This window comes from Carya illinoinensis, chromosome 14 (assembly GCF_018687715.1).
Source record: "Carya illinoinensis cultivar Pawnee chromosome 14, C.illinoinensisPawnee_v1, whole genome shotgun sequence".
NCBI classification, from domain to species: Eukaryota; Viridiplantae; Streptophyta; class Magnoliopsida; order Fagales; family Juglandaceae; genus Carya; species Carya illinoinensis.
Window position 1 is genome coordinate 32,875,049 of NC_056765.1, and position 144,179 is coordinate 33,019,227.

At 35.1% G+C, this 144,179-nt stretch overlaps 7 protein-coding genes, 2 long non-coding RNA genes and 2 pseudogenes across 23 annotated transcripts in view; 5 read left to right on the plus strand and 6 right to left on the minus strand.

The window, feature by feature from the left end:
* LOC122294047 (cytochrome P450 714A2-like) overlaps positions 1–9,295 on the plus strand; it is a 14,364-nt gene extending 5,069 nt beyond the window's left edge. Inside the window, exons 4-5 of the mRNA XM_043102511.1 lie at positions 7,455–7,809; positions 8,965–9,295. Of these exons, the coding sequence (XP_042958445.1) occupies positions 7,511–7,809; positions 8,965–9,127 (462 nt within the window). The 5' untranslated portion in view covers positions 7,455–7,510 and the 3' untranslated portion in view covers positions 9,128–9,295. The remainder of the gene's footprint in view (positions 1–7,454; positions 7,810–8,964) is intronic.
* A 162-nt stretch (positions 9,296–9,457) lies between these two features.
* Positions 9,458–13,734, minus strand: LOC122294046 (disease resistance protein RPV1-like). Of its 2 annotated transcripts, XM_043102510.1 has the most exons (6): positions 12,979–13,734; positions 11,635–12,739; positions 11,241–11,552; positions 10,368–11,132; positions 10,061–10,223; positions 9,458–9,957 (listed from the first exon to the last, which is right to left on the minus strand). In XM_043102510.1, the coding sequence occupies exons 1-6, from the start codon at positions 13,575–13,577 to the stop codon at positions 9,776–9,778; spliced, it is 3,126 nt and encodes a 1,041-aa protein (XP_042958444.1). In that variant the 5' UTR covers positions 13,578–13,734; the 3' UTR covers positions 9,458–9,775. The 2 variants fall into 2 exon arrangements, with proteins under 2 accessions (XP_042958444.1, XP_042958443.1); XM_043102509.1 differs by having other exon boundaries at positions 9,458–10,223; positions 12,979–13,729.
* A 30,241-nt stretch (positions 13,735–43,975) lies between these two features.
* LOC122293869 lies at positions 43,976–107,344 on the plus strand (annotated as a pseudogene).
* On the minus strand, positions 65,066–70,632 carry LOC122293938 (disease resistance protein RPV1-like). Of its 3 annotated transcripts, none has more exons than XM_043102404.1 (7): positions 69,824–70,632; positions 68,451–69,555; positions 68,039–68,365; positions 67,266–67,434; positions 66,520–67,134; positions 65,557–66,377; positions 65,066–65,420 (listed from the first exon to the last, which is right to left on the minus strand). In XM_043102404.1, exons 1-4 carry the CDS (start codon positions 70,405–70,407, stop codon positions 67,426–67,428), a joined length of 2,025 nt encoding a protein of 674 aa, XP_042958338.1. In that variant the 5' UTR covers positions 70,408–70,632; the 3' UTR covers positions 65,066–65,420; positions 65,557–66,377; positions 66,520–67,134; positions 67,266–67,425. The 3 variants fall into 3 exon arrangements, with proteins under 3 accessions (XP_042958338.1, XP_042958337.1, XP_042958336.1); XM_043102403.1 differs by having other exon boundaries at positions 65,066–65,430; XM_043102402.1 differs by having other exon boundaries at positions 65,066–66,377.
* LOC122293947 lies at positions 93,391–96,697 on the plus strand. Its single transcript, XR_006237407.1, has 2 exons — positions 93,391–93,487; positions 93,627–96,697. It is a non-coding gene; the product is annotated as an uncharacterized LOC122293947 (long non-coding RNA).
* Positions 99,531–104,576, plus strand: LOC122293943 (casein kinase 1-like protein HD16). Of its 3 annotated transcripts, XM_043102413.1 has the most exons (7): positions 99,531–99,669; positions 99,809–99,878; positions 99,959–100,014; positions 101,452–101,579; positions 101,721–101,903; positions 102,014–102,129; positions 103,642–104,576. In XM_043102413.1, exons 3-7 carry the CDS (start codon positions 99,990–99,992, stop codon positions 103,670–103,672), a joined length of 483 nt encoding a protein of 160 aa, XP_042958347.1. In that variant the 5' UTR covers positions 99,531–99,669; positions 99,809–99,878; positions 99,959–99,989; the 3' UTR covers positions 103,673–104,576. The 3 variants fall into 3 exon arrangements, with proteins under 3 accessions (XP_042958347.1, XP_042958345.1, XP_042958346.1); XM_043102411.1 differs by lacking the exons at positions 99,531–99,669; positions 99,809–99,878 and having other exon boundaries at positions 99,975–100,014; positions 101,999–102,129; XM_043102412.1 differs by lacking the exons at positions 99,531–99,669; positions 99,809–99,878 and having other exon boundaries at positions 99,975–100,008; positions 101,999–102,129.
* Positions 107,345–107,865: 521 nt separating the features above from the next.
* On the minus strand, positions 107,866–112,601 carry LOC122293935 (disease resistance protein RPV1-like). 4 transcript variants are annotated; one of them, XM_043102399.1, is made up of 7 exons: positions 111,947–112,601; positions 110,609–111,686; positions 110,224–110,526; positions 109,506–109,718; positions 108,757–109,374; positions 108,474–108,603; positions 107,866–108,425 (listed from the first exon to the last, which is right to left on the minus strand). In XM_043102399.1, exons 1-7 carry the CDS (start codon positions 112,528–112,530, stop codon positions 107,980–107,982), a joined length of 3,372 nt encoding a protein of 1,123 aa, XP_042958333.1. In that variant the 5' UTR covers positions 112,531–112,601; the 3' UTR covers positions 107,866–107,979. The 4 variants fall into 4 exon arrangements, with proteins under 4 accessions (XP_042958333.1, XP_042958332.1, XP_042958334.1 ...); XM_043102398.1 differs by having other exon boundaries at positions 107,866–108,443; XM_043102400.1 differs by having other exon boundaries at positions 107,867–108,430; positions 108,491–108,603.
* A 6,848-nt stretch (positions 112,602–119,449) lies between these two features.
* On the minus strand, positions 119,450–120,345 carry LOC122293942 (annotated as a pseudogene).
* Positions 120,346–123,914: 3,569 nt separating this feature from the next.
* Positions 123,915–125,890, minus strand: LOC122293946. 2 transcript variants are annotated; one of them, XR_006237406.1, is made up of 3 exons: positions 125,731–125,875; positions 124,545–124,670; positions 123,915–124,385 (listed from the first exon to the last, which is right to left on the minus strand). It is a non-coding gene; the product is annotated as an uncharacterized LOC122293946 (long non-coding RNA). The 2 variants fall into 2 exon arrangements; XR_006237405.1 differs by having other exon boundaries at positions 124,545–125,890.
* A 203-nt stretch (positions 125,891–126,093) lies between these two features.
* On the plus strand, positions 126,094–129,555 carry LOC122293940 (protein pleiotropic regulatory locus 1-like). Of its 5 annotated transcripts, XM_043102407.1 has the most exons (8): positions 126,094–126,111; positions 126,804–126,887; positions 127,786–127,845; positions 127,937–128,043; positions 128,166–128,243; positions 128,551–128,636; positions 128,879–128,956; positions 129,063–129,555. In XM_043102407.1, the coding sequence occupies exons 3-8, from the start codon at positions 127,810–127,812 to the stop codon at positions 129,233–129,235; spliced, it is 558 nt and encodes a 185-aa protein (XP_042958341.1). In that variant the 5' UTR covers positions 126,094–126,111; positions 126,804–126,887; positions 127,786–127,809; the 3' UTR covers positions 129,236–129,555. The 5 variants fall into 5 exon arrangements, with proteins under 5 accessions (XP_042958341.1, XP_042958344.1, XP_042958340.1 ...); XM_043102410.1 differs by lacking the exon at positions 126,094–126,111 and having other exon boundaries at positions 126,125–126,887; positions 127,977–128,043; positions 129,063–129,249; XM_043102406.1 differs by lacking the exon at positions 126,094–126,111 and having other exon boundaries at positions 126,126–126,887.
* Positions 129,556–130,716: 1,161 nt separating this feature from the next.
* Positions 130,717–138,163, minus strand: LOC122293937 (disease resistance protein RPV1-like). Of its 2 annotated transcripts, XR_006237402.1 has the most exons (6): positions 137,389–138,163; positions 136,039–137,140; positions 135,657–135,953; positions 134,910–135,524; positions 133,834–134,777; positions 130,717–131,111 (listed from the first exon to the last, which is right to left on the minus strand). XR_006237402.1 is itself a non-coding variant. In XM_043102401.1 (5 exons), the coding sequence occupies exons 1-5, from the start codon at positions 137,985–137,987 to the stop codon at positions 134,706–134,708; spliced, it is 2,685 nt and encodes an 894-aa protein (XP_042958335.1). In that variant the 5' UTR covers positions 137,988–138,163; the 3' UTR covers positions 133,664–134,705. The 2 variants fall into 2 exon arrangements, 1 of the variants encoding a protein (XP_042958335.1); XM_043102401.1 differs by lacking the exon at positions 130,717–131,111 and having other exon boundaries at positions 133,664–134,777.
* Between the last annotated feature and the right edge of the window lie 6,016 nt (positions 138,164–144,179).

The following is a 144,179-nucleotide window of genomic DNA, read 5'->3' on the forward strand; positions in this document are numbered from 1 at the left end:
CCATCAAAACCATATCATATTATCATACCCAATTATAATATTTACATTACACATACATTTATATGACCATATTATTTACCTCTTAGCGCTGCTTCCGAAATCTCACGTCGTAGCTCGTGACCTATACGAGACACTAGACATTACTAATCTTTCTAGAAAACGTGTCGTAGCAATCTAATTATTTAAAATCTTACCATAGAGATAATATAATGAATATTCAAATATAAAAAAAAGTTACCTAAAATAATATTATTCCAAAGCTCATATGATAATCTTAATAATTTTATAAAACTTAGTTAAAGGTCAATTGAAATATTAGCTAAGATAACAAGCTGAAACAATATAAAAGAATTCTTTAATACTAAATGGAAGGAGTTTTAGCGACTTGTATGCTACTATCCGTAGCACGTAGTTTGTAATTAGGCTTTTTCTTGTATACTTCCTGTGTACTCGGGCTTTGCCTTTTTACGTGGATTAATAAAATATCTTTTATCTATCAAAAAAAAAGAATTCTTTAAAATATGCTTAAAAGCCCTTCAATATATTGTATAAAAGAATGAGTCTAAGACTAATATATTTATTTTAAGTGAAACTTTGGTCTGATTTAAGTTTCAGCCCAGCCCCAATTACAGAAAACATTTAAGGTTATTAGAACAGTTCTGTAAATACAACCAGCCCAATAAAATAATCAAGCCCACAAGAAATCAACTCACTTATCAATTAAAACAAGTTTCTGAAATATACTAGAATCAAGCCCAATTTAAACAAAAGTCCATATTAATGAAACATGTCTAATAAACCTCAAGCCCAGCCCACAAGGAAAAATAGCCCACGTATATGATCAGGTTTAAAATATAAAGTCTGCCTAGTTACTAGAGGGTAAAGAGGTAACTTCATCAAAAGTTCCTTTATGAGGCAGTTTACGGAAAGGTTAGGTGCAGTGGGTTGAAGGGCATTTGTGTAATAACCAAAACTTGCATGTGCTTTTCGGTAAAGTAAAAGAAATAAGAGGATATGTACAAAGCAAATAATCATTTGCTGGAGAAAGCAGGCCAGCGATGGGATCTAAGGCTTGCTAAGGAAAGGTAACGTGTGATAAGGAGAGAGAAAAAAAAGGTGGCAGACTGCAGTGGCTTACCAGATAGTGGGGTGTTCAACGAAGTGGTTGACTGGCAGTGTCTGTGCAGATCTGAAGGTGCTCAGATGAGGTGGCTGGGTAAAAGAAAAGAAGGGGCTGCACGAGTGCTATCCTTTTCTTTTCCCTCTTTGTCAACTAAAATTTCTGAAACATTATTCTGAGGGTCTGGTGAGATTTTATAAAGGTGAGGGAAAGGGTTTTACGTGAGTTTTCAGGAGATTAGCTAGAGTTTTCAGGGGATTAGCTAGATCTGATTTGGTTTTGATCTTAGAATCTTTTCAAAAATTTTTAAACCTATCCGATAACAATAGAGATTACAAGATAAAAGGAAACCACCTTAAAAAACTAATTAATCTGGTTCATTATCTTATTTAACAAATAGATGATTATAAGCATCTGAAGATAAATAAATAAGTAATAAAAAGAATAAATATAATCAGAACATAACTAAATAATTTCTAACTGAATTAACCTAAATTCTAGGTTCGTATGTTACAAAGCCACTGCAATTAATATAGAAATGCAAAAAATAAATTTATGGATTTTCCATACACTCCGTATAAATTAAGGCCTAAATTAGCAAATGTTTTTTATTGCCCCTCTATTCCCTTTTCCTAAATCTCTAGTATGGTAAAAAGCTAGAAGTCTCACTAGTTATCAGAATTCCCTAGCTCACTAAATTTCCAGTATTAATCATAATCCAGGTGCATGGAAGTTCTTTCCATTTTGATGAGGGCCACCCACATATGATACCTTGGGAGAAAAAAGTTTTTGAAATTCTAACAATAATTTATATGATTTGGTAAATTATAAAAGGGCAATTATAATTTTTGATAAATCTCATATGATTTGGGTTTTTCTTGATCTATGTATTACAAATAATAAATATCATCAATCTCACTTTAGCCATGATAGGTAAGATTGTGCAATTTGTAATGATCTTAAGTGCTGGTTCTTTTAAAATGAATCGGACTTATTTCTTTATATTTTTATAAATATATTTTACAATATGATAAATGAGATTTCACATTATTTGTGAGATGGAAATTCTTATAGTTTATAAACGTAAATGGATTCCATTAATTATAACATTCACATATTCTTTTACTAACATATTTTACAGAGCCTTTCTTTTCTTTCTTTTTTTTTTTTTTAAATTTATGCCCTTTTTTTCTTTTTTTTACCTTCTAATATATATGTAAGTGATTTCTTTATGCTTCAATAAAATCGTCTAGTTATAAGCACATGCCAATCATCATATTCAACTCTGATGTCATGCTAGCAGTTATAGCATTACCTTCTACATTATTGTTATTCTTGTGGTTGTAATAGTGTTAAAATTGGATTCCCCTGCTGTTAACACTTGATTTTAAGGATATGCAAATCTGTATCTACAAAGGTTATAACACTGCACTGGTTTGTTTGCATAACCCTCCAGACACAGGGCATTAATTTATGCATGGTTTAACTTTAGATTATAAGATATGAAACATAGTGACCTTTGGGAAATTTTTTGATTAGATGTTGTGATAGACAATCAGTACACTTACCTCATCTATGGTTAGTCCATTTAAGTACTTTTCTATGTGCTCCTTGGTCAGTGTACTAGTTTGATCACCATATATTTTACTATCCAACTTGCTTGATGGAGGGAATTCCTGCAGTTAATTAGAATGGGTATGTTTTGGCATATGAAACATGACCTATTTGGTTTAGCAGTTGAGAAGACAGGAAAAGAAACTGAACTTAAACATATATATCATATATAAATTTCATAAAGGCACAAAAAGGGGTCGTGAATATTAGCTATGGTACTCTGAGGAACTGTTTGGAGAACAGAGATCAAGTTGTAAGGTCTCGTTTGGTTATAAGAGCGTTTAATGCTTTATACAGAATGCTTGGTGTTTGGTTATAAGCAGTTAATCATTACATAAGTCTTCAAAATGTGTAAACCAATTATAAACCTATTTACTGACATATCTTGGCTAGTAATGGATACTGCTGTGGAATTTGGATCCATAAAAGCTGTATCATTCTGTAAAGTAGATGAGACTAGGCAATGTCATTGTTGTTGAAAATTATGAGTCACATCTAGGTAGCAGCATTACTTATACTGGAGTTTTTCTGTGTGTGTATACATTATTAATTAATTAAATCCAATGATTTGCTTTTGTATTAAAATCCCTGTAGATCCTTAATGCAATCCCAAAAAAAAAGTAGAGATAATTGTTGAAAATCTGATTTTGAAATGTTCTTGTTCAATGCTAGCTTCAATTCAGTGCACCACTAAGCTTGCAAGATATTTTAAATTTCCAGTCATCACTTTGTCTTTTATTCAAACAAAAAAAAAAAGATTCTTCAGTCTTTGTCGTGTAATTCATCTGCTTTAGTAATGGTTAGCCATTTCACTTTATATCAGGCATCTCAGGCATGGATGCTCTGACCTCATGCAAAAGAGAAGAGTTTTTTTTTTTTTATCAACGGGGTGATGTGGCCATTCAAGCTTAGGTTGAGCAGCAGTAGTACAAAGAATCTTCGCGTTCAACGCCTTTCTCGATCAAAGGTGATACACTGAACTGTGGGTGCCAATGAAAAGGAGAGAAGTCCCACTTAAATAGAGGTGCAGAACTTGGTAGCAGTTATTTTAGTGATAGTAGAGTCCTCAAATCTGTTATAACAGTGATGTTTATCTATTATATAATTAGTAGTTCAGTTTGTACTTGATACTTGTATAATGCACCATTGCAGTGTATAAATACATGAATTTGGATGAATCGATGCTTGTAGAAATTATTGAATTAGATGCAAATGGTCTCAGCTATATTTGATGTGGATTAGTTGATCATGTGAATCAAGAACATTTGAATTAAGGAATGTCATTTGTTAATTTGCAGTAACGTGGGAATACTAGAACCTTAAAAAATGAGACCCAGTACGTATATAGGATTCTTAATCTGGAATTTTAATATTTGTGGCGTTTTTTTATTCATAGCATCGAAAAAAGAGCAATGGAAAATCTTTCTAAATCCTGAATTAGTATTTGCAGTGATTAAAACCTCGTTGGAAATATTAATTATTGGTGAAAACTTGTGGCACAATTGGATTTTGAAATAGCTATGTACAAAAACGCTGGAAATAGCTTTTTGTGGCAAAGACTCGTTGCCGTAATTGAGTTTTCGATACCGAAAACTCAATTGCAGCGATGTCACAAAATGCTGGAAAGGCACATTGGCGGCGAACACTTGTCGTGGCTATACGGTTATGATAACAAAATTCATAGTGCCCGCAATGTCTATAGTTGTTGCGAAAGGATGTGGCAATTTTACAACTATTAGCTATCGAAAAAAATTGCTTGAATAAGTCTTTCCCAACAATTTTTAATTGAATCATAGTTCATAATTACAGAGATATTTGAGACTAATTGCAACAAACAAAATCACAGGAAAATCTAAGCTTTTTGCAGCGATTTAGACTTCCATTGCAGTAGATTAGAAGTGAAGGTATAGTACCGGCGAGTATGTAGCAAGGTAGCAAACACTAGTAAGTGTCAGTCGCGGCGATTTTTATCAATTTTCTCGGCAAAAATATCCGTTGGTAAAAGTCACTCATGTTGTAGTGGAAAATCCATGGAATAATCACAATAGATCTCAGATTTGCCGACGAGGTAATAATGCTTAAGCTATTTACTCTTATCTAATTTTTCTAACATTATGGATGGATGCATGGTGGACTGGGTTGACTTTATGAAGTTTATGATCAGATTATGCTAAACATGCCAATGGAGCCTAACTTAACAATAATAGGAGCTTCTTGGGTGCATCAGCCCATGTAGAACCCATGGCTGAAGCTTTTGTTGGGATATAACTTGAGGAAACTCTTGCTTAGATTAGAGATAAACAGCAATATTGTACGTCCTTTGCATGTCAATAAATAATCTGATCGGTAATTGAATGAACTTTGAATAGAATTGCTCTGTAAGAGTACTAAATTCCACGATCACATGATTCCAGATGAATGTGTTGAATCTAAGCTAGCTAGGCTGCTCGTTAAATTAGAGTGCAAAAGTTTCAAACTATAGATTCAATAATTCATATATCCTACTGAACGTATGTAGTGTGCAAAACTCAACAGAATATATACAAAAGCACATCTACCACCTGTATTATTATTCATACTTTTTATCTTTTGACACCATATATCTTTATCTTCATATATAAAAATAGGCTATCTAACGTAATTTTATTGATTTAACGGTTTTTATTATTTTTCTCTTAATTTTAACGTTCTTCTAAATCTCTCCGTCTACTGTGGACGTATTGTTTTCTTTATGAATTTACTTTTTTATCTTTATATTTTATTCTCTTGTGTCAATTTATACGAGGGTTTATTTGTCTTTTAGTCATGTAAATGGTCAGATGTGAAGTCGGCTGAAGTATAAGATGTCATTTCTTCTATTTAATTTTTTCCACCTTTCCGTCTTCTCCATTTTTCTGCATATTCTCATTCATTTCTCTCTCTAAAACCAAACTCCTTCTTTCTCTGTCTGTTCGTCTTCTCTATCACTATGGGTCATCTACTCTTTGATTGACGCCTTGCATTTTGTCAAGCATTAGAAGTAGAAGAAAAGAAATGATGATGATGGGAGAAGAGCAAATCCTTGCAGCAAAGATCATCGTGTTGCTGTTATTGGGTGGGTTACTTGTATAATGTATTCAGTTTGCATCTCTATGACTCCTTGATATTGAAGCCGAAAAGGCTGAGATCAAAGCTCCAAAAGCAAGGGATTAGAGGGCCTTCCCCTTCGTTTCTTTTGGGGAATATCCCATAAATGAAGAACATCCATCTTAAGGTCTAAGCTGCTGCAGAAACTAATTCAAATCCCCAACGTTAACCATATTTCTCATGCTTGGCCTTCGACGATCTTCCTTTACTTGGAGCAGTGGCGACATGAATATGGTACGATCTGTTTTATTTTTCTGATGCCCATTTAAGAGGATGGAGATTTTAATTTTTTATAGCCATAGCCATAGAGAAAGAAAGAAAAAATCGGAAAGGATTTTCAAAATATCAATGTCTATGAGTAACAATTAATTCTAATAGTTTTCTAATACACCTCTCCTCATCCTTTCTGTTTGATCATTACAAGTCATGGACAAAAATGAAAGACTGTATTTTTCAGTAGAAATAAAAAATATATATATATATATATATATGTATATTTTTGGGTTGAAGAGTTGGAGCATGCACTAAATTGTTAAGCAAATGTTGCAAAACCCATATTATGAATATTCATTCTCCATCCCACATTGTTTTTTTGTTTGTTTGGAGTTATCAACCAAAGTCAGAGTGATATCATCTGATGCATTGGCGGGCAGAACCGATGTTCATGTTTTCAATTGGAAGCATACAAATATTGTCGGCAGGTGATATAGAGATGGTGAAGGATATTGGCCTTTGTACTTCTCTGAATCTAGGAAAACCTTCTTACATAACCAAGGAGAGGGGAGCCTTGGTGGCCAGGGAATTGCAACCTGAAGTGGCCCACTTTGGGCCCACCAAAGGAAGATAATAGCTCCTAAATTCTACATGGACAAGGTCAAGGTAAGATTCCCCAGTGGATATAGCTGACAAATAACTTTTTAATTGATAAAAGACTACTTCATTTCCAAAGCAATAATCAGAGCAAACTTTCTTTCCCACTATTTTTTGTTTCCCCCTCCATTTCAAACAGTGAAGCCAGTACAAGTCAAGATTTGCCATTAAAATGGATCAATGTCGATCAAAGGATTATTCAATTTGCATGATATAAATTGTAAGATTTGATGCAAACTTCTTCTTGCAACTTTGTTTTGAAGAGCATGCCGAGTCTAATGGTTGACTGTACAACCTCAATGCTAAGAGCATGGGAAATCAGGATTGAAAATGAGGGAGGAATTGCAGACATTAAAATCGACAAGGATTTAAGGACCTTGTCTGGGGATGTGATTTCCAGAGCTTGTTTTGAAAGCAATTATCTTGAAGGGGAAGAAATATTCTTGAAGTTCAGAACTCTCCAAAAAATCATGTCGAAGAAAACTCTCGAAATCCCCAAGTTGAGTTACCATTGCATTGAAGTTTTCCTACAAATATCATCAAGAAATTGTGAAGATGTTTGGTTGTTGTGAAAATTTTTCATTGTTTATACTTGGCCTTAATCTATTGTCATCAGAGTACGCGCTGCATTTTACTATCAAATTTAGTTCATAAATGTTTTTATAATTTGTGAACATCCCTAACTTGGTTTCAACCAATTTAAACTTGATCTTACAACAATCAGGTTTTTTCAGAGCAAGATCAATAGACAGATGCAAATTAGAGAAAGAGATAAAATCCATGATAATAAAGGTAGTTAAACAAAGGATGGAGACAACTCACGAGAAGGATCTTCTGCAAATGATACTTGAAGGAGCCAAAAATACTGGTGATTTGTCAGATATCTCTCCTGACAAGTTCATCGTGGATAATTGCAAGCTTATATATATTGGCAGCTACGGGACTGTTGCCATCACAGCATCATGGAGCTTGATGTTATTAGCTGCATATCCCGAATGGCAAGCCCGTGCTCGTGCTGAGGTGCTTGAAATGTGTAAACGCGGCCTTCCAGATGCTGATACGATCCTTAACATGAAACAGTATGTACCATTATAAACTCTTTATGTCCATAAAATTAACTACCTTATTATGCTTATTATGTTAGATTCGTATGAGATAGTTCAAACTATGTTCATGGGCCTTTTTTTTATATATATTCTGTATAACTTTTGCTGGTTTTGACGCTATGTTTATATTTTAATTATAATAATATTTGAGTAATATGGGAGTGAATTGATAAATTCTTCTATATGGATTTAAACCTCTTTCTTCAATTATATCTGCCTAGAATGAGGCCGTTTGTCAACAGTTGTATTCGTGGATTGGATGTAGTTGTATTTAGTAAGATCAAGGAATAGTAGAAATTGGTGATTAACAATTTTTGTTTTTAGGCATATGATATCAGTGTCTCACTCAGTAATTTGTATCAATAATTTCTACCATCGTGATATTATCCACAATCATATAACTTAAAAGATAATCTAACTCTTATGATCTTATGCTAAGGAATTAATTGCTGAAGGATGTGTTGAATGAACTCCCAGAGCTAAGACAATGAGGACATGCTCTTTTTTCAATATAATATTTTCCTTCAACAAATTTGCATTGTATTGTTACTAATTTACTTATTGCATATTACTCAAAAACACTATATTCGACACACATATAAAGGGTAAAACTATGAATTTGATAAGGCCAACAAGTCTTTTTGATTTCTAATCTATCAAACATGTAATTATTATACTTTACTAAGTTATCATTATCCAAAAATATTTGCTAAAATTTGCTCTTTCCTTCTATGGATTAAATTAATCAATTTTTTTTTAACAAAAATATATTAATTTTATAAAATAATTGTGATTCAAAGCACGTTGCTTTAACCTAGTATATATATACGTACGTTGTATATGTATTCCGATTGTTCTTGACCCTTTTGCTCACTATTCACACACTAAACACTAGTCCTAATGGCTTCATTCCCGAGATCAAGAATATTTTCAGCCCCTCAGAGCAATGGCTCCTAATGATAGCTACAATATGCATTTGTGCCTTTCTGGTTTATGTAATTTATGACGCAATAATGGCTACAGCATCCGATCCCTTGCAACGTTTGATGGTTATTTCTCCTTTGTTTCTGGTCATTGCTATTCATTGGCTTTCAACAAGCAGGCATCTTATAAGCCTCCTGATTCCAGGGTCGGAGTCAGGTGCCATCCATCGAACCTGGGGCTCTCCTTGGGGTATAACCTTTGTACTTCTACTACTTTCTTTCTCATATCCTACCTGCAAATTACTTCCTCGCATGGTCTTTATTATATTTTTATATTTCTCTTTTATTTTGTTCCATGCATGGTATGATCTTCTTATATATATGTGTGTGTATATGCTTAGCTTGTATAATGTTGGCTTCTCCAACTTTCATTTCATGTCCATGGAACAGAAAGTGAGGGCAAGGATTGGCTGCTGCTATATGAAAGTAAACTGTAATCTTGTGTACGTCCAACTTATTTCTCCCAGATTTTGGCTGCTGAAGGCTCCCGGATGATCACTTCCATGCACATAACATTTAATCATATTTTTCATATTAAAAACAGATAGAAGCAGGAATGACTAAAATACTTCATGTTTTATAGAGATCCGAGTTTGAGATAAAGCACAAAGGTAGCATAATGTACCAGAAACATGACAAAGAAGAAAAGCTGCTTGGGTGGTTGTCTGCATTCCCTTAATCAATCTGAGATTTTATGATCACTTTGACATTGTCAATGCAATCTAGAGGTTTCAGGTACAAAATGGTGATCATTTTCTATTCCCAAAATAAACAATGCCAAGCCATTACTCAAAAGGACTAAGCTTTAAACGGGTACTCCTGATGAATCTATTCTTCATTTCTCGTCATGCCTCCTTTCCATGTTGAATAAAATTGACGATAGGAATCTAAATCTGATCCCAAACCAAGACCAGCATCATCCGGACATACAAAATGCATCCCCCATTCTTGCACTTCTAATTCCACTGGAGTTTGATTGGAGACATAATCCAGTATTTCTGCTGTGATTGAAATCTTAATGAAGCTCCGTTTATCAAAATTATTCGATTTCCAACGTTTGAAAAACTGTGGCGTCCGTGTATACGTCCAGAATGCAATTGGCTTAATGAAACAGTCGACGTCCGGGGAATATGGAAACCTAAGTTCGTAAAAACAATCTTCTAGAGAACTGTCATCCGTCTCAAAGTAAAATTTAAACTTCACATATGAAGGTTCCTTGAAAAACGAAGAAATTGAAGTACCTTCAGGGGAATCGAATTGATGATAATCACAAACAATAAAGATAGCACACTCCATCCCCTTCATAGTACCATCCAACTCTATCTTTAGAGATGAGGAGCCATTACTTCTATTGTGGACCCACTCCGGAATTCCATATCCCAACGACCACCCATATATCATCACCTGTAAAACAATCCCCAAAAAGAGAGGTTAATTGCTGTGAAAATTAAGCTATTTTTGTCTTGGTGGATGTCGACTTGTGTTGTTTATTTCGCACCCTACGTATAGTTACGTTGTTCTTTTCTAAAAGAAGAGAGAGAGACTCACCTTATCGGCAAAGATAATGTTTGACGAATATTTGCCTGCGCTGCCAAAATTAATTAGCAGTGCTTCTACCTCAAGCATTCCTTCCATCTCATATTCTTCCGGTGATCCGATATGATAGGTGGGATATGAGCTTTGTTTCGGCAAAGATTTACGTGGCATCCTCTTTCGTCCTTCGAGAGAAAAGGAACGGATGCTCTTGGGGATTAGATTGACGGATGGAATTTGTGTTATAGCAGTTCCCCTTGCCTGAAGTTCCGTCAGGCATTCCAACATACTCAGGTCTGGAAATTTCTCTAGTCTTGACCAACCATACAAATGGAGAATTTCAAGAGATGACAAACTACAAATAACACTCGGAAAAATTGAAATGTTTTCGCAATCACTTAACTTTAAATCGCGAAGGCCAGAAAAACTCATAAACGATGATGGTAGGTCTTTTTTGGTAGGCTCGCTAAAATACAAGCTCTTCAGAGATGTCATATCACCCTGAATATCCGGGATATTCACAAGTCTTGTACATCCAATAAGATCCAAAAATTCAAGAGATTCCAAGCAGAACTTATCTGGAAGTCTTGTAAGACATTCGCAACGATTTAAACTCAAATGTTTTAGTCGTTTGAGAACTCCAATAGATGGGTGGACCTCACACAAGCTTATACAACCTGTAAGGTATATTGTCTCAAGATTTGAAACTCCTGAAAAATCTATTATTTCAATCAAGTTCTCAGAATTACTCAGATCTAATTCCTTCAAATTGTGTAAAACCTGTTATAAAAAAAATTAGATCAAAATATAAATATATTAACTTATTTAGAAAAGATATGAAGGGGGATTATTAAAAAGTATACGTATTTATAAGAGTAAGAAACTTACCATCAATCCCTTCCACAGTCGTTTGAAGTGGCTGCCAGGCATGCTTAGTATAACAAGATTTATTGGTTGGAAACTGCTCGGCCAGGATTTCGAAGGACAATTAAACCAGTGTAGGTATCGCAACTTATTGCTTGGCATGTGTTCTAAAGGATTTCCATGCCATTCTATAGTTGGTGATGGATAAATTTGGCTAATTGGAGGAACAAATATTTTAAGAAATCTTAATTTTGTCATCTTTGAGAATGCATTGGCGTTGAGTCTCTCTTTTGTTGGACAAAAATCGAGGGCTATGCCTTCAATTGCATCAGTTCCCTAGTAACCAAGAACAACGTATTAGCAAGAATTATGATGAAAATATACCTTTTTATATTAATCTCTACACTAATTAACTTACAGTATCATTCTTTAGTACGTGAAATACATCCCCATGACGAAACAGTCTAGTACGTCGTCCAGGTTCATCAGGGAATTCGCGGCAAACTATTTCCTCGCCCATTTTTTTTAGCAAATCATGCATGAGCAACCTTTCATATTTTGATTTGCTTATGAGGGACTTTTCGACGAGAATTTCAATGTTGATGTCCGGATAATAACCAAAACCTTTTAATGTTTCCTTAAAATTGTTATTTAGCCACTCTTCTTGAAAAAAACAAGCCATATCCAAGAATAATTTTTTCTGTGGATCCTCCAGCCCCTCAAAACTTATTTGAAGTATATTCATAATATCTCTATTAGGAATTGCTTCTAGTTGATCCCTAGCACTTTCCCATGCATCTATTTTTCTCCCAACTAAGAAGCGACCCAAAACTTTAAGAGCTAAAGGAAGGCCTCCAGCATAACCCACAAAATTCATAGATAGATCCTTGTAATTCTCTGGAGGATTGGTTTTGTCGAAGGCTGACAAACTAAAGAGTTGCAAAGCATCGGCGGTTTGAAGCAGCTGAACCTCACAGATACCATTCACTCTATTCCTTTTCAACAGATGACTGTCTCTGCATGTTATAATCACCCTACTCCCTGGACCAAACCATTTCCGATCCCCTACTAATGTCGTCAATTGCTCGTCACGATCCACATCATCAAGGGCAATAAAAACCCTTTTATTCTGCAGCATCTTCATTATCATCCCATTTCCTTGGTGATGATTGTATACACATATTTTCTCTTGCATGATTGTAGAAAGGAGTTCTTCTTGTAAAGAGGCTTGATCACGAGCAGTAGTAGATCTTTCTCTAATACAAGAAATAAAACTGCTTCCTTCGAATCGACAAGAAACTCTATCATAAATTATTTTGGCCAGCGTTGTCTTACCAACGCCACCCATCCCATGAATTCCTACGAAGCGAACGTCATTCGATTCCAAATGCAATAAGTTCATCATTTCCTCTACACGGGACTTTATTCCAACAAATTTCTGGTTATCATGAATTAGAATATTTAGCATTGGATATTTGTAGAATACCATTTCACTGATTTTTTTTATAATTGTTGACTCGTACCTGTAATTTGATAAGACAATTAATATAGACGAAAGCTGAATAGGCACGAACCAAAAAAAAAAACTCTTTTAACTTATAATTAGAATATTTAGCATTGTTTTATAGAAGAATTGTAAATGTCATGAGTAGCTAAATAGATAGATAGATAGTTGTTAATAACAACACTAACAATAACAATAACCGCAACAGTACTAGCTAGTGTTGACTATCTTGCTATCTCAAAGAGGACTAAATGTTACCTGTCCCCCTTTATGTGTTCTCCCTTAAGACCCCCGACTGTTTTGCAAGCTTTTCTCCACGTATTAATCTCTTTGATGTCTACCTTGGGATCTTTTTCATGTGCGGCGAAAGCTTCTTCAAAAGTCCCTCTTTGATTTCTTACATCGGAAGGATCCACATGGTAGAAAATAGGAATAATTGTGATCAGCTTCGTCTTTTGCTTCCATTCAACGATCTCGGCAAGTTCCATGAGGCACCATTTGGAAGAAGCATATTTTGCCGAAAGAATGACAATGGCGTATTGTGATTGTTGAATTGCTTTCAGAAGCGCTTGAGAAATGCATTCTCCTTCCTGGAGTGTTTCGTCATCCCTAAAGACGACAATGCCTTTCCGTTTTAAATCAGCATGCAGATGATCTGTAAAACCCCTGCGAGTGTCTTCGCCACAGAAACTAAGGAAAACTTCATATTCCCATCGAGGCGTCGAGGAAGAAGGTAAGGAAGAGGTTATGATTATTTCATCTTCTTCCGAACAAGATGAATTGTCTTTTTTTAATTTCTTAGTATTCTCGGAATTAGTAGATGAAGAGGGTCTTTGAGTGGCGATGATTTGGCCCATGAATGCAATGCGAGAGATTTAGAAGCTTAATTGTGGAAGGTGGGAATATTGGTTATTTGCGGGCTTAAACAATGAGAAGAACAATGAAGATATCCTGAGTTGATCTGTATGTATATATAATAGAAGCTAGCCATGGAGTACTAGTACTACTGGTCGACCTGAGCAGGAAAGTTCCAGGAAGATGCAGCATCAACTTTCGGTTATGAAATGCATTATTGATTACAAGCGCGTATGTACGTAATTTCCAGGTGGGCTTCCACCTACTTTTGAACTTTTTGACTAAAACACGAATAATCATGGAGAGGAAGATTAAAATCAAGTGTAATTTCTTTTTTTTTTTTTTTTTGAAAATAAGTGTAATTTCTTTGAATGATACGAGAAGGTTCTATAACTCTTCCTGCATTTGATTAAAATGCGTACTTTGGGCCTATGAATACAATCGAAGGTTTTTCGCAACTTCCCGCAATTCATTAAAAGCCCATATTGACTGACTCGGCTACATTTTCCAAAGGAAGAAGAAATTTAGCTACTTAATTTTTTTGATTGACTAACCTTCTTACCAACTTGTCGACCTTCCTATGTGACCATTTCTCTTTACGGAGAGAAAACTTCCTGCCGACACTTTCTAAATCTACTTTATTTTCTTTCTAAAAAAAAAAAAAAACTTGCGTTTTAAATAATGAAGTTCTTTTTAAATCGGTTTGGATTAAGTTGAAATGAGTTGAGATGAAAGTTTAAAATATTATTTTTTAATATTATTATTATTATTATTTTAGGATTTGAAAAAGTTTTATTGAGATTTGAAAAAGTTGAATTATTTATTATATTTTGTGTTGGAAGTTAGAAAAGTTATAATGACTAGATGAAATGAATTAAGTTGAGTTGAGTTGGGTTGGCTAACCAAACACAGCCTAAAGTCTCTTGCCTATTTAAAATATGGACAATGCTAGGAAACTATTAAATGTACTCACAAATTTACATATTAGTACAAATGAGTTTTTTTTATTTACTTTTAATCATTTTTTAAACGTCCTTAACCATTAAAAAAAGTAAAAAAAAATAAAAAATCACTAATAGTCATTTGCTTAAATATTAAGAAAAATAAAAAATAAAATAAAATAAAAATAAATGAGTGTGCACATTTAGTATACATATTTAGTAATCATACTATTATTTTCTTAAAAATATTATCACATATCTTTGGAGTACATGAAAAACTCTACATAACAATTTTATAAATTAAATAAATATGAAATCTATATAAAAAAAATTAATTCTTTAAAAGTAGATTTTTTTTTTTTTAAATATTATTCGACGTTTACATACTCTACAATTTTATGCATGCTCTGAGATTATGTAACAATATTCTATTAATTAACTAGTACTACTTATTTCAAGAGTACCACAAAATATATATTTTGTTTCAATTTTTTATTTTGGTATATTTTTGTTTTATGAATATAAGATTTATAATCTTGTGGAAAAACAATACCAATAGGAAAGAATAGATAAAAGTTTAGTTAGATTTAGCGCTCAATTACAAGAGTTCATGTATTGAAATTGGGTTTAGGTCATAATTGCGTTAGGATTAGGGTCTAAAGGAAAAACTTGACCAAATAAAATCCAAGAATATTATCCAATGCAACCACAATTAGAAGAACACTGAAGATGTCCTGGGGTGATCTGTATGTATATATAGAAGCTAGCCAAGGAGTACTAGTACTACTGGTCGACCTGAGCAGGAAAGTTCCAGGAAGATGCAGCATCAACTTTCTGTTATGGAAGCATTGATTACATTAATTGCGTATGTACGTAATTTCCAGGTGGGCTTCCACCCACTTTGGAACTTTTTGACTAAAACACAAATAAACATGGACATTTTTATAAAACCCAACTTAAGTATGGATTATATATGTTAGTAGTACAAGGATAATTATTAAAGTAGATTTTCAACGTAAAAACTGTGTGATCAACGTCCATATTTATCAAGTCTAATCACAAGTCTCCGTTGATCGTTCTTCTTAATTTCTAATTAGTCATGATCCAGAGGAAGATTAAAATCAAAAGTGTAAAAGAAGTAATTTCTTTGAATGACACCGTAAGGTTCTATCAACTCTTCCTTCATTTCATTAAAACGCATTCTATGGGCTATGAATGCATACGAATGTTTTGTGCAACTTCCTGCAATTCATTAAAAGCTCCTGTTGACTGATTTGGCTGCATTTTCTAGAGGAAGAAGAAATTCATTGCATATGGTAGCTACTCACCGACCTTTTGGACCTGCCTATGTTTTTACGAAGAGAAAACTTCCTGCCGACACTTTCTAAATCTACTTTTTTCTTTTTAAAAAAATAAACCTGCATTTCCTTTTAAATTAAGTCGTCTCTTGCCTATTTCAAATATCGACAATACTAGAGTGATTACTAAATATGCATGCTTACTAAATATATAAATTAATATAAATAAGTTTTTTATTTTTTTAATTATTTTTTAAACATCTTTAACCATTAAGAAAAATAAAAAAATAAAAAAAATAAGTAGATATATTTAGTAGGTATATTTGTTAGTCATATTATAATTTTCTTAAAATATTATCACTTATCTTTTACGTATGTGAAAAATTATACATAATAATTTTTTAAATTAAGTAAATACAGGATTTATATAAAAAAAATTAATATTTTAAAAGTAAAAAAAAAAAATTCTCAACACTTATATACTCCACAACTGTATCTATCGTTACTCTTTATGATAAGATCACGTTATGCATACTATGCGATTATGTAACAATATTCTATTAAACTACTTATTTCAAGAGTACTACAAAATATATATTTTGTTTCAATTTTTTATTTTGGTATATTTTTGTTTTATGCTATATTATAAGAGTTATAATTTTGTGGAAAAACAATACCAATAAGAAAGAATAGATAAAGTTTAGTTATAGATTTAGCGCTGAATTACAACAGGTCATGCATTGAAATTAGGCTTAGGTCATAATTGCAACCACAAACAAGTCTGGATATATTCATTCTATTAACGTTATTAATAAGGAAGTCATTCGTACAATTTAGCAGGAGAGTCTTTTCTCTTGGTCAGCGTTGACAGCATATTTCCAGGGTGGCTTGGTTCCCACCACTTTAGAACTTTTTGACTAAAACAGGAATAATGAAGATATTCTTATCTGTAAAGAATATGCGACAGCATATTTGCCGGGTGGCTTCCACCCACTTTAGAACTTTTTGACTAAAAAAACTAATAATGAAGATATTCTTATCTGTAAAGAATATGAGAAAGATATTCCTACCGATCGAGGATGAGGATGGATTTCGATAATTTTTTTAAAAAAAGGTTATTTTTTAATTAATAATTAAGAAAATAATTTTTAATAATATTGTGAATTTTTAAAAAATATTTAAAGATATAAAAAATAATTAAAAAAATATAAAAAAAAAGACCAATTGATCTTGTCAGGATCGCCATTCCGTCTTCAAGGGAATCAGAAATAATCATGCCATACAACTAATACTGTTAAATTAGATTTTCAACGTAAAAATTGAGTGTGAGTACCTTCAACGTCTATATTTATCCAAGTCTAACCACAAGTCGCTCATTCATGGTCTCCTTAATTTCCTAGTCATGATCCAGAAAAAGATCAATGCGTAAAAGAAATAATTTCCTGAATGACACGATAAGGTAATATAAATTTTTCTGTAATTCATTAACACGTAGGTACATAGTGCCTATGAATGTATACGAAGTTTTTGTGCAACTTTGCTCGTTTTGTTCTTAATAGGATGATGTCAAAAACATAAATTAATTTGATAAAATTGTTGATTGACTTGGCTACATTTTCTAGAGGATGATCGAAGAAATTTATTTTGATAGTGATTGCAAATTAGTAGCTACTTTATTTTCCAATCATGATTAGAATCAACTTTTCTTACCGACATTGCGGACTTGCTTATGGAATAGTTTGGACAGTAAGTTAAGATGAGATAAATTAAAATGAAAGTTAAAATTTGAATAAAGTTAATAATTATAAACCAAATGCATAATGTACAATATGAACAAAATAAGAAGTAGTAGTAAATATAAAAGGTAAGGATAAAAGAGAAGTAAACTCAATATTTTAATGAGGTTCAGCCCCACTACCTACTTTCTCGCCTCAAGCTATCTCTTGAGAATTTCCAAATTACAATTCAACATTTTTCAAGTGGAGATAGAAACTTATTACACAATTGAGCAGTACCGCTACAAAAAAAACCGTGTAGAATACTCTCTTTATACGTGTTGATTCAACTATTATCTATGTAGAACGCCTTTTATATGCATAGGGTTTATGTTGAGGATACTTTGCCTTAATCTAAGGCTTGCCATATGTGACATAACTTACCCTTAATTCTAGGAGATTTTTTTGTATATACTTTCCATTTATTTGTCCTCTAATTGATATGTAATTATTTCTATTTCATACAATTTGTAATTAAATATAAATAGAAAATACTCTACATTTTTTAATAAGTGAAATAAGAACAATACATCATAAACTATATATATATATATCAAAATGAATAAATGTTAAGGCTTAATGTTTAGATATGAGAAATTAAAAGTTTTGAATGAATGTTGTAAAGCTTGCAATTGATGTGTGTATGATCTTATTGTGAATTTGAAGATTTCAATTGATCTATTTATAAGTATATGAGACTTCATTTTCAAATTTAAAAAGATTCACATCCACTCACTTTTCAAAATTTTCAAATAAAAGTTCATTTTTTTTGCAATTATCAAAGGCAATATCATTTACTTTTGAAAATTTTCAAACAAAATCATCTACCTTTTGCATATATCAAAATGAGTATCAATCATTTTTGAAAATTTTCAAACTTATCATGCACATATGGTGAGAGATTACAATTAATCATTTTTCAAATTTAAAAAATTTAAACTTTTAATTAGGTCATGTATATGTGAAAAATGCAATTTGGTGGTTTATAAGAAAAGATTAATTTTGAGCATTAATCCAATTTTGAATTTTTCAAGAGATGCACAAAATTACTCTAAGAGTTTTGTTTGTGAATTTGTTTTCTTTCTTGCTCACGCTTGGTTTGTTGATGTGTTTGACTCAATTGTGTAGATAATTTGAGATTTGTGCTTGACTCCATTGTATAAACAACTTGACATTGAGACTTATTTATATTACTTGAATTCATTTGTTATCTTTAAAATACATATGTAGATATATAATTATATAAAATTTAAAACATTGGATTCAACATTATTATTATTTTGAGATTTGAAAAAGTTAAATTGTTTTTTATATTTTGTGTGGAAATTTAAAAAATATTATAATGATTAGATGAAATGAGATGAAATACTTCTTATATCCAAATTGGTCCGTCTTTAGGTAGAGAAAACTTCCCTCATGCCACTTTTTAAACCTGTGTTTTAAATAATACAGTATTTTTTTAGAGTAATGTTACTCATCATTTATATTCTTATCATTCTATCATGTGGCATTAGATGATTAGAAACTATTTATTATATTTCACTTGTAAACCTATCATCTAATATCATGATTATGGGATGATGAGAGGATAATGAGATAATAAATGATGAATATATTGTTTTCATCTTTTTTATAAATTAAGTCTCTTGTCTACCCATGTCTTGATAATTGATAATAGAATCCATACGTTTTGCCTACATAAAATTAGTTGGCGTTAACGCCATGTTATTAAAAATTCGTTCTTACATAAAATAATTTTAGTAGTATTGTATTTTATGATAAGATGATAAGACAAAATATATATATATTTTCTTTCAATTTTTGGTTTTTGGTATATTTTTGTTTTATGTTATATTATAAGAGTTATAATTTTGTGGAAAAGCCATATCAATAGGAAAGAATAGACAAAGTTCAGTTTCATTTAGCGCTCAATTATAAGTGTTCATGTATTAAGATTAGGCTTAGGTCATAATTGCGTTAGGATTAGGATCTTAAGGAAAAACTTATTTTTCTTCTTTAGCCAACTGAAAGGCCCCCAACTCATTTCATTTAATTATTAAAATTTTTTAAAATTTTCACACAAAATATAATAAATAATTAAGCTTTTTCAAATTTTAAATAATAATAATATTTTATTCAATTTTTAACTTTCATCTCAACTCACTATCCAAACCTTACCTGTGTCATGATTGTGTTAGGATTAGGATCTTAAGGAAAAACTTCTTTTTCCTCTTTGACTAATTGAAATCCTAGAATATTGCCCAATGCGAGCACAAATTATGTCAGGATATATTCATTCGATTAACCATATTAATATTCTTTCTAGAGAGAACAAAGAATTTCTCTTTCTTAAAAGAGGATGGAGCCTTGGCTCCCATTTTCAGCTCCGTTCATTTTCCAATATCTGTTTGTGTATAAATTTTTTAGTTAGTACTTTTTTTCCCTCTTTCTACGAACTACATTTTGGTCAGATCTATTGCACTCCAACTATTGACGACATGCACGTGCCCACCACGCAACCCCACAGTTGCCAATCAATCGGGAAATCTTGGCATGTGAGAAGCACAAGGGTCTTGTTTCGTGCCACTACGACAAAGTGTGTTCGCTGGCTACATGTGCCATACAAGTATATTCACAACCTCCAGACCTGACCCACCCCACCTCACATTCACCGACGTGTGGTCCCCACCCGCTGCTACAGACAAGCATGAAGAAACTCGGTCCACTGCAATCTAGCCCATACGATGCCAGTCTCCTTACTATGTTTCTGCTTTCCATACTATTTTCCAACCGTTTAATAGTGTATTTTTAGCATTTTCCTTGTAAGAGTACTTTGGAATGGCAACCAACATGTCAAACATTTGTCGTTATATGTCTCAAAATTTAAATAGAATGGGCGATTTATAAAAGAGTAATGTTACATACAGTCATGAAGTGCGCAAGTGCATTTTTTTTGAAAAAGAGTAGAGTCCACAAAAAATTAATTTCTTTTCATATGAATCTTATATTTTTTTTAAGTGATTGAGCAGCGCGTCATACTCATGATTACAATTATCATTTCTTTTTATTATAATATATTAATGACTTTCGGTGAACATACGAGGACCAAAAGTTCATTGCACAAAAACAGAGAAAAAAAGCCTTTGTGGATTTTTACAGATCCATAACCAAATATAAAAAGGGTAGTGCTGCATCTATGGATATTGGGTCTCGATTTTGGATGCCAAGATGTGTAATTTTTTTTTCATGCATTTTTTTAAAAAAAAAAATTACAACATTATTAAAAACTATTTTGTAATCATTAAATAAAAAAAAAATACAATCGAGATCCATTGTCAAGTTCTATAGCATTTTCCATATAAAAATGAATCGGGGTTTAAATGAAATCAATAACTAGTTGGTTTTTACTTTTTCAAAGTTTGGGAACACAGTTTCAAAATTTCAGACCATAGTTTTTCAATTTTACAATATCAATATTTGATAATCATATCGCTAGCTATTAGGTATTTTTACAAATCTCTAGTTAGAAACCTAGCAAGAGGATCGACATGTAGCATACTAATTCCATGTTTGTTTTTAATTGCGTGAGGTGTAGCATTAATATGCCACATCAATACTTTAAGAAAGTTTAAAAATATTGGTGCCATGTTAGCTTCAATATTGAGCATACTGATTTGCTTTCTTGTCAACTAGGGGAAAAGTATTTTGATTAAATGGTAAGAATTTGTAAGTAAACAATAAGCATTAAGGGTGGCCAGTGGGGCTCTGCACCCCGCTACCCCAACCTTGCATTGTGGGAGTGGGCAATCTTGTCCGCACATTGGGGGCCAGGGCCCCGCTCCACAGGGAGAAAGCCCAGCAGGGGTGGGGGGCCGGTGTGCAACTGCAATACAATACAAGAGTCCCACGTTATATTGCCTTGACTTCCTATATAAATGTTTCATTAGGTTATATTAACTTACACATTATATATACTAACATCTCATCTCACCTCATTATTTAAACCGTGCCTAAAAGTGTAGGCTCATTTGTTTTTACAAATGAGATGAATTGATATTAAAATTAAAAATTGAATAAAATATTGTTAAATATATTTTTTTAATATTATTTTTGTTTTGAGATTAAAAAAAGTTGAATTGTTTATTTTATTTTGTGTGAAAATTTAAAAAAATTATAATAATTAGATAAACTGAAATGAATTAAAATGAAAAGTTTGTGAAAACATACTAGCTAAGATTGTTAACGGTAATATTGCTAATGTGCGACAATGAGAAGAACAGTGGAGATCATGAGTTCTATACAGAAGCTAGCCATCGAGTACTAGTGGTCGACATGAGGAAACTTCCAAGTCTTTGCGGTCAACTCAAAAGTCTTTTTATTATTTTAGTCGTCGTTATTTATACAAAGCCTAATAAACTAACACGCGTAGGCAAGTCCCACTTTATTTCCATGATATGATCACTAACTTTATGACTAAGTGTGTTAAAGTTGATTCTTGGATCTGCAATGGCTCAGTAATATGAATGTGATTGATATTTTAGTAATCTTCGAAGTTTGATATTGTCTATGTGTAAATTATTAGTATCAGAATTACCGTCATAGCCATGATATTGTAGTGATAGACATCTTAGCTAGCTAGCTGTCATTTTATTCAAAGAATTATCATGCACACAAGGGCCAAATAATGTGCTGTATTCATTTCTCATAACACCTTAATTAATGAGATTGGATCATGCAAATGTAGTATTAAATTTGAGGCATTGAGTTGGTATAATATGGATGATACTTGTTTTGTTGGTGCACGTAAAATGATTCAGAACACGTTTAAATGGATGTTCTGTTGGATTGAGTGCACTTATGATCACATTATTTTTAGTCAAAATCAATGAGTTGTAGCAACAAAATCTGTAGTTATAAAAAATATAAATAAATAAACACAAGTAAAAGAGGGTGTTTTCTATGCAATTCCAAATAATGATGGTATCAATATGTGGGAAAAGGATCAAAACTATTCTATTTTATACCCATTGTTTTGGACGTCATGTCCCACTACCATCAATGCAACCGTTCATCTGCATGATGTAAAGAGAACTCGGCGTAATTCCCTTGGAAATATTCTGATATTTAAATCAGTATCACACAAATAATTTAAAATTTAAAGATAGATCACTTTCAAGGAATATTTATATAGATTTTTAGTTTAAATCAGATTGAATCACCCCATGATGCTTATCTTGTACAGTGTTTACTGGGGGAAGGTTCAGCATGCGCAGCTCCGCTTTTAGTAACTTGTTGACTACTACATCTGAATTTAATGATCATTTTACTGCCCCACATCTTTAGTCCTACAAGAGCTGAGAAGAACAGAAATGAAGAGACCTGAGCTGGAAAGTTCCGAGTAGATCATGCAACAATATCATGATCTGTCCAGTCAAAATTGTCAGGCCATCAAAAGTCTGTATTATTGTAGTCACCAAAAGTCTGAATTCCAATTTCCACATGCAACGACTCTGAATTGACTCACTCTGTGATTAGCGCTTGGAAGCCACCTAGTAATTACGTACGTACGCGCTACGCGGTTTTGGTGGTGATGGGGACGTGGACAAATATATTTTTATGAGTTTTGCTATATATAAATATAGTCGTGTACTAATCTGTGTATCAATACTGATTTATTCATACTTAAAATTTAAATTAATATTGTTTTCAATAAAATCTACTTTTTAACCAATCACATCACATTAATATACAGATTAATGCACAATTATGCTTGCAACTATATTTTTCCTATTTTTATTGAAGCATACACCAAGGATGCGGACGAGGAAAAATATCTGTAATTAACAATCAATGACAAACGTACGCATGCTTTCCTAATTGACTCCCATATCCAATATAATGGGCTTGCTCACAACTAGGGCCAGTTGCCCTATTCATATTGGGCATTGGCCCACGGCCCAATCTGAAATTTAGATTGGCCCACTCCTGTTTAAAAATACTAATATAAAAAAATAATTCAAAAAATCTAAAATAATGTAAAGTTAAAAAAACTAAAATTTAAATACAATGACTACATCAAACTACAAATCGCAAATAATAAAATTAAATTTAAAACTACAAATCACAATAAATTTAAATTTACAGTATCAAAATATTACTATGAAATAGCCACAATGGCACAATCCCCCACATCAGTCTTAAGTCTTGACAGTCTATACTCCATGCATTTGAGTCGATAACTCGATAGTGATTTCTAATTTCCCTACATGAAGTTTTATTGATCAGATGCATTATCTTTTTCTTTTTCTTATAATAGGTAGTATAATAATGCACTATAGAATTAGGTACTATACTATCATGACAACAAAGTGAAAAAGAAAAAGAAATAAAATCTTAATATTACAAATAGTAATCATGACCTCACCTCCACATCTAACTGTGACGAGTTTTACATTATGATAATCATGGTATTGAGTTTCTCGCCAATAAAGGAGCCATCCCATGATTTGTCCGTCTAAGTAGTCAGTCACCCACAATTAGTCTAGGCAATTTTTTGTACTCAGATCTTATTACTATTCACAAAATTTACATCTCATCTCACTTCCCAAACATCTTCTAAACCGATATATGTGACTGCAGCTTCCTCTACCCAAGTTTTAGAATTTGGGTAGAGGATAATTAATGATAAAAAAAAAAAGAATAAATAAGTGAATCTAAACAGAAACCATTTAAAACCATATTTCACAAGTAATAGCACTCATTAATTCCTTGTCTTCCACAATGTAAATGGTAAATTACTCATTAAGTGGTGTCACTTGAGCACCATGGTTTGTTTTTACCGGAACATAGATTCTCAGTTAGCTGCAACTCTTCTTTCTTTGCAGCCCCTACTTTTTCCACTAATTTACCTTCATTGAGGATATAGAGGTTGGCAACTACTATGCATCCCATTCCTCTGCAATAACTTTTAGATTCATCGAATCTCAATTCAGCCACCTTAACCTACAGGTACATGTTGGAGGGCATTTTCTTAGTGAACTCTCTCAGATGTAAATAATAAAAAAGAACAGAGCATTGTACCTTGACTATAAGGTGTTGTTTGGTCTTCCTACCGTACTGATGTTGTGAATAAAAAATAACTCCCACAGCAGATATAATCGGCAAATGCAAATCACCATAGCCAACTTGCCTAGCTCACACGGCTATAAAGAGCTTCCAATACTTAGATTACAACCAATGCATAATCAGAGGGCAGCTCACAATATCTATGTATTAAATGTACCTAGCAATCACCAGCTTCTAGCATGCACAACAAACTTCAAAATGGCTTGAGAAAATAAAATGAATCGACATTTCATTGAACATGGAACTTGGCGTTTACCCTCTGCGAAGATTTTTTTGAAGGAATGCAACAAAAGGGCTGTCTTGAAAATCTATTTAGAAACTATTGGCTATAAGATCTGTCCCATTTTGCTTCCTTCTCAACCCATCTAAGTATTGATACCGTTACATTGATAAAGCATGAACATTTTTCACGAGACTTATTTTACTCAGCAGCCCTACGGGCCTACACATAGATGAATTTAACATCCATACATCCACCACACAAAATTTGGAATAATAGATATGATCTTACACAAACAGTTAGAACATTAATATATACTTACAAAAAAAGGATGATAACAATACAAATTTATATCTTCTCATCCTCACTTCAATGAATCCATTAAATTACTTTGGTAACGTTTATCAATCTCCATTGTTCAAAAGCAAGAAAAAAAGTAAAAAAAGAAAAACAGATATACAAAAACTAGGAGGCAGAAAAATTCATTGCTGATCTTTAAACCCAGACTTAAGTTGTTTAAAAAATCGAAACAGATCCAAGGAAATAGCATTTTTTACGAAACATGTAGAGTTGATGCTTGCATCATCACATATAACGGATCAAAAATAAATAAATCAATCAAGAAAATATCACTCAACAGGTTTTATCTGAAAGGAACAATATATACCTTCAAGATTGTGATAGTTTTTTAAAATTACAATTCAAGAAGATGGGAAATAAGGAAAAGGGCTCCTGATCAAGAAGTTAAAAAAAGAAATCAATGATAGACTTACAAAAGCCCTAACACGTAACTATTCATTCCCTTTATGTTCTGTTTTTTTCAGTTCTTATTCAAAAGAGAGACAAACGATGGTCATTCAAATAAGGCCAGTCAAACACACAAACGCATGGGAATTATGAATTACCAAAAAAAAGTTATTATCAATTTACTATTTTTCTTTCTCTCCCTTCTCTTTACATAAACCTCATCTCTTAGTTTGTCACAAAATCAAAAGCACTTTCATCAACCGTTACTCTTGCCTACCTTAAAGCATCATTAATTCAGTTTCTCTCCTATTGCTTTGTTCATAACTTTCATTTCCAATTCTAAAAATCCTTAACAACATCGTTTTCATACCAACGGCAACATTTATTTTTTATTCAAATTTCTTGCCAAACATCCTTATTAAGATCAGGTTTAGCTTTGCAAGGAGAACGTGTTTTTTGAGAAATGGATCCACAAGACAGGAAAATAGAGCTGAAATGGATCCACAACGTATCACTCAATCAGAATTACCATCATAGTCATGATATTGTAGTGATGTGCATCCATTCAAAGAATTATTATGCACACGGGCTAAATAATGTGCTGTATTCATTTCCCATATCGCTTTAATTAACGAGATTGGATTATGCAAACGTAGTATTAAATTTGAAGCATTCATTATAACGTGGATGATACTTGTTTTGTTGGTGCACGTAAAATGGTTCAGAACACTTTTAAATGGATGTACTGATGGATTGAGTGCACTTATGATCACATTATCTTTAGTCAAAATCAATGAGTTGTAGCAACAAAATCCGTGGGTATAAAAAATATAAATAAATAAACCAAAGTAAAAGAGGGTGTTTTCTATGCAATTCCAAATAATGATGGTACCAATATGTGGGAAAAGGATCAAAACTATTCTATTTTCTACCCATTAGTGCCGACGGCAATAAGGGGTACGTATATTTAAATGCCTCTATGGCTGAAAGACAAGGCAGTCATTAAATGCCTCGGATGAATTCTTTTGTACTCTTGTAGAAAGAAAATGTAGCCAAGTCAATTAACAGGCATCAAATAATTGCATTATTATTATTATTATAATTTCAGATCACTATCTTCGATCCATGCCAAAATTGTAAATTAGTTTGGTAAAGGCTATTTACAAATCAATATAAAAATCAAAGCTCCCCCATCACAGGTTTGAAACCTGTTGACTGACTTGTGGAAATTCTTGTGCATTTAATGATTAATGCCTAGTCTTAATTCTGCCGATCGAAGAGGTAAGCATGATGCCTAGACTAGTTGAAATTAAATCTCTCTGTGTCAGAACAATGCCCATAGGTGATAGATATGCAGGGTGCCCAAATTGAATTCCATCTGTCCTTCGGAGTACGTAATGCCATCAAATGTTATGCCTTTTGAGTCTTGGCTAGGAGAAAAGTGGGAGAGAGAAAAGCCACTTACACACTGAAGCATAAGCGAAATATAATACTAGATCCGCTTCCACGCTTCAGAAGAACTCTAAACATTTTTTTTCTTTTGTTATTTTTTATTTTTTTTAGTTTGATCTAAAGCTCGTTAATGCTGTTCCTGTTGAACATGTGACCCAAAACGAAACAAAATCAATCATTAATCAGTATTGTTGGAAAGGTTTTTCAAAAAAGAACAAAATGGGAGTAATTATAGATAAGTTTATCCTTCTTACTTCGTAATCATACTAACCTAGCTAGAACCTCTTTTTCCAATCATGATTACATCACCCACATCCCATTATCCACATTTATATTTTTCATCTTGCAAGTATTTTGCAAAAGCCTACAAACAATAATAAACAATAAACAAAAAGAATAAAAGACAAAAAAGAGAATCTAAACTAAGCCAATTAAAACCATAATTTACTAGTAATAGCACTCACTAATTCCATGCCTTCCACAATGTAAATAGTAAATTTCTCATTTTGTATGTGATGTAACTTGAGCACTGTAGTTTGCTTTCACTAAAACAGAGACTCTCAATCAGCTGCAGCTCCACTTTCTTTGCACCCCAAACTTTTGAGGATCACAGAGGTTGGCAACTACTTTGCATCCCATTCCGACACAACAACTTTTAGATTCATTGACTCTTAATTCAGTCACATCAACCTATGGGGACATGTTGGAGGGCATCTTCTTAAGATTTATTTGGAAACACAATTGTTATCGGATGTTCTCATACTACTTCACTACAATTAACAAATTATTTACTATTATTTCACTAATATTCACAAATTCTTTTACTATTCTTCACATATCATTTGAGATATTTTTAGTATCTAAACGGAGCCTTAGTGAACTCTATTACATGTGAATAATGAAACAGCCTGCCCACACCTAGAAGCCTTGAAATCCATCAAAATCTATCAAACTTGCTTTCTTCATTTGGTTCAGACCTGTGACAATTCAGTATTAATTAGAGCTGCTCCAAACCAATACATTATGCCTAGATTTGTTTGAAGCTCATTCAGGTCTAAGACTTTTTAGGACCATATGCAGAATTGGAGTGTGATTAATAGGAAAATGAAATAGTCAATGTACATAAATTGGGTTCTTATAATATTCATTGAGCTAACTACTAGGCTTTTCATAAATTAAAATATTGGAAAAAATTGAATTTTTTTTTTAAGAGCTGAGATCACATGTCCAAGAGTGATCATTTCCCAGTTTATTAAAAAAACCCTCACTTATGGCGGAGGAATACCGTGGAAACAAATCAAACACACTTGAGTATTTACAATAAAAACAAGAAACCCAAAAACTAACTCAAATGCCAAAAACCCCAAAACAACCAATAAAAAATTAAATCCATCAACGTCTAAGATAAGGAATACCGAGCTTGTCAATACGAATCAATCCCTGAATAGGTCTTTGTATGGGATTCACGCCACAAAATTCAAAATTCATCCCTTAAGTCCCCTGTTTTGCTAAAAAATTTGCAACCATATTAGTGGTTAGCCTCTCTATAAATATGACAAAAACAAATGTGGAGCTCATACACAAGATCTCTAACTTCCTCCCAAAAATCTCATAAAAACCAATATTTACAAACCCCGATGCCAACCATCCAACTATAACAGTTGAATCCGAATCCACCAAAATATCACGCAAACCCAATTGTTTGCATAACCGTAAACCATCAAGGAGAGCACGACATTCAACAATTGTATTAGTAGCCTACCCATATGAGTGTGCAAAGCTAGCCTCAACCAATCCTTTAGGGTTCCGAATAACACCAACCCCACCGGACTCCCCCGGGTTACCACACGAGCCTCCATCCACATTTAATTTAAATCTCCCTCTCTCCGGTGATTTCCAAGCAATTAATTTAATTGACTTTGAAACAACAGGAATAACCAGGCAAGATAAACACTCCATTACCGCCCTATCACTCTTGCCCAGAGCTCGAAATTTTTTTATCTTACCTGAGATATCTCTAATTAATATTTTAATAGTTTGGATAATATCATTAGGATTGAATTTAGTACCTTCCATTCTTGCCGCAAATTTGGCTCTCCATATCACCCAAGAAATAACAATAGGAAGAACTCCTCGAATCCACCCAACCTGAGAAGACATGGAAGCTCTTTGCCACTAGAAGTTCATCATCCCCTCCCAATTCCGAATCTGAAAAATCCTCATACGGCATGAGTCGGCAAAGAATTTTCAAACTTTTTGAGCTCCTACACCCTCATATAAAATATGCTTAAATGATTCCATATAGAATTGAATACAACATTCACATTTAGAGGCTAAAGGAATTCCTAAATTTTGAATAATACCATCCACCGAAATCGCCTTTCTTTTTGCTTTCCACACAAAGAAAGACATCTTCTTAGGGATCCAATTCTGCCAAAACCATTTCTTCCATATGCAAATGTCACCTTGTTGTCGAATCAATTGCCATGCGGATTTGGTTGTAAAATTACCATCAATAGATGGCTACCAGACACACAAATCCTCCCCCTGCCGTAGCCTGATTCCAGCAGCACAAATTTTGCAAAGTATTCCGCTTGGTACCAACTCCTGCAAAATAGAAATATTGGAACCCAAATTATTAAACACTTGAGCCACACACAAGTTCATATTACCTGCTACAGGTACCGAATCAATCAAATGTCCAATTATCCAGCCAAAAGTTTGATTGACCACCCCATATCAAACATTAGACCGTTCCAAAATCGTGTACCTGTCTTGAGCTGCATCACTGATTGTATGTGAGAATTACCAACATATTTCTGGTTAAAAAAATTTGACCACATCGATCCCGCTTTAATAAGCTTCCAAGCAAATTTCATAAGCAAGGACTCTTGAACCTCTTGAAGATCCCAAATTTTGAGTCCTCCCTCTTCCACCAGTAAGTAAATTTTTTTCTAAGAAATCCACTTTCTTTTTTTATTCTCCCTCAAAGAGCCCCATAAAAAATCCGAAATTTTTTTCTTGATATCTGAATGCACACCTTTTGGAAGATTTAAAACAGAGAGCATGTGAATAGGCATACTATTCAAGATATGCTTAATCAAAACAATTTTCCCCCTAAAGATAGTAGCTTACGCTTCCACCCAGCAGTCTTCTTCTAAACTTTTGCCAAAAAGAATCAAACATTTTTCAATCGGTCCACAAATAAAGGGACACCCAAATACGTACAATGTCATCGACCTTCCTCAAATCCCGAAATCATTCTCAGCCCATTTTTACGATTAATCAAAATAGATGAAGAGAAAAACATTGAAGACTGACTTGGATTAATCAACTGCCCAGACAATGGTTCATACCTTCGCACTACCTCCATAAGATTCCGAATAGATGACTTCCCCCCATTGGTGAAAACCAGGACATCATCCGCATAAAGCAAATGAGAGACAAGAGTTCCTCCACCCAAGTGATAAGGCTTAATTTGCCCCAAATTAAACTCACAATTGAGCATTCGAGAGAGAATCTCCTCCAACAAAATAAATAAATAAGGGAAAAGAGGGTCACATTGTCGTAAACCTCAAGACGCTTTGAAAAAACCTTTAGTACACCCATTCAACATCACCGAGAAGAAAGGGGAACAAATAGCATTAAAAACAATACTTCGCCAATTTTTTGAGAAGCCCAATCGCCGTAGAATTTCTAGCAAAAACTTTCAATTAACTCGATAATAAGCTTTGGCCATATCAAGTTTTAACATCACATTCCCACCTCTTATTTTCTTATTCATGCCTTGAACGAATTCCTGAGCTAGTGACATATTCTAAAAAATACTCATTCCCCGAATGAACATTGCCTGCTTAGGAGAGATGATTTTATCCAAAATTGGCGCCAAGCAGAAAACCATCATCTTCGACATAATTTTATACACAACCGAACAAATACTTATCGGTCGAAATTGACCAAAGCCCATAGGCTCCTCAACCTTTGGAATCAAAACCAAATTTTTAGCCCCAAAATAAGTAGAAAGCGGTTGCTCCACAAAAAAATCTTTAGCCATTTCCAAAAGATCATCTTTTACAATATCCCAGGCCAATATGAAAAACTTGCAAAAAAACCATCGGGACCTGAACTACTATCAACAGGAATCGACCATAAAGAATTTTTTACCTTAGACATGGTCGGAACGGCACACAATTTTTCATTGTTTTCCGTAGAGATCACCGGCCTCATCAAATCAAAGTCATCAGAAGACAACACCGACACCGTAGGTGATGCCGATAGAACATTGGAGCCCCACATCCGAAGGAATCTAAAAGGCCGACTAATACCCTCCCTGGTTCTTACCGACTGAACAAACATTGGAGCATGATCCGAGGTGGTCCGCGGCAAATAATTAACCATAATGTCCCCAAAGCCGTTTACAAAAGCCATATTGATGAGCACTCGATCCAGTCTTGCCCGAATTCTTCTACCACCTAGTCTTCCATTACACCATGACAATCGATTACCTTCATAAGGTAAATCCACCAACGCACAATCGTAAATTGTTAAATTCCCGTTTCGCCCAAGCAGGCTGCAATAACCCACCTATCTTTTCATCATTACTAAGAATAATATTAAAATCTCCCCCAACAAATCAAGGAAATCCACGAGAATGATTTCCTCTCAGGAAGTCCCATAACTCCACACGCTTGGCCCGAAAACAACTTGCATAAACAAAAGTTACCAGCACCCGGCAATTTCCATAAACAAACCACCCACTAATAGCTTGATCCGACATAGAAACCGTCTTGAACTTCAAATCATCAGCCCAAAACAGCCAAAATTTTCCACCCTCTACAACATTATTTGTAAAGTAAGGCATACCCATCCATCTTGCTATCTACTACACTTATTCAAAGTAAAAAAGGTTCCAAAATTGTAAGGTCGACACTTATTTAAAATTCGCAGAAGCTTACTTTTTGCTGAAAGAATGCCTCTAATATTTCAAGTAAGAATATGCATAAAAATTAAAGAAATTTTTTAGAGCGTGTACGCCACTCCAGCACAACAATAGATTTTTCTTTCTGTATTCCCTTTACCTCATTCAGCGGCACATGCATCTCGCTGCAAGTTCATTTAGATCCTCCTCATACTCACCGTCGGACCCCGCCCTGCCCACAACCTCCACATTATCTTCTTCAGCACACAAACACAAATCCCCCAAACCCCCTAACTCGAATTCCAAGGCTTCATCCACTAATTTCAAAGAGTTTCTTGGTTCAGAATTGGCAAGGAAATCCTGGGTCTCATCACCCAATTTCTCCTCAGTGCATTCAAACCAGTTCGCATGATTTATACAAGGCTCGCCTTCTCTTGCACCTGCGTTTCCATCACCACATTATTCGGAATAGAAGGAACGTCCTCGCCAGGTCGAACATCCTCACTTACCGCCCCAATACGTGATGCTTGCAGAAGACTGTCTCGCAACTCTCCCAGGCAAGAATAAAAAATCTCCCCCATCGGTGACACAAACCACACAGTCATAGGCTTCTCTATACGCATTTCTCTGCAAGCCTGAATAGACTCCAAAAGGAGTGTACGTCTAAACTTCGATGATTCCCCAGCCACCACTTCTGCAACTGGGATGGATACCTCACTCTCATGACGCCCCACTTCCTTCAACAAATTTTTCGTGGATATCTTTTTGCCATCCTCCTTCCCAGCCACCTTCTTCTCTTTTTGCCTCTCTTCATTATTTTTACGCCGTAAGCAATTATTCATCGAATGCCCCTGCTTCCTATAGTATACACAGAAGACAGGGATGGATTAAAAAACAACCTCCTGATAGTGACTCGTCACAATCCCTGGAGGCCCCAACCAAAAAGATTTTCGCAACAGCTGGGACACATCTATTTCAACACATATTCGCGTGGCCTTAGGATGAGTCACACATGCCGTGGCATTGTCTCGCTTCAGATACCGGCCAAAACCATTTCCAATACTTCGTAGCATCGATTCTTGAAAATAATTAGGAGGCAATCTCAGTAAAGTAAGCCAAACAGGAACCCAAGGAGAATCTTCATCTTCCACATAATCCGGAGTCCAAAGAAACACCCGAAACAGACTACCATGCATCTCCGAATTCCCTCGCACCAAAACACTGATGAAATCTTCCTCCTTAGCCATTCGAACCAACACATTACGCGGGTTTTGCAATTGCCCAATCACGGGTAACGATTTCGAACCCCAACGATTTTTTTGGGTATTCGATAGATCCTTGCTCTCCTGTAAAGATTTTAGAGGCTTACCGTGGCAAACGAAAGAGAGAGCGGATGCACCCACTGCGGCCTGCAGAGGTGGTTCTGGAGGCTAGGGCAAATCATGGGAGAATGCCCACGAAATGGCTGAGTCAGTGAGCATCAGGGTGGTTGGGGCTTCCATGTAAACTGTGAGCGGCGAAAATGGGGAGATACGATGTTCATGAAAGGATAGAGAATGGTGACATTTGCTTGTCGCGAGTTGGGGGGGGGCTGGGGAAGGAAGTAAACGGCTGGGGAAGAAAGGAAAGAAGAAAGGAAATAAAAATAGAGAGGATCAGTATCGCGTGTAAATCTGTTTTATTAATTACTTTTTACGGCAGTAGGTCGTTGTGGGAAAAGCTCAACACAACTCGTGGCAAATAGTATGTACTCACGGGTTCATGTGCCTATCATCACGTGCAATTCTGCAATGATGTATATCTGGTGGAAAAAATGCTAATTTCTGACGTTAAAAGTTTCAAGCCACGAAGACCAATAATTATGTGATTCTTTTTCCTGTTAACACAAATTGGTGGAATGAAATAAATAAATTCGTGGCAAAAAATGTTATTGCCAGTAAACTATTTGTCACCATTGTGATCTCATGGTAAAAGCCATGTTTTGCTCCCACGGATTGGTCTGGTGACAATACCAGACTAATTGCCCCAATATTTTATCGTGGAAAAAGAACTCGTGGCAAAAACCAGCTTTTATTGTAGTGAGGAACTTGCAGTCTCTCATATTAAACAATCTCTTATATATATAATAATATTTTCTGGCTCCCTTAACTTAAAACTGGTGGTGCTTAATTGAGCCAACAAACCAATTGAAAAGTTGACACTGCATGAGAGCTGATTCCCAACTTATAAAAAAAATGGCTAAGAGCATCCACATTAGTATGCATATGCATATACAAAATAACCTTTTTTAGAGATTCAACTTACCATATAACCAAAACTCTCACATTGACTTATGCAAATTTAAAACAAAATAATAATAAAACATTATCATTTTATTATTTTTGTTTTACCTTTTTTTTTTTTTATAGAGTTTGCAATTTCCATGTGTTAGGTTAATACATGTTATTAGCACCCAAAAAAATTTCATTAGCACCTACTAAATATACTCAAAACCTGTGAGAAAGATGTGCACGGGTTTGATCTTCAAATATGCAAAATATTTGAGTAAAATATTTTTGGGGACTGAGTAAAATATGTAGTAAAATATGTAAAGGTAAAATATGTAGAAAAAGAGTGGGAGGAGAGAGAAAGAATGAGTAAAATATGTTTTGGAGAGTAAATAGTAGATCTTCAAATATGTATAGGTACTGTTCATAACTATGCAAATATTTGAATATGCATAATCCAATATAGATGAATTTAGGTTCATATTATGCAAATATGACTTTACATATGCATATGCATAGAATAATGTGGATGCTCTAACATCTTCTATACCCAAACGAAATAATCCCAAGCCAATGCTCAAAAGGACTCAACTTTAAGGGAGTGCTCCTGCTGAATCTAGGAGTACATGCTCATGAGGTCAATCGCCGATCCAAATTACATTGTCGGCTTCTTGGATTGGATGGAGTCCAAGTGCCTCGAGCTCCAAGATGAGCAATGTTAGACTTTTCAGTTTCTTGGTACGTTCTTTAATCCTTTGGAAGAACCAGGTAATTTACATTTTTTGAACAATTTCTTGGTATGTCCTCTAATCCTTTGGAGTATTGGATCTTGGAGGACAGGCTTGGTGTCGTCTTGAACAAGTTTGAAAGGGGATTTTGGTTAGTGGACTTTTTATGAGCCACTTTGGACATCGTTATCGTTGTTGTTGTTAGTGTCGGTGGTTGTTGGTTTCATTGATAGTTCTGAAACTTTCATTAATACTTCTCTCTCTGTGATCTCACACTCACACACACTCTCTCTATCAAAGGAAATGTGCACGCGACCCTCACACCAACCCTCTATACTCCTCCCTCTATCATAGATTTTACAAGATGTATTTGACATTCAACTTATTGATTTCTGGTTGCTATAATGTTGGTACAAAAGGGCTACAAAACAATAAAATAATAAGAGAAAAGTTTGCTTTAAGATGCGTTACAATATCGCTTTTCTTAATACAACATTCGCTCTCACTAATATCAGTATGTATATGAGTTACAAATGAATTTGCATCCAAAATATAATAAAGTCCAAAATAAGTTTGGTTGTCTAACTGCATTATGCACACACGAAATTAGTCCCAAATACTTTCAGATTTTCCTATTCAACCAAAAAATTAGAAATCTGTTCTTTACAAAATGAATAGATCTTAATAACAAGTTTTGAAAAAATGAAAACTTTTGAGAGATAGAATTTTGAAATTGCCTAGTGAGATTATGTTAATTTGTAAGCTATGAGGTCTATTTATAGATGGCTAAAGTATGCGAGCCAAAAGTTGCAAAAAGTTACAACTTTTTGTTTTACTAAAATCGGTTATGAAGAGATACATATATTAGATCTGCTGCCAAACAATGATCCATAGTTTGGACTTAGTCCAACGGTCACCATGCTACTCCACCAACCAGTTGGTACTAGTTTGAGGACCAGACGTGTCCCTAGAAAATAATTTTTAGATTAATTTTTAGTTAATAACCAAAAGCTCATTAACTTTCCATAAATTCTCTCTTTCCAAAAGAATTTATAATTTCTAAATTAAATCCCAAAATAATATTAATAATAAATAAAATATATATTATTTTGAGATATTTACAACATACAATATATAATTAGCCTTAATTATACGGTTTTATGAGGTTAGATATCTTCCCAAAGCGAAACTTTCACCTTGAGATACATATTCTCCTCATGAACCCCTTTTCTTGGTTACGAACTCGTATTGAGACTACCAAGTATTTGAAATAGACAAGTTTTTGCCTTAATTATTAGCAGTTTAATAGTGTATTTTTTTAGTATTTTTCCTCGCCAGAGCACTTTGAAATGGCGACCTATTCATGTTAGGCGTCTCAAAGTTTAAATAAAAAGGGTGGATTTAGGGCACTAGCAATGGTTTATGCATCTTCATCTTCAAAATCACATCTTTTGAAGATTGATTTTGAAGATGAAGAAAAATTCCTATATTGGATTATGTATTTTTTGATCAAATAATAATAAGATATTATTATATTTTTTTTCCCTAAAATCTGGATAGTCTAATAAATTCAAGTTAAATTCAATATCCAAGTCCAATAAATTCAATCTACTATATATATATTCATCAACATAGAAAAATCCACACATACTCTATGTGTGGTCTAATTTCATACAAATTTATAACTTGGACAAGAAAAAATAATAAAAATAATGTTTGAAGAAGGAAAAAGACATCTTCAAAGATAAATAATGACTATTCATAGTTATTCAAAATTATAGATATAGATAAGCCAATATAGATGATTTTAAGGGAAGTTTATTCAAATTTGAGAATAAAGATAAAGATAAATAAGCCATTGATAGTGCTCTTATATAATATATAATATGACTTTTCAGTCTACATATAGACAGACAGTGGGCTTCACGCAGGTCCAAAGAGGTTGTTTCATGAGATGGAGGCTGGATGACAACAAAAAATCTACAGATCCACTGAATTGCAGCACCACACGACCAAAAGAAAAATCATAAAAGAGGGAGGAGTGTAAGGGATTTGTTGAGAGCAAAATGGTGAGAAAACCCAACTGCAAAGATGTGGGAAAGATGGAAATTGGAGAGAAAATGACGGGGATGAGGAAATGTGTGTAGTGGGAGAGGAGAAACTAATCGTTGGGAGGGAGGGAAAAAAATGTTGAGATGGCTTGCGAAAAATCTTGGTTATGACAGTATTCATCCAACGGTATAAATGAGGGCTAATTAATAAAATTAAGGTACTGTAGTCTTCAAAAAAAAAAAAAAAGATTACATATTTTATTAAGGGAAGGTTCTGTGCAGCACCACTTCCAGCCATTTTGGCCGAGTTTTTGGTCACCAAGAGAATACTAATTTCAAAGAACTTTTCGTAATAAAAAGCACTTTAGTACTTAGCCACCACCTTCAAATTTAATATAGAATTAATTGATTACAATCAAATTTAGAGACCTTGATCGAATTGATATGCATGGTGCTTAAATGATAATAAATTTTTTGTAATAATAATAATATTGATCTTCCTTGCATTGATAAGTCGAAGTGCTTAAATGAGGCAACAAACCAATTGAAAAGCCGACACTACATGAGACTCGACTCCTAACTCGTAAACAAAATGGTCAAGATCTTCTATTCCCCAAAGAAACAATGCCAAGCCAATGCTCAAAAGGACTCAACCTTAAAAGAGGACTCTTGTTGAATCTAATCTTGTTTTCTCGTCATGCAGACTTCCATGTCAAATATTCTCCCATGAATATGCATCCGAAGGTTCCCTTATCACTTCCATGCACATAACATTGATTATATATTATACAGATAGAATCAGAAATGACTATACTACATGCTTTGTGGAGATGTAGTAAGCTTGCGATGAAGGGCGAAGGTAGCATAACGTACCAAATACATGATGATAAAGAAGAAAAGCTTGGGTTGTCGATAGACTTCATTCCCTTAATCAATCTAGGATTTTATGAACATTTCGAGCTTGTCGCTAAAATTGGGAGGTTTCTGGTACAAAGACAAATAAAATCGTCGATAGAAATTTAAATTTGAAGACCCCAAACCCAGAGGAGCAATGCTATTATAGAATTTTGAATTAGCATCATCTGGACAAACTAAATGCACCCCGCATTCTTTCACTTCTATTGGAGTACGAGAGCGGAAGCTATCCATTTTTGCTGTAAATAAAATCTTAATGAAGCTCATTTGATCCAAATTATTTGATTTGGAGCATTCCAAAAACCTCAGAGCCGGTATATACACCCATAATCCAATTGGCTTAAAGAAAGAGACTTCCAAGGAAGGAAATGCAAGGGAGTAGTAAAAATGTTCTACATAACCTGCATCCATCTCGAAACAAAATGTAAACTTGATATGTGAAGAATAAAAAAACGATTCCTTAAATAATGAAGAAATTGAACTCCCTCCTGGGAAATGGAATTGCTGATAATCACAAACAATAAAGATAGCACACCCCATCCCTTTCATATAAGGGTGGGCAGTGGGGCCCTGTACCCCACTAACCCGTCTTCATCCATCAAGTGCGGGCGGGACTACCTGCACCACATCTAGCTCCCTAGTGAGGGCGGGGGTCGGGCAGGGCTTAATCCCTCCCCGCATTTTATAAATATATATTTATATTTATAGTTTAAAAATTGTAGATATAAATATCTATTACAATTTGTTAGACTTGTGAGCAAGAGTGTATAATGAATTAGCATAGGAGGCCAATCATATATAGGACTCAAAGGCCATCCAAGAGTCTTACTTGAGCAATGTGGAATTTAGTTTTAAGTATATTCATAATTTCTTTATTAGGAATTGCTTCTAGTTGATCCCTAGCACTTTTCCAGTTGACTGACTTGACTAAAAGAAGAAGAAATTCATTTGCTGCCTTGTCTTTGAGCTGAAGAGGCAATCATGTTGCCTAGCTAGACATGTTGAAAATAATTAAGTTCTAGTTAGGCTGGTGGAAACATACGCCCTCTAGTCCATTAGCTCTGCTTGTGGAAAATAATTGAGCACCTCAAACTTTGTATCCTTTGCATAAGAATTGGTACTCTAGCTCTCTTGTCAAAACGACCATACATCTAAAGAGTAAATCATGCAGCAGGTAGAACAAAAGATACACGTAGAGTTAGTTTGATCCGCAAAGCGAAAATTTCCACAAAGGCATTATTCTACTTGTTTATTTTATTTTATTTTTCTGACAACCAATTAGTATTAATTGCACATAATGAAGAAGATAAGTACTTAAATTGTTAGATATACAAGGCAAAAGTTTGTTAGAAATGATAGACATATGAAATCATGTCATATTAATCAGTGTAATTGTAATTTATATAATTAGTGTAGAGGCTAGAGGGAACTCAGAACTGCATCAATGTTTAAGACTTGATAGGGCATGAGAGGAAGATGCAGCCATGAAAAGCAAGAGATTTTACCCTTACATCATGAATTGCTTGTTTAAAATTATTAGTATTTACATTATTAACAATATCATCCCAATCAACCAAGATCAAGATGCAACGGCTATAGACTCATGTATGGAAAGAAATCATCCAACAACGTACGCCTACATGCACACCTATGGAAATAAACAATTCAACACATGTCCAACGGCTATATCCCGTAGGCCGTAAGAAAAAGTCTACTTACAACCGTCCTGGGTAACCCCCGCGTAGCCGGCTCCTATGTGGCACATTTTAAAACGGTGTCGTCACGGTTTAAATTCAATATTCAAAGTTGCCTCGTTTCCGTGTTACTGCTTTTCAAAAACTCTCTCTACTTTCTCTTCCCTCCATCTCTTACGAGACTCGACCAAGACTTTCTCTTCCCTCCATCCCCTGTGAGACCCTCCCCTCTTCCCCATTCCCATTGTCTTCCCCAGGAAGCCAGAAGCCAGAAACAGCCTTCCATCCCAGTCGAAAACCATTCCCAGTTGAAGAAAGAACCCACAAACCCACGTTTCAACCTCGTACCGAAGAACCACTGACGCACAAACCCACGAACAAGCCTCGAACCCAAGAGCCACAAACCCGATTTCAACCCACAAATCGACGAACTAGAGCCACGAAATCCCATTCTGAAATCCCGCTTTCCCACAGAGCACCGATTAAAAAAACCCTAACCCTAACCCTAACCTAAAAAAATCAGTTTAGTTTTCTCCTTTTTATGTCTTTTCGTTTTGGTTTCCAACATTTCCCACTCTCAGATCTGGAATCAACCTGAGCACGCCTGCATTTCGTCTGGTAAATAATCTGAAACCCCTTTGTTCAGTATGGTCGTTTAAGTTTACGAACGCGTTTCACTATCCACATATACTCATAGATTCGTAATGCAATTGAGTGGATTTTCTGCTCACATTTTGAATCTTGTTTTTCCCTGCCATATCTCATTGTTTCATTTTGTAAATCTATTTATTTGGCTAAATGAGATTGAAACGATAAGCTTCACCTGCTTTTTGTTTTCTTCCCTTCATATCTCTCTTTCTTTCTTTCGTTACCAACATCACTTTCCTCAAATCTCCAACAAATATATATATTGAGCCAAACGTTGAACCTTTTGTCTTTCCTCTCTGATCCCAACAATCTTTGCCGATTTCATCATTATTTCTTTGTCTTTAGTTTAAGAATTCAATTCCATTTCCTCGTCGGTTTTCTGGTCAATGTAGTTAGTAGATCCTTTTCTTCATTCTAGCTTTTCTGATTGGGATTACGGGGTTTTGGTTTCAGAATATGTAGTTGGAGAGTGTGGACTTTGTTTTAGAAATCAAAATCCTATCCTCATTGTTTGGGGATATATAGACTTCTTCCATTTTTTTTGGTCTTCTAGGTTCTTTTATTTTATTTTATTTATTTTTCAGTTTGGTGCTGATTTAATGCTTATTTTGTGATTTTTTTGGGTCTTCTTCCCCTCTGGATTACTAAAGAAAGCAAGAAATTTGTTTATTTATTTGAAATCTGGAGGCGCGTGAACTTGGAGGTCAATGCTTGGTGGGTATTGGGTTAATTGTACAAATAAATGCTGGGTTGGTCACAAATCTGAGCACTTTTGAGCTTCTGGGTGGGCGTGTGTCGAAGGGAATTTGATAATGGAGCATGTGATTGCTAGGAAGTTTAAGCTGGGGAGAAAGATTGGGAGTGGGTCCTTTGGGGAGCTCTATCTAGGTATTTCCATTCAATGCTTTTCCATCATTATTGTTTTTATTTTATTTTATTTTTTCATTGTTATTTGATGACTATTTTATTTTGCCGTTCTGTTTCAAAATTCTGACTTTCTTTTTTTTCCTTGTGATGGTAGCCATTAATGTACAAACTGGAGAGGAGGTGGCTGTTAAGCTGGTATGTGATATATGTTCTTGGTTGAGATTATTTGCTTGTTTAGTTTTAGCAATGATATTTAAGGTGACAGTGATTTTCAATAATTGATTATGTTCAACAATTTACTTTTTTATATGTTAAATTTTTCTTTTTGATTGTTTATCAGCGGGTTATGATTTTGTTTTCCTGCCTTGATTCCTTATATTGCTTTTTTTTTAAAAAAATTTTTTTATAGGTAGTAGACAATTAGAACATGTGTGACTTGCATTATATCTTGATTATTGTGTTTGGGATATTTAGCAAACTTGCCCCCACGATATATAATGCCAATGACAATATTGTGTTTCAAACCATTTACCTATCAACTCCATGAGTAGTTTAAATCAAGATCAATAATAAATTAATAGACCTAGGAGAAAAACTAGTAAGACAGAGACAGAGACGGAGACAGGACTAGAAAAAATCAACCAATGTCTGGGACTCAACAAACATTTTGGACCATGCAGTAATATTGACCATATATATGATAATCAACACTGCATGCAATTAACTAAAAGCAATTTCAATAACAAATAAATCAAGACTTTTTCGTAAAAAAAAAAAAAAGAGAAAGAAAATTAATCTGCGGGCCCTGCATGTGGATCGTATATATATATAGAAAGTTGGTCACTTTCAAGGTTCAGCAACTGGTTTTTTATTTTCATTTTTTTAAAATTATTTGGTGGGTATCGGCAAATCCTGGGATGGGTAAATTTAGAAGAAAGGCGATTTGGTGGAATGAGGCAAATCTTTTTTCTCCATCTTTGGGGGCTTAAAGCGTGTTGAGGATAAAGAAATTGCACTGTAACCGACTCCTATAGGACCTATACAAAAGGAAAGAGCACTGCATCAGTCTGCCACACAAGAGGAAAAAGCCAAAGGACTTGCACAGGCTGCTACACAAAAGGACAATGCCACCAGTGAAGCAAGATGCAGTAGCACCACTCCAAGGCAGAGCACTCCAGCACATTCGTATAACAAGAAAGGAATTCCATTAGGGTACGTGTCTTGTGATCTGAAATTCATGGTTTGATTGCTTTAAATATTGTCTATAAATACTGTCTGTAAAGCACTGTAAACGATAGAGAAAAACAATACAAGACAAACAGAGGTTTCCTTTCTGACCTTTTGTAAAACAAGTTTTGGGCATGAATACCTCAATAAAGATTGACCTAGATAGATATATGTGTCCTTTGAAAGGGAGCCAAAAAGGTCTCCCCGAATGGCCACCTGATCTCTCAACCTGTAAAAAACATGCACCGCTAAAATCTACTCATCATGATCACCATCATCATCTTCTAAGTCACTTTAATCTAAAATGAATGAATTCTATAATTTTTGAGAAGGTGTTCTCCAGCTGGGATGAAACTACTAGCATCTTTCTAATGGTTATGTGGAACCGAAACCCTAAAAGGTGATGGGAAACTGCTAGAAGATGACTAGATGTGGTCTAAAAAACAGGATGTAAAGGAAAAACTAATAGAGAACATGATTAGACAAAACTAATGCTTTCCAGCACTGATATTTGCCAAAAAGACGTCGCATTTCGCCTTTTCAATTCGTTTTGCAAGCAGAATAAGAATAAGAACAACTTCCAAAGGAGAATGTGTGAAGAACAACAGAAAATCAAGTCCAAAAGAAGAGAAAGAAATACGCAAGAACCGTGGCAGTGGAAGAAGTAGAGACGCGACTACTCAGATCTGGAAATCGAGTCCAACCCACGTAGACGGCGGCTCAAATTTGGAATGTGTGACGAACGGTGAGCGCAACAACCAGTTCAGTCCACGGCGGCGACCACAGACGGGATCGTTCAGAGAGTGAGACTCTTTGGGTTCAGCTCGAGCAACTCATCGAGGGGCTTGGTTTAAGTTTCCCTCCCATTTTTCTGCATATTTCAATTGATGTTTTTTTTTTTAAATTTGTTTTTTAATAAAATATCAACTGACGTGGCGTGGCAGCCGATTCCGCACAGGCTCCTCACCGGCGGTTGTATATAGAAGAATTGATCCCGTAAATCCTTCTCTTTGTAACGTTCACTGCTTTCTGTACAGACTACATATTTTATATATAATAGAAGACTCTCAATGCTCTCACGTTGTGTGACACATTTCCACGTACAGTTGGTTCACAATTGTCTTTATGGCATCTAGAGCCATTGTAAGAGCAAGAGAGTCTTACTCCCAGGCAGTCATTTCATTATCTGTCAATAACTTTTATGGTTGAACTAGGGAAATTATCCCCTATGTAGATAACAAGTCGTGGCCTTGGCTGAGAGCCAAGACCTCATGAACCACCTCATCAATTCTGTTCCTCCACCGATTACTAACAACAATAACCCACAAAGAAATCAACCCCACTTACCTACAATGGCGGAAGGAGGATCGATTGCTTCAGGGTTGGATCATCGGTACACTGTCCGAGGAATCATTTGGCTTAGTCATAGGGCTTGAAACTTCCTACCAAGTTTGGCATGCTCTTCAAGAGGCCAATGCTCAGGAGTCCCAAGAAAGAGAATTTCAACTTACTTAGCAACTCATCTACATGCGAAAGGAGGCGTCGGTTTCGTTACAGGACCATCTTAGAAACTTCAAAACTGTATGTGATAATCTAGCATCAACTGATCAACCGGTGAGTGACAAATTGAAGGTGTTTGCCCTTCTCAACAGCCTCGGACCGAAGTACGAATCCTTCACCACCACCATGCTTGAGTCGCCCAAGCCAATAACGTGTCAGGCCCAAATCCCTCTCCCAGTGGGACACAACACAACTCTGCCCCAAATAATGTACGTGATTCTTCTTGAGACATTACTCGCATGGAGACTTGTCAAATTTGCAGAAAAAGGGGCATATTGCGTTAAAATGCTGGCACTGGTTTGATCACGCTCTTCAGCCAGATGACATTCCTCAAGCATTGGCTGCCATGACACATGAAAATGGCACTTATGATGCTGAGTGATTGTACCACACTTGAATATGGGATAAGCAGGTAGCTCTGAAATTCGAGCATAGAAACAGTGAAGGCTGCAACTATGGTCCACCATATGAGTGGCAAGTGTACAAGTAGGTCCTTTTTCTGGGTTAATTTTTTATAAGGATTGTGGACGATTGTACCATATATATGTGTGTGTGTCTGTTTATATGCATTTATTTATGATTTTTTCTTTCATTTTGTTTGAACAACACTCTTGGTGGTAGTCATGGAGTGCCAAAAGTCACTATAAAGGGAGGCAAGGAGACTATTATGTTATGGCATGATCCACACAAACTGCATCTTTACCATCTCTCCATTATGGCTTGTTGGTTAAACTTTTATACTTGTTTATATGCAGGTTATGGACATGCTAGGTCCCAGCTTGTGGGATGTTTGGAATACTACAGGGTAGGCGTGAGTATCCCATGCTTGTATCTTTCTTTACCTCCTAGTGTGTCATAATTTTTATTGTTCTAATGTCGTCCTGTGCTGTCTTGAAATCTTAAACTTGAGTTTGTTATAGATGGCTGTTGTGGGCTTGATTGGAGGCAAAGCTTGATTGAGTTATTTAAAGGAAAGACTTTTAGACTTTAGTAGACTAAGTATCATGCCTTCCAAGTCACAGGTTTATAATATTTGAAAGTACACGTAGCTTTGGGTCTGACTTCAAAAGAAAATAAGGGGAAAAAAAGATGTAATTATGCAGAAAAAAGAGTCTTTAAAAGCAGGAATCGTTGGTATCCACAATTCTGATCTACCAAAACTCCTGATTTTATACCTTAAAACAATTAAAGAACTTCTGTGAAATCAGCATGATTCAAGTTATACTGCAAAACCCCGTGATTTAAATTCCACTGCTTATATGCTCTGTTGGCGAAGAATGCTGCAACCAGCCACAAGGTGTTTCACGAAAATATATGACTTTGAACTTTTTTTGTCAATAAACAAAGAGTTTTATTGATGATATATGTAGACATAGCCCTAGTAAACGGGACATATACAAGAGTGGCAACCAAGCATATGAGTGTTCGGCCAGTGATACAACTAGGAACTAAAGATCACTTCCATGACCATTATAGGCTAACACTGTAATGAAGCAGCAAAGAGCAATTTGTACTCTCCTTTTAACTGTATTTTCTTCCTGGTTTCTGAAAGAAACAAAAATGTGGTTAATAGTGGTGATATTTTCAGTTTAAGATGATAATTTGGAGTTTGTACAGGCTTGTTTTATGGATTCTCATTGAAAATCAAGAAATCTTGTATTCAGGTGGTTGTCATCTGAAATAATCGCAGCCCGACCATGAATATAAAAATGTCCTATGCCATTTTGGTTATGAAATATTGAGGTGGATGTAGCATCCTACTTTTGTTAATGTAATCTATTTTGAGAAGTAATATAAATTTGATAAACAAAATGCAAAAGACTCAATCCAAGTACATAGACGTATACAAGAAAGACACCAGTCTAGTTAGGTGATCTTCAACTGTTACTCTTGAAGTTAATCTAGAACTGTTATAAAATTGGAATTTTTTTGTATATATCTTAAAAAAGTGAAATGATGATCAACCCTTCATTCCTGTCCTACACCCACCCATATAAAAAGGAGGGGGTGGAGGTGATGGAAATCTTGTCCACACTTTTTTAGGGGGCACCTGTGATGGGCAAAGATCTCAACATATTTTAGTTTGCTACAAATGAAGATAATTTGGTCAATTCGTTTAGGGGAATATTTTATGCTTGGTTTTTCACCTTATTTGGTTTTTCACCTTATTTACATTTCACCTTATTTTTTCTATAGTAATTTGTGTTTGTGGGCAAAGACTTGTACTGAATGATGATAATTTTCTGATTTGTTTTAGCCTTCTTTTTTCTGCTTTCTAGAGTGTAGTAGGTATTTCCTTTTTATACATCCTGTGTACTTGGGCTTTGCCTATTCTTTGTAATAAAATTTCTTATTAATTAAAAAAAATTAATGTACATTTGTTTGTTTTCAACTGCAGACTAGCTTGTGTTTTCTGTGTGTCTTATTTTAGTGTCTTTTGTTTTTCTGGCCACAATTACTACAGCAAGCTACTTCAATTTTGATTGTTGTTAAATGCCTTTTTTTTAACATGAATTTTGTTTAGAGTCTAACATTGTTTTTCTTTATTTTAGAAGTATATGTGATTGGTCTAACAATGTTTCTTCTTACTCTCTTCATTCCTTGTCTCCTGAAATGTATGTCTTGTTTCTAAATCTTTCACACAATGATATATACACACAGGATGTCCTCAGAAATGGTTGCTTGTATAGCAGTTGAGTCCTTATCAATTCTAGAGAAGATGCATGCAAGAGGGTATGTGATTGTAGTAGTTTTTGTCGACTTTGTAAGGTTCGGTTGTCACTTTTGTATTTAAAAAAAAAAAAAATTATGTTGGCAATGCTGCATCAAATAGCTTTGTTTGATGGTCCTTTTTCTGTGAAATATTGAATCTCTATAATTAGTAATCATGTATCTGTTTGATACTAGTTATTTCCATGGTGATGTCAAGCCAGAGAACTTTTTACTTGAGTCCTGGGCAGCCATCTTTACCACAAGAGAAGAAGTTGTTTCTTGTTGACCTTGGATTAGGCGAGTAAATTTCATGTAATTCTTACACTCAAATTAATTTATTCTACACATTTTCTTACGTTGTCATTATCAATTCATGATTGCAGCAACAAAGTGGAGAGATTGCTCTAATGGACAACATGTTGAATATGAGTAACGCCCTGATATGTTTACTTTTTTGTCATTAGGCTACTGGTTTGCAATACAACTATTTTACAGATGACCTTGATACCTTTTCTTCTCTGTGCCAGAGGAACTGTTCGATATGCTAGTGTTCACGCTCACCTGGGAAGAACTGCTAGTAGAAGATATGATCTTGAGTCTCTTGCATACACACTCATCTTTCTCCATCAAGGCAGGTTGCCTTGGCAAGGCTATCAGGTACTAACACATATACGATGGGTTTAGAGTATTTTTTTATTGTCTTTGGAGTTGCTTTTGGGACTGTTTTGAATGCTTTATTTCTGTCCATTTTGACAGCATGATACGTCTCCACTTGCCTTATTTTCTGTTATGAGTTGTATATATCTACTTCCTTATTTAGATAGCAGACATTCCATACTTAGACAGATTTTGTACATAGTCATAGTTTCCTTTCTTGTAAATAGATTTAATTCCTGTAATTTAGCCTTGATTTCAGCCTTGTATCTTGCACACTTGTGCCTATATAATGAAAGGAAAACCTCACTCAGGAGGTATTGAATCATCTTGACATGGTATCAACAGCCAGACCTTAAAGAAATATTTCTGGTTCATCTGGTTCATTCTCGTGGGATTTTTTTTCTGGTTGGAGGCTAGTGTTGACTCTGTCGGCACTTTCTGTGAGTTGTTTGCTTGTGGCTGGGCTGCGATTATTTTTTTCTTGGTGGTGGGTGTCAGTTTTCATCCCGTCGGCACTGTCTGTGCTGGTTTCTTGCTGTCGTTGTCGCTGGGCTGTGCTATTTCTTGGAGTTTTGTAGCTGTCGGCAGTTTCTGTGACAGATTTGGGCTTCTCGGCAGTCTCTGTGTAGCTTTCGGCAGTTTATGTGCAGGAGCTTCTTGGCATTTCTGTGAGTTTAATTTTTTGGTTTCTCGACACCTTGGGTTTGCTTGATTCACGGCAGTTCCTTTTCTTTGGTTCTCGGCAATTTTCATTTTTTTCGGTGCTTAGTAGATACGTGCAGTATTATTCTTGGCTGGTTTCCATTTTATGAGCATCATGTCTTCAGATTCTTTTGCTGTGAAATTTACGGGAAAAAATTATTCTGCTTGGGAATTTCAATTTCGCTTATTTGTTTTGGGGAAAGATTTATGGGGTCATATTGATGGTAGTGATCCCTCTCCTACTGAGCCTCCTAAGTTGGCTCAATGGACAATTAAAGATGCTAGGGTGATGACATGGATTTTAGGCTCTGTTGATCCCCTTATTGTTCTCAATCTAAGGCCTTATAAGACTGCTCAATCTATGTGGGAATACTTACGGAAAGTATATAATCAGGACAATACTGCCCGGCGTTTCCAATTAGAATACGAGATTGCCAGTTACACTCAGGGCGATCTCTCTATTCAAGATTATTTTTCTGGTTTTAATACTCTGTGGGGAGAGTTTACTGACATGATTTATGCCAAGGTTCCGGAAGCTTCTCTCTCTGTTGTGCAGGCCGTTCATGAACAAAGTAAGCGTGATCAGTTTTTAATGAAGTTACGACCTGAATTTGAGGCCACTCACTCCAATTTGATGAACCGTGATCCTGTGCCCTCTTTGGATGTTTGTTTTGGGGAGTTACTTCGTGAGGAGCAGCGTCTTGCCACCCAGGCCACTTATCAGCATGACAAAATGATACCCAATGCTGTGGCTTACGCTGCTCACGGGAAAGGCAAGGGACGGGACATGCGGAACGTTCAATGCTTCAGCTGCAAGGAATACGGACATATTGCTGCCCACTGTGCCAGAAAATCTTGCAACTACTGTAAGAAGCCGGGCCATATTATTAAAGATTGTCCTACTCGTCCCCAGAATCGTCAGGCTAATGCTTATCAGGCTACTGTGGGTTCCTCTACTTCTGCTACTGCGGGCGATTCTTCTACTCTTACTACAGAGATGGTTCAGCAAATGATTATTTCAGCATTTTCAGCCTTAGGGCTGCAAGGTAACGGTTCCCTTACATGGCTTGTTGATTCGGGTGCGTCTAATCACATGACTAGCTCTTCTGATTCTCTTAGCAATGTTCGGCCTTATAATGGCTCATCACACATTCAGATTGCTAATGGTAGTCAGTTACCTATTCATGCTATTGGGGATGTTGATTCTACTGTTCAGGATGTTTTTGTATCACCTCAGCTCTCTACTAGTCTTATATCTGTTGGACAATTGGTTGATAACAACTGTGATGTTCGTTTTTCTCGTGATGGTTGTCTTGTGCAGGATCAGGTGTCTGGCCAGATACTCGCGAAGGGGCCTAAAGTTGGACGTTTATTTTCTCTACATTTTTCTCTTCCTACTGTTATTTCGTTTGCTTGTCACACTGTGAACAATAAGTATGAAGTATGGCACAAACGGTTGGGTCATCCTAATTCCGTTGTTTTATCTCATGTAATAAATTCTGGTTTGTTGGGCAATAAAGATAATTTTTCTTCTCATCTTTCTTTTGATTGCTCCACATGCAAATTAGGTAAAAGCAAGTCTCTTTCTTTTCCTTCTCATGGTAGTCATGCTGAACGTTGTTTCGATTTGATTCATAGTGATGTGTGGGGCATTTCTCCTGTTATCTCGCATGCCAATTATAAATACTTTGTTACTTTCATTGATGATTATACGAAGTATACCTGGATTTATTTTCTTCGTTCTAAATCTGAGGTCTTCTCTGTTTTCCAACAATTCACTGCTTATGTTGAGACTCAATTTTCTTCTCACATTAAAATTCTAAGGACTGATTTAGGTGGTGAATATATGTCTCGTGAGTTTCATGATTTTCTTCAACAACGTGGCATTGTTTCTCAACGTTCTTGTCCTTATACACCTCAACAGAATGGTGTCGCTGAACGTAAAAAACGACATTTGTTGGATGTTGTTCGTACTTTATTGCTTCAATCATCCGTTCCTTCTAAATTCTGGGTTGAAGCCTTGTCTACGGCTGTTTATTTAATTAATAGATTGCCGTCGAGTGTTCTGAATTTTGAAACTCCTTACTTTCGTCTTTATCATCGGCATCCTAGCTACCTTGATATGCATACTTTTGGCTGTGTTTGTTTTGTTCATTTACCTTCCCATGAGCGTCATAAACTATCTGCTCAATCGGTTAAATGCGCTTTTATGGGTTATAGTACTTCGCACAAAGGTTATGTTTGCTATGATCCATGCTCTAACCGATTTCGCATTTCTCGTCATGTTGTTTTCTTTGAAAATCAGTCATTCTTTTCTTCTCATGTTGAGTCTTTGCCTGAGATGCATGTCTTGCCTAATTTTGATGACTTGGCTTCTTCTTCTGTTCGCTTCAAACCTGGCCTTGTCTATGAAAGACGACATCCTACTTTGCCCCTTCCTGAGCCTGATCCGCCATCTGAGCCTGCTCCGACTGCATCTTCTACGGGTGATCTGGACACTATCACAGTTCCTCGTCGTTCGACCAGAGTGTCTCGTCCGCCTGATCGGTATGGTTTCTCCCATACCTCTCTTCATACTACTTTGTCTTCCATTCCTATTCCGTCCGGATATTCTGCGGCAGCTAAACATGATTGTTGGCGTGGGGCGATGGCTGATGAACTTCAAGCTCTTCAAGATAATCATACATGGGATGTTGTCCCTTGTCCTGCTCAGGTGAAACCTATTGGTTGCAAATGGGTTTATTCTATCAAGCTGCGTTCCGATGGGACTCTGGATCGATATAAGGCCCGTTTGGTTGCACTTGGCAATAGGCAAGAGTATGGAGTGGACTATGAGGAGACTTTTGCTTCGGTGGCTAAGATGACTACAGTGCGAACTGTCCTTTCTGTTGCTGCCTCTAAAGGTTGGTCTCTTCAACAAATGGATGTCAAAAATGCCTTTCTCCATGGCGACCTTAAAGAAGAGATCTACATGACCATTCCACCTGGTTTGTCCTCTTCTTCTCCCTCAGATGTCTGTAAGTTGAAACGCTCGTTATATGGGTTGAAACAAGCTCCTCGTGCATGGTTTGATAAATTCCGCTCCACTTTGCTTCAATTTTCCTTTAAGCAGAGTCAATATGACTCTTCTTTATTTTTCTGCAAAACATCGATTGGACTTGTTCTTCTTCTGGTTTATGTTGATATTGTTATTACTGGGACGGATTCTGTCTTGATCACCCAACTGCAGCAGCATCTTCAAGCCTCATTTCATATGAAGGACCTTGGTCCTCTTACATACTTCTTGGGGTTGGAAGTTCATACTGATCTATCTGGCATTTTTTTGAATCAGCATAAATATACTCAGGATCTGATTACTTTGGCTGGTCTCCAGGATACTTCTTCTGTGGATACTCCTTTGGAAGTAAACACGAAATATCGTCGGGACGAGGGTGATCTCCTCTCTGATCCTACTCTGTATCGACAATTAGTGGGGAGCCTGAACTATTTGACTATTACTCGGCCTGATATTTCATTTGCTGTCCAGCAGGTTAGTCAGTTCATGCAGGCTCCCCGTCATCTACATTTTGCTGCTGTTCGTCGTATTATTCGCTATCTTCGCGGCTCTCCTAGCCGTGGCCTGTTCTTTCCTACTGGGACTTCTCTTAATCTTGTGGCTTACAGTGATGCTGATTGGGTGGGATGTCCTGATACGCGACGCTCTGTTACAGGCTGGTGCATGTTTCTTGGTGACTCCTTGATCTCTTGGAAGAGTAAGAAACAGGATCGTGTTTCCAAATCTTCCACTGAATCTGAATACCGTGCGATGTCTGCTGCTTGCTCTGAGATTCTTTGGCTTCGTGGTCTCCTCGCTGAGCTTGGTTGCGCTCAGTCTGATCCTACTCCTCTCCACGCTGACAACACTAGTGCCATTCAAATTGCTGCCAATCCCGTTTTTCATGAATGCACGAAACACATTGAGGTGGATTGTCATTCCATTCGGGAAGTATTGGACACTCACATCATTTCTCTTCCTCATATTTCTACTGATCTCCAGATTGCTGATGTATTTACTAAGGCCATGACACAACACCGTCATCAGTTTCTTGTGGGCAAATTGATGCTTCTTGACCGACCAGCATCAATTTGAGGGGGGATGACAGCATGATACGTCTCCACTTGCCTTATTTTCTGTTATGAGTTGTATATATCTACTTCCTTATTTAGATAGCAGACATTCCACTTAGACAGATTTTGTACATAGTCATAGTTTCCTTTCTTGTAAATAGATTTAATTCCTGTAATTTAGCCTTGATTTCAGCCTTGTATCTTGCACACTTGTGCCTATATAATGAAAGGAAAACCTCACTCAGGAGGTATTGAATCATCTTGACACATTTTTCCCTGATAGGGCGGTAACAAATCATTTCTAGTTTGCAAAAAAAAAAAAACATGGCAACCTCTTCTGAAATGCTATGTTGCTTCTGCCCGCCACCTCTTAAGCAATTTCTTGAGATTGTGGTGAACATGAAATTTGATGAGGAGCCTAACTATGCCAAGCTAATATCTTTGTTCAAGGGCTCGATGGGCCCCAATCCAGCTTTAAGGCCAATAAGCAATGATGGTGCTCAAAAGGTAATTTTGGTAATATATGAACTTAGGGCTAAATTCCGATTCTATAGTTATTTTATTCAGAGGTGTTGATGCAACTGCTGTTGACATGTTTGTCAGGTTGGTCAAAAACTGGGTAGGTTGAATATTGAGGATGATGATGATGGGCAGCCCAAGAAGGTTCGTTTAGGAGTTCCTGCTACATAGTGGATTTCAGTTTACAATGCTAGGCTACCAATGAAACAGAGGTAGGTCTGCATTTTGCTTTTGGTCTCTCTCTCTCTCTCTCTCTCTCTCACACACACACACAGACACACAAACTCAATTAAACACCACCCCTCTGGCGGGCAGAGAAACTAATAGAGTTTCAGCAAGTCCAAATATGCGTTAGAAATTTAAGACTCCGAAGATTTATTAATTGAATAATTATAAAAAAATAGTATTAATTGAATAATCAATTGAAAAGAGAGCATGGTTTTGACTGGGTATTGGAATCATGTCACTAGCCTAAACTCGGTTGGTTCTCTTTTTGGAAGTTTTGCTACATTATCAATAAGTCATTTAATATCAGCTACTAAATGTGAGATCATATATTAGCATTAGTGAGCAAGAGTCAATCGGCTAGTGCTTCTGCCAATTGGCCAATTCATGTAGATGAAACAATTCTCTAGAATCCTTGAACGTGAATGGCATAATGATCACATAGTTCAGTATTTCTAGAATTACTTATTGAACAATTCTATGTTTTTAATTCTTTTGGGTCGATTTACCAATCAAAAAAATAATTTTTGGGTTGAGTTGGGTGATCCCTAGAAAGGTGGTAGATATTTTGGCATATTGGAATGGGTGGTTTGAGAACAAACACACTAAGATATTGTGGAAAGCAATGAACAAGTTTTGAGGATACCCAATGCAACATCGAAGACCTCCGGGCTGTCCTTTTTAATGCAATCTACTATTGGATGGCAGCCAAACTTTGTCTCTCTAGCTTTACTCTCTATGTTCTTCTCTCTCTCACTAGGTGTATTTGTTGGATACCTCCACGTACTTCGAGTATGCCGTCCTTTCTTTTCTTGATCATTAATAAAACAATCTTACAAAACATAGTATTAGTGTGGCTGAAAAAAGGATTTAAGTCTTAACAATTACAATAATTGAGGGCTTGGTTGCAACTTTTAGGGACACAAGTGTTGTTTGTGTGTTATTTTCTATTTATCAAGTTGACATCATTAATAAAACCTTGTTCAATAAAAAAAATACTAACCACAGGGGGTTGGCCGAAGTGGTGAAAGCCTTGGTCTTGGGGTATCACTTATTTTAAGGTCCAAGGTTCAACACCTCATGGGTGCAAACAATCTTTTGGGGCCACACATCTTGGTGAAAAGCCAGCAATTTAACCAGTTCCATGTAGAGAAACTTCCGAGGGTGCAGTGTATGGGACCAGGGTTTATTCTACAAGGGTGGGTCCGAAGGGCCCTGCCTTGGAGAGGTTCTCCGATATCAAAAAAATAAAATAAATAAAAAAATACTATTTATCAAGTACAATGGATTTTTTTAAATTTGTCTTTGTAAATCTTAGAACTTTACTTATTAGAGGATAAAATCTAAGAACGTCTTCTTTATGTTACCCAAAATCTGCATGAATATGTTATATCTTTAATGTGTTCCTTGTTACTTGTGGCTCCTAACTTGGTTATGAGAAGAACTATTGAGCAGCTAATGAAAGAAAGTGTTGGATGTTCGTCTTTCAAGGTTTGGCAGGTTTATTTGAAAGGAAAGAGAGAACCTTTGGATCTGACTTCAAAGTTTCTGGTGTTACGTTATCCTGCTATGTTAAAATTATCAAAAAAAAAAAAAAAAAGTTTATGGTGTTTAACCTTTCTGCTATTGGCTTATATGTCCTTTTATCAACATCACATTATTTGTTCATGAAAGATCATTGCTTGATGCCAGGTTTGATGTAAAATGGCAGTGGGCCTCCTCTCGTCTATAATTTCTAGTTACATCTCGCTATACTTTTTTTCTTGAGTTGTAACGTATACTTTCTTTGTGTGCATGTGTGTGTTTCTTTTTGTGCGGGGTCTATATTCTTCTGCAATTGATGCTCTAAAATGTTTCAAGTGGTGTATCAACTCAATCACATAGAATGGGCCCACAAAAGCTTGAATTAGACTAGCCTCGTCATATCCACCTATCGAAAAGATTAAGATGAAGAAGCTTCGATTTGGATTTTTTAGATACTAATCTTGAGAGCCAAAACATCCTATGTTATAGTATGAAGTTTGAGTGACAACACTACCGATCAAAAAACGTTTGAGCGGCAACACTACCGATCAAAATTCTTCTCATAAGATGGTTAGGTTCCTTATTACTTCTAGATTTTGCCTCCTGACTCTCTTTCATTCAATAAATTAAACAAAGCTTGGAGAAGGTTAGCTGGCGGCTGTCGAATTGCAGTAGTGTGGAAAATGGTTCCTACTTGCCCCATATCGTGTATTTGGAGGGAAAGAGAGCAAAAGAAGTTTTGATGGATTGTGGATGGATAATGGAGCTAAAGACTTTCTTTCTCAAAACTATACTCCTTTTGGACAATAGTTCTCTTATTACATGTCAAAAAAGAAAAAGTTAAGATAAGCCTGATTTTTAATGTGTAAGAGTAGTGTTATAAACAACCTAAAAAGGGGGACAATAGTGTACAAGAGGGTTCCCCATGCTAAGCTAGCACCATTCTCTTTCAAATCATGAGGTTATTGATAAATATATTCTATTACCCAACAAGGCCAAGGTTATTACTAAAATCACGAGGTACCATCCTCTTTAAAAAAAAAAAAAAAAAAAGCCATGGTTCAAAACTCATTGAAATTATGGTACTGAGAATGTAATTGGAACCATATTGAGGAGATGGACTTATAGGGTGCAAGACCTTTGCTGTTGGATTATCTTTGGGGCCACCTGGTCTTTTGGTTTCTGTGATCCCTGGTTTGGTTCAAAGGCTTAATCACCTCATTATTATTTCCTTGCTGGAAAAGGCTTTGGTGTTAGAAAAAATTAACATACCAGTTTTATGTATTTGCTGTTTTGTAAAGAACAGTCATAGAGGATCACCGATTTAGTTGCTTTACGACCTGCTCACTTATTACTTATCTAAAAAAAAATGAGCACCTCACTTATTTAATGTTTAGGTACCATTATAATGTAGCTGATGCAAGGCTGGTGCAATAGGTGGAGAGAGGGATTGCAGATGGCCTGCTTATAAGTTGTGTGGCATCCTGTTCCAATCTCTGAGCACTTATTATGGATGCTGGAACTGGTTTTACAAGCCAGGTTTATGAGCTGTCACCTTTTTTCTTGCACAAGGTGAATTTCTGTGCCGCATGCATACACACACATATTATAGTCAGTATTCATCTCAGGGGATATTATCATGAAGTAACAATTACATTTGATGTTTCAAATCCATAGGAATGGATCATGGAACAATGGGAAAAGAACTACTAGATCAGTTCTATTGCTGGTGCCAACAATGGGAGCTCCCTTGTGGTTATGTCTAAAGGTTTGTTTACATTATTAGATATGTGTGTGTGTGTGTGTGTGTGTGTATTTTGATAGGTGAGAATAATTTGTTAATACACATAATTAGGCATAGCCCATAACACAGGAAGTATACAAGAGGTGAACCTAATTACAAGCTAAGTGCTGTGAAAATCGGCATAAAAGTCATTAAAACTAGTCCTATTCAATACAATGGTCAAAGGCCAAAGTAACAACGTATGAAAGAAAAAGTCCCTAAACCCTCCCATCGAACATTCCCTAGGGTTCATATCACCATTCCTTTCGTTCCAATTACACCACATTAACCATGGAGTCACCATCCTTCAAAGAACCGCAATTTGACGATTGCGCTGAATTCCTCTCCAACATGACAGTAAGTCAACCACCCTCCTAGGCACAATCCAGGCAATACCAAACCTAGAAAAGATCACATCCCATAAAGCCGTAGATATATTTTTTTGATTGATAAATAAGATTTTATTGATAGTAGGAATTGGCAAAAGCCCAAGTACGCAGGTCATATACAAGAGTAACATCTAGGAGTGATGTTCTAGTGATACAAGAAATTCATGAATGGTCATGCCATTAAAATTTATTACAATCAACCATTGGAACTAGGTGTTAAAAAAATGTTTCGAAGTTCTTCCATCTTCGAAGCTACACTCGTTCCTCTCTCCAAAGACCCCACCATAGGCATATCGGTACCATCTTCCAAATTACGGCAATCTGAGAAGTGCCTTGGAGACCTCTCCATGAAGCTAAGAGGTTGATCACCCTTATTGGCATCATCCAAGCTACACCCACCCCAGTAAAAAAGTCATTCTACAAAGTCGTAGCAATCTCACAATGTATTAGTAGATGATTGACGGATTCTCTGCTCTTTTAACCCAAACAACACCAATCCAAGACTATAACTCACATTGTCTTGGAAAAAGAGGCACATCTTATGTCATTTCTAATAAGAACTTTGTGAGAGGCATACTGTTTGGTGGCTTGTTTGGTCAAAAGATTCTTTTCTTGTGCATTAAAAAGATTTGGGACATCTGCGGTATGCTGGTTTTACTTGATGGTATTTATCCTCAGCTGACTTAAGTTATGAAGTTATGACCTAAATTTTTGCAGGCACCCAATACACTCAGCAACCTTATAAAGTGAGCGATTCTTTCCCCTTCAAGTGAATAAACAAGTGGAGGGAAGGGTTCCATGTGACCTCAATGGCAACTGCTGGGAGCCACTGGGGTGTTGTCATGTCTCATAATGCTGGCTTCAGTGATCAGGTTGAATTTTGCTTGTTCTATGTACAAACATATTCTGTTCTCACTTCAATTTGTCTGTGTTCCTACAAAAATATGGTGAAAGTGAAAGACAAGCTGCCCTTTTGTTTTCATAGTGTTTCTTTAGTTTTTCTTTTTCCTTTTCTTTTTATTTTTATTTGTGGGGGCACTACAAGAAAAAAAGGTCTTTTGCAGCGATTTAAGTATTGTTGGGAATAAAATTGCTGCAATAAATCATTAATTCCAGCGATTTTGATGTCGCTGCGGACTTTTAATATCAAGTTTTGAAACTGATCTTTTGCAACGATTTTTTTACTTTTGGCGACGAAAAAATTTTCTGTAATATAAAAACAAATCATAAAGTTTTGAAATGGACGTTTGCAGCACTTTTTTTATTTTTTGACACGTAAAATTCGCTGCAAAATGTAAAAAAGATGGTTCCGGCGATAAGTGGCTCGATGGAATTGGTGTTTTTTAAGAGCAAATCACTCGGGCGCCAAAACGTACCAAAGTGCCCTTTCCCCCGGAACACCATTTTGCATTTGAGAAATCCCGCCCGCATTGCCCTCTCTAGTCTTTCATCGCCCAACACCGAGTCTTTGAAATCGCCGTCGTAGACTCGCTTCCACCCTCCCCCTCCGTTCGAAGCATTTCTTTCCTCCCCCTCATCAGATTCTTTGAAGCCTTAGCCCAATCCCTATCCCCATCCCTCAAAATTCATTGAAGCCCCATCATATGAAGCTTCATCAACCACGACTTTGGGTGTTTATTTAATCAGTGTGTTTAGTTTGTTTATTTTCTTGCTTGCATTTTTGTATTCTATTTTTGGGTGCCAAAAGTCCTTATCTTCTCGATGATTAGGAAACCCAATTCCTTAAGCTGTTGCTTTTTTCAGTTTGCTTGAATTCTTGTTTGCTTGAATTTGTGTATTTTGTGATATGTATCTAGTTCGTAGGAGCTGTATTTTACAATACCTTGATTTTTGGATTTCTATGTAAGTTTAAGACCTAGCCCCTGTCCATCACCTACCCGTGAAAATTATATGGTGTTCTCGGATTTATGTTTTTATGTATAAATTGTGTTGGATGTTGCATTTCTTCAAATCTGCTTGATATAGTTTGAGCATACAAATGGCAAGTTGCTCTATATCTTCTTTCAAGGAAAATTATTTTATTTTTATTTATTTTTTAATTTTTTATAAGTAAACAAGTTTTATTGATCAAAGAGTAGGCATAGCCCAGTAGAAATACAATAACAACTATCAATTATAGTTGAAAGAAGAACTTGCTACACAAGTAAAGTCTGCAAAATAATTGCAAGATATCAATTATTCAAGTTCAATATTACCTTCGAAAAAAGGAAAGTTGTTGGCTGATCTTAAGCAAGCATGAGCTTGTGGGCATATAATACTAGATATATGTAGACAAATGTAGGAGCAGAACACAATTATTATCCTATATAATATTTTCATATAGAGCCTCAAAACCCAATGACCAGACTGGTTATGGGTTATTCCAGAGAAATAGTTCACACCCGTTGTATTCATTTAGCTTAATCATTTGTTTAAATATTATGTTGAGTTATTTAACTTCTCAATTTATATTCATTTATATTCATTCATATATATCCATAGCTCAATCCAAAAACCAATATAAATGATGTTGAAAATTTCAGTTACTAATCCATTTTCCCAGTGACCATGTCTTGCAGAATGGATACTCTTCACTCCTATCATTCACAGTGACTGACATTAACAATACAATGACAAAATTGAGCAGGAAGGGAAATTACCATGAAGCAAGGAGTTCTTTGTTTGTTTCATTCTTGTTTTCTTCTTTAAAGTAAGTTTCTTCCCCAATAATACGTATTTTCTTCTCTTTTTTCCTATGTTGCCCTAGCTCTTTGTGTACATGGAGTTATTGTTACTACTTGTGTTTTCCTAATCAATTCATATTTATAATTTTTGTCTTGTGTATATCATTACATAAACAAATAATTGTTTATGTAAACATCTGACTATTAGATTTCTGAAGAAGAACTGAAAAGTGTTTTTGGTTCTGTTTTGAGATGCTGGGCATCATTTGAAGATAGCCCTCTGTTTTAGTGAAAGCATTTGCTCTGACTCCATGTTTTGGTTTGCTGAAAGAGATAGGTCCACATAGAATATAGATCAAAATGATATAGAAAGTATCTCTGCATTTCATTTGTCTAGCTCTACCCCTTAGGTTGCTGTGAGGCAAAATTGATGTTGAAAATTGATGGTCATGCCATCATTGATGAAGAACATATCTTACTTTCAAATGATCTTTGCCGGGTTGGAAAAATAAAACAAATGTTTAAATAAAGAACTCATCCTGCTTTTTTACCTTGCACATAGATCATCATGATCATCAAGATCAGACAAGAATAGAACATCTAAAACTTTTTAGGCCAAGAAATTCTTGAGCATGCTTGCAAGTAATAAGGATCATGCTCTTGTATTAATCCTAGTTGCTTCAGAATTGGGTCGAGTTATAAGGATCATGCTAGCTAGGGGGCATTACAAAACCCAATTTCAGATCTTTTATTTGATAAAATTATGCTAAGCTGTATCTACAAAGGTTATAACACTACACTGGTTTGTTAGCATAAGCCTCCAGACATAGGGCATTAATTTTTGCATGGTTTAACTGTAGATTATAAGTAAATGAAACATAGTAACATTTGGAAAATTTTTTGATAAGATGTTGTGATAGACATTCTTTAGCATATTTATTGGCTATGGAATAACTATAAGACTATTGTGAGTGAGCTAATAATCAGTACAATTACCTCATCTATGGTGAGCCCATTGAAGTACTTTTCTATGTGCTCCTTGGTTATTGTACTAGTTTGATCACCATATATTTTACCATCTAACTTGCTTGATGCAGGGAATTCCTGCAGATAAATTAGAATGGGTATGTTTTGGCATATGAAACATGACCTACTTGGTTTAGCAGTTGAGAAGACAGGAAAAGAAACTGAACTTAAACATATATATCATATATAGATTTCAAAACTTCTTCCAAGTTCGTTCAATTTTTTGTATGTTTCTTGTTCAAAGAGTATCTTAGACATAGATTAATGAAAGCTTATGTTTACTTCGAGACTTACTCCGGCCAGCAATTCCCTTGCAAATTCTTCATCAGTCCTCCAAGCAGACCCATCCCCTGCTCCATCCCCTGCTCCACCAGATCATTAAAATAACCAAATTAAAGTGAAATAAATAATCAGATAAAAATTTGAAATAAACAAATATCCCCTATGTTGTTTGCCCCTTTCCCCCTTTTATAATAATAAGGTAGGATCTTCAATAAATAGCAGACAAAAGAAAATAAAGGGGGAGCAGGGAGGAAGGAGCCTTTATAGTATCTTTTGAAAACATAATATTGATGCCTTACAAGTTATATATATACAAAGTACCTTTAATAACTTCAGGATCACCAGGAATTTGTTTATTCATGCCCATTGAAATGCTTAACCAGATGATGCAAACATTTCTTTCAGGATTGTAGTGTTGAAATCACAGAAATATCTGTTATTATATGGGGTTTTCTTGTTTCCTCTTAATACATGCCACGTTTTCAAAGATTAAAGTAATTAATTACATCTATTTCAGCTGCTGTGTGTGTAAGTGATGGTGGGTGACTTTATTTTCATGTCCTGAGGTAAAATGTGACTGAATTTCAAAAGTTTGAGATGGAGAGCAAGGTATTTTTTAGATGCTTGTGTTGGGTTAGCATGTTTAGTTTAAGTGGGGTCATTGTGTTAGCAAGTGGAGTATAAATCAATGTTTTGAATACCGTACAGGATGCCGTACCGGTCAAGGCACTGGAACGAAATATTTCGGTACCGGTACCGTTTCGTGTACCATTTCGGGATAGTCGATATATAAATAAATTATATATATAAATATATATTAATTATATTTCAAAATAAATTATGCATAAATACATAAATATATATATATATAAATTATAAATAGACTGGTCTGAATTGGAAGTCAAAAAATGATCTTGTAGTTTGAAAAAAAAAGTAAAGGCCAAAATACCGGTCGGTATAGGCCGTTACGTAGCCCAGTACAGGCCAAAATATCAGCCAGTACGATCGGCCGGCTGGTATTTGGACTGGTACGAAATAGGTACAATTTCTGTACCGGACTAGTGGCCAGTACGGCATATACCGGCCGGTACAGTACGAAATTAAAAACACTGGTATAAATAAGACTAAACCAACTTCTATAATATATTTGCTCAAATATGTTCATGTACTTCTTTATAATGATGTCAGATGGGGTTTTTTGGATGGTTTTTCAAAGTCTCTAGCCTCTTAAGGAATTCTGGGGATGAAAGACTAGAAGAAATATATTTTGAAAATTTCTGGATTACTTTAGAAAATCTCTGTCGACCAAGGAACTCTAGGACAGAGTCCAGAACAAACTTTTTTTTTTAAGCTGTGGTTGTGAGAAGGTTTCAGTAAACATAATTCCTAATAGCTTTTCCTGTTATGACTGGGAAGGATTTTTTGGATTTAAATCTTTCGGTGCAAATCATTTCTAGGATCGCTGAGTCTGTGTCAAACATTTCTGTTTTTCCTGGCTATTAAGTTTTAATTTTTTTCCAGGTGGGTTGGTCTTGCTGGTTGCTTGGATTGGGTCTCCCATGTTTTTGGCCTCTGATTTTCTTCCTGGTATGCTTTACATTTTTATTGTGAAGTGCATGGTTTGCATATTTTCCTCTATTTTTACTGCTGCTATTTCTTGGTTGTGGTGTTGGTTTTGGTTTTACGTATGTTCCTGGTATGCTATTTGTTGTTGCTGCTAGTTGGCCTCTATTTGTTGCTGCTATTTTTGGGAAAAAAGAAGGTGCTTGAGGTAGTGATATTGAAGATGTTCTAAGGAAAAAAACTTCTGAGATGAACCTCTTTCTTTTATTCCCTGAAACATTCAGCAGGCTGTGACAAGAACTGTATTATATCCATACGAAGCTACTGAACTAACAGCTCTAACTAAAATGTCTGTTCCATCTCTTTAAACTCATGGCACCTTTAACTACAAAATGCCCTTTCTGAAGACCAAGAAAAAAAAAATCTGACAAAATGTTCATGAGATGAAATATTGAGTTTACTGATTGGATGTTCATGTCCTGATTCATATGCCTGAAAATGATAATCTATTCTATGCAGTGCCAATGTATATACTTTCTTCTTCTTCTTTTTTTTCTTTTTTTGTTTTTTTTACATAAGAAGTAAATTATATTGATATGAATGAAATAGGCATAGCCCATGTACATGGCTTCTTCAATGAGGCAATCTGAGAAGGGTTATTTCATAGAGCCTACAATTTCTTACAAGTCAATGTATGTGTTTTTCTTTATAAAACACCTATATAAAAAAAAAAAATGTGTTTTTCTTTATAAAACATGCACCTGGAGGAACTTTCTTTATAGAGGAATTGCTTTTACTCCTTCCCCTTCATCTATCACTTTTATGGACAACTTGGTGGTGATTAAATAGGAAGAAATGTTTTGATAGAAAACTAGCTGTGTACAATTTGTATTAGAATGGTGGCCATGTCTTTCAGTGCCACAATCTATAATTGTTTTAGGAGATAATTGTTAGAGAAATTAGCTCAAAGATACCAGCAAGAAATTCCCAAGTTCTGAAATTTTAGTACTATAAATTCTGTCATGGTATCTTCCAACCCTATCTGTTCTGACATTTTTTCCTTCTAATACTTGTTTAGTTGTGTGTAACCAAGTGGAGGGAAGTTAGAAACAAGCATAAATCGTGCAACCTACAGCCTGAAGAGGTGAGATGATTCTCTGTCCTGTTTTGTTACAATTTGTACACTTTCTACAAAACATTATGCTTTACTTTTAACTCTATTCTTCCTATATTAATCCCGATAGCTTAATTAGTTCCCAGCTCATTGCTTCCTTCCCGTTACGTACTCTAGCTGGAGCTAGCTTGGAGACAAAAGCCTTATGATCGATGTTTGTTAATTTATTTTCATAATTAATCCTTGTTCAGTTGCAAGAATCCAACTGATCAAAAAGTGTGTGTGTGTATAAAACTGGGTTTTACAAAAGAGCAGATTATGTATGTACATGTATATAGCACTACCTTGCTGTTCTGTGTAGTTATATTGAACTGTATATTAAACTGTAATTTACATACTTGCATAATGGCTTTTAAATGTTAATTTGACTTGTTGGAAATCCATGAGGAGATAAAAGTTGGAATTTTGGGATGAGATTATTTCTATGAGGTGCAGATATAGGTTCATTGTACCTTTTCTTAGACTTGATACACTAAACTTTTCGTTTGTGCTTCTGGTTTATGTGCAGGAAAAGTGGCAAAAGAATCTCTATCTTGCTTGTTTGTGTTATGGGCGGACGGTATCTTGATTCCTTTGTAATTGCAAGGAATTTCTAGGTCAAAAGAAAGTGAGATTTTGGTATTCCCCTTTTCTATTATTTATGTAGGATTTTCATGTCAGTTGTAAAAAATAATTGAGGAGCTTGGCTGCGGTAGCAGCCGAGACGTGTGCTCCCATGTATGATAAATCGGTATTAAAGCTGTACGTTTGCCTTTCATTTTACCTCCTTTTACGAGTTTGTAAGAAAAAAATATATAGTGGCGCACCATTTTTGCTTTTCTTGTTTCTTTTAGAAAGTAAGAAGACTATTGACTTTAGAGCAGTGTCAAGTTACTCGTGGTGTTGACATTATATCATTATGTTTTTAATCAAATAATGAAACTAATATTATCCTAACACAATTCTATCTTGACAAAATGCTCATATTAAAGGTATATATGTCTATTCGTGTAGATACCTACGGTACTACTAATGATGTTCTCTAGGGATGGTAGTAGTTATAACCTTTCTTCCCCTATTACACACGAAGGTGATGATCATTTTCTCCATTTTACATGTCATAGATTGCATATTACATTAACTGACAAGGTTAGCAGTCAAGAACCTTCTTTTGATTGTTACTTGGATAGTAGTAGTAAAGGCTCAATTTGAAGTAAGGAGATAATAATGCTAAGCCCAAATCAATTCAAAGTTTGGTATGCAGCATGCATTTACTAGGGTGCAAGTGCATTGAGTCAAGTAAGTCCAACTGTGAAGCTTGAGTGAGTGGCAAAAGTGAAGTTCAGTGTTTTAAATACATCTTATAGTCGAGTGGGAGTGATTTCAAGTATCTATTGTTCTCTTGATGATCAATGATCGTGTATGTTAAGTTCGACAATTTTTAATCATAATTCCGGTTCAAACCTCTTGACAATTTGATATCAAGGGCTTCCTTAAATTGGCCTCGTTTAGATTTAGAGATGAGATGAGATGGTTTTAGAGGAAAGATAAAAGTTAAATAAAATATTATTATCATTATTTTTAAAAATTTGAAAAATATGAATTGTTTATTATATTTTATGTGGAAATTTAAGAAAGTTGTAATGATGAGATAAGATGAGTTGACCTCTCAATCCAAATGAGAAAATATGTCTTAAACTCATTTAGATATAAGATTTTTTTAGAACTATATGCAGAATTGGAATTGATTAATAAGAAAATTAAACAATTCATATACATGAGAAATTCTGAATCTCTCAAAAGAAAACAATCTCTTATATAATAATATATTTTGGCTCCCCTAATTAACTTATTACTCCTGGTGCTTAAATGAGGTAAGTTAAAACAATCCAAATGGAAATTTGACTCATAACTTGTAAACAAAATGGTTAACATCTTCAATTCCCAAGAAACAATACCAAAGCCAATACTCAAAACTCGAAAAGGTAACTTTTATAAAGGACTCCTGCTGAATCGAATCTTCATTTCGCATCATGCAGCAATTCCATGTCAAGTATTGTCCCACGTTTTGGCAGTTGAAGTTTCCCTGATGATCACTTCCATGTACATAACATTTAACCATATTTTTCATATTAAAAACAGACAAAAGCAAAAACGACTAAATACTGCATGTTTTATAGAGATCCAAGTTTGAGATGAAGCAAAGAGGTAGCATAACGTACCAGAAACATGACAAAGAAGAAAAGCTGGTTGGGTGATTGTCTGCATTCCCTTAATCAATCTGAGATTTTATGATCACTTCGACATCGTCAATGGAATTGAGAGATTTCAGGTACAAAATGGTGATCATCTTTTATTCCCAAAATAAACAATGCCAAGCCATTACTCAAAGGACTAAGCTTTATAGAGGTACTCTTGATGAATCTAATCTTCATTTCTCATCATGTCGCATTTCCGATGGTAAATTAAGAAAATTGACTAAGGAATCTAAATCTGATCCCAAACCAAGAGCACCATGATCATCCAGACATACTAAATGCAATCCCCATTCTTTCACTTCTACTTCCATAAATGAAGTTTGATCGGCGAACTGCTCAAATTTTGCTGTAGTGGAAATCTTCCGTTTATCCAGACTCTTCAATTTCCAACTTTCCAAATGTACCGGATCCCATAAATACTGCCATAATACAATTGGCTTATCCAAAATGACGTCCGTGGAAAGTGCAAACAAAAATTTGCAAAAATGATTTTCTGGAGTACAGTCATCCAACCAAATTGGAAACGCCACCATTTCATATCCGGAGAAATTAACCGGACGAATTGAATGGAATTGACAAACAATAAAGATAGCAATCCCCATCATCGACATCGTATCACCATCTGACTCTGTATCACCATCCGACTCTGTATCACCATCCGACTCTATCTTTAGAGAGGAGCCATTACACATGTCAAAAAAAAGAGAGGAGCCATTACTTTTATTGTGGACCCACTCCGGGATTGTAGATCCCAATGAACACCTTGTTATCGACACCCCAAAGCCCTGCACAAAAAGAGATGTTAATTGCCGCACAAACTAAGCTATTTTTGTTTTGGTGGATGTCGACTTAATGTTTTGTTTATGTCAACAGCACCCTACGTATATTTACGTGTGTTCTTTTCTAAATTGAAGAAGAGAGACTCACATCATCGGTACATCGAATATGCACCTGTTCCGTCTCATATTCTACAGGTGATCCGATATCACGATTGGTGGGATATAAGCTTTGTTTCGGCAAAGAGCAGTCATTAATGAACATAACCAAATCTCTTGATTCACGTGGCATCCTCTTTCCTCCTTCGAGTTCAAAATCACCAATGCTCTTGGGGAGTAGATTGACAGATGGTATTTGTGTTATAGCAGTTCCGTATGCCCGAAATTCCTTCAAGCTTTTCAACCTACTCAGGTCTGGAAATTTCTCAAGGCTTGGCCAACCATCCAACCAGAGAATTTCAAGAGATGACAAACTATAAATAACACTCGGAAAAATTGAGACTTCCGATGATGGTAACTTCAAGCTCTCTAGAGATATCTCTTGAGATATCATATCTCCCAGAATATTCAGGAAATTCCCAAGTCTTGAACATCCGTCTAAATTCAAATGTTTTAGTCGTTTGAGAAATCCGATGGATGGGTGAACCTTACACAAGCTTTCACATTCTTCAAAATCTATTATCTCAAGATTTAGAGCTCCACTGAAATCTGGTGTTTCAATCAAGTTTGAACCACCCAGATCTAATTCTTTCAAATTGTCTAAAACCTGTTATAAGCAAACAAGTAGTTATAATTAATTAGATCGAAATATGAATATATTAACTTATTTGGAAAATATATGAAGAGTGATTATTAAGAAGATCAATACATATTTATTTATAAGAGTGAAAAACTTACCACCAATGTCCCCTTCCATAGTTTTTTGATTCCAGTGCCAAACATTTCTATTACTTGTAGTCGTCTGAGAGTTCCGATGGATGGGTGGACCTCACACAAGCTTGAACAATTTGTCAGGTTTATTTCCTCAAGTTTTGGGGCTCCACTCAAATCTGGTGTTTCAATCAACCTATAAGAACCATTCAGATCTAAGATCTTCAAATTGTCTAAAACATGTTATAAACAAACAAGTAGTTAGTTGGACCAAATATGCAGTGGCAGAGCCACGTTGCGGCCCCCCAGAAATTTGAATATATATATGTTAATTTTTTTTATTTATTAAAATAATATTAATTTATTATGTATTGGCCCCTCGAAATAAATAAAACACATCTTATATAAAATAAAATACATATTTTTGTTATAAATAAAATTTTAAAAAAATTCTAACTATAACCAGTAGTATTTCTAACCTCTTTCCATTGTCTATATTGAAAGAGAAATAGTTAAGAATTTTGATTTAGATTCAATACTTAATGATTTTGTTTGTTTAAAAGAAGCGCAAGTTATAATTTTAGACACTCTGTATTTCTTTTGTTTAATATATTTATATGAATGTCTTTATATTATTTCAATGATATATTATTCTTGACATATCAAATACTTTTTTAATACATAAGTTGTTTTAAATGTATTTTATTTTTATTGTAAATCTTCCTATCAGATTATTATATATCATAAAAAAATTATATAAAAATAAAACAAAAAATATTTTATAAGAGTGAGAAACTTACCATCAATCCCTTCCACAGTCGTTTGAAGCGGCTGCGACGCATTCTTAGTTCAACAAGACCTTTTGGTTGGAAACTGCTCGGCCAGGATTTCGAAGGACAATTAGGCCAGTTTAGGAATTGCAACTTATCGCTTGGCATGTATTTTAAAGGATTTCCACGCCAGTTTATATATGATTGAAAATGCTCGAAACGAAGAAATCTCAATTTGAAATGAAGAAATCTCAATTTTCTCATCTTTGAGAATGCTTTGGCGTTAATATTGAATCTATGTTTCGCTTCATCAGGAAGATCAAAATAGAGGGATATGCACTCAATTGCATCAGTTCCCTGCAGGTAACCAAGAAGAGCGGATTAGCAAGAATTAGGATGAAAATATACCTTTTTATATTAATCTCTACACTACTCAACTTACGGTATCTTTCTCCAGCACGTGAAAGACATCCTCCCTACGACACAGCCTACTACGTCGTCCAGGTTCTTCAGGATCTTCGCGGCGAACTATTTCCTGTCCCATTTCTTTTAGCAAATCATGCATGAGAACTATTTCCTGCCCCATTCTTTTTAGCAAATCATGCATGAGATCTGATTTGCTTACAAGAGACTTGTCGACGAGAACCTCTAAGTCGATGGCTGGATATATTTCCCCAGAAAAACTTATGTAACAAAAACATGCCAGATCCAAAAACAATTTTTTCTGCGATTCCTCCAGCCCATCAAAACTTATTTTAAGAATATCAAAAATTTCAGTTTTAGGAATCGCTCCCAATTTATCCCTAGCACTTCTCCATAAATCTATTGTTCTCCCAAATAAGAAGCGACCCAAAACTTTAAGAGCTAAAGGAAGGCCTCCAGCATAACTCACAAAATCCATCGATAGATCCTTGTAATTCTCTGGAGGATTGGTTTTGTCGAAGGCTGACAAACTAAAGAGTTGCAAAGCATCGGCGGTTTGAAGCAGCTGAACCTCACAGATACCATTCACTCTATTTCTTATCAACAGATGACTATCTCTGCCTGTTATAATCACCCTACTCCCTGGACCAAACCATTTCCGATCCCCTGCTAATGTCGTCAATTGCTCGTCACGATCCACATCATCAAGGACAATAAAAACCCTTTTATTCTGCAGCATCTTCATTATCATCCCATTTCCCTGGTGATGATTGTATACACGTATTTTCTCTTGCATGATTGTAGAAAGGAGTTCTTTTTGTAAAGAAGCTAGATCACGAGCAGTAGTAGATCTTTCTCTAATACAAGAAATAAAGCTGCTTCCTTCGAATTGACAAGAAACTCTACCATAAATTAGTTGGGCCAGCGTTGTCTTACCAACGCCACCCATCCCATGAATTCCTACGAAGCGAACGTCATTCGATTCCATATGCAATAAGTTCATCATTTCCTCTACACGGGAGTTTATTCCAACAAATTTCTGGTTATCATGAATTAGAATATTTAGCATTGGATAATTGTAGAATATCATTCCACTGATTTGTTGTATAATTGTTGACTCGTGCCTGTAATTTGATAGAACAATTAACATAGACGAAAGCTAAATAGGCACGAACAAAAAAAATAAATAGGCACGAACAAAAACAAAAAAACAAACCTCTTTTAACTTATAATTAGAATATTTAGCATTGTTTTGTAGAAAAATTATAAGTGTCATGAGTAGCTAAATAGATAGATAGATAGTTGTTAATAACAACACTAACAATAACAATAACCGCAACAGTACTAGCTAGTGTTGACTAAACTGCTATCTCAAGGAGGACTAAATGTTACCTGTCACCCTTTATGTGTTCTCCGGCAAGATTACCGACTTTTGTGCAAGCATTTCTCCACGTATTAGTCTCTTTGATGTCTACCTTGGGATCTTTTTCATGTGCGGCGAAAGCTTCTGCAAAAGAACCTCTTTGATTTCTTACATCGGAAGGATCCACATGGTAGAAAATAGGAATAATTGTGAGGTTCTTCTTTTTCTCCCATTCAACGATCTCAGCAAGTTCCCTGAGGCACCATTTGGAAGAAGCATAATTTGCCGAAAAAATGACGATGGCGTATTGGGATTCTTGAATTGCTTGCGGAAGCTCTTGAGAAATGCATTTTCCTCGCTCTAGTGATTCGTCATCCCTAAAGACGAGAATACCTTTCCGTTTTAAATCAAAATAGAGATGATCCGTAAAACTTCTACGAGTGTCTTTGCCACAGAAACTAAGGAAAACATCATGTTTACATCGAGGTGTTGAGGAAGAAGGTGAGAAAGAGGTTATGATTTTTTCATCTTCTTCCGAACAAGATGAATTGTCTCTTTTTCTTTTCTTAGTATCTTCGGAATTAGTAGATGAAGAGGGTGTTTGAGTGGCCATGAATGCAAATGCGAGATATTTAGAAGCTTAATTGCGGAAGGAAATATTGGTAATTTGCGGGCTTAGCCAATGAGAAGAACAATGAAGATATCCTGAGTTAATCTGTATGTATATAATACTAGAAGCTAGCCATGGAGTACTGGTACTACTGGTCGACCTGAGGTGGAAAGTTCCAGGTAGACAGCATCAACTTTCGGTTTATTTGCACAACCACTCTCGAATTCATTTACTCTTAATTTTGTTGTGTTGTAATCTGGCGTGATTTGCACAACCACTCTCGAATTCATTTACTCTTAATTTTGTCGTTTTGTAATCTGGCGTGATTTGCACAACCACTCTCGAATTTATTTACTCTTAATTTTTTTGTTTTGTAGTCTGGCGTGATTTGCGCTTGGAAGCCACCTGGTAATTACATACGTACACGGTTTTGGTGGATTAATTATGGAGTCTTTCTAAATTAAAATAATTTTTTTATTCAACACCCATAAACCACAAGAAAAAATAAAATAAAAAATAAAAAAAATCATATACGCTGTTTAATATAGATTAGATTGTTTATCCGGATCGGATAAAATCCGGCCCGGCGATTCCAGTTCCGGTTTCCATTAACTCTCTCTCTCTAAGATTCTAATACTTAGCACTAGGAATTGAAACATCATGCATCGACATAGCTCGCAGTCTACTCAAAACTCGACGTTGGTCAGTTTTCTCCTAATTTCGTAGCCATCAACATTAATAATGCATGCAAAAAGAAAGAAATTTAAAACGCGTGGGGCCAATGAATTTGCAAGCCAAGGTTCTACGTAGCTTCGCTTCTCCTTCTCAAAGGAGGGTATATGACGATAGTTTTATTTCTCGATTATTACTATTTTACTATTTTATAGTGTATTCAAAATTTTTATTTTTTTATTAGTTTTTACTATGGCAGATTGGGATTCTTGAATTGCTTGCAAAAGCTCTTGAGAAATGCATTTTCCTCGCTTGAGTGCTTCATCATCCCTAAAGGCGAGAATGCCTTTCCGTTTTAAAACAACATATAGATGATCCGTAAAGCTCCTGCGAGTGTCTTCACCATGGAAACTAAGGAAAACTTCATATTTCCATTGAGGCGTCGAGGAAGAAGTTGGGAAAGAGGTTATGATTTTTTCATCTTCTTCCGAACAAGATGAATTGTCTCTTTTTCTTATCTTAGTATGTTCGGAAGTAGATGAAGAGGGTGTTTGAGTGGCCATGAATGCAAATGCGAGAGATTTAGAAGCTTAATTGTGGAAGGAAATATTGGTAATCTGCGGGCTTAGACAATGAGAAGAACAATGAGGATAGCCATGTATGGAGTACTAGTAGTAGTGGTCAACCTGAGATGGAAAGTTCAAGGTAGACAGCATCAACCTTCGGTTTGTGTAGTCAAAAGGTTATTGAAATGGGAAGAAGTGGAGGTGCACATGCAGAACCTTTTTTTTGCTTTTTAATCTGGCGTGATTCGCGGTTGGAGTAAAGATGCCAAAAGGAGTTGGAAGTGTTTGGTTGTTGCAGACATATTCATCTACCAGATCAAGCACGTGTACGTAATTTCCTGGTAGACAGCATCAACTCTCGGTTTATTTAAGCACTGTTTATGGTAACCCATCACCGGCCATTATAATTTGAAATCGAATTTGGACAATGCTAAAAGTTGTAACAGTGGGGTAAATGGAGAAAAACAAAAATCTATTTGGTTTGATTAAAAAAATCCTCATTTTTTCAAATCCAACTCAAGTAGATATGGATTATGTTACAAGGCCGATAACTATTACGGTAGATTTTCAACGTATGTAATTTCTAATTAGTCATGATCTAGAGGAAGTTCAAAATAAAAACACGTAAAAGAATTAATTTATTTGAATGACACAACCAGAAGAGTTTGTACTCTCCTTAGCCGTCCTTACAATTCATTAATTAAAATGCGTACGTACATAGAACAGGCCTAGGAAGGCATACGAAAGTTTTAGGCAACTTCTCTCATTTTATACTTAATAGAGTGATAGCAAATATATATATAAATTAATTTGATAAAATTATTGACTGACTTGGCAAAAATACAAGAGGGTGTTGATTTGCGCTTGGAATTTATTAAACAAACTGATATGCGCTTGGAATTTATTTACTCTTAATTTTGTTGTTTTGTAATCTGGCGTGATTTCCCCAACCACTCTCGAATTTATTTACTCTTATTTTTTTTGTTTTGTAATCTGGTGTGATTTCCCCAACCACTCTCGAATTCATTTACTCTTAATTTTGTTGTTTTGTAATCTGGCGTGATTTGCACAACCACTCTCGAATTCATTTACTCTTAATTTTGTTGTTTTGTAATCTGGCGTGATTTGCACAACCACTCTCGAATTCATTTACTCTTAATTTTGTTGTTTTGTAATCTGGCGTGATTTGCACAACCACTCTCGAATTCATTTACTCTTAATTTTGTTGTTTTGTAATCTGGCGTGATTTGCACAACCACTCTCGAATTCATTTACTCTTAATTTTGTTGTTTTGTAATCTGGCGTGATTTGCACAACCACTCTCGAATTCATTTACTCTTTTAATTTTGTTGTTTTGTAATCTGGCGTGATTTGCACAACCACTCTCGAATTCATTTACTCTTTTAATTTTGTTGTTTTGTAATCTGGCGTGATTTGCACAACCACTCTCGAATTCATTTACTTTTTTAATTTTGTTGTTTTGTAATCTGGCGTGATTTGCACAACCACTCTCGAATTCATTTACGCTTGGAAGCCACCTGGTAATTACATACGTACACGGTTTTGGTGGATTAATTATGGAGTCTTTCTAAATTAAAATAACTTTTTTTATTAAGCAGCATCCATACACCACAAGAAAAATAAAATTAAAAATTAAAAAAAAAATCATGTATATTAATGTGTAATTAACAAGCAATGGAAAACGTAGGCATGCTTGCCTAATTGACTTCCATATCCAAGATAATGTCATCCTGAAAAGAGCGATAATATATATAAGGGCAGGCCTACTATGTCACCCATCGTTTACCGCTTGGCGTGCCGTTTAGTTATTAAATTATCTTTTTTTATTCTTTTTTTATATATTTTAATATATTTAAATATTTTTAAAAAATAAAAAAAATATACAAATACAGTTAAAGTCACTTTGTTAATCACTAAATAAAAATAAAATAAAAAATAAAATTTTCTTCCTGAGCAGTACACTTGATCGGTATCGCCCTGGGATAAAATTAGCCTAGCAAATACTAGTAATAAAATAAGCTCATACAATTACATGTAAACACAATACATGTACAAGAAATTCATCACATTTAATTCAAATAATTATTATTCACAAAAAATAATAATCTAGACAATTCATAACATGAAATAAAAGCTAGCCAAGGAGTACTAGTACCACTGGTCGACCTGAGCAGGAAAGTTCCAGGAAGATGCAGCATCAACAATTTCTGTTATGGAATGCTTGCTTACAAGCGCGTATGTACGTAATTTCCAGTTGGGCTTCCACCCACTTTGGAACTTCTTGAGTAGAACACAAATAATCATGCAGAGGGAGATTAAAATCAAACGTAATTTCTTTGAATGATACGGGAAGGTTCTATAACTCTTCCCGCATTTCATTAAAATGCGTACTTTGGGCTATGAACGCATGCGAAAGTTTTGCGCAACTTCCCGCAATTCATTAAAAGTCCATATTGACTGACTTGGCTACATTTTTTAAAGGAAGAAAAAATTCATTTTATATAATAGCTATTTAATTTTTTTGATTGACTAACCAACTTTCTTACCGACTTGTCGACCTGCCTATGTCTTTTTACGGAGAGAAAATTTCCTGCCGACACTTTCTAAATCTACTTTTTTTTCTTTCTAAAAAAAAAAACTTGCGTTTTAAATAATGCAGTTCTTTTTAAATTAAGTCTCTTGCCTATTTAAAATATGGATAATGCTAGGAAACTATTAAATGTACTCACAAATTTACATATTAGTACACAAAACTTTTTTTATTTACTTAAACATCCTTAACCATTAAAAAAATAAAAAAAATATAAATTTACTAATAATCATTTCTTTAACCATTAAAAAAAATAAAAAGTAAAATAAAATAATAATAGATGAGTGTGCACATTTGATAGGCATATTTAATAGTCATACTATTATTTTCCTTAAAATATTATCACATATCTTTGGAATACGTGAAAAACTCTACATAAAATTTTTTTAAATTAAATAAATATGAAATCTATATATTAATTATTTAAAAGTAGATCTTATTTTTTTTTTAGTTTACATACTTTATAATTATATCTAACGTTACTCTTTATTATAAGATGATAAGACCAGGTTATGCATGCTCTGAAATTATGTAACAATATTCTATTAAACTAGTACTACTTATTTCAAGAGTACCACAAAATATATATTTTGTTTCAATTTTTGGTATAATTTTGTTTTATGCTATATTATAAGAGTTGTAATTTTGTGGAAAAACAATATCAATAGGAAAGAATAGACAAAGTTTAGTTAGATTTAAGGCTCAATTACAAGTCTTTTCTCTTGGTCAGCGTAGACAGCATATTCTTATCTGTAAAGAATATGAGAAAGCTAATCCCACCGATCGAGGATCTATATTCGACGATGGATTTCGATAATTTTTTTTAAAATTTTTTTAATTAATAATTAAGAAAATAGTTTTTAATAATATTGTGAATTCTTTTAAAATATTTAAAGATATAAAAAATAATTTAAAAAATAAAAAAAGATCAATTGGTCTTGTCAGGATCGCCATTCTGTTTTTAAGAGATCAGGGATAATCATGCCATATCATGTGCACAACTAATACTGTTAAATTAGATTTTCAAGGTAAAAACTGAGTGTGAGTACCTTCAACATCTTTATTTATCCAAGTCTAATCACAAGTCGCTCATTCATGTTCTCCTTAATTTCCCAGTCATGATCCAGAAAAAGATCAAAATGAGATGCGTAAAAGAAATAATTCTCTGAATGACACGAGAAGGTTATGTCAAATTTTTTGCAATTCCTTAACACGTACATACATTGTGCCTATGAATGGATACGAAGGTTATGCACAACTTCTCTCGTTTTGTACTTAATAGAATGATGTTAAAAATATAAATTAATTTGATAAAACTGTTGACTGACTTAGCTACATTTTCTAGAGGATGATCGAAGAAATTCATTTGATAGTGATTGCAAATTAGTAGCTACTTTATTTTCCGATCATGATTAGAACCAACTTTCTTATCGACATTGTGGACTTACCTATGGAATAGTTTGGACGGTAAGTTAAGATGAGATAAATTAAAATGAAAGTTAAAACTTGAATAAAGTTAATAATTATAAATCAAATATATAATGTAAAATATGAACAAAATACGAAATAGTAATAAATATAAAAAGTTAGGATAAGAGAGAAGTAAACTCAATATTTTAACGAGATTAGCCCCACTACCTACTTTATCGCCTCGAGCTACCTCTTGAGAATTTTCAAATTTACAATTCAACATTCTTCAAATAGAGATAGAAACCTATTACATATTTGAGCAATACTGTTACAAAGAATTTGTGTAGAACACTCTATACTTACAACCACCTTACACGTAGTGATTAAACTATTCTCTATGTAAAAAGTCTTTTATACGCACAAGGTTTATGTGAGGATACTTTGCCTTAATCTAAGGCTTGCCATATGTGACATAACTGACCCTTAATTCTAAGAGATTTTTTTTGTATATACTTTCCATTTATTTGTCCTCTAATTGATATGTAATTATTTATATTTCATACAATTTGTAATTAAATATAAATGGAAAATATTCTACACTTTACAAGTGTGGTGGTTTCATCAAACCTTTTCAGTTTATAGACTCTTTTACTGATACAAGAGTTAATAATGGTTAAATTATCATAGAACACTTTTCAATAAGTTAAATAAAAATAATACAGCATAAACTATATATATGTATATCTATTAAAATCAATAAATGTTAAGGTTCAATGTTTAGAGATGAGAAATTGAAAGTTTTGAATGAATGTTGTAAAACTTGCAATTAATGTGTCTATGCTCTTGTTGTGAATTTGGAGATTTTAATCGATCTATTTATAGGCATATGAGACTTCATTTTCAAACTTAAAAAGATTCACACGTAAAAAATGGGCATCACTCACTTTTCAAAATTTTTAAATAAAAGTTCATCTTTTTTGCAATTATCAAAGACAACATCATTTACTTTTTAAAAATTTCAAACAAAATAATCTACATTTTGCATATGTCAAAAAGAGTATCAATTACTTTTGAAAATTTTCAAACTTATCATGTATATGTAAGAGATGACAATCAATCATCTTTCAAATTTAAAAAAATTTAAACTTTTAATTAGGTCATGCATATGTAAAAAATGCAATTTGATGGTTTATGAGAAAAGATAAATATTGAGCCCTAATCCAATTTTTAATTTTTCAAGATATGTATAAAATTACTCTAAGAGTTTTGTTTGTGAGCTTGTTTTCTTTCTTGCTCAAGCTTGGTTTGTTGATGTGTTTGGCTCAATTGTGTAGACAATTTGAGATTTGTGCTTGGCTCCATTATTGTATAGATCGACAACTTGAGATTGAGACTCCTTTATACTACTTGAATTCATTTGTTATATTTAAAATCTATATATAGATATATAATTATATGAAACTTGAAATATTGGATTCAGCTTATTATTATTTTAGGATTTGAAAAAGTTGACTTGTTTATTATATTTTTTGTGAGAATTTGAAAAATATTATAATGATTAAATGAAATGAGATGAAATACTTCTTATATCCAAACTGGTCCGTCTTTAGGTAGAGAAAACTTCCCTTCCGCCACTTTTAAACCTATGTTTTAACTAATACAATATCTTTTTAGAGTAATGTTATTTATCATCTATATTCTCATTATTTTTTCATCATTTTATCATGTGGCATTAAATGATTAGAAACTATTTATTATATTTTATTTGTGAACTTATTATTTAATATTATATTATAAATTGATAAGAAGATAGTGAGATAATAAATGGTAGAATGCATTGATCAGAATTTGATCAGAAAGAGGAAGGAAGCAGAGCTGCGCACTTAATAATTCCCAGATTACATATTTTATTAGGGTGGAAGGTTAAGCATGCGCAGCTCCGCTTTACTAACTTTTTGACGACTACATCTTAATTTAATGATCATTATACAATCCTTACTGAAGAGACCTGAGCTGGAAAGTTCCCGGTAGATCATGCAATTACATCATGATCTATCCAGGCAGGGGATTACTAGGCCATCAAAAGTCTATCTATTTGCCTTTATATATCCAATACAATGTCATGCTTTTATATATGGACAATGCCTTTTGGAAAAGAGGGATTACAAATATATAAGTCTGCAAATAGACTTTTTTTTTTTTTTTTTTTAAACACAATTCTGCAAATACACTTGGAAGTCTTCTAACCGCTAATCACGCCATATTTAATATAAATAAATAAAAATAAAAATAAAAAAGGAATGAATATGGTAGGTCCAATCCACTGACTCTACTTCTGAATATGCTTTATGAACATTGTCATTTGGAAAAGAGTTATAATATTAGAGAAATGGACAAATGGTGGTAACAATTGAGGTAGATTAGATACCCATAGGAGTGGAGTCTGCTTGTGACGCGCGTTTGAATGAATTAATGGGCTACCATCATCATCACTGTGGACAGCATTTTATTTTATTATGTGTGTGTGAGTAAATGTGTGTGCCAATGGTGGCAGTGCAGAATTGATTAGGCTTATCTTATTTTTTTGAGGAATCATGGGTTTATAATCATTCAAGTACACATATAAACAGAATCTTCATGGCTTCTAACATGTACTCCATTATTGACATCTCCCCTCTTTTCTCACTCTTTGATTCATCTTTCTAGGGTGACCAAGATTTCCTATCATGAATCCTTTGTAACGTCTATGCGGTGACTGCTACATATTTCACAAATAAGAGAGAGAACCATCACTACCAACTTAGTACTTCAAAGCACTTCCCATTTGCAAGAAGAAACATATATTTTTAATCATCATGTACAACTTCCTTGAAATCTTTATCCCGTTACAGTGCTTATAGCTGGAAAGTTCAAAGTAGATGCAGCATCGGAACGCATTGATCAGAAAGTGGAAGGAAGGAGCTGCGCACAACAAACGCGTATGTACCTAATTTCCAGATTACATATTTTATTAGGGGGGAAGGTTAAGCATGCGCAGCTCCGCTTTAGTAACTTTTTGACGACTACATCTTAATTTAATGATCATTATACAATCCTACATCTTTAGTCCTACAAGAGCTGAGAAGAACAGTGCTGAAGAGATGATGAGTTCTATAAATAAAGAAGCTAGCCGCACTGAAGAGACCTGAGCTGGAAAGTTCCAGGTATATCATGCGACATCATGATCTATTTAGGCAGGGGATTGTTAGGCCATCAGAAGTCTATCTATTTGCCTTTATATATCCAATACAATGTCATGCTTTTATATATGGACAATGCCTTTTGGAAAAGAGGGATTACAAATATATAATTCTGCAAATAGACTTTTTTTTTTTTTGTTTTTTTTAAACACAATTCTGCAAATACACTTGGAAGTCTTCTAACCGCTAATCACGCCATATTTAATAAACATAAATAATAATAATAATAATAAATAAATAAATAAATAAATAAAGTTAAAGAATGAATATCGTAGGTCCAATCCACTGACTCTATTTGTATTTGCTGGTGACACCATTAATTAATTCTATCATATATGCTTTATGAACATTGCCATTTGGAAAAGAGTTATAATATTATATATATTTCTACAAATGGACTTGCATAGAAGTCTTTGTTAATTTGTTGCAGGTAATTTCCAGGTGGCTTCCAACCGCTTTAAAAAAAACGTTAATAATGGGCTTGCCCATAACTAGGCCCAGTTTCCCTATTCAGATTGGGCCTGGGCCCATGGACCAAGCTGAAATTTAGATTAGCCCACCCCTGTTTAAAAACAATAATGTAAAAAAATAATTCAAAGAATCTAAAATACTGTTAACAAAAAGTTAAAAAACTAATTTTTTTTTACTAAGGAGAATTTTTCATTTTATGAAGGAGCGGTGCTACTCAGGCAAGGAGCGGGCTACCATACCGCCTGAGTAGCACCGCTCCATTTGACCAATAGTTGTTTTTTATTTTTTTTTTCTTTTCACATTTTTTTAATATATTTAAATATTTTTTAAAAATAAAAAAATACATCAATACACTTCAAATCACTTCCTTTATTACTAAGTAAAAAAAAAAATTGACCAAGCGGTACACTTGAGCGGTATGACTCAAGCGGCATATAGGCTTTTCTCTTTTATGAATTGGGTTTATTTTACTTTTATAGGCTATTTTACAATAATACCCCTTATTTAAAATATATTTTTATAAAAATATTGTAAAAAGAGTCGTGTCTATCATTTTCCATTTGAAATAGATAAGTTTTTGCCTTATTTGAGCATTCTCATTGGCTAAGACAAAGACAAGGCTAAAATTACATGTTTTACCTTTTACTCATTCCATTCAAGAGAGATTCACATGTTCGATTATCCATCTATTAGTCAAAATAATAAAAAATATATATATTATTAATTTAATATTTTTTATAATTTTTTTTATCTAATTTATTTTTCTCATATTTTTTTAATTCAAATTCATTGTAAATTGTATGAATCTAAGTACCTATATATATATATGATAATTAGTGATGCAACTATTATGTATCAAAGAAATGAAAGAAATTAGTATAAATTATTCAATGGTACTGGGTGAATAGTAACCATAAAAATAATATATAGAGAGTTACTTTAGTTAGCAAGCAAAATATTTATATTTTACCCCTTTTAATATAGATCATTTTAAGAGATTGTTAGCCAAATTTTAATTTGTATTTACATTTGGCTAATCCATGAATGTTCCAACCGTTTAATGGTGTATTTTCAGGATTTTCCTTGTCAAAGCATTTTGAAATGGCGATCTACATGTCAAACATTCGCCATTATATGTCTCAAAATTTAAATAAAAAGGGGGATTTATATTTTTACAAATATCTAGTTAGAAACCTAACAAGAGGATTGACATGTAGCATACCAATTCCATATTTGTTTTTAATTGGGTGAGGCGTGGCATTAGTATGCCACATGAATACTTCAATTAAGAAAGTTTTAAAATACTGGTGCCACATCAGCTTCAATATGCCAATCGTGCATATTGATTTGTTTTCTTCTCGACGAGGGGAAACGTATTTTGATTAAATGGTAAGAATTTGTGAGTCAACAATGAGTATTAGGGGTGGGCAGCAGTGTAACACTTGGGCCTAGCACGAAACTTGCGTTCAAAAAAAGAAAATTTGGGTTAATATCTATGAAATGCCCACTTAAGATTTAATGAGTAATTTTGGAATAGACTGACCCAAAATTTATGTTGACAGAATATGAATTTTATTGGATTTGATAATTAGGTTAAAATCCTTTTAAATGAGCCAAGTGAGAATTGGCTCGAAAAATTTAAGGAACAAGTTGTATTATTTTTAGAGATTGCGTTAAGGCCCATAACTCACAAAAACAAAAAGTCCAAACCTTGTACGCCTAAAAACCCAAGCCTAGCTACTCAACATCTTATGCATGTTTCTTTATCCTATTTCCTTGGCTACGGTTTTTATCTTCCTATTTATCCCTATCTTGCACGTAGGTTCATCTTCCCGCTAAAAAAAAAAAAAAAAAAATTAGGGACGCACCCTTCCTCCACGTTTAGAGAATAAAAACTAAAGCCCCCACCTTTAAGTGCCAATCCTCACAAAACACGCCCCACCCATACACGTACAAACCATGCATCGGAATACCGAGTGAGCCTTTGTTTTGGTACTTGCGGCCTCTCCCCACCACCTTGCAGTACCCACCATCTTCACGACCTCCACCCGATTGCTATTGTCAGGGAACCATCGTGCACTGCTGCAGCATCTCAGCAACTCAACCACCATCATCCATAAGAGGGTCTTGTTCCGCGCGTGGTTGTCAGGCGCCGTAGTGACAAAGTGCGTTCGCTGGCTACATGTGCTGTACAGGTAGATTCGAAACCTCCAGATTTGACCCACCTCACCTCACATTAACCGGCGTGTGGTCCCCACTCACCACTATAGACGAGCGTGAAGAAACTCAATCCGCTACAGTCTAGCCCACATAATGCCATACTCCCTACTATGTTTTCCGATTTCTCCCCTACTCTCCAACCGTTTAATAATGTATTTTTTGAATTTTCCTTGTCAGAGCACTTTGGAATGGTGACCAACATGTCAAACATTCGTCGTTATACGTCTCAAAATTTAAATAGAATGGGGATTTATATAAGAGTAATATTATGTACAGTTATGGAATGTACAAGTGCCGTGTAACCATTTTAAAAAAGAGTATGGTCAATTATTAAAAAATTAATTTCTTTTCATGTGAGTTCTGTATTTATTCAATTTTTTTTAAATGTTTGTGTGGCGTTTGCATACTCACGATTGCAACTATTATTATTTTTATTATTATAATATATTAATGACTTTCGGTGAACATATGAGGAGGAAAAAAAATTCATTGCACAAAAACAAAGAAAAAAAGCTTTTGTGGATTTTTACAGATCAATAACCAAATATAAAAATGGTTGTGCTGCATCTATGGATATTGGGTCTCGATTTTGGATCCCAAGATGTGTAATTTGTTTTTGTTTTTTTTTTTCATGCATTTTTAAAAAAAATTAAATATTTGTTAAAAAAATTTACAACATTATTAAAAACTATTTTTAATCATTAAATTAAAAAAAAAAATACAATGGAAACCCATTGTCGAGTTCTATAGCATTTTCCATATAAAAAAGAATTGGGATTTAAATGAAATCAATAACTAGGCGTTGGTTTTGACTTTTTCAAAATTTGGGATCATAGTTTCAAAATTTCAGACCATAGTTTTTCAATTTTACAATATCAATATTTGAGAATCATATTGCTAGCAATCAGGTATTTTTACAAATCTCTAGTTAGAAACCTAGCAAGAGGATCGACATGCAGTATACTAATTCCATGTTTGTTTTTAATTGGGTGAGGCGTCGCATTAGTATACCACATCAATACTTTAATTAAGAAAATTTTAAAATACTAGTGCCACATCATCTTCAATATGCCAATTGAGCATATTGATTTGCTTTCTTGTCGACGAGGGGAAAAGTATTTTGATTCAATGGTAAGAATTTGTGAGTCAATAACGAACGTTTGGGAGGGCCCACACCCCGCTACCCCACCCTTGCATAGTGGGGCAGGCAACCCAGCCTGCACATTGTGGGGCGGGAGCCCTACTCCGCATGGAGAAAGCCCAATGCCGGTGTGTGACTGTAATACAAGAGTCCTACATTGTATTGCTTTGGCCTCTTGTATAAAGGCTTCATTAGGTTATATTAACTTACACATTACATGCATTAACATCTCATCTCATTTGACTATCTAAACCGCACCTAGAAGTTTAGGCTTGTTTGTTTTCGGAAATGAGATAAAAGTTAAAAATTAAATAAAATATTGTTATAATATATATTTTTTATATTATTTTTGTTTTGAGATTTTAAAAAGTTAAATTATTTATTTTATTTTGTTTAGAGATTTGAAAAGATTATAATAACTAGATAAAATGAAATAAATTAAATGGAGAAGTTTGTGAAAACAAGCTAGCCAGGATTATTGACGGTAATATTTCTAATGTGCACTATACAATCAGAAGAACAGTGAAGAGATCATGAGTTCTATATAGAAGCCAGCCATCGAGTACTAGTGGTCGACATGAGGAAAGTTCCAAGTCTTTGCGGTCAACTCAGAAGTCTTTCTATTATTTTAGTCCTCGTTATTTTTGCAAAGCCTAATAAATAAAGAAAACAGCTACCATGCCGCCTAATAGTTATCGTTCCATTTGACTGCTAAGTAAAATTTTTTTAATTTAAAAATTAAAGAAGTGATTTTTAATGTCTTAATGTATTTTTTTATATTTTTTAAAAATGTTTAAAAATAATAAAAAATGTGAATAAAATAACATAATAAAAAAAAACACTACTTTTGCACTAGCGGTCATTTGCAGTGGCTTAGTATCTCTACTCATAAATTAACATGCGTACCAATTCCTGAGTACTTCCCTCTTCTCTGCATGATTTATTTTCATGTTATGATTACTAACTTTATGATTAAGGGCAATTCGGGATTGCGGTAAGAGTTTAAAAAAGTTTTTAAATAGATTTAAAAATTCTCTAATAGAAAAATTAGATTTTTTAGGTGTTATAAATCAAAACATTTTTAATCTCAAATAAGTTAAAAAGTATGTTTAAATAAAAACATCATTTTAATGCTTTTTTCTGAAAAGTATTTTTCTGAATAATGTGGAATGTAATTTGAATTTTAAAAATACTACCAATGGACGAAAATATCCATTCAACTTTCAAATAATAATAACTTTCAAACTTTCAGAAATATGGTTATAATCTTTTAAAAATTTAAATAATCGTCATTTCTACTCCAGAAAGCATTTCTTTAATTTGTTTCCAAACAAATATAACATGATTGAAAGTGTTTTAAACATATCGTTATCAAACAGTAAATAACTTTTTAATAGTAGAATTTATTACTTAAATTATAAGTTATAAAATTTATTACTTAAATTTTAAGTTATAAGCCTGATTGAGCTGAATTATTACATATTTTACATATTTAGAACCAATATATTTCAATTACTTTATTGATATTATTATTAGTTTTAGATGAAAAAATGATTAAGAAGCATAAATCTGAGTTTGTAATTTAATTTGGTTAATATCATGGTTTATACTTATTTTTATAACCTGTGATTTAATTGGATAATAATTCTTCACGTGCACAACACATTTTTTTATATTATATTCTTCTTTTTAATTTTTTTTAATCTTCTATTATTCTTTTTGTTTTTACTTCTTTTTTTCTGAAAAGTGTTTTTCTGAATAATGTGGAATGTAATTTGAATTTTAAAAATACTACCAATGGATGAAAATATCCATTCAACTTTCAAATAATAATAACTTTCAAACTTTCAGAAATATGGTTATAATCTTTTAAAAATTTTAATAATCGTCATTTCTATTCCAGAAAGCATTTCTTTAATTTGTTTCCAAACAAATATAACATGATTGAAAGTGTTTTAAACATATCGTTATCAAACAGTAAATAACTTTTTAATAGTAGAATTTATTACTTAAATTATAAGTTATAAAATTTATTACTTAAATTTTAAGTTATAAGCCTGATTGAGCTGAATTATTACATATTTTACATATTTAGAACCAATATATTTCAATTAATTTATTGATATTATTATTAGTTTTAGATGAAAAAATGATTAAGAAGCATAAATCTGAGTTTGTAATTTAATTTGGTTAATATCATGGTTTATACTTATTTTTATAACCTGTGATTTAATTGGATAATAATTATTCACGTGCACAACACATTTTTTTATATTATATTCTTCTTTTTAATTTTTTTTAATCTTCTATTATTCTTTTTGTTTTTACTTCTTTTAAATATTCAAAAGGCACATATGAATTTAGTGGAAAGAAATACGGAACCCATGCTTGAAATTAAAGAAAATGGTGAGAAAGAAAGCAGTTTTGGTTGCAGCACCCGGAAGAATAAAAAAAAAAAAGAAGAAGATAAGCATCAATTGGGCATATGCCAATAGGGGTGTCAAATCATGTTAACGAGTCGTGTCAAAGCATGTATATTATACTATATAGATCAACCCTAACCCTACCCGTTAAACTTATCGTATCAAAATTTCAAATCCTAACATGACCTATTAATATAACGGGTCGTATCGTATCAATCCGTTTTGACCCATTAGTGAATATTATGAAATAGGTTAACACGACACAATCCGACCCATTTTAAACTATTTATGTAAATGGGTTGAATAAGCCCGAAATTAACCCTTTTGACATAATTAAATTTAGCATAATTTTTTATAATGTTAAAATTACAATATCTATAAAAATTATAAAACTAATTACAAGTCCAAAATAACAATCTAAACAGTAAAAATATCTAAATTAAAATTCTAAAAATTTTATTTTAGGTATAAGGGTATAATTGTAACTTTAACTTTTTTAACGTGTTATAACGGGTTGACCTATTATCAATCCGTTAATGGGTCAACATGTTTTGACCCGAATACAGTTAAGACTAAATCCTAACCCTATTATTATTGTGTCGTATTTGTATTGGATTAACGGGTATTGTAACATATTGTCACTCTTATGTGCAAATGCTTTGGGATGAAAGAGCAAAAAGAGATTACGAATGAAATGGTTTATAGCTGGCGCCCATATAGAGAATCAACATCATGCACATTGTCCAATTTTCATGCAACAGTTTTTTGACACAACATGGAGAAAAATAGAAAAATAGCAAGGCAATTTTCATTTGGATGGACGTGCAAGACAACATTTCTTGTTCACGTGGAACACGGACAAATGCACGCAAGACACGCAGCTTGTGCATGCAAATTCCAAACATGCACTAAGTATGTTAAAGTAGATTCTTCAATCCGCAATGGCTTCAATTATATGAATGTGCTTAGTGTTTTAGTTATCTTAAAGTTTGATATTCTTATCTACGTGCACTTTTTTTTTTTGGATAAAAAGCATAGGGTATTCATTAATAATGAAATATTACAACTAGACTTGAAACATACATTACAAGTTAACTACATTATTAATAGCACCTCCGTAGACAACCGTGATTGACATGGACTAGTCTCTACTACAAACCTCTACAAACCCAAAGGTTGAGAGACTGCACAACTCTATCCAGAGACAGAGTGACAAAACCTCATATACCATCTAAGACGGATAAGAGGACAAAACTTTATGGACTACTGTCCAAGAGACCAAGTTTTTTTTTTTTTTAATTTTTTAGAAAAACAATACAAAACATAAACTACATGAAAAATAATACAACACTAAAACATTAAAAAAACACTCATGATGGTCTTTGGTCAGCCCACGCTATTTGTGCCCGCACCATCCGCATGCGTGCCTCCTCCATGTTTTGCTCCAAAGCACTCCACCACAGCATCACATGGTGCTACACCGAAACCACGCACCCCAGTCCTAAGATTTACGGAAGGCACCACGAAATTATGCTGGCAACCCAGAGACGTCAACTACACTATGTCGTCATCCTCACCCCAGCCCAGAACCCCCCTTCACGTGAAGTTCCTTCCAGCCATTAAGTTCCACCTATGTTTTTGTAGATGGAAACAGAGCTTGGCAGCGGCACTAAAGTTCCTCCACAGAAGGCGTTTGACCACCTGGAATGGCAGCCACATCAACGCTCATCTGGTGTGGCTTGCGTCCGGGTTGCACTCGGGAGGTGTTCCTCCCCTTGAGCCACTGTGCCACAGCCATGAAGACAAGACCCCGTCGCACCTTATTAGCCAACACCAAAGCAGGGCCGACTAAATAATTATCATGCATACAAGGCCGACTAAATAATGTGCTGTATTTTCCCATAATACCTTAATTAATGAGATTGGAATATGCAAATGTACTATTAAATTGAAGGCATTTATAAGTATATGATACTTGTTTTGTTGGTGTACGTAAAATGGTTCATAACACATTTAAATGGATGTATTGTTGGATTGAGTGCACTTATAACCTTATTTTTTGTCAAAATGATCAATGAGTTGTAGCAACAAAATCTATGGGTATAAAAAATATAGATAATAATTAAAAAAAAAAAAAAACCCAAGCATTTCGTTTTACTACAATCGATTCTGAACATGTACATATATTAGATAGGGTTGGGCTACTATGCTGCCCAAGCCATTTTTATTTCTTTAATTTATTTTTCATATTTTTTAATATATTTAAATATTTTAAAAATTAAAAAATACATTAATATATTTAAAATTACTTTCTTAATTATTAAATAAAAAAACATTAACACTTGTGTGGTACCATCTTGGCGGCGTAGTAGCTTTATGCTATTAGATATGCTGCCAAACAACGGTCACCAGGCTTCTTGTCCTTGGAGAATAATTTTTAGATTAATTTCATGGGCGCTTGGGCCTGGCTGGGCAATGTGCTTTGTACCTTGGGCTTGCATAAGGCCCTTCTTATCAATAAATCATTAAAAGACTCCTTTTTTTTATACATAAGGCCCTTCCACTAAACTAGTGAATGGCTTCTGTTTTTTTTTTTTTTTCCCCTCAACATGTGCCTAGTGTAAAACTGTTGATCCAGTAGAATTTTTCTATTTGTATAGACTTAAAATAATATAACCATAAGCATAAGCATAAGATTATAAATTTTCCATAAATTCTCTCTTTCTAAAAGAATTTATAACTTTCAAATTAAATCCCAAAATAATATTAATCATAAATAAAATATATATTATTTTGAGATATTTACAACATATAATATATATAGTTAGCCATAATTAGACGGTGTTATGATGTTAAATATCTTCCCAAAGCGAAACTTTCACCTTGAGGTACATATTCTCCTCGTGAACCCCTTTTCTTGGTTACGAACTCGTACGTATTCAGACGCTACCAAGTATTTGAAATAGACATGTACTTTTTGCCTTATTATCAGTTTAATAGTGTATTTTTAGTATTTAAGAAGTTATTCTTAAATACTAAAAATTTAAGAAGTTATTCTTGGAAACATTATAGATACACCTATTTATAGTGTTAATACTAATATACCTTGTACCTCACCTGCTCGTGATCATCCAAGAGAACTCTATCCTCCAACATATTTACAAATAATTGGGGATGATGTCCAAATATGTACTCTTAATAAAGAAGATTTTAAGATTAATAAAAAAATATCTTAAACAAGATTTCATGAAACAAGAAAATAACAAAATAGAATAATATTCTTCTCAACTTTTTCAAAAATAGAGAGAGATTACATGAAATATTATGAATTCTTAGATGATTTAGATGATGAAAAAAGAAAACTAAGAAATTCTGAAGAACAGATTTTTGACAAAATATTTATTCTAATGAAAGTATGAATATCTTCTAGGACTTTTAATGGACTTGCGCCTTAAAATTGGGCTTGGGTTTTCTAACGGGTCAGGTTGCTTTTGACATGAGCAAAGAGGGTCAGTGCTCCTCTACCTCTACGAAACCCATGAGAATAAGTCAAGAAGATAACCCATATGCAGTCTCGGTTTCTTTGTTGAGTCAAACTGACCAAGTAATGCATTGTAAAGTGCAAGACATTGCTAGTACATGGAGCTGCATGGTCTCTGTTGTGTATTGGGATAATTGTAATGGCAGAAGGGAAGTGTTGTAGGCAGATCTATCCTCTTATGCCTAGACCATTAGAGGTAGTCCTTGGCTAGTGGCGAGTACATTATGTTTCCTAGGCTAAGACTACTCCAGAAGATCAGCAGTCTAGCCTAGTTGCTTCCCTTCCAGTCGTTTCCTCAGATTCTGGATCCCTCTCTCAGATTCGTCGATCCTCTCAACTTTCTTATCCCGTTGAAGGATTGTTGTCTTATCTTATGAATCGTTTTTCCCAAAACATCGAGCTTACCTCATGTCAGTTCAATCTTCTCATGAACCTGAATCATTTGCTGAAGCCTTCAATCATTCTTGCTGGAGAGATGCTATGCAGGAAGAAATCAATGCCCAAGAAAAAAAGAATAAGATCGAGTCTCATTGCCTGTAGGGAAACAAGCCATTGGCTGCAAGTGGATTTACAAGATCAAGCATAAAGCAGATGGCTCGGTAGAGAGATACAAAGCTAGATTAGTACTAAAGGATTCCTTCAAGAATATTGAGTCGAACCCCTTTAAAGATAGGGAAAACATTTGCCCCAAGTTGCTAAAATGACCACGCATTCTTGCCTTGGCTGCAATCAAAAAGTGGCCCTTATTTCAACTTGACGTGAAGAATGCTTTTCAACAACATAAGGGAACTTGCTGACAAATGGACCAAGAGGATGCCAATTGTCATACCAAAGAGAAGTAGAATTTCCATTTCCCACCACACATTTTATCTTGTCTCGTGCAAGGGATCTCAGTTTCAGTATTTTCCTCCATGTCCAGGAGCAGTCTCCTGGGAACTTCAACTGCTAGAAATTTCTGTCTATGATAAAGACAGAAAGGGCAAGATTTGAGATGATCCCCGCGACTATCTACCTGAAGAAGCTGCTGATAGCTACATCGCGAGTCTCTTCCCTTCGAAAGCACAGCACGAATACTGCCATTCTAAAAAAAGAGTAGAGGAAGAGATGGCTATCTATGTATGAAAGGGCCGTAAAGGACTCTCTTGAGCCAACTTTCGGGAGGCCAGTTCATGCTCTCTTTAGAATTTATACTGGTATACTTATTTTCGAATGCAATCCATTCGTATTTCATTCTTTTTTTCTTGCCTTAACTTTGCTTTTCTTTGCAACACAGAACCACATTGCCGGTTATTATGAATGAACTAAAAGCATCTATTGAGACTCTTAGTAACCGGTATATGCCCTGGTTATCCACCATCCCACTTAATCTTGGGCTTAGGTGGGTGCCAACCTGGAAGGCTCTGCCAAATCAAGTGATTGATCCAAGGACTAAGAGGCGTGTAAACTCTATTTTTACGTCCTTACCCCTTGAGTTCACATTTTATATTGAGATGGCAGATGAAGAAGTATCTTTAGACTTTGGGTACTCTTATCAACTTGTTCATTTTTCAACTTTGTTTACTTATGAGCGAGGTCCTGTTAAACACCGTTACAACTTAGGTTGCTTCTTTAGAGCTAAACCTGCGTCTTTACAGGCGCTGTGGGCTCGAGTGAAACCGAAGGGGTATATGGAGTCTCAGGACAATGTACCTGCCATTCCTAACTGTATTGCGGGTTCACGCGAGGGAAAAGGAAAGCTTAGGTTGTTTGTTATAGGTAACTATATCAAACAGCGGTTGCTTAGGCCTTTACATGATTGGACGATGGATGTTCTCCGTCGTCTTCCATGTGATGGGACCTTTAACCAACCAAAACCTTTGGACCAGCTAGCGGGTAAGACCATAGTTTATAGCTTTGATCTTACTGCAGCTACAGATAGAGGGCCTAGCCTGCATACATATATATAAAAATAGCATTACATTAGCTGTTGCTTGCTGTATCTTACTGATGCAGCAAGGGAGGATCAGACTGTATCGCTTTTCATATGCAAATAGGTGCCCCTTTGGCTGCTCCTCTTATTCCATTATCGATTGCTTCTAGCGGCGGATAATAGGAAAACCTCTCTCGTGGACCGGGTATATAAAGAGTTCCAGAGTCCCTGTTACTATTTCCGAGCCATCTTTTGATTCTATGATTCGCCCTCTTAGAATAACCCGTTTCAATTGGTTCTGGTCTTCGCCTTCATTTATTCTGGTATGGATGCAACTTGCCTTGTTCCTATATAGCACATCCGGCACTTTATGAAATTCGTCTTTTCTTTGTATGTATACTAGATAGTTTCCTGATTTCGAGCCCTGCTTTTGTCTTTGGTTTAGAATTCCCCGTTCCCTTTTGAATCGCGTGCATTTTCTTTCGGCTATTACCTTCTCCATTATTCTTCCTTAGCCTTAGATGTCCTTTTCAAAGGTCCAACTGATCACCGCGTAAAAAGTAAATTTGAGAGCCAAATCCAAAACAAGGGATGAGCGTTGACCAGGCAGTTGGTGCAATCACCTCTCATGAGGTTGAAGCTGAGCCAGAAAGACAAGGCTTTTACGACAAATGGCAAGAATGTTCACTTATGACATTAAGATCTCGGAAGAACCTAGCAATAGAAAACAACTATAGATAGCATGAACTTAGCAGCAGTAAATAACCTATAACCATAGTTAGAACTCACCTTGAACTAGCAGCACAGCAGGAGACTAGAGGCACTCGAGACTCTCATTCATTTGCCTACCAAGTTCTGAAAGAATTCATTCGTAGAAGAAGATTCTTCCTTCATTGTGAGCCAAGTCACTCTTGATTTGTGCTTTTATACCATTTCTTCTCGCCTGAGCTCCTCATGCAAGGCCTTGCAGAGTGTAGACTCTTTTATTCTGTCATACTCAGTGTGGGCGGTCCGCTGAACATGGTCTAATTCATTTGTTAAGGCTTGAATCTTCTGCTGTATAACCCCGAAGTGCTCCTTGTTCCATTTTTTCAAGGCTTCCTTTGTATGAGAGATTATCTGGCACAATTTTAAAAGAGGAAAGCCTCTACAGGTTGTCTGCCATGCATCTGATATTACCTGGTGACTGGAGCTATCACGAGTCCAGAATGCTTCAAAACGAAAAGGCTTAGGAAGTGAGGAATGAGTACCCGTGGTATCTGGGATGATGGGAGAATGATTTGAAGTTCACATGGGCAAATTGATGATCGATGCTTTTGGGAAAAAAAGTCTCCATGCTGAGTTACAGATTCCTCTGTCGAGCCTTTCTTTGATTAGAGAATTGCCACTTCTGCCATTAACACAGGTATAGGGATTTCCCTGGAATCCCAAGTCAATCAAACCATACTTTTGTATGAAATGGCCCAACCCCTTAGAGTAGGAGGGATCTATGGGTTTGCCTCCCAGCTTATCTGAAGCTTGAAGAAGGGAGTTGAAACTAATAGCTAGAAAAACAAGCTATTCCATTTAAGGCATAAGATGAACCAAGGAATCCAACCAAATAAAAATGAATAAGCATGTGAGAACAACATTGTTTGCATTGATTCAATTGATTTGAAGCGGCGGTTATACTATATATACAGACATAGTTTTCACTAGGGGTTTTTATCGAATTGGTCACAAGCCCATCAAAAGCAACCTTAGTAGAAAGCCACTCTTCCAGAGTCTCGTCCATCGTCTGCTTAGGCGACTATTTAATTGCCTTTATATCTACCTGTGAGTTAGGCCGAATACTCCACTATACTATATAAGCTAGGCTCCTTCCTTTGTTCTTTTTAATATACACTAAACCGAAAGTCTTGGTTTCAATGACTCCCCAAGCCATGACCTATTTGATCCTTCAGAACCAACTTCAGCATTGAGTAAAGAAAAGAAGAATTCACTATTGGATCCTTCAGTCGGGTGGACATCAAAATCTTCACTTTCATGAGCAGGATCTGGAGTTTAGGAATCGAGTATAGATGCTAGCCATTCTATAGGCGAGAGAACCGCTGACCCATTACTGGTTTTATAAAGGGGGTTGATAAAAGACAACAGGTTTAAGACAAAGGCATGGCACGGGAGATGGAGCACTTTAAACAGATATACTCCTCTACCAACCCCCAATTTCCACAGGACCTCTAGGGAAAAATTACACCAGTAAACACGGAGGAGGACAATAGTCTTCTATGTGCTATTCCAGATGAGCAGGAGATATGGGAAGCTCTCAAAGCTATAGGATCAAAAAAAGCCCCGGGGCCCGATAGGATAACAGCTCTCTTCTTTAAACACTATTGGGAGATTATTAGCGTGGAACTCATTGATTCAGTAAGGTCCTTCTTCATCTCAGATTTGATTTTGAAAAGAATCACCCATACCAATATCACACTGATTTCCAAGTCAGACAATGCGTGCATGGTAGCTATCGCCCTTTCTGTCTACCTGACAGAGAGGGAAAACTTTGAAAGAACTCTTCAAAAGAAAAACTACTTAGGTGCTCAGCCTCAGCCACCACTTTCAAATTTACTATAGATGAAGAGTTAATCGAGATTATTGTTTTGCTTTTAGGCTCAATATCTCACAATGGTTTTTTCTCAGGACAATAAGTAAGGATCTATGAAATAATAATGCAATAGGTCTGTTACATCCGATATCCGATTTGTTGCAGCGGTCGTGTCGCCGCAACAACCAGACCGATATATAAGCTGTCCCTCTTTCCCCCGTAAAAGGGTTACGTTTTTCCCTCGCCGCGACCAAATACCCAGTGCCGCCGTGAATCCGTCGGGCCTCGCGTCACAGCTGGTAAGGACTCCTTCGCTCTCTCTGTCTCTCTCTCTCTCTCTCTCTCTCTCTCTCTCTCTCTCTCTCTCTCTCTCTCTCTCTCTATTTGGTGTCTCTCTCTGTGTAATGGCTGATTTCGAGACTTTTCCCATTGTCACAGACACAGAGCTCGCCATGCGTCGTCTCCTCTGCCGTCGCCTGGTATCACCGTCACCGCAGATATATTGGCTCCCCTCTCTCTATCCCTCTTGTCTCTTTATCTCTCTCTACGTGTAATGCCTTAACCCTAGCAATTTTCATTTTTCGCAGAAACAGAGGACTTCTTGTGCCGCCCCCATCCGCCCTATATTAACCACGGATCCGTCTCTCTTTATAAAACCCCTCTCTCACTCTATCCCTCACTCTGTAATGGCCTAACCCTAGCCATTTTTTCATCTGCCTATATATAGATTTTCATCTGTGATTTATTTTTCGTAGACCATTTTGCTTGTAGTAATACTAGGCGTTGGTACTATTGGGATGCAATTGCAGTAGACAAAATCGATTTTTTCATTCCTTTATGTCCATGAAACTTGTCCCAATGTTGCTGTGTTTGCTCTGTTTGCCGTGTTTGCTGTGTTTGGTTGGTGCTGTGCTTAGCTTGTGCTTTGAACTGTGTTATGTTTCTCCCTAGTAGCTGTTTCATTGGATGACTCATTTACATGTTCTTTCTTCATGAAGCATACCTGTAAATGCAAGCACATGCTTCGAACATCTTCTTCATTCTCTTACTTTGTGCTTTCTGGTATCGATTAAGGAGGAATTTTATCCTTCTTTTTGGGAAAATGTACTCTTCCTCACAACCCAATGGTATGATATTTTTAATAACATGGCTTTATGATAAACCGGCTCTTAAACCCCCTTCTCTTGTCCTGTTCAGATGATGATGTATCATTTCAATAAATACACTCTCTTGTGATATCATAGGAGAGATTATATGGTGCTATAATGCTTCTGAGACTAACTGAATTTGAGCTTTTAAATTGTTATAAATTCCCTGTTATATTTCTTTTGTGATCATTTTCTGTTGACAATCAATACAAACTTCATTATAGTAAGGACTGCTGAATTCCTGCTACGTAAACCACGTATCAAATCAAGCATTTCTCCACGCCTAACTCTTTTAATGATATACCTGAAATGACATGCCCTTAATTGTTTATCAGAGAAAAGGTTCACATGCAAGAAAACCTTTTAATGATATACCTGAAATCACATGCAAGAAAACTTTTATAATGATATACCTGCCCTTCGAGATCCCAACACATAACTGATCCCCTTCTTAACTTCAATTCGACCAATATGTGTACCTTCTATCTTCAAACTTTTGATTAGCCCCTTATGACATGTCTACTCTATAGTGGTCATTCGAGAAAAATCCAATAAATATAATTAACATCAATATAGAGTTTGAAGTGGTTGTAGGACCTACGCAAGAATTTTTATATAAACTTTTATATCAGCTAAAAGTTTCTCCAGCGCGCGATATAGACATTCAATTTCAGCTTGTTGCCATTAATGTGATTCCTGCGATTTAGATGTCTGACAATTTATTTTGTATTAACTAATGGATAATCAATTTTTATTAATGATTCTAAGCCATTAATAACCAGTAAACAAATAATAGTTTGCAATAATTTAGGCTGACTTTGTATTACAATGGGAGAAGTTAAATCATCGCAAGACGGTGTTGAACCAACTACGTAGGAGGTTTAATTCTTTTCACTACGAGTTGCACAAGATCTACACCAGCTATGGAAGTCATAAAATGGCGTTGGCAAAAGGCACTGATTTGGTGGATGCAGAGGTGTGGAAGACTTTATGCGATAGGTGGGGTAGCAAGGACTTCTACTCTATCCGTCTCATGCTTTCATTATAGGGTTCTTGCCAACGTTGTTTTAGAGGTCACAATGGCCCAGTCTCTATCTTGTCCGATAAATTGTTAGGTGAGGTTGGTGGAAAAGTATTGGCAAGTGGAGGTGAAGATGCTACTGTTTGCCTTTGGTCCCTTAACTCTAGTTGCAAGTGTGGCCAGCAGGCGCTAAAGGCTACTCTGTATGGGCATGAAAAACCTGTGAAGTTAATGTCAGTTGCTGGGTATGAGTTTTCAATGATTAAAACTTAATAAATGTGACTTTATTATTTGATGCTAATTATCTTTTAGGTTTTAATATTGTGCACCAAGTAAAATGGAATCTTTATGTTGTGGGTGACCATTTCTTGTTATTAAACTGATCTATTCTTGTTTTCATCATTCTTCCGGGCATAAAACTTCTCTTTTGGCGACCATTTTGAAAAATTCCAAGGTACCTCCAGTTCATATTATTGCTGTTATTGTTAATGCTTGTAACAATAAGCCATTGGACTTGTTATTTGGTCAGCTATTTTATTATGCATGTTAAGATATGGAACTAGTACTTATTTATGTCATAGCTTCTGACATACATGACATTTAATCCTTCTTGATCACCATGTCAACACTACGTCATTCTCTGTCTCTTTCTTGATTTGTATGAGCTCTCTGTTTACTTGAGTAAGATGGTTGACCGATCCCCAGGGAACATGGGGGTATCTCACCCTCAACTTAGGGGAAGAAGATGAATAAGCTTTGTTTTCATTTTTGCTACATTTGCTTTGAATTTGGAATGAAAAAAATATTGCAACCGTGTAGTATTAGTCTTCAAGATGATGAGGTGTAGGAGCGGTACACGTTGATTTTTAACGACTAAACATGCAAACTCTGTTGAGAACCATAAATCTTCACATGTAACTCTCTTTCTTGTGCCAGGAGAATTCTATGCTTTGCCTCCAATTCCACAACTGTTTAAGCAGATGTTAATATTCTTTGGTACTAATTTTCTAGCAATATTCAATGAAGTTTGTGATTCAAGTTTTTATCTCATCTCTACATATGTTTTTGAGATGAAAATCTCCTTTGAGGGACAAGTTTTACCCAGCTAGATATTGAAATGGCTTTCACGCCTTTGGAGGACAATATTTCTGCAAGTATGTTGGACTTAATGTGCTTTGTACTTTGGTGTGACTTGAGAAGTCTAAAGTTGCACATGACAAATATAATGTAGTTGCTTTATGCATTGTAATATAATGTAATTGCTTAGAATATAAAGCAAGTACTTTGTGTAATTGTTTTATGGATTGTAATATAATGTAAGATGTGTAATTTTTTTTTTTTATGCATTTTGTTTCAATATTATTATTATTTATTTTGTAACACACTATTTTCGGGGATCTAGAATCGTGGGAAATAATTAACTCTGTCAATACAACTTATTTGTGGCAACTATCATCGCTGCAAATATCTATTTGCGACCAGACAAATTTTTACACCATTTGCTGCAAAATATATGACGTTGAAAAAGCAGTGGTTCTACACAACACTACACCTAGAGGGGGGGTGAATAGGTGTAATCTAATTTTTATGGCCTTTTGAAAATTAATCAAACAAGCAGATAATAAATGAAACAAATAACACAAATAATCAACACATGATTTTGTTCACGGAGTGGAAACTCATTTGAAGAACCTCTTCAAAATCTAAAACCACTCCGGGTGTAAGACACCACCTCAAATCCACTATAGAAACTTTAGTTTGTTACAACCAATTTAGAACACTCACAAAACCTTTGTAGTAGCTAAACTTGGCTTGCAACACCACGAGTGACCCACTCGATCTCTACACGCATGTAGTGTCGGAACTCCGACCTTCCTATAGCTTCCCACGAGAACCTCTCGATCTCTGCATCAACGGCAGCTCCGGACTCTTCCGGCCAACAAAAATGTCAACTTCAATGGACTCAAGTAAAAGCTGATTTTTGTGTATGTTGTGGTGGAGAAATGTTTTTCCAAGAAAGAATCAATCAAATGGGGGAGAGATTGCTCTAAGATGTTCTTGGAGGCCCTTAGGGTTTTTGCTCTGATTCTCCACACCTAGAACAGAAGCCATGCTGTTCTATTTATAGTTCCCATCAAATGAGGCGTTCAAAACCCTACATTGTGAGTGATCTGGAACATTGGCTCGAGCGAGGTGTCGAGCGAAGGTCGAGCGCCGAATTCTGCCTGAGTTCGCTCGAGCTCCATGTCGAGCGAGTATCGAGCGGTTGACTCTGCCTGAGTTCGCTCGAGCTCAGTGTCGAGCGAGAGTCGAGCGAAACACTCTGCCTGGGTTCGCTCGAGCTGTATGTCGAGCGAGGGTCGAGCGGTTGAATCTGTCTGAGTTCGCTCGAGCTGCATGTCGAGCGAGGATCGAGCGGTGCAATCTGCCCAAGTTCGCTCGAGCGCTCTGTCGAGCGAGGGTCGAGCGAAGTTGCTTCTTTTGACCAATAATGAGCACACTTCAAGCTTTCCGCAACGACACTTATTACAACACTCTTTTACACAGGTTTTAACAAGAATATGCCAATACACTCATTTTTCCCTCAACAGACGTTATGGTTGGAAATTATTATTTGCAGCGATTATACTGCTGCAAATCAACATGGGTGACTATTTATAATTTCTGGTCGCAAATAAGTATTTGCTGTGGCGTAACAAGAACTTGCGACCAAGTTTCAATGTTATAGCTGACCATTTCTGGCGAGAAAAAATTGTCACGAAAATTTCTACCAGCAATAATTAATCCTGGTTGGTGCTTTTTTATGATAAAATTTTAGACTATTTGCTGCGTTATGGATCGCCGCAATAGTTCATAGATTTCGCGATGCTTTTTTGTATCATTGTTAAAAACTTTTTGAGACGTAGTACCGACCATCTACCAGCAAAAGAGCTTGGACGCTAAAAATCATTTGCGGTGCAATTTGATGTTTTTGCGACGATTATTTTCGCCACAAAAATCTAAATTTGAAGATCCCAAACCAAGAGGAGCAATGCTGTTATAGAACTGTGAATTAGCATCAACCGAAGACAAATGCATCCCGCATTCTTTAACTTTCACTTCCACTTCTCTTTGTAATGTTCGCTACTTTCTGTACATAGAATACATATTGTATATATATTAGAAGACTCCCAATACTCTCACATTGTGTGACAAATTTCCACACAGTTAGTTCACAATTGTCTTTATGGCATCTAGAGACGTTGTGAGAGCAAGAGAGTCTTACTCCCATGGCAGCCATTTCACTATCTGTCAATAACTTTTACGGTTGAACCATGGAAATTATCCTCTATGGAGAGAACCAGTCGTGGCCTTGGTTGAGAGCCACGACCTCATGAACCACTTCACCAATTCTGTTCCTCCACCGATGACTTAACAACAATCACCCACAAAGAAATCAACCCCACTTACCTATAATGGTGGAAGGAGGATCGATTGCTTTGGGGTTGGATCATCAGTACACTGTCTGAGGAATCATTCGGCTTAGTTGTAGGGCTTTAAACTTCCTACCAAGTTTGGCATGTTCTTGAAGAGGCCTATGCTCAGGAGTCCCAAGAAAGAGAATTTCAACTTACTTAGCAACTCACCTACATGTGGAAGGAGGCGTCGGTTTCGTTACAGGAACATCTTAGAAACTTCAAAACTGTATGTGATAATCTAGCAGGAATTGGTCGACCAGTGAGTGACAAATTGAAGGTGTTCGCCCTTCTCAACGGCCTTGGACCGAAGTACGAACCCTTCAGGACACCATGCTCAAGCTGCCGATGCCTTCTTATGCTGAGGTTGTGTCGCTGCTACAGGGGTTTGATACACGAACCCAACTTCACGAGACCTACAATGCACAAAGTTATGTGTTTTATGGCCCAAATGCAAGGAACGGGAATTCTAAACCGAAGTACTTCTCATCCCGTGGATGTGGCTTCTCCCAAGCCAATCACGTGTCACGCCCAAACCCCTCTCCTAGTGGGACACAACACAACTCTGCCCCAAATAATGTGCGTGACTCTTCTTGGGAAAATACTCGCATGGAGACTTGTCAAATTTGCGGAAAAAAGGGGCATATTGCGTTAAAATGCTGGCGCCAATTTGATCACGCTCTTCAGCCCGATGACATTCCTCAAGCATTGGCTGCCATGACACTTGAAAATGGCACTAATGATGCTGAGTGATTGTACCACACTTGAAAATGGGATACTCAGGTAGCTCTGAAATTCAAGCATAGAAACAGTGAAGGCTGCAACTATGGTCCACCATATGAGTGGCAAGTGTACAAGTAGGTCCTTTTTTTAGGGTTCTTCTGGGTTAATTTTTTGTAAGGATTGTGGATGATTGTACCATATATGTGTGTGTGTGTGTGTGTGTCTGTTTATATGCATTTATTTATGTTTTTTTCTTTCATTTTGTTTGAACAGCACTCTTGGTGCTAGTCATGTAGTACCAAACGTACACTATAAAGGGAGGCAAGGAGACTATTATGTTATGGTATGATCCACACAAACTGCATCTTTATCATCTCTCCATTATAACTTGTTGGTTTAACTTTTATACTTGTTTATATGCAGGTTATGGACATGCTAGGTCCCACCCTGTGGGATGTTTGGAATACTTCAGGGTAGGCGTGAGTATCCCATGCTTGTATCTTTCTTTACCTCCTAGAGTGTCATAATTTTTATTGTTCTACTGGCCTGTGTTGTCTTGAAATCTTTGGGCTTGGTTGGAGGCAAAGCTCAATTAAGTTATTTAATTACATCACCAAAGTGCAATTTTTCTATTTTACATACTGACTTTTACAATATGTCATCCATCAGCTTATCTATTTTTTCTCTATATCATTTAAATATTATATTATTTAATAGTTTGTTGGAGAAAAAAAATACAAGGAGAGAAACTATTGTGAGAGACAGGGGAGAGAAATAATAATAAATTGTTTAGATGAATGAACAGTAACCTCTACATGTAGAGATTATTGTAGCCAATTGTAAAATAGAAATAGAATAGATGATCCATTGGAATGGACAACTCTAATCTACCAAAACTCCTGATTTTATACCTTAAAACTATTAAAGAGCATCTGTGAAATCAGCATGATTCAAATTATACTGCAAAACCCCGTGATTTAAATTCTACTGCCTATATGCTCTGTTGGTGAAGAATGCTGCAACCAGCCACAAGGTGTTTCATGAAAATATATGACTTTGAACTTTTTTGATCAATAAACAAAGAGTTTTATTGATGATATAGGTAGGCATAGCCCTAGTGCACAGGACCTATATGAGAGTGGCAACCAAGCATGAGTATCCAGTGATACAACTAGGAAATAAAGATCACTTCCATGACCTTTATAGGCTAACATTGTAATGAAGCAGCAAAGAGCGATTTGTACTCTCCTTTTACAGTATTTTCTTTGAAAATCAAGAAATCTTGTATTCAGGTGGTTGTCAATAATCGCAGCCAGACCATCAATATAAAAATGTCCTATGCCATTTTGGTTATGAAATATTTAGGTGGATGTAGCATACTACTTTTGTTAATGTAATCTTTTTTGAGAAGTAATATAAATTTGATAAAAAAAAATGCAAAAGATTCAATCCAAGCACACAGACGTACACAAGAAAGACACCTATCTAGATAGTTGATCTTCAACTGTTAATCTTGAAGTTAATCTTGAACTGTTATAAAATTGCAATTTTTTTTCTATATATCTTAAAAAAGTGAAATGATGATCCACCCTTCATTCCTGTCCTATACCCACCCATATAAAAAGGAGGGGGTGGGGGTGATGGGTGCAAACAATCCTTAGGGGCCACACCCTTGGGTGAAAAGCCATTGATTTAACCAGTTCCGTGTAGGGAAAGTTCCGAGGGCGCAATGCATGGGACTGGTGTTTACTTTGCAGGGGGGGTCCGAAGGGCCCTTGCCTTGGAGAGGTTCCCCGAGATAAAAAAAATATATATATATATATATTTAGGTGAATGGATCTTTTTTTCATTAGGCTACTGGTTTGCAATACAACTATTTTACAGCTGGTCTTGATACCTTTTCTTCTCTGAGCCAGAGGAGCCGTTCGATATGCTAGTGTTCACGCTCACCTGGGAAGAACTGCTAGTAGAAGAGATGATCTTGAGTCTTGCGTATACACTCATCTTTCTCCATCGAGGCAGGTTGTCTTGGCAAGGCTATCAGGTACTAACACATATACCATGGGTTTAGAGTATTTGTTATTGTCTTTAGAGTTGCTTTTGGGGCTGTTTTGAATGCTCTATTTGTGTCCATTTTTCCGTGATAGGGAGATAACAAATCATTTCTATCTTGCAAAAAAAAAAGATGGCAACCTCTCCTGAAATGCTATGCTGCTTCTGCCCGCCACCTCTTAAGCAATTTCTTGAGATTGTGGTGAACATGAAATTTGATGAGGAGCCTAACTATGCCAAGCTAATATCTTTGTTAGAGGGCTTATTAGGCCCTAATCCGGCTTTAAGGCCAATAAGCACTGATGGTGCTCAAAAGGTAATTTTGGTAATATGAACTTAGGGCTAAATTCTGATTCTGTAGTTCTTTTATTCGGAGGTGTTTTACGCAACTGCTGTTGACATGTTTGTCAGGTTGGTCAAAAACAGGGTAGGTTGAATATTGAGGATGATGATGATGGGCAGCCCAAGAAGAAGGTTCGATTAGGAGTTCCTGCTACACAGTGGATTTCAATTTACAATGCTAGGCTACCAGTGAAACAGAGGTAGGTCTGCATTTTGCTTTTGGTCTCTCTCTCTCTCTGTCTCTCACACACACACACACACGCAAACACTCAATTAAACACCACCCCTCTGGCGGGCAGAGAAATTAATTGAGTTTCAGCAAGTCCAAATATGCGTTAGAAATTTAAGATTCAGAAGATATATTAATTGAATAATTATAAAAAAAAAATTATTAATTGAATAATCAGTTGAAAAGAGAGCATGGTTTTGACTGGGTATTGGAATCACGTCACTAGCCTAAACTTGGTTGGTTCTCTTTTTGGAAGTTTTGCTAAATTATTAATAAGTCATTCGATATCAGCTACTAAATGTGACATCATATATTAGCATTAGTGAGCAAGAGTCAATCGGCTAGTGCTTTTGCCAAGTGGCCAATTCATGTAGATGAAACAATTCTCTAGAATCCTTGAACGTGAATGGCATAATAATCACATAGTTCAGTATTTCAAGAATTACTTTCTGAACAATTCAATGTTTTTAATTCTTTTGGGTCGATTTACTGATCAAAAAAATAATTTTTGGGTTGAGTTGGGTGATGTGTAGAAAGGTGGTAGATATTTTGGCATATTGGAAGGGGTGGTTTGAAACAAACACACTGAGATATTGTGGAAAGCAATGAACAAGTTTTGAGGATACCCAATGCAACATTGAAGACCTCCGGGCTGTCCTTTTTAATGCAATCTACCATTGGGTGGCAGCCAAACTTTGTCTCTCAAGCTATACTCTCTATGTTCTCTCTCTCACTAGGTGTATTTGTTGGATACCTCCATGTGCTTCGATTATGCCGTCGGTTCTTTTCTTGATCATTAATAAAATAATCTTACAAAAAATGGTATTAGTGTGGCTGAAAAAGGGACTTAAGTCTAACAATTACAGTAATTGAGGGACTTGGTTCCAATTTTAGGGACACAAGTGGTGTTTGTGTGGTATTTTCTATTTTATCAAGTCAACATCATTAATAAAACCTTGTTTAATAAAAAGTACTATTTATTAAGTACTATGGATTTTTTAAAATTAGTCTTTGTAAATCTTATGACTTACTTATAAAAGGATAAAATCTAAGAACTTCTTCTTTTATGTTACCCAAAATCTTAGCCCTAGTGCAATCTGCATGAATATTTTATATCTTTAATGTGTGCCTTGGTACTTGTGCCTCCCAACTTGGTTCTGAGATGAACTATTGAGCAGCTGATGAAAGAAAGTGTGGGATGTTCAGCTTTCAAGGTTTGCCCGGTTTATTTAAAAGGAAAGAGAGAACCTTTGGATCTGACTTCAAAGTTTCTGGTGTTTAACCTTTCTGCTATTGGCTTATATGTCCTTTTATCAACATCACTTTATTTGTTCATGAAAGATCGTTGCTTGATGCCAGATTTGATGTAAAATGGCAGTGGGCCTCCTCTCGTCAATAATTTCTAGTTACAACTCCCTATACTTTTTTTCTTGAGTTGTAACGTGTACTTTCTTTGTGTGCATGTGTGTTTCTTTTTGTGCAGGGTCTGTATTCTCCTGCAATTGATGCTCTAAAATGTTTCATGTGGTGTATCAACTCAATCGCATAGAATGGGTGCGCAAAAGCTTGAATTAGACTAGCCTCTTCATATCCACCAATTGAAAAGATGAAGAAGAAGAAGAAGCTTGATTTAGATTTTTTAGATACTGATCTTGAGAGCCAAAAAATCCTATGTTATGGTATGAAGTTTGATTGGCAACGCTACCAATCAAAAAAAGTTTGAGCGGCAACACTACCGATAAAAAGTTTTCTCTGAAGATGATTTGGTTCCTTATTACTTCTAGATTTTGCCTCCTGACTCTCTTTCATTCAATAAATTAAACAAAGCTTGGAGAAGGTTAGCTGGTAGTTGTCCAATTGCAGTAGTGTGGAAAATGGTTTCTACTTGCCCCCATAGAGTTTATTTGGAGGGAAAGAAAGCAAAAGAAGTTTTGATGGATTGTGGACGGATAATGGAGGAGCTAAAGAATTTCTTTCTCAAAACTATACTGCTTTTGGACAATTTTTATAGACTTCAGTAGGCTTAATTTACATAATTTTTTTGTATATTTTTTTCTTTATAGATAGGTGAATGACTCGTATGTCACGTGTACTTAGATTGTGCCTTTTGCCCTTTTATGAAAGTTTTCTTATTACTTACCAAAAAAGAAAAAGTTAAGATAAGCCTGATTTTTAATGTGTAAGAGTAGTGTTATAAACAGCCTAAATGGGGGAACAGAAGTGTACAAGAGGGTTCCCCAGACTAAGCTTAAGCCTGATAGGGTCATTAAATTGATTAAGTGAGCACCATACTCTTTCAAATCACGAGGTTATTAACAAATAAATTCTATTACTCAACAAGGCCAAGGTTATTAATAAAATCACGAGGTACCGTCCTCTTTCAAAAAAAAAAAAAAAGGCCATGGTTCAACTGTCTGAGATTATGGTACTGAGAATGTAATTGGAACCATATTGAGGAGACGGACTTATAGGGTGCAAGATCTTTGCTGTTGGATTACCTTTGGGGTCACTTGGTCTTTTGGTTTCTGTGATCCCCGGTTTGGTTGAAAAGCCTTAATCACGTCATTATTATTTCCTTGCTGGAAAAGGCTTTGGTGTTAGAAAAAATTAACATACCAGTTTTATGTATTTGCTTTGTTGTAAGGAACAGTCATAGGGGATCACAGATTTAGTTGCTTTACGACCTCTGCTCATTTATTACTTATCTTAAAAAAAATGACCACCTCCCTTATTTAATGTTTAGGTACCATTATAATGTAGCTGATGCAAGGCTGGCACAACACGTGGAGAGAGGGATTGCAGATGGCCTGCTTATAAGTTGTGTGGCATCTTATTCCAATCTCTGGGCACTTATTATGGATGCTGGACCTGGTTTTACAAGCCAAGTTTACGAGCTGTCACCTTTTTTCTTGCACAAGGTGAATTTTCGTGCCATACACACACACATATTATAGTCTCTATTCATCACAGGGGATATTATCGTGAAATAACAATTAAATTTGATGTTTCAAATCCACAGGAATGGATCATGGAACAAAGGGTACTACATCAGTTCTATTGCTGGTGCCAACAATGGGAGCTCCCTTGTGGTTATGTCTAAAGGTTTGTTTACTTTATTAGATATATATACATATATATATATATATATTTTTTATAAGTAAGAAGAATTTGTTAATCCACATAATTAGACATAGCCCAGTTACACAGAAAGTATATAGAGGTGAACCTAATTACAAGCTAAGTTCTGTGAAAATTGGCATAAAAGTCATTAAAACTAGTCCCATTCAATACAATGGCCGAAGCCCAAAGTAACAATGTATGAAAGAAAAAGTCCCTAAACCCTCCCATCGAACATTCCCTATTATCAAAGCAGTGACTATTCCTTTCGTTCCAAGTAAACCACATTAAACATGGAGTCACCATCTTCCAAATAGCCGCGATTTGATGATTGCGCCGAATTCCTCTCCAACACGACAGTAAGTCAACTAGTCTCCTAGGCATGGCCCAGGCAATACCAAGCGTAGAAAAGATCTCATCCCATAAAGCCTTAGATATATATTTTTGATTCAAAAATAGGATTTTATTGATCGTAGGAATAGGCAAAAGCCCAAGTACACGGGTCATAAACAAGAGTAATGTCTAGGAGTGATGTTCTAGTGATACAAGAAATTCATGAATGGTCTTTCCATTAAAATTTATTACAATCGACCATTGGAACCAGGTGTTAAAAAAAGTTTCTAACATCCAATGACTGCTCATGATCATCAAAGCTACACGTTCCTCGCTCACCAAAGACCCCACCATAGGCATATTGGTACCATCTTCCAAATTGCGGCAATCTGAGAAGTACCTTGGAGACCTCTTCATGAAGCTAAGAGGTTGATCACCCTTCTTGGCATCATCCAAGCTGACCTCAATGGCAACTGCCAGGAGCCGTTGGGGTGTTGTCATGTCTCGTAATGCTGGCTTCAGTGATCAGGTTGAATTTTGCTTGTTCTATTTACAAACATATTCTGTTCTCAATTCAATTTTTCTGTGTTCCTACAAAAATGTGGTGAAAGTGAGAGACAAGCTTCCCTTTTGTTTTCTTAGTGTTTCTTTGGTTTTTTTTTTTTGGGGGGGGGGGGGGGGGAGGGGGTGGTGGGGGTAGCTGACGTAACTTAATAATGGCTTTTAAATGTTAATTTGACTTGTTGGAAATCCATGTTGGAATTTTCATGACGTTACTTTTCACCCTGCTTGACTTTGTGTAAATTTTGTTGCCAAATAAATTTGAAACAACTTATGATGATGGACTTGACTGCTTATGTTGAATTCAGCAATGTGACCTAGGGTTGAAACTAGTTGGCAGACAAATCGATCATATTTTCAACATTGTTTCTTCACATTTGAAGACAAATTGGCATGGTTGCTACTGTCACTGCTTTGTATAAGGTTGTGGAGCTTGATTTTCTTTATCCAAGTGAGGGCATCCATAGGCGCTGGGACAGTGGTTACCGAATTACATCGACAGCTGCCACATGGGATCAAGCTGCCCTCATTTTGAGTGTGCCTAGGCGCACACCTGGTGATGAAAGGCAAGAGACCTTGCGTACATCCCAATTTCCGAGCACCCATGTTAAGGTAAATGTGTTGGGGAGTATATTCTTCTGGGATGAGATTATTTCTATGAGGTGCAGATATAGGTTCATTGTACCTTTTCTGAGATGTGATACACTAAACTTTTTGTCTGTGCTTCTGGTTTATGTGCAGGAAAAGTGGCAAAAGAATCTCTATCTTGCTTGTTTGTGTTATGGGCGGACGGTATCTTGATTCTTTTGTAATTGCAAGGAATTTCTAGGTCAAAAGAAAGTGAAATTTTGGTGTTCCTCTTTCCCTATCATTTATGTAGGATTTCATGTCGATTGTAAAAAACGATTGAGGAGCTTAGCTGCGGCTACAGCCGAGACGTGTGCTCCTATGTATGATAAATCGGTATTAAAGCTGCACGTTTGTCTTTCATTTTACCTCCTTGTACGAGTTTGTAAGAAAAAAATATATAGTGTAGCACCATTTTTGCTTTTCTTGTTTCAGATGTTTCTTTTAGAAAGTAGGAAGACTGACTTTAGAGCAGTGTCAAGTTACTCGTGGTGTTGACATAATATCATTATGTCCTTAATCAAAAGATGAAACTATGGTTCTGCTAACACAATTCTATCTTGACAAAATGCTCATATTAAGGGTATGTATGTCTATTCGTGCAGGGATGCTAGTAGTTATAACCTTTATTTCCCTATTACACACGAAGATGATGATTTTCTCCATTTTGCACGTCATCGATTGCATATTACATTAACTGACAAGTTTAGCAGTCAAGAACCTTCTTTTGATTGTTACTTGGATAAGTAGTAGTAAAGGCTCAATTTGGAGTAAGGAGATAATAATGCTAAGCCCAATTCAATTCAAGTTTGGCATGCATGCATGCATTTCCTAGGGTGCAAGTGCATGTGGAGTCCAAGTAAGTCCAATTGTGAAGCTTGAGTGAGTGGCAAAAGTGAAGTTTAGTGTTTTAAATACATCTTATAGTCAAGTGGGAGTGATTTCAAGTATCTATTGATCTCTTGATTATCGATGATCGTGTATGTTTAGTAAGTTCGACAATTTTTAATAATAATTCTGGATCAAACCTCTTGACAATTTGATATAAGGGCTTCTTTAAATCGGCTTCTTTTGAATTTAAAAATAAGATGAGATAATTCTGGATCATCTTCTATTCTCGAAATAAACAATGCCAAGCCATTACTCAAAAGGACTAAGCTTGAAAGGGGTACTCCTGATGAATCTAATCTTCATTCATGTCAAACCACATTTCCCCTAAATTAATAAAATCGACGAAGGAATATAAATCTGATCCCAAACCAAGAGCACCATCATTCGGAGATACTAAATGCAATCCCCATTCTTTCACTTCTACTTCCATAAATGGAATTTGAACGGCGAAATTCCTAAATTTTGCTGTAATGGAAATCTTCCGTTTATCCAGACTCTTCAATTTTCGGCTTTCCAAAGATTCCGGATCCCATAGATACATACAAAATACAATTGGCTTATCCAAGATGACGTCCGTGGAAAGTGCATACTCAAATTGGTGAAAATAATTTTCTGGAGTATCGTCATCCAAACAAATTGTAAACGCCACATTTTCATATTCGGAGAAATTAATCGGAGGAATTGAATGGAATTGACAAACAATAAAGATAGCAATCCCCATCACCGACATCGTATCACCATCCGACTCTGTATCACCATCCGACTCTGTATCACCCTCTGTATCACCATCCGACTCTATCTTTAGAGAGGAGCCATTACACATGTCAAAAAAAAGAGAGGAGCCATTACTTTTATTGTGGACCCACTCCGGGATTCTAGATCCCAACGACCACCTTTGTATCAACACCTTTGGGGACTGCACAAAAAGAGATGTTAATTGCTGCACAAAGTAAGCTATTTTTGTTTTGGTGGTTGTCAACTTGTTTTGTTTATTTCAACACCACCTTACGTATATTTACGTGTGTTCTTTTTTCTAAAGTAAAGAAGAGAGAGAGATAGAGAGACTCACAAAACCGAAAAAGTTAATTCGCACCCAAAACTTTTCTTCTGTCTCATATTCTACAGGTGATCCGATATCACGATTGGTGGGATATGAGCTTTGTCTCGGCACAGAGTAGCCATTATCAATGAACTTAACCAAATCTCTTGATTCACCTGGCATCCTCTTTCCTCCTTCGAGGTCAAAGAAACGGATGCTCTTGGGGATTAGATTGATAGATGGTATTTGTGATATAGCAGTTCCGTATACCTGAAATTCCGCCAAACATTCCAACATACTCAGGTCTGGAAATTTCTCTAGTCTTGACCAATCATCCAACAAGAGACTTCCAAGAGATGAAAAACTATAAATAACACTCGGAAAAATTGAGACTTCCGATGATGGTAAACTCAAGCTCTCTAGAGATGTCATATCTCCCAGAATATTCAGGAAATTCTCAAGTCTTGGACATCCGTTTAAACGCAACTGTTTTAGTCGTTTGAGAAATCCGATGGATGGGTGGACCTTACACAAGCTTCCACAATCTGAAAAATCTATTTCTTCAAGATTTGGAGTTCCACTCAAATCTGGTGTTTCAATCAAGTTCTCACAACAACCCAGATCTAATTCCTTCAAATTGTCTAAAACCTGTTATAAGCAAACAAGTAGTTATAATTAATTAGATCAAAATATGAATATATTAACTTATTTGGAAAATATATGAAGAGTGATTATTAAGAAGATCAATACGTATTTATTTATACAAGTGAAAAACTTACCACCAATGTCCTATTCCAGAGTTGTTTGATTCCCGTGCACCCTAGTTCTATTACTTGTAGTCGTCTGAGAGTTCCGATGGATGGGTGAACCTCACACAAGCTTCTACACTTTGCCAGGTTTATTATCTCAAGTTTTGGAGCTCCACTCAAATCTGGTATTTCAATCAAGTTCCTAGAATAACTCATATCTAATTTCTTCAAATTGTTTAAAACCTGTTAAAAACAAACAAGTAGTTAGTTAGACCAAAATATGCACTGGCGGAGCCACGTTGGGGTCCCCAGAAATGTAAATATATATGTTAATTTTATTTATTTAATAAAATAATATTAATTTATTATGTATTGGCCCCTCGAAATAAATAAAACACATCTTATATAAAATAAAATACATATTTTTATTATAAATAAAATTTTAAAAAAATTCTAACTATAACCAATAGTATTTCTAACCTCTTTCCATTGTCTATATTGAAAGAGAAATAGTTAAAAATTTTGATTTAGACACTCTATATTTCTTTTGTTTAATATATTTATATGAGTGTCTTTATATTATTTCAATGATATATTGTTATTGACATATCAAATACTTTTTTAATACATAAGTTGTTTTAAACGTATTTTATTTTTATTGTAAATCTTCTTTCAAATTATTATATATCATAAAAAAAAATTATATAAAAGTAGAACAAAAAATATTTTATAAGAGTGAGAAACATACCATCAATCCCTTCCACAGTCGTTTGAAGCGGCTTTCAGGCATGCTTAGTACAACAAGACCTTTTGGTTGGAAACTGCTCGGCCAGGATTTCGAAGGACAATTATGCCACTCTAGGAATTGCAACTTATCGCTTGGCATGTAATTCAAAGGATTTCCACGCCAGTTTATATATCGAAAAGGATCGAAATAAAGAAATCTCAATTTTCTCATCTTTGAGAATGCTTTGGCGTTAATATTGAATCTATGTTTCGCTTCATCAGGAAGATCAAAATGGAGGTATATGCCTTCAATTGCATCAGTTCCCTAGTAACCAAGAAGAGCGGATTAGCAAGAATTAGGATGAAAATATACCTTTTTATATTAATCTCTACACTAATCAACTTACAGTATCTTTCTCCAGCACGTGAAAGACATCCTCCTTACGACACAGCCTACTACGTCGTCCAGGTTCTTCAGGATCTTCGCGGCGAAATATTTCCTGGCCCATTTTTTTTAGCAAATCATGCATGGTCAAGTTCACACCATATGGATATTTGCTTAGGAGGGACTTGTCGACGAGAACCTCAAAGTCGATGGCTAGATATATTTCCTTAAAAAAACTTATGCGACAAAAACATGCCAGATCCAAAAACAGTTTTTTCTGCGATTCCTCCAGCCCATCAAAACTTATTTTAAGAACATCAAAAATTTCAGTTTTAGGAATCGCTTCCAATTTATCCCTAGCACTTTTCCATAAATCTATTGTTCTCCCAAATAAGAAGCGACCCAAAACTTTAAGAGCTAAAGGAAGGCCTCCAGCATAACTCACAAAATCCATAGATAGATCCTTGTAATTCTCTGGAGGATTGGTTTTGTCGAAGGCTGACAAACTAAATAGCTGCAAAGCATCGGGGGTTTGAAGCAGCTCAACCTTATAGATATCATTCACTTCACGTGTTATCAACAGATGACTATCTCTGCATGTTATAATCACCCTACTCCCTGGACCAAACCATTTCCGATCCCCTGCTAATGCCGACAGTAGCTTTTCACAATCCACATCATCAAGGATGATAAGAACCTTTTTATTCCGCAACCTGTTTCTCATCAACATGATTCCGTCGCGATGATCCCATATATGTATTTCTTGTTGCATGATCATAGAAAGAAGTTGTTTTTGTAAAGAAGCTAGATTAGGAGCAGCAGTAGATTTTTCTCCAGTACAAGAAATAAAGCTGCTTCCTTCGAATCGACAAGAAAATCTATAATAAATTATTTCGGCCAATGTTGTTTTACCAACGCCACCCATCCCATGAATTCCTAAGAAGCGAACGTCATTCGATTCCATATGCAATAAGTTCGTCATTTCCTCTACATGGGAGTTTATTCCAACAATTTTCTGGTTATCATGAATTAGAATATTTAGCATTGTATAATTGTAGAATATAATTCCACTGATTTGTTGTATAATTGTTGACTCGTACCTGTAATTTGATAGAACAATTAATATAGACGAAAGCTAAATAGGCACGAACAAAAAAAAAAAAACCTCTTTTAACTTATAATTAGAATATTTAGCATTGTTTTGTAGAAAAATTATAAGTGTCATGAGTAGCTAAATAGATAGATAGATAGTTGTTAATAGCAACACTAACAATAGCAATAACCGCAACAGTACTATCATTTCTCAAAGTTTCCAAGTTATCTTAATTGCTTAGAAGTAGAAAAGAGGACTAAATGTTACCTGTCCCCATTTATGTGCTCTCCGGAAATATTACCGACTTTTCTGCAGGCATTTCTCCACGTATCAATCTCTTTGATGTCTAACTTGAGATCTTCTTCATGTGCAGCGAAAGCTTCTGCAAAATTCCCTGTTTGATTTCTTACATCTGAAGGATTCACATGATAGAAAATAGGAATAATTGTGAGATTCTTCTTTTCCTCCCATTCAACGATCTCGGCAAGTTCCTGGAGGCACCATTTGGAAGAAGCATAATTTGCTGAAAAAATGACGATGGCATATTGGGATTCTTGAATTGCTTGCATAAGCTCGGGAGAAATGGATTTTCCTCGCTCCAGTGATTCGTCATCTCTAAAAACGAGAATACCTTTCCGTTTTAAATCAAAATAGAGATGATCCGTAAAACTTCTGCGAGTGTCTTTGCCACAGAAACTAAGGAAAACATCATGTTTCCATCGAGGCGTCGAGGAAGAAGGTGAGGAAGAGGATATGATTTTTTCATCTTCTTCCGAACAAGATGAATTGTCTCTTTTTCTTTTCCTAGTATCTTCGGAATTTGTGGATGAAGAGGGTCTTTGAGTGGCCATGAATATTGCAGTGCGAGAGATTTAGAAGCTTAATTGTGGAAGGTGGGAATATTGGTAATTTGCGGGCTTATATATATATAAATTAATTTGATAAAATTATTGACTGACTTAGAAGCCACCTGGTAATTACTACGTAATTTCCAGGTAATTTCTTAGTTATGATCGAGAGGAAGTTCAAAATAAGGTGGGAATATATATATAAATTAATTTAATAAAATTATTGACTGACTTGGAAGCCAACTGGTAATTACTACGTAATTTTCAGGTAAATTCTTAGTTATGATCGAGAGGAAGTTCAAAATAAGGTGGGAATATATATATAAATTAATTTAATAAAATTATTGACTGACTTGGAAGCCACCTGGTAATTACTACGTAATTTTCAGGTAATTTCTTAGTTATGATCGAGAGGAAGTTCAAAATAAGGTGGGAATATATATATAAATTAATTTAATAAAATTATTGACTGACTTGGAAGCCACCTGGTAATTACTACGTAATTTCCAGGTAATTTCTTAGTTATGATCGAGAGGAAGTTCAAAATAAGGTGGGAATATATATATAAATTAATTTAATAACATTATTGACTGACTTGGAAGCCACCTGGTAATTACTACGTAATTTCCAGGTAATTTCTTAGTTATGATCGAGAGGAAGTTCAAAATAAGGTGGGAATATATATATAAATTAATTTAATAAAATTATTGACTGACTTGGAAGCCACCTGGTAATTACTACGTAATTTCCAGGTAATTTCTTAGTTATGATCGAGAGGAAGTTCAAAATAAGGTGGGAATATATATATAAATTAATTTAATAAAATTATTGACTGACTTGGAAGCCACCTGGTAATTACTACGTAATTTCCAGGTAATTTCTTAGTTATGATCGAGAGGAAGTTCAAAATAAGGTGGGAATATATATATAAATTAATTTAATAACATTATTGACTGACTTGGAAGCCACCTGGTAATTACTACGTAATTTCCAGGTAATTTCTTAGTTATGATCGAGAGGAAGTTCAAAATAAGGTGGGAATATATATATAAATTAATTTAATAAAATTATTGACTGACTTGGAAGCCACCTGGTAATTACTACGTAATTTCCAGGTAATTTCTTAGTTATGATCGAGAGGAAGTTCAAAATAAGGTGGGAATATATATATAAATTAATTTAATAAAATTATTGACTGACTTGGAAGCCACCTGGTAATTACTACGTAATTTCCAAGTAATTTCTTAGTCATGATCGAGAGGAAGTTCAAAATAAAAACGCGTGAAGAATTAATTCCTTTGAATGACACAGTCAGAAGACTTTGTCAACTCTCATTAGCTGTCCTTACAATTTATTAATTAAAATGTGTACGTACATAGAGCTATTTATTAATGTATATTAATGTGTAATATAGAGATAATGAGTATATTTTTTTCTTAATTATATAATTGCAACAAACAATTGGCAGAATTATATTTTTTTGAAGCAAACAATTGGAAAAAGATATTTGTAATTAACAAGCAATGGAAAACGTAGGCATGCTTGCCTAATTGACTTCCATATCCAAGATAATGTCATGCTGAAAAGAGCGATAATATATATAAGGACAGGGCTACTATGTCACCTATTGTTTACCGCTTGGCATGCCGTCTAGTTATTAAACTATCTTTTTTTATTCTTTTTTCTTTTTATATATTTTAATATATTTAAATATTTTTAAAAAAATAAAAAAATACAAAAATACAGTTAAAGTCACTTTGTTGATCACTAAATAAAAATAAAATAAAAAATAAAATTTTCTTCCTGAGTAGTACACTTGAGTGGTACCGCCCGGAATAAAATTAGCCTAGTAAATACTAGTGATAAAATAAGCTCATACAATTACATGTAAACACAATACACGTACAAGAAATTCATCACATTTCATTCAAATAATTATTATTCACAAAAAGTAATAATCTAGACAATTCATAACATGAAATAAAATGCCTAACAAATGTGACAAAAATAATATCATAGCAAGTATGTATTTGATAACCATAATCACATGCAAAAATATTTGAAAAAAAAAAATCCTATGCCACAATAACATGTTGAATAAATAAATAAAGTCAGCAAACTTACTAACAATAAACTCTATCCAATACTTGAGTCCATTTCCTTGTGTGCGGTCTTGGGTTCAAGTCACCACCCACGCAATTTTTTAAAACAACAGCCAGTGGGCCGCACTCTCTTAGGCGCCCATTGCAGAGCAGGCCTAAGCCTGTTGGGCTCTAATAGCCTACTGGGATCACAGCCCACATCTCCCAGCGGCCTCTTTTTTAAAATAATTTTTCATCAAAAAACATATGGGCCGAGTTTAGGATTTTTTTAAAAAAAGAAAGACTTAAATCAGTAGGAGCCCAAAACAAATTCTCAGCCCAGGTGATTTAAATCAAGTCCAGGTCTTTTCCTTTTAAAATTTAAACAAGAATACATATTAGGCCACAATAAAAATAGCCCATCCCAATTTCGCAGCCCATAACATGATTTTAAAAATAAACCCAAGCCCGCATTCTTGAAACACAAAGTTACACTGTTCATCATCTTCCTCAAACACGTTACAGTTCTTGTAACGGAAGAAAATTTGTAATTGACGCCACCCTTTCAACGCCACTGCCCACCACCCTTCAAGCACCACCAAAGCAGCTCCTAGCGGCAACTGAAGATTACAGTAGCGCTACCTCACTCGGCGCAGCGTGAACCTCCGTCGCCTGTGGTGCGGGCAGCACCTAATTGTGCACTTTTTTTTTTTTTTTTTTTTTGTCTTGCAGCTGCCGCCGCCACCATGGAAGACAACCTTGGGAACCTTTGTGGGCTGCGCAGGTGGTGCGCGCGGCACTGCTGGTGCTCGCTGCATCGTGCAGTTGCGTGCAACAGTGGCCGTACCTTCATGTGCCGTGCAGGTTGCGCCATGCACGAAACTCCATGGGCTGCACAGCACCCAGCTGGTGTGCTCAAGCTGCAGTGCTCGCTGGACCCTCATGGGTGCGGGATGCACTGTACGTGGAGGCTGCAATGCGTGAGACTCTCCTCGCGCCGTACCACCACCCTGGTTTGAGAGTCGCGGCTACGTCGGGGAACATCCCCGATTGCAGCAACACCAAAAAAAAAAAAAAAAAAAAAAAAAAAAAAAAAAAGAAAAATGCAAGGGGGCGTCGCCGAGGTCAGAGTTGCGGTGTTGCCCGATTCTATATGATGAGTAACGCAGCATTGTCGCGGTCGGATGGTGCTTACGGAGCCGATGTGTGCCACACCTCCAAGCGTATGGGTCCCTGCCCCGCTCGGTATGTGGCCACAGCCGCTGTACAGGCAGCGTTCCTTTGGTTGCATTTACAATGCTCAGCATCGATCAAGTGGCAAACTTTTCGTCAACCACCTCTCAAGCATGGTTACCGACAGGAAAAAAAAATTCTCATCGCAGAAGAAAAAATATTCTGTAAAAGAAATCACTACAACCACGACAAAAAATAAATCAAGAACGACCTGTTTCTGATATTAGATTAAAGCATGTAACAGAGGCGATATTATCTAGTCGGAAATATTTTGAAACTAGTGTGCTTGTTTCATGGATTCTTTAGTGTTGTTGATCATCCAATATCCTTATATTTTGATGGTGGAATGTATTACGTGGTAATATACCATAGCAACACTCACGAATTCCACGTCTTAAATGCTGGGACTAGAAAGAACTATTTGAAAGAAAAATTATTTGTGATTTCTACACACATCCGTATCCAAATGGGAGATGGGTTATGTAAATAGTCTCTCTAAATACAACTCTCGGTTGGTCATTAAGGACCAGTCATCAAGATTCATGAAGTGGCTTATAACTCTTAAGAGAAGGTGAATGAATACTCACTATGGATGCCACTTTCTTACGAGAATTACTATGTAAGAATACTAAATTTCACGATCACATGATTTCAATTGAATGTGTTAAATCTAAGCTAGCTAGGCTGCTCCTTTTTTTTTAATTATCCCTAAAGTCCTTTTTATTGCATATTTGGAATCGAAAAAAACATAATTAATAAGTTATGGAGTTTAATAAAGCAAACGATCTATGCATACTTTTAATATGCATAAATTTTATAGCTTTTAAATTGTGGTCATCAAATATATATTTTAAGAAGAAGAAGAAACCGACTCTAAATATTTTCTTCCACGTGGATTGAGTTTGAAGAACTATGGAGTCATATTCCACCATTAAGTGATGAATCTGGGCTCTCTAAACAAAACCCGGAGAGCTAAAAATGATTTGTAACGAAAAAGAAGAATCCTACCCCGTCCACTCCCTACGCTCCTTGCTCACCTACCTAGCTTGGCCAAACTTGAAAAGAGGATTTATTAATTAATTGATATTATTATTAGGAGCAGGCAAAAGTTGAGGCGCAAGTATATTAATAATGCATAAATGAGAAAATATATTTCCAATCGTGAATTATATAATAGCTGTGTAATTAATTTGAAAAAAAAAAAATACGAGACTCATATAAAAAAAATTAAATTTTTTAATAGTAGATATCAAATTTTTTTAAAGTAATTAAGTAACACGCACTTCACGATTATATATAGAACTATTATATACAAGTCGATCTCTCCAGCACACAGTACATTTTGAGAATTCTAGTTTCACCTACTAACATATTTCTCCCCTTCTCTTAAATTTCTTAATATCTGTTGATCATTTGTAACACTATATAAAATCATCTTATACAGCATACGATCGACTATATATATGATGTATGCTCAATGCATCATGACTTATGTTATATATAGGAGTATCCATTGTGGGTACCATGGATTCATCCAAAGGTTGTGGGTTGTCTATTTCTACTTACTCATATTGAAACTTTCCGTACTAACCTTGTGGCCCTGCCTATATTGTCGCGAGGGAGATAAAACTTCCCTGCCATATGACACTACTTCTGAAACATGAGTACTTGCAACTTTGAGAATTCGGTCCTTTAAACTATTTATTTATTAAAAATGATATGATTGAGAAAGCTTTCAGACTTGTTTTTATTAAAATTTGAAAAAGTTGGGGGACTTATTAGAAATTAGTTTTAGGAATAATATTTTTACGGGACGGATATCTACTTATGCCTTGATAATTTTTTTTTTTTTTTTTTTTTGAAAATGTGAATTCATTCATCAAACGAAGTTATAAATGTGACTTAACAATACAGGAAAAAACCGACTATAAGCCAACCTATGCATCTGCTCTGGAGTACCCCCGCACACGAAGTAGCGGACAATGTCTTAACTTCTAAACCTCTCCGAAGAGAGAAAGCATTCTGTGTAAAACAGAATGACCAGCCCCTCTAACCTTCTAAGGAGGTGGATTAAGGGACATCACTGCTTTGGACACTAAGTCTAAAAGCGTACTCCTAATCTATTACTAACAAAATAACATAAAAAACTGTACTACCTTACAATCAAAAACCAACGAAACCAAGCAGCGGCGAGGGCCCCGGCGGCACGCCCACTCCAGACGATGGCATCAGGAGCCTAAACACAGCACGAGTACCCAGCTCGCGTGCGGACCACAGAACCTCCATCGGAGGTTGGCCATATGTCCACTAGCCGTAACACTGACTGCCTTTCTCCACAGCACGAGCCCCGGGTTGTGTCCGGTCAAAAAAACCCATCACCCGCTCAGACTACAAGAAGTAATACAAACCAAAACCCAGAACAACACTGACTGACGGACGGACGAAAACCAGAAAAACAAATACCACAGACGGAAGAAAACAAACAAAACCAGTGGTGCGTGCATCGCAACCACTCTTAGAGGGGGTCCGACGGTCGTTCGATGATCACCCGGAGTCTTAGGACCCAGAAAAGCCAGGTTTTGAATCGGTAGGTGGCTTTCCGGTGGCGCGTGACAGCCACGCTCTGGGTCTGTCCGAGACTTCGTCCCGCGCGTGCGGGCTACGCTCCCTCCCTTCTGGCGCCACGTTCGGTGGTCTTGAAGATCGGCAGCTGGCCAACGCTCTGGTGGGTTGCGTGTTGACGGTCGGTGGCTGGAAACGGTCCCGCCGGAACTCCCCTCCTTTATTTACCTGAAAACACACAAAACCTAAAACAAAAGGAAAAACTAACCCAGAAATAGAAAAATGGAGAAGAAGGGGAAAGGGAGGGGGGGGGTGGAGCCGAAGCTCCCACCCTCGTCGGTCGATCTGGTCTGTTAGGGTTTTATGGAGAGAGAACTGAGGTTTTTTCGAGAGAGAGAGAAGTCCTAATTGGCTGTTAATTTTCTTATGCCTTGATAATTGAAATTGTGTTTATATAAAGACTTTCGAATTGTAAGTATGAAAACTTTTAAGAAACTCTTGGCTTCAGAACATGAAATTAACATGATGACCTTATTTTCACACGGACACCTTACACAAGATGAGTTGACCATCCACCGACTGCCACTGGTCGGCTTTTCACACAGTAGGCCCGACCAGAAAAGCCCGAGCCCAAAAGAAGGGATCGGCTCAACCTTCACCAATTCCTCCATGGGATATAAAATAAAAATCCATAAAGCCCGAATCCATATGTTTTATCTTTTTCTTAATGATTAAAAATGTGACTATTAGTGATTTATTATTATTATTATTTTTAAATATTTAAAAATATTTAAAAGAAAAAAAAATGTAATTCCATTTATCAGTACAGATGGGGCAGCAATATATTATAAGAGTTATTATTTTGTGGAAAAGCAACCTATCAATTGAAATTTCTATATTAATTAGGATTATTTTAGGGAAAAAACTTTTTCTTTCCCAATTCAAGGGCAGTCAGCATATGCATTTCAAGACAATCACCACCTTCTAATCTTAATTATGTCGAATTTCATGGAATTGTGCAGAGACTTGAGATTTTTAGACTGAAATTCCGCAATGTCAACTTGCATATATAATATTTATGAAAGTATATATGGTCCACGTTTAAATTTCATAATACAAAATACCACAAAACGAGCTCCACTCATCTTAAAGGCTATCAAAAGTGGGAACACAACCATCACACGATAGCAAAATTGGGAAAAAAAGGAGGGGGCGATGGGGTCAAGAACATCAATAATGGAAGACATAGACATTGTACTCAATTACAGCGTCACCGGTCTTGGGATCGTACGAATGCGTGGTGGCCTCAGCATAGCCCCTAGCAAACCTGAACAGCCTGCTGCCTCCGATCACCGGCATCTCCCTCACCCTGCTGCTGCCACCGTTGTTCCTCCCTAGTATGCTGAGTGTGCTGCCATTATATTTTCCTTCAATGAATGCAAAGTTCATAACCATTAAGAAAGCAACCTCTTGTTGTGCAGCAGATGCATAAAATCCTTGTGCCTTTCCCACTGTTTTGGAGCTTGATTTGGGCCCTAAGGTTAATGGGTTATCGATCATCATTATTTGACCAAATAGTGTTGCTGATTTATTGGAGGGTGCAGGCACTACTTGAACAGCAGTAGCATTATGGCCACCAACGATGTCATGAAAATAGAACCGGAAGTGGCTGAGCTTTTCTTTCTTCAGCCCGAGTAGCTACCTGTCTAGGGGTCTTCCAAAGCCTTGTTCTTCTCCTAAAACCGAGATTGTGGTGAAGGAAACGATTATAAGGAAGAAAATGATCAATTTGGAAGCCATGGCTAGCTGCAGGAAGAATTCTAGCTAGCAATGGGAACTTTATATGTAATTACTAATTCTTAATGGTAGTAAATGGTACTAGGATCATGCTAGTATTTATAAAGTGAATTGTCGTGTACTTCACCCAACACAAGCAGCCACCTCATGATGTCTCTATGGTCACATGTTGAAAAAGGGAGCCAGGTTAGTCGGTCAATTTGGGCAACCTCCTTCTCATCTTCTGGAAGCTGGGCCAGATCTTATTGATCATGTCATCCAACTGGTACTTGAAAATTCCAAAATCTCTCTACTTTTCTTCTTTATAATCTAAACAAAATCTTTGTTGGTGAGTCGCGTTCAAAGTAAGGGAGCCATCATGCATGTTCCTTCGCGCATAAAACAGAGAGGAAAAGAGATGGGAATGCATGGGTTGCGCATGCAGTAATTACTGGAAGAAGCCCACGGATGCTTGACTATCCCAAGATTGGAAGTTCTGAAAGGTAATATGCTGTTGACTAATATATATATGCCGCGTCGTTATGAAACGAGTTTTCCTGTATTCTAACTTTGTTATACTCAATATTTGTGCTATATACAATTATTTTTTATGTATTTTTATTGTATATCTTCTTAGAAAACTACATATAATTATCGAATTATCATACATTAGATAGATAACTTGACACCCAAACTTCAATTTTGGCAACTAATACCTTATTTTGAGATTTGATTGTGACCCGACCCGTTTATTGACATTTAACAGTTAAGATTGCATGTATTTCGTTTCTTATATATTTTATTGTCCACCTTAATACATTGAATATCTAAATAAATATGTAAATTATAGTTAAAATTTTAAATTAAGATGTACTTAAGTGTCAAACTAATTGGTAGTTTGGAAGTCACATTATTATAAGTACTATATATAATTTCGGGTCCTATCAATCCATGTCAATATTGTTGAGGAATAAATCACATATTGCCTATGGACAAGGTCTTCGGCAAGTTTATAAAGTTGGAACAAATCTCTCTCTTTGAACCAGTTTGATAAGATGAGTTTGACACATGAATTTCTTCATGGTATCAGAGTCTGCCACAAAATGAATGGTGGCCCGCACTACTTACCCCGTGACAAGAATCAGAAAAAATACTGGCTTGCACACGAGGGAGGGTGTTGAGAAATAAATCTTACATTACTTGTGAACAAGGTCTTGAACATGTTTATAAGATTTGAGCTAACATTTCTATTTGAACCGGTTTGATGAGATAAGTTAGGCCATGAATATCCTCAACATCATCTTCATTTTGAATTAATTAACTTCTAAAATCTACTTGAACTTTTCTTACAACGTATTACCATCGTGTCTAATACATGATGTCTTTAGGTTTTAATTTCTAACTGACGCCTTTTTTATTGTTTACAAAATATTCATAAAGAGGATTATATTTATAGTTCTTATTGATGGAGTAACTTTGGCAAACTATAAAATGGCTCTTACTAGTGCTTAATAAATAAAAGGGAGTTTTTAATCTGATTTTGCTTATAAGGATGAAGTGGAGATCATCATTTTCAGCTCTTACGGTCTACTCTTTCGGCGACTTGTCAACAAACTCCACCGTGAATTTTGTGGATTATATATACCTTTATAAACGGTAAAGATGACATGCATTCTCTGCAAAAGCAGCCTTATCCTCTGCCTTTTACTTTCTTTTCGGTGCATGTTATAGCCACGTACAAAAGTCACAAAGGGTGGCCAACTATTCTCTCTCCCTGTTTTTTTTTTTTTAATCTTTAAATATATATTTTTTAAAAAATTCACAATATAATTTAAAAAAACTTCCATAATCACTAAAAAAAAAAAAAATGAGTGGCCACCTGCATGGTGGCTTTTATATGTGGAACCAGCATTATCCTCCTCTTGTCTATTGTTGGCACCCTGTCCCTTTCTTTTTAGTTATCTTAAAGCCGTGGACGACTGGCTGATATTGGCCAAAAACACATTCTAATTTACCTCTTCTAATATTAATGTGTTCATTAATATGACATGATTTAGAATGGAAGCACGGTATTAAAGCTGTACGTTTGCCTTTCATTTGACCTCCTTGTACGAGTTTGTAAGAAAAAAATATTTAGTGGCCCACCATTTTTGCTTTTCTTGTTAATTTCTTTTAGAAAGTAGAAAGACTGTTGACTTTAGAGCAGTGTTAAGTTATTTGTAATGCCGACATTATATCATTATGTTCTTAATCAAATAATGAAACTAAGGTTATGCTAACACAATTCTATCTTGACAAGATGCTCATATTAAGGGTATGTGTGTCTATTCGTGTAGGTACCTATGGTACCACTAATGATGTTCTCTAGAGATGCTAGTAGTTATAACCTTTATTCTCCTATTACACACACGAAGGTGATGATTTTCTCCATTTTGCATGTTGTCGATTGCATATTACATTAACTAACGAGGTCAGCAGTGAAGGCTCAATTTGGACTAAGGATACAATAATTCTAAGCCCAAACCAATTCAAAGTTTGGCATGCATGTACGCATTTGCTAGGGTGCAAGTGAGTCAAAGTATATGTCCAATTGTCAAGCTTGTGTGAGTGGCAAAAGTGAAGTTTAGTGTTTTAAATACATCTTATAGTCAAGTGGGAATGATTTCAAGTATCTATTGTTATATTAATGATTGCATATGTTCAATAAGTTCGACAATTTTTAATAATAATTTTAGTTCAAACCTCTTTAACAATTTGATATAAATGGCTTTCCCAAACCAATACATTATGTTTAGATATGCTTGAAGCTCATTCAGATATAAAATTTTTTTAGAACTATATACAAATGCTACATACAACAGACGTGTGAAACCTTGGGAGAATCGGCTGTGCCACGTCAGTCGATATTTTTTGAGCTTTGCTACATACAGTCGGCAAATGCAGTCGGCTGTACGGAATGAATAAAAAAAAATTATAATTTTTTTTTTTTTATATTCAGAGGAACCTACATGAATAAAAAAAAGTTATAAAAATATTTTTTTTTTCATATAAGTCCCGTATTAATTCACTTTTTTACAACCGACTGCAAGCCGACTGATCTGCCGATTGCAAAAAGTATTTCTCTTTGAGTAATGGCTTGGCATTGTTTATTTTAAAGAAAAACGCTGGATGTAGGGGTGTTCATGCGGATCCGGATCCGGATATCTGGCCATAACCGGATCCGGATTTTACAAACCGGGCGGTTATCCGCCTGGATTGAATCCGGACTCAATCCGGGCGGATAACCAGATTCAATCCGGATATCCGGATTGTAACCAGATATCCGGATTTTTTTGTTTTTGGGGCATAAAACCCAGATATCCGGGTTTTGTGAAAACAGATTTATAGAAAAAAATTTTATAACTTTAAAAAGAAATTATAGCACTTTTTTGAAAAAAAAAACTGATCTAATATTTAAATTGCCCAAATTTTTTTAAAAAAATAATTAAACACTTTAAAAGAATTTTATAAAAAAATAAATTGAAGAACAAAATAAATAAAAATGCAAACAAGATAAATATTGTTGTTACATCAATTTACAAAACATAAATTTACAAAGAACAAAATAAATAATAATACACTACAACTAATTAAACTAATACATTGTTAATACACTTCACATCTTGAATCTTGAATTGGGGGAAAAAATTGTTTTCTTTCACCAAGATCTGGTGGAGCATTTTGGGAAATTTTCTGCTGGATTGAGTCTCCATAAGCTGCCAACAGCATCAACTACAACACAAAAATGAAAATTACAATCAATTACAACAGCCTCAATTACAAAGGGTTGACTAGGTAAATTATTATTTAATGCTAAAGTATTCCTTTAAAAATAAATCTAAACTCTTCCAACAACAATGAATAGAAACTGAATAAGCATGAATTTTAAAAATAAAGCATATTAAGTTGTATTAAAAAAAAAAAAACAGATTAACTTGTAAACAGAAATCTACTGCTGGTTGAGGATCCTCTCATTGGGCAGCAAAGTGTAAGTAAAGCATGCAATTACGTACCATTAATGGTTAAAAAAAGAATCATGAAATGTTAAACCAATGAAATGTTGTTTTGATCTAATATCAAAAGAAATAATGCACTCAGAACAGCTTCTTTCAAGAGTTGCTTTATCTCTCCCCGCAACTAAAGTACTTCAGCACTCTTGGGTCCTCTCTGAAAAGAAACAGTATGATTAAAACAAAGATATATATGTTATTTAAGAATGATTAGAAATCACTCAAATAATTTAAGATGTTATCCAGCATGCAATTATTCCACAAATGGGTTTCAATCTCTAGATATCAAGAACATTCCAAACAAACTTATTTTTACCTGAGGTTATTTCTTTGAATTCTTTCAACCTTTTATTCTTTACCAAGTTGAGATCTCCAGGTTGTGGCCTTCTATTACCACCATCAACTTCATACTCTGTTATATAGCAACTTCCATTGACAGAATCTTGAGGGTCATTATTACAAAAATATCAATTCCAATAAATTATTACAGAAATAAAGGGAACCTTATTACAAAAACCTATCTCTAACCTCACCAATAGTTTGATAAACAGAGATACAATTACAGAGACATAAATACATGATCATGCAAGAAGTAAGGGTTATTTGAAAGCTTAATGCAATAATGTAGGACCAAATTCTCAGGTTTAAGCTTTTAACAATTCAGTTCAAGGAACCATGCCAAATAAAACTCGAATCAAAACTACAAAAGACAATGCATTCCACAGTTTTCAAACTTAACCCATGCATTTCACTAGCATAGAGATCAAGCTCCTTCAAAGAACTCATAAAAATATTTTTTATATCAAAACAAATTATAGTTACATTCTAGCCAAAAAACCCAAAATCTGTGAAAAACAATCTAAAAGGGAAACATGGCCACCAATATTGAAGGAGCCCATTGGGTAAAATCTGACCCACATGTTATTAAAAAGTTGAGAGAAATGGGTGACACTTGCATACACGTACAGAACAAACAATCAAAAATCCAGATCTAGCAAAAAGAAATCCAGATCTGTGAAAAACAATCTAAAAGGGAAACATGGCCACCGAGATTTCTATCAACTAGTTAAAAACCCAAATCTGTTCTAGCGCAAAGCGGTGTAATAATGTTCAAACAAAACCCCACAAAACATAATATGCAAAATCTCACTAATCAGCAGGCGAATGCAAGATTCAACCACCAAAAGATAAAAATACTCAAAAGAGCGAAACATGCACCAACCAAACCACATAACCAGATTCAAAACAACACCAAATCTATGATACGAAATTTCAAAAATCCCATAAAATGTTCAAATCTAGAACGACAACCAAGATTCACAAATCGATTGGATATGAACTCAAACAAAACCATAAACCCAGATCTAATATTTTTTTTTGATAAGTTAAACCCAGATCTAATCTACCCATATCTACATCTAACAAGCAAGAGATGCTAGGATTTTCGAGGAGGGAGGGAGGGAGAGAGAGAGAGAGAGAGAGAGAGAGAGAGAGAGAGATACCGACGGCCTAGTCATCGGCGACGATGAATCCAGCTGCTAGTAGAAGTTAGGGTTTAGGGGGGTAGAGAGAGAGAGAGAGAGAAGAGAGACTGAGTTACGGGTTTCACTTTTTTACCGAAGGTTACGTCGGGCAGTGGGTAATTGAAAGAAATAAGCTGAAGGCTCATGCGATGTAGCGGGACCCGGTTTACGGATATCCGGTTATATAACCGGATCCGTAACCGGTTTTAAATCTGTAACCGGTTATTTTATCCGCCCGGATTAATCCGGATTCCGGGTTCCGGACCGGATCCGGGAAAAATCCGGCCCGGATGCACACCCATAGCTGGATGCAGTCGGGTCTTGCAAACGCCATGCAAACGACGCTGACGTGGAAAAAAAGTAAACGTCACCGTTTTGTGCTTTTTACATTTCCCTCCATTTCCTCCTCCTCTGTGTTTCGTATGACCCGTCTCTATGTTTCGAAGCCCTTTCCTTCGTTATCTGTGCTTTCGGACAAGCACCGTCCTCTCTGTGCCTTCGATTAACGAAGACCATCGAAGCCCATCCTTCCCTCTCCGTGCCTTTGATTTACGAAGAGCATTGAAGCCCCGAAGCCCCATCTCTGTGTTTCGATTTACGAAGACCATCGAAGCCCCGAAACCTCATCTCTGTGTATTTCTGCGTTTTTGTCTCTGTGCCTCTATGTATTTTCCTTTCATCCCGAGTTCTTCCTTTCATCTCAAAGCCCTTCCATTTCCCTTCATCCCAAGTTCTCACCTCCCTTGAAGATGACCCAGTAGACATCCCTCCCTCCTAACCCTAACCCAGCCCATTCCCTTCATCCCAAGTTCTCACCTCCCTCAAAGCTCAGTTATTGCGACAATGGGTCAATAAGGACATTGTCTTTCTGTTATTTACTAACGATTACTCTTTTTTTAGGATTCAAAGAATAAAAATTATGATTATGCTACTACCCTAATGTTTTTCAATATTTTATACCCTGTGATCTCTGTCTCTCAAGATGTTTCTTGGTAAGGAACAACGAGTGAGTAGATTTTTTTCTTGACCAGATTTGGGATATTTCAATGCAGGTTTGGGATATTTGTATCAAGGCACAGATTTTTGCTCTAACTGGGCACGATAACACCATTTGCTCGGTGTTTACTCGACCTGTGGTACGTGGAATCTTTTTCTGGTTGACACCTTTTTTTCCCCTAATATATCCTGATTTCAGTTTGTAGTGTTTGTTTCCCAAAAGAGTTTATATATACATGTATATGTCTAATACTATAATCAGGCATAAGGGCCAAATTTTACCCTTTCTTTCTTTCATTTTTTTTTTTGTTTAAATCTCTCATTTGCTTTATGTGGTGTCCTGACTGAGTAACTGAAAGTTTTGGTCCTTTTCTGAAAAGGTGTTTTGTGGGCTTCGTCTTTGAGTTCAGTAGGTTAGTAATAGCATTAGCATTGTCGGGATTTAAACACGGTTCTTGTGCAGATTCATTTTTCTTTTTCTGTTTATCATGTCATTTCTGATTTCTGATCTACAGCGATCCAACTAAGTGCACTGTGGTCAGTTGATTATTTATGTATCAACAATTGGCGATCTTTATACCATTATAATCTGTCGATTTTTCATCATTGTTTCGATTGAGAGTATAACCTGTCTGTTATATATGTCTCAACTGGTAGGATATAAATAATTCCTATCGGAATGAATGCATTTCAATTTTCAGATTATGAAGATACGAATCTTAAGAATTGAAAAATCCATCGCTTTGTGTGAATTGGATTAACTGTATTCATCAGTTCCTTCTTGTTTACCGATAAAAATAAAAAATAAATAAAATAATAATAATAACTCTATTATTCAGTTCCTAACCCCTCTCTGGTTGACACCTTTGAGAGGTTATTCAAACGTTAACTTAAATATCTTGGTTTTGTCTATTAGTTTGTGTGGATGTTACCAAATGCTGGTTCAGGGCTTTTTGTTGTTAATTTTATATGCATTTGCACATCAATCCGTGTGGGGACTTTGGTGATATATTTGAATATGTTTCTCATTTTTTTCAGGATCCAAAGTTGTTACTGGCTCTCATGACTCAACCATCAAGTTTTGGGACCTCAGATTCGGTAATTGTGTTTTAGTGATTGATTTCATTTTTTTTTTAAAAAACAAAAATAGAATTAGTCATTTTTCTTTTTTGAATTTTCTATTTCCCAGCTTTTTCCATATGAACCGCATATAAACTGTTGCCTGGCAGGAAAAACAATGCTTACTCTCACTCACCATAAAAAGTTGGTGCGAGCAATGGCACCGAATCCTAAAGAGTATGTGCCTATACCTATATTTTTATTTGTTACTTGTGAAATAAGTTAAATAATAGAGCTGTGGTTTTAGTGTCATGCTTTTGCTAAAAAACATATCAACTATTGTGCCATCTTCTTCCCAGGAATTGTTTTACGTCTGCTTCAGCTGACAACATTAAGAAATTTAACCTCCCGAAAGGGGAATTCTTACACAACATGCTGTGAGTTCTCAGCTAGCTTTTCTTTTATGTAAAGTTGCAGACATTTTTCTTTCCTTCCCCTTTAATGTTAATATTCTGCCTGTCTTGTAAAAAGTATTCTATTTCTTAATAGGAGTGATATTCGTATGATTTTCTGCCTGTCCTGACTGAGTAACTGAAACTAGCCCTCTGTACAGATTCTACGTAAATAAATATATACAAGTGTCTAAAGCTAAATAAGGAAATACAGAGCATATCACGCTAACATGAGCATCCACGTAGTGTACTTACCAAGTCTAGTGATAAACTGATATTTTGATTTTGTTAGTGGTGGTTTATTTATACAGCTCCCAACAAAAAACTATAATCAATGCAATGTGGCTATCAATGTGGAGGGTGTGTTGGCCACAGGAGGTATGGGATTTGATAAATTTGGTGGTGAATTATCTTCTATTGAAGGAACATGTGGAGAAATACTTTTGGGTGCCTGGTGTCTTGGCACCCTTTCTACTATTTACTTTCTCATGCTTATTTTCTTCTATTTTATTTTTCTGTTTTCTCTTTTTGGAAACATTGGGTTCTTGTATTTCCACACTGAAGTCGATGAGGTTTATGGAAATAATATTTTTAATCTTTTCTCGTTTTGTTTATATAAGGTGACAATGGCAGTCTTTGGTTCTGGGATTGGAAGAGTGATCACAATTTTCAGCAAGCCCAAACAATTGTACAACCTGGTATGTATTGTTTTTTTTTTTTTTTTTGGGGGAGGGGGGGGGGGGGGGGGGGTGGTTTACTCTAAGAGGAGTCCAGTTTAATGACTGTTTAAGTTCTTCCTTGCAGGCTCATTGGATAGTGAAGCTGGAATCTATGCTACATGCTACGACTTAACTGGTTCAAGGCTTGTTACTTGTGAGGCTGACAAGACAATTAAAATGTGGAAGGAAGATGAGAATGCCACACCAGAAACTCATCCCATTAATTTTAAGCCACCTAAAGATATTCGATGGTTCTAGTGGTCATCCTACTCTTTTTCTTCGGTTGGTTATATTCAGTTCACGTTGATATGGAAAATGTGTAGCAAAATTAGAACTGTAATGTGTGTACACAATTTGCTTTATTAAATACACAGGACTTTCCGGGGAATATGTTTTTGTAAGCTTTGATGTAACGTCAAGACCTGTAGGCAGAAATTTGAATATATTTGGTTTTTATAGAAGTTTTCATTGTACTAAAATCTTTAGCTGTTGTTGTAGAGTGACTGGTGTTGCTCAAAACTATTGAAACATTAGCGACTTGTAGTTGTAATTTCTCAAATTAGTGCCAGTTTTCATCAGGCGCCTGTCTTCAACATTTTAAATCAAGATTTTTAAAGCCGTCTCTTACGATTTGAATTTTTGGGTCCAATTTCACCGACGATGGTAGTTTTGATTGGACTTGGTTAGAATAATATTGGAAGTGCATAACAGATATACAAGTGCGTGACTTTCAATTCCAAATACCAATAGTCTGACCATCACTGGCACTCACGATCCATGGGTATTCATAGGGGTGAAAACTGATCGTTCGGTTTCGGTCCAAAACCGAAACCGAACCGACATCACCAAAAGTTGATGAATCTCGACCGAAACCGGCCGTTTAAAGGGGAGAAACCGTCTACATCGGTCTCGGCGTCACTCCGGTCGGTTCGTCGGCATCATCGGTGGCGATGGAGGCTGTTTTCAGCGACGCCGCAGTCGGTTTCCACTTTCCAAGTGCAGTGGGACTTCAACGGTGAGGAGGTGGTGGCTCTGGCTCATGCCGCGTGCGAGGTTGTGGTTTGACGACAGAGCAGAGAAGAGAGTGAGAGAGCGAGCGAGAGAGAGAGAGAGAGAGAGAGAGAGAGAGCAGAGGTGCGAGAGAGCAGAGGTTCATGTGAGTCTGTGACGGCGCAAAGAAGAAAAGAGAAGGAGTGTGGCTAACCCTAACCTAAACGGTGTCGTTTGGGTTTATTTTATTTTTTTTTTGTATCTGCGTCATCAAAACGACGCCGTTTCACTTAAGTGAAGTGAAACGGCGTCGTTTCATTTAAACATATTTGAAAAAAAATAAGGATAGCTGAGGTCGGCCGGTTCAGCGGTTTTCACTGGGTCGAACCGCGAACCGAACCGGCCGACGTCGGTTTGGCTTAATTCCTACCGCCGGCCGACCGGTTCTCTGACGGTTTCGGCCGGTTCCCTGCGGCGGCGGCCGGTCTGATCGGTTCCGGCCGGTTTGTCGGTTTGTCTGTATTCATGGTGAAATTGCACTGTGCGAATATAATCTAGATGTCCAAGAAGGGTGAAAAGACACCTGTGCAACTTGTAGTTCCAAACTTTAATCTTGTAGTCAGTCCCTAGAAGCAAGGGGGAAAAAACCAACAGCTTCTTACTTATCAAAAAAGGCAAAAAATAAAAATTAGGCAAGAAGATATGGCTGTCAAACTGGAGCAATTTCTTTGGCATGTAAATATGGCAGGTTATACTAAAGTCACCACTGGAAATCATCCTACTCAAACCGTATATTACTTGCCAGATTTCAACTTGCAAAAATAATTACAAAAACTATAATCACCAATATTTCTTCCCCCAAAAGTAATTACAAAAACCATAACAACCAATATTTCTTCCCAAAAAAATAATTACAAAAACCATAACAACCAATATTTCTTCTCACAAAAATAATTACAAAAACTATAACCACTATTTCTTCCTACACAAATAATTACAAAAACTATAGCAACCACTAAGTTTTCTTCTTACAAAAATAGTTACAAAACCTATCAAAAACTAGGTATTGCCAGTCCGTGATTTCTTCCAAGCTCCATTCAAAAATAACCAGCAGAAGCTCCACAGACAATACTCCTGCATCTAACTAAATTAATAACAGTTATTAAGAAGTCATATATAATAGACTTTGCATCAACACATACTATGCATATACTTTTGAAAGTGTGTATGTATTCTTTTCGAATGATGGTGGGATGGCTTTTGTGTTTATAGAGATATGGAATTTTATAAAGTGTGTATGTATTCTTTTTGAGTGGAAAGCACATTATGGTGCTTTAGGCAAGTTTGTCATTGACAGTTTTTCATTGAAAAATGTTAATTTAGATATATTTTTTTATTTTATTTTTTGGGAAAAATGTAGAAGCCAAGTTCATGGTACATTTGTTTTTACTCTGATTGTATTGGGTACAAGCTTATCTTCCTAAACTCGAGACAAATAAGCATGATAGATGGGCAGCATCAACAGTTGAGCGAGGCAATTTCTTTTATTGAAAATATATGATATAAGCATCAACTGCTTTAATGATTCAATCAAACATTTATGATAAAAGCATGTGGTTGGTTGACTTCTTTTCCTCTCCAATATAGCATTTGTTATAAATCATGTTGAGCGAGGCAATTTCTTTTATTGAAAATATAGCATTTCTCTGCATTTCTCTCCAATATAGCATTTGTTATAAAAATATAGCATTTCTTTTTCTCTGCAAATGAAAATGAATGCATTTCCCATGCTATTAAGGGGAAATTGATAAAACTAACAAGTCTGTTCATGCACAGAAAGTCAAGTATGCCTATAAAAAATATAATCTCCTAGTGAAGGAGCCCATCTTCTATATGAGGTTATTCTAGAAAGTACTATTAAAATAATTTGTTGGGCTCAAGGATGCTTGCAAGGGATATTTATCAAGGCTTATTTATAGAAACTACAAATAATTGTAGTTATTAAGCAGTACAATTATTATCAATAATTCCAGAAACTACAGATAGATATTTATCAAGCTATATTTGCAGTTAAAATATGCTACGAGTGCAAAAGAAAAAGGCCAACTACATATAAAGGTGATCATAGCAATAGAATAAGAGGAGTCTTTTGTTCACCAGGTATATGCTCTCAAGGAATGCCAGGCTCATGAAACAGTTTTTACCCAAAACAAGGGCAAGACTTGGGTTCTAAGGTTCAGTGATAGGATTCTAGTAAACTAGGTACAGCCACTACTTTCAATTGTCAAGTAAGCTGAATGGGAGCAAACGTTTCTCCAACTGTCTATTTCAGATGCACTTACCCTTCAAACTTAGGATTTACAATGAAGGTGTGGACATGGCCAATAGGTGTAATATTTAACAAGATACTGCTGGATATCATATCCTCTTCAGCAGGTGTCATTTCTAACCCTTTCCAAACCCAACCAACAAAAAACAAATATTTCTCCACTCCCACAAACAAACTGGGTTTGGCAGAAGCTCACAGCAAGTCCATAAATTGTTAAGCGTAAGCCAAGATTTGTCTGCAACACTTAACAAAGTGGTATGCTGTATTAAAGGTTGTCTTTGATCAGTTTTAAAACACCTCGTGCTTCTTTAAACTCTGTATGTTGCTAATATCTTCTTCTAAAGTGTGTATCATTTTTAATATTGCAGCTCTATAATAATTATGTAATCTATGCTTATTTAAATAAGGTAGGGGCTGGCCTCAAAGCATGGATGTTAAAATATGATGTGAAGTATTTTTGCATCACCAATATGCAAATCAATTCTTCAAATACCATGGGGAGCTCAGTATATATTCATAAATAAGATATCATCCATAAAATACATCTCATATCCATTCCCATAAATTTAAAATAAAATAAAATAAAACAAACTGGTATAGGTTCCAATTTTTCTGTATTCATCAAATGTATCTCATTTCTCATTCACACAAATTTAAACTAAAATAAAATGTTCAAGCTGGTATAGACTCCAAAGTTTTATAAGTAAAAAATAATTATTCATTACCAAAATGTTCAAGATTCTAGGAATTATAACACAATAGGTAGCAGCTCTGTACAGTTAAGAAAACTCAAACCCCACCATTCCCTTCAATAAACCAAAGTAAACAGAAAAGCAAGTGCATGTGTAATATCTAGAAAAAATCTTAATGATATATACTCATCAAGGAAAAACAAGATTTTCTTCATTTATTTTCTTTTCCCCTTCAAGCCCAGACTTGTGATTTTGTAAGTGCCTCACGATGGCCACAAACCTCAAAAGTTGGAGCTTCAAAGATTAGAAGCTATAGATAAGAAACCAAATCATTATTCCCTTCAAACTCAAAGTCATTCACAACTTTTATTAATATTATTTTCACCACTATTATTATTAGTAATATTATTTTTCATTTGAATAGTGCCAAAGAAGATGGGGAAGCTGCTGGAACTTTAACCCAGAACCCAAATTTTGATAAAAACTTGAATCGTATTGTCATTTTAATGGAATGGTTTTGTTAATTTGGATACTCTGTTTTATATGGCTTTGGGTGTAAATTTGTAATGCATTTATCATGTAGATGATTGAGGTACTCAAAAAGAACGCTAGAGAAGCAGCCCTCTCAAAGTTGTGGTAATTTACATACACATATATGCAAAGGATCCAACGAAATAAAAGAAAAAAATTAGAGTTTTTAGTCAAATGATACGTGCGTACAAGACCAAAGAAATCACAAAAACCCACATGCTAGAGAAGACCCACACACTAGAGAAAACCCAAACGCTAGAGAAGACCCACATGAAGAACACCCACATGAAGAAGAAGAAGCATGAAGCTATTACCAGGTTGCTTACGGACGACAATGCCGAAGATTGTGATGCAAATGCACTGTTTTTCTCACTTTTTTTCAAAGCACAATGTGAACCAACTGCATGATCTCAAACCACCACGAACACTGTGAAAAAATGATCCTTGATCGCTCCAAATGCAAGAAGCATCTCAGAAACAAAGTGTGTTTTACAGAGACTTGGAGAAGAAGCTTTCATAGTTTTATCTTTCTTGCATTTCTGTTTTTTTTTTTTTTTTAATATAATGGCTGACGTGGCATAATACCACATCAGCCGACTTATGCCGTTTGCATGCAACGACTGTCCCTAGCACTATACTTACTCAAAACGACTAAGCTTGAAAGGGGTACTCCTGATGAATCTAATCTTCATTCTTGTCATGCAGCGTTTCCAATCCTAATTTACTAAAATCGATGAAGGAATCTAAATCTGATCCCAAACCAATACCAGCATCATCCAGACATACTAAATGCAATCCCCATTCTTTGATCACTCCTACTTCCATAAATTTAGTTTGACAGACGGAATCTATAAATTCTGCTGTAGTGGAAATCTTCCGTTTATCCAGACTCTTCAATTTCCAGCTTGCCAAATATCTCGAATCCCATAAATACTCCCATAATACAATTGGCTTATCCAAAATTACGTCCTTGGGAAACCAAAATCGCCAAAAATAATTTTCTGGAGTACCGTCATCCAACCAAATAGGAAACGCCACATATTCACATCCGGAGAAATTAACTGGAGGAATTGAATAGAATTGACAAACAATAAAGATAGCAATCCCCATCACCGACATCGTATTACCATCACACTCTCTCTTTAGAGAGGAGCCATTACACATGTCAAAAGAAAGAGAGGAGCCATTACTTTTTATTGTGGACCCACTCCGGAATTCTAGATCCCAACGACCACCTTTGTATATACATCTGTGAGGCCTGCACAAAAAGAGATGTTAATTGCAGCACAAATTAAGCTATTTTTGTTTTGGTGGTTGTCAACACCACCCTACGTATATTTACGTGTGTTCTTTTCTAAATTAAAGAAGATAGAGAGATAGAGAGACTCACCGGATTGCTAAAATCAATGTGCACCCTAAACTTTTCTTCCGTCTCAAATTCTACAGGTGATTCGATATCACGATTGGTGGGATATGAGCTTTGTTTCGACAAAGAGTAGTCACTAATGAACATAACCGAATCTCTTGATTCACGTGGCATCCTCTTTGGTAATTTGAGATCTAAGGAACGGATGCTCTTGGGGATTAGATTGACAGATGGCATTTGTGTTATAGCAGTTTCGTACGCCTTAAATTTCTTCAAGCATTCCAACCTACTCAGGTCTGGAAATTTCTCTAGTCTTGACCAACCATCCAATTGGAGTCTTTCAAGAGAGGACAAACTATAAATAACACTCGGAAAAATTGAGACTTCCGATGATGGTAAACTCAACCTCTCTAGAGATGTCATATCTCCCAGAATATTTAGGAAATTCCCAAGTCTTGAACATCCCTTTAAATTCAAATGTTTTAGTCGTTTGAGAGATCTGATGGATGGGTGGATCTCACACAAGTTTGTACAATTTGAAAATTTTATTTCCTCAAGATTTGAAACTCCACTCAAATCTGGTGTTTCAATCAATTTCCAAGAATCACACAGATTTAAGTATTTCAAATTGTCTAAAACCTGTTATAAGCAAACAAGTAGTTATAAATTAGATCAAAATATGAATATATTAACTTATTTGGAAAATATATGAAGAGGGATTATTAAGAAAATCAATATGGATTTATTTATTTATAAGAGTGAAAAACTTACCATCAATCCCTTCCAGAGTTGTTTGAAGTGGCTGCCAGGCATGTTTAGTACAATAACATTTTTTGGTTGGAAACTGCTCGGCCAGGATTTTGAAGGACATTCACGCCAGTGTAGGAATCGCAACTTATCGCTTGGCATGTATTGAAAAGGATTTCCATGCCATTTTATATATTCTAAAGCTGCATCGAAACAAAGAAATCTCAATTTTCTCATCTTTGAGAATGCTTCAGCATTGAATTCACCATGTTTCGTTTCGAAATAAAGATCCAGGAAAATGCCTTCAATTGCATCAGTTCCCTGCAGGTAACCAAGAACAACGGATTAGCAAGCATTATGAAGAAAATATACCTTTTTATATTAATCTCTACACTAATCAACTTACAGTATCATTCTTCAGTACGTCATAGACATCCTCCACACCAAACAGTCTACTACGTCGTCCAGGTTCGTTAGGATCTTCGCGGCGAACTATTTCCTGACCCATTTTTTTTAGCAAATCATGCATGATCAACTTGTCAGGGGGATATTTTGATATGCTTACGAGGGACTTGTTGACGAGAACGTCAATGTCGATGGCTGGATATATTTTCTTAAAAAAGTCACTTAGCCGCCCAAATCTTTTGAGAAAACATGCCACATCCAAAAACATTTGTTGCTGCGATTCCTCCAGCCCATCAAAACTTATTTTAAGAATATCAAAAATTTCTTTTTTAGGATTTGCTTCTAGTTGATCCCTAGCACTTTTCCATGCATCTATCGTTCTCCCAAATAAGAAGCGACCCAAAACTTGAAGAGCTAAAGGAAGGCCTCCAGCATAATGCACAAAACCCATAGATAGATCCTTGTAATTCTCTGGAGGATTGGTTTTGTCGAAGGCTGACAAACTAAATAGCTGCAAAGCATCGGCGGTTTGAAGCAGCTCAACCTTATAGGTATCATTCACACCATGTGTTATCAATATATGACTATCTCTGCATGTTATAATAACCCTACTCCCTGGACCAAACCATTTCCGATTCCCTGCTAATGCCGTCAGTTGCTTTTCACAATCCACATCATCAAGAATGATAAGAACCTTTTTATTCTGCAACCTGGTGCTCATCAACTTGATTCCCTGGTGATGATCCCAGATACGTATTTCTTGATCTGGCATGATCATAGAAAGAAGTTCTTTTTGTAGAGAAGCTAGACCACGAGCAGTAGTAGATTTTTCTCTAATACAAGAAATAAAGCTGCTTCCTTCAAATTGACAAGAAACTCTTCCACAAATTATTTCAGCTAGCGTTGTTTTACCAACGCCACCCATCCCATGAATTCCTAAGAAGCGAACATCATTCGATTCCATATCCAATAAGTTGATCATTTCCTCTACACGGGAGTTTATTCCAACAAGTTTCTGGCCATCATAATGAATTCGAATATTTAGCATTGTATAATTGTTGAATATTATTCCACTGATTTGTTGTATAATTGTTGACTCGTACCTGTAATTTGATAGAACAATTACTATAGACGAAACCTGAATAGGCACGAACAAATAAAAAAAATAAAACTCTTTTAACTTATAATTAGAATATTTAGCATTGTTTTGTAGAAAAATTATAAATGTCATGAGTAGCTAAATAGATAGATAGATAGATAGTTGTTAATAGCAACACTAACAATAGCAATAACCGCAACAGTACTAGCTAGTGTGGACTATATTGCTATCTCAAAGAGGACTAAATGTTACCTGTCCCCCTTTATGTGTTCTCCCTTAAGACCCCCGACTATTTTGCAAGCTTTTCTCCACGTATTAATCTCTTTGATGTCTACCTTGGGATCTTTTTCATGTGCGGCGAAAGCTTCTTCAAAAGTCCCTCTTTGATTTCTTACATCGGAAGGATCCACATGGTAGAAAATAGGAATAATTGTGATCAGCTTCGTCTTTTTCTTCCATTCAACGATCTCGGCAAGTTCCATGAGGCACCATTTGGAAGAAGCATATTTTGCCGAAAGAATGACGATGGCGTATTGTGATTGTTGAATTGCTTTCAGAAGCGCTTGAGAAATGCATTCTCCTTGCTGGAGTGTTTCGTCATCCCTAAAGACGACAATGCCTTTCCGTTTTAAATCAGCATGCAGATGATCTGTAAAACCCCTGCGAGTGTCTTCGCCATAGAAACTAAGGAAAACTTCATATTTCCATCGAGGCGTCGAGGAAGAAGGTAAGGAAGAGGTTTTGATTATTTCATCTTCTTCCGAACAAGATGAATTGTCTCTTTTTCTTTTCTTAGTATTCTCGGAATTAGTAGATGAAGAGGGTCCTAGAGTGGCGATGATTTGGCCCATGAATGCAATGCGAGAGATTTAGAAGCTTAATTGTGGAAGGTGGGAATATTGGTAATTTGCGGGCTTAGACAATGAGAAGAACAATGAAGATATCCTGAGGTGATCCGTATGTATATATAATAGAAGCTAGCCATGGAGTACTAGTACTACTGGTCGACCTGAGCAGGAAAGTTCCAGGAAGATGCAGCATCAACAATTTCTGTTATGGAATGCATTGATTACAATCGCGTATGTACGTAATTTCCAGGTGGGATTCCACCCACTTTGAAACTTTTTGACTAAAACACAAATAAACATGACATTTTTATAAAACCCAACTCAAGTATGGATTATATATGTTAGTAGTACAAGGATAATTATTAAAGTAGATTTTCAACGTAAACACTGTGTGATCAACGTCCATATTTATCAAGTCTAATATTCACAAGTCTCCGTTGATCGTTCCCCTTAATTTCTTAGTCATGATCCAGAAGAAGATTAAAATCAAAAGTGTAAAAGAAATAATTTCTTCGAATGACACCGTAAGGTTCTATCAACTCTTTCTGCAGTTTATTAAAACGCATTCTATGGGCTATGAATGCATACGAATGTTTTGTGCAACTTCCTGCAATACATTAAAAGCTCCTGTTGACTGACTTGGCTCCATTTTCAAGAGGAAGAAGAAATTCATTGCATGTAGTAGCTATTTACCGACCTTTTGGACCTGCCTATATTTTTGCGAAGAGAAAACTTCCTGCCGACATTTTCTAAATCTACTTTTTTTTCTTTTTAAAAAAATAAACCTGCATTTTTAATAATGCAGTTCTTTTTAAATTAAGTCGTCTCTTGCCTATTTCAAATATGGACAATACTAGAGTGATTACTAAATATGCATGCTCACTAAATATATATATTAATATAAATAAGTTTTTTTATTTTTTTAATTATTTTTTAGACATCTTTAACCATTAAAAAAAATAAAAAAATAAAAAAATAAAAAAAGATAAGTGAACACATTTTATAGACATATTTGTTAGTCGTATTATAATTTCTTTAAAATATTATCACTTATCTTTTACGTATGTGAAAAATTATACATAACAATTTTTTAAATTAAGTAAATAAGGGATCTATATAAAAAAATTAATATTTTAAAAGTAGATCTTACTTTGAATAAAAAAAAAAAGATTTTTCAACGCTTATATACTCCACAATCGTATCTATCGTTATTCTTTATGATAAGATGATAAGACCACGTTATGCATATTATGAGATTATGTAACAATATTCTATTAAACTACTTATTTCAAGAGTACTACAAGATATATATATTTTGTTTCAATTTTTTATTTTGTATATTTTTTTTTTATGCTATATTATAAGAGTTATAATTTTGTGGAAAAACAATACCAATAAGAAAGAATAGATAAAGTTTAGTTATAGATTTAGCGCTGAATTATAACAGGTCATGCCTTCATATTAGGCTTAGGTCATAATTGCAACCACAAACAAGTCTGGATATATTCATTCTATTAACGTTATTAATAATGAAGTCATTCGTACAAATTAGCAGGAGAGTCTTTTCTCTTGGTCAGCGTTGACAGCATATTTCCAGGGTGGCTTGGGTTCCACCACTTTAGAACTTTTTGACTAAAACAGGAATAATGAAGATATTCTTATCTGTAAAGAATATGCGACAGCATATTTCCAGGGTGGGTTCCACCCACTTTAGAACTTTTTGACTAAAAATACTAATAATGAAAATATTCTTAGGGCTGAGCAGAAATTTGAAAATCCGACTCCGACTCTGACTCTATTCCGGTTCCGCTCCGACTCTGATGAGTCGGAGTCGGAGTTTTTTCTTCCTGGAAGTCGGAGTCAGAGGTAGAGGTGTCCCGACTCTGACTCCGATCCGATCCGACTCCGACACACCGACTCCGACTCCGATATTGTGCATATTTTATAAAAATATTTGTTATCAATATATTAACATCTAATAAATAATAATCTATAAACATTATAATGAATAATATAAGTTAATATAGTTATTATAAATTAATTTACATTACTAATTTACTATAAGTTAGTAAGTTATTATAAGTTAATATAGTTATTAGTTACACTATAAGTTACTAATCACTATACCTTATATAGTTAATTTACATTGCTAATTTACTATAAGTTACTATAAGTTAATATAGTTACTATATAAGTTACCATACCTTATATAGTTAATTTACATTACTAACTTACTATAAGTTACTATATAAGTTACTATACCTTATATAGTTAATTTACATTATTAATTTACTATAAGTTACTATATAAGTTACTAGAAGTTACTATATAAGTTACTATACCTTATATAGTTAATTTACATTACTAATTTACTATAAGTTACTATATAAGTTACTATAGCTTATTTTATATTTTACATTACTAGTTTACTATAAGTCAATATATAATATATAGTTATATATATACTATATATATTAAGGGCTTATATAGTATATAGTTACTATACTAGATCGCTATGAATTAAATTGTTTAGAATATAATTTGAGACTTGAATTAAATAATTTACAAGAAAAGATAAAACATCTTAAAGAAAAACAATTATTAATGAAACTAGATTATTGCTCAATGATAGAAAGATATCACGTATATAGAAGTAGGCAAGCTGCAATAGAAGAATTAGAAGATCACTGTAACTTCTTAAGATCTGAAATTAAAAGTTTAAGAAATCACCTAAGTATTCTTGCTTTAAAAAAAAAAAATAGTAAAAATTCGTTGGTATAGAATTTTATCAACGGTAACCTACATAAAAGAAAATAGAGTATATTGAGAATCTTGTGATGGTAAGCCATGAAAATCCGTTGGTTAGCCCAATCTTGCCAAGGAGGCTTTAAGGGTGGTCCCGGTGGTGTTCCCTCAAGATCTTAATCTACTTATTTCTCTTTTATATAGGAAATCTTTGCATAAAAATTCTATTTCAATGAATTCTTTATTCAAACCTGAAACATCTACGGTTAACACACCTTTAGAAACTGAAAATGTAAATCAAGAAGATTATAGCATCATAGACATAGAAAGAAATTTACAAGATTGGACAATTCCTAATGTACCTAAAAACCAAATATATAAATATTCAACTTTTTCTTCAAAATTATCATTCCTTACAAATTATACAATTAAAACAGTAGAAAAAACTATTAGCCTAAATAATGATTATGAATCATTACAACTATTAACAAAAGAAGCCATTAAACACCATAAGGAACAGAAATATTCATTTATACATATTGGATTAGTATAAGTGGCTGTAAAACCACTTACAGAAATAGACTAAATGCTTCAGTATTACTCTGTTTAAGAGATGGAAGACATTATAATTTCCATGATTCATTACTTGGCATGGTTGAATCTAGTTTATTTCAAGGCCCAGTATATTTTAACTGTTATCCTAATTATTCACTTTCATTATTTGACTCTAATATTCTACATGCCTTAACATTAAATATTAAAACGAATGGCTATCATATGATGAAAGGATCACATCCTTTAACTGTAGTATATATAATCCATTATAAATTAATGAAAACAACATTAGAGCCACAGGCTCTCATTACTAGTCCAAAGGGCTATACATTATTATTACAATCTAGTACACCAAATTCTAGCATACAAATTCCTAAACAAATTCATTGGAATCAGATTACTCTTCCTAATGAATGGCAATTAGAAAATATTATTCCATTACCGAATGTAGAAAATAATTCTAAAGATGATTTAGATTATATAGATCAAAACCAGGACGGAACAGTCCAAATTGCCTTCCAACCTTTTAGGAGATCATTTCATTATTCTTCTCCAGCATCCTCCAGCTACCATACACCACGATCTACAATTAGTAGGAATAGATCTCAAAATTTTGATAATAGATCTGCAATGACTTCAGTCTCTAGAAATAAAATATAAAATCTAGATACACAAGTTCGGGGAGTTATTCCTGGAAATATTATTGATACACCTGTATATTCAGTCAATCACCCTGATTCAGCATCCTCTTCTAATCCTCATCAGAATAAAGAACCTGAACCTTCTTCTCCAACCTATTCACAGGTAGTTGGAGATGATGCCCAAATATTTACCCTGAGTAAAGAAGAATTTAAAATTAATAAAAAATATCTTAAACAAGATTATATGAAAGAAGAAAATAAACAGAAAAGACTTTTGTTTTCTCTACTTTCTCAAAATTAGAAAGAGATTATATCCAAATAAAATACTATGAATATTTAGAAAGTATAAAAATTAATATACCTTTCTTCATATGGTTTGAAATATATAAATCAAATCAGTTGTTGACTATAAATAGGACTACTAATCAATGGGTTAAAGTAGAAAATAATCAAATTATTTATGAATAATACCCTCCTTTTGAAGCTATTAAGTATAATCAAAGAAATACGCAAATATTAGCATCACCAATAAAGAGATTAACTTCTCCAGAAACTAAAAATACTGATAATATAATCCAACAAAATAATTATACTAATTTATATTTAAAAACCATGAGTAAACAATTAGAAAGAATTGAAAACTTAATATCTCCTATTAAAACTCCTGTTAAAGAAGCTAAAGAAATTCCTTTGTTTATTCCCCATGAAATACCTGCTCACTTAAAATCTAGTTTTTCTAAGACTAAAGAAGATTTACTAGAACAGATCTCTAGCAAATTAGAAAAATTAAATATTGATAATAATGCATCCACTTCAAGACAATCTCATATTAATGTATTAAGTAAGACAGATTCACCTAATCTATCTGATTCTGAAATTAATAATCTTGAAAATCAATTCAAAGAATTACAGATAAACAAAATTAAAGGAAATCATAGTGGGCAATTTTATCCTAGGGAATCTGCAACGCATACTTTTACTACTCGAAATTGGTATCCAAGGCCTACCCCTCCGGATATACAATTCGAGGAAAGAGAACATATAGTGAGATCTGCTTTTGCATCAGATGCATTATATGAATGGAATATAGATGGATTATCTGAATATGAAATATTAAATCATTTTCAAGAAATGATTATGGTAGCTAATGTTTATAAAGCCAGTAGGAGATCAGATCATCAAGTAGCACATGTTCTAGTTACAGGATTCACTGGCCAATTAAAAGGCTGGTGGGATCATTATCTTACACAAGAACAAATAATAAGAATATTGAGTGCCTATAAGCATGATGAAAATCTGCAAGAGATTAAGACAGAAGATGGTCAACCTATAGAAGATGCTGTTAATACTCTAATATTTATATTAACAAAACATTTTGTAGGTGATTCTTCCCAATTTAAAGAAAGAACTAGTGATTTATTAATCAATTTAAGATGTCCTAGATTATCTGATTTTAGATGTATAAAGATGTGTTTCTAACTAAAGTTATGATCAGAGATGATTGCCAACAACCATACTGGAAGGAAAAGTTCATAGCCGGACTTCCATATTATTTCGCCCAAAAGGTACGAGAATCTTTAGTAAAATCAGATGGTACTATTGATTTTATTAATCTTACATATGGAGATATAATATCTTCTATTAATAGAACTGGTCTGATTATGTGTAATGATATAAGATTAAAAAAGCAAATGGAAAAAGAAAAGAAATTTGCTACAAAAGAATTAGGTACCTTTTGTGAACAGTTTGGTTATTCTCCATTATTAGCTCCTTCTACAAGACACAAAAAAGGAAAAAGAATTTATAAAACTTATCCAACTAATAAAAGAAATTATAAAAAACCTTATAAAAAACCCAATGAAAAATCAGTATATAAGAAACCAGTAAAGAATACAAAAAAGTTTAATAAAAAGAAAAAACAAATTGTATGTTATAAATGTGGAAAGGTTGGACATTATACATCAAATTGTAAGGTTAAAAAAGAAATTAATGAATTAGATATACCTGAAGAAGTAAAAGAAAAATTATTAAATATCTTTATACAATCAAGTGAAGAAGATGAAATTTCTTCAGAAGAAGATGAAATTTACCGATTAAAAGAATCAAGTTTTTCAGAACAATCTTCTGATAACGAGTCAGAAGAAGATGAAATTCATGTTTGTAATTGTTTAGATAAAAATAATTGTATCTGTAATAAAACTATTAACGTATTATCGTCACATGAAAATATTATATTAGAATTAATAGATAAAAT

Bases quoted from the DNA above. Each gene is read 5' to 3' on its own strand.
- LOC122294046 (XM_043102509.1), bottom strand. From the start codon at position 13,577: ATGGGCCAAATCATCGCCACTCAAAGACCCTCTTCATCTACTAATTCC. The intron at 12,740-12,978 runs GTAACATTTAGT...ATCAAATTACAG, and splicing joins GAACACATAAAGGGGGACAG to GTACGAGTCAACAATTATAA. The intron at 11,133-11,240 runs GTAAGTTTCTTA...TTTTTATAACAG, and splicing joins GACTGTGGAAGGGATTGATG to GTTTTACACAATTTGAAGGA.
- LOC122293938 (XM_043102404.1), bottom strand. From the start codon at position 70,407: ATGGCCACTCAAACACCCTCTTCATCTACTAATTCCGAAGATACTAAG. The intron at 69,556-69,823 runs GTAACATTTAGT...ATCAAATTACAG, and splicing joins GAACACATAAAGGGTGACAG to GCACGAGTCAACAATTATAC. The intron at 68,366-68,450 runs GTAAGTTGAGTA...GGTTACCTGCAG, and splicing joins ACGTGCTGGAGAAAGATACC to GGAACTGATGCAATTGAGTG.
- LOC122293943 (XM_043102411.1), top strand. From the start codon at position 99,990: ATGTTTGGAATACTTCAGGGTAGGC. The intron at 100,015-101,451 runs GTGAGTATCCCA...TCTCTGAGCCAG, and splicing joins TGGAATACTTCAGGGTAGGC to AGGAGCCGTTCGATATGCTA. The intron at 101,904-101,998 runs GTAATTTTGGTA...CATGTTTGTCAG, and splicing joins GCACTGATGGTGCTCAAAAG to GTTGGTCAAAAACAGGGTAG.
- LOC122293935 (XM_043102397.1), bottom strand. From the start codon at position 112,530: ATGGCCACTCAAAGACCCTCTTCATCCACAAATTCCGAAGATACTAGG. The intron at 111,687-111,946 runs GTAACATTTAGT...ATCAAATTACAG, and splicing joins GAGCACATAAATGGGGACAG to GTACGAGTCAACAATTATAC. The intron at 109,375-109,505 runs GTAAGTTTTTCA...TGCTTATAACAG, and splicing joins TCTGGAATAGGACATTGGTG to GTTTTAGACAATTTGAAGGA.
- LOC122293940 (XM_043102406.1), top strand. From the start codon at position 126,798: ATGCAGGTTTGGGATATTTGTATCAAGGCACAGATTTTTGCTCTAACT. The intron at 127,846-127,936 runs GTAATTGTGTTT...TCTATTTCCCAG, and splicing joins GTTTTGGGACCTCAGATTCG to CTTTTTCCATATGAACCGCA. The intron at 128,044-128,165 runs GTATGTGCCTAT...TCTTCTTCCCAG, and splicing joins ATGGCACCGAATCCTAAAGA to GAATTGTTTTACGTCTGCTT.
- LOC122293937 (XM_043102401.1), bottom strand. From the start codon at position 137,987: ATGGGCCAAATCATCGCCACTCTAGGACCCTCTTCATCTACTAATTCC. The intron at 137,141-137,388 runs GTAACATTTAGT...ATCAAATTACAG, and splicing joins GAACACATAAAGGGGGACAG to GTACGAGTCAACAATTATAC. The intron at 134,778-134,909 runs GTGAGTCTCTCT...CTTTTTGTGCAG, and splicing joins ACATTGATTTTAGCAATCCG to GCCTCACAGATGTATATACA.